Source organism: Cupressus sempervirens, chromosome 3 (assembly GCF_028749045.1).
Source record: "Cupressus sempervirens isolate cs-2001-9-10 chromosome 3, ASM2874904v1, whole genome shotgun sequence".
In the NCBI taxonomy this organism is placed as follows: Eukaryota; Viridiplantae; Streptophyta; class Pinopsida; order Cupressales; family Cupressaceae; genus Cupressus; species Cupressus sempervirens.
This window is the reverse complement of record NC_143120.1, coordinates 367338411-367482589: the sequence shown is the minus strand read 5'-3', so window position 1 is coordinate 367482589 and position 144179 is coordinate 367338411. Positions and strand designations below refer to the sequence as shown.

The 144179-nt window shown below is 34.5% G+C and overlaps 1 pseudogene across 1 annotated transcript; it reads left to right on the top strand.

The window, feature by feature from the left end:
* The first annotated feature begins 84513 nt into the window (after positions 1-84513).
* LOC149566514 (pentatricopeptide repeat-containing protein At4g30700 pseudogene) lies at positions 84514-142169 on the top strand (annotated as a pseudogene). Its single transcript, XR_016362211.1, has 2 exons — positions 84514-88081; positions 141142-142169. The product of XR_016362211.1 is annotated as a pentatricopeptide repeat-containing protein At4g30700 pseudogene (transcript).
* Positions 142170-144179: the final 2010 nt, after the last annotated feature.

Sequence of the window (144179 nt, the reverse complement as noted above, 5' to 3'; positions counted from 1 at the left end):
AAAGATGAGGCTAGAAGTCTGACAGCAACATCATCCTCTGTAATACCATGAATATTATAGACATTTGCTACTTCTTGGATATGCTCTAAAGGGGATATGGAAGTTTCACCAGTAAAATCAGGTATACTCTTTAGTGCAAATACTGGTATATCATGCCTTTGGGCTAACAATAGAGGACTCCCACCATTAAAGGTGGAAAAGGCATGAACCCTTGGCTGTGCCATGTAGACAAGTGTTCTATTGGTGAGTGTTGATGGCAATCTAGGCTGAGTTCGAGCAGTAGGAGGAGTAGAGATAGACCTTATAGGTATATTAACTATTATTACACCCCTAACTGGTGATAATGAAGTTCTAGTTCTCCTTCTTCTAGGATTTAAAAGAGAAAGCTCTTGATATTGAAATTTACCTCTAGAAGACGCCCGTGTTTCAGCTCTGGGCATGAATTTCTACAACTTTGGCCTGGAACCAGATTTGTTGATGTTCAGAGTCACCAAGTACTTTAAGAATCAGCCTCTTGAAGGCTTGAATACTGAAGCCAGCACTACCTCTCCAACATTAATCTCTGAAACTCTTTCTTCTTTGACACCAGTGGAATATAAATTTTTGTTTGTTGTAGTCCCACCGGGCATGCCAAAAATTGTTGTCACTTAGGTTTGCACCCTTGTCCAAGGCCTATGCACGAGGACAACCTAGTGAAACATGGAAACAACCTCCAAGCTGTGGGACTTGAACTATGAGGTTGAGTCTCCGAAGAAGGCCGGCTTCCTCTTACTATCAGGGCGCACCTATCTACTCTTGGAGAGGAAAAGGGAGAAAAAGGAGCACGAAAGAATATCTACCTAGTCTGTTCTAAGGAGGTGATGCACCAAAATAGAGTGTTTAGACCCATTTCTGCCCATATATGCACTACAAAACCAAGATAACATTCAAAGACATACACACTCAGACTTATGTCAATCAGTAACTACATACAGATCAGAGAACTAGCTAAATAACACAAGGAAAAGGGTTTAACTTATACATTATCTAGTAGGCCAAGAATAGATGCAATATGCTAGTCATAGATCTCAACAGTACACCAATGAGAGGCAAGATGAATGCACATGCACATCGATGGTTGAAGGAGATGATACAGAATGTTATACAGTTTAGAGACATGGGGAATTTTACACTACAAACTTGCGAGCAGTAGCAGAGAATAACAGAGAAGGGTCAACCTTAAGAAAAGATCACAAAATTGCCTTTATAGTTCAGGCATAACTAGGGAAACTGGCTCTGCATTAACTACTCAACTATTGCCATCGAACCCCAAAAAATATCTGATCAAAGATCACACTCGAGCATGGTTCTGAAGTAAAAAATTAGATATTTGACTGAAGGAACACCTCGAGTAGACAGAAGCGGCGCCAATGAATGATCCTGACATAGTAGATGGATCAACTGAGATGATGGAGTGTTTCCCTATGTTTCGCATTCATTTCTAGTAGGTCAAAATTGATCGCGAAGATCAGATCACAAGATAACATCGATCATCTTTGCTTCCTAGTTCATGAATTCGTCAAAGTCAAAAAGTCAACCAGGCTATGTAAACCAGCTGGGCATCCTTTATCTTGACATCCTTTATTTTGGACTGGCATTATTGCAATTAATGTATACACTTTATCATGCATCAATACAATGCAAAGCTTTTACCTTATGTTGTTCACTAGTTATATAAAAAAAATGTTTCTTAAACACACTTCACCCAAATACTTTTTGAATTGTCTTCAAACTTCCATGCCTTCCCCTATTCACTGATGAACCTTAATTTATATTGCAACAAATGAAACGACATGTCCTTTACTGTTAATGAAATTTGAGAGTAGATAACTAATAATCAATTAATAATTGATTTAATGAATAATTAATCAATGTAATTAATAATTAATTAATTTTAAATGATGAAGATTTGAAATTAGTAATTAATATCAATTATTTCATCACATTGAGTGTTGATAATTAAATGTCAAATAATTGATCTAATAAAGAGATTTTGAGATTAATAATTTATCAAATATACATTGTTATATACATAATTTGAGGGTTCATGACAGTCCACCCTCCCTAAATTTGCTTGTCCACAAGAAACTTTGGATGAGACATAATTTCTTCACCCATCCATGTAGCATCTTCTATATGTAGACTCTTCCATTTAACCAAGTACTCAGGAATGGTTCTATTCCTTAATATCTTTTCTCTTTTATCAATGATTACTTTCAGTTCCAAGATGAGTTTCCCTTCATCATCTAGTGGTGGTAGCTACATCCAGGGTTTTACTCTTTGTCCCACAACCTTCTTAAGTCTAGATAAATGAAAGATGTTGTGTATTTTTCTATTCTCGAGTAAGTCGATCTCATAAGCCACTTCACCTATCTTCCTTAAGATTTTGTAGGGTCCATAGAAATGCGGCTTAAATTTTTTTTCTTTGCTCTCATTGAGAGTTTATTGTTTGTAGGGTCATAAGCTCAAGAATACCCAATCACAGATTTCAAATACTCTTTCTACATGCTTTTGATCTGCATACATTTTCTATTGATTTTGAGCATGGTGCAAATTATCTTTAAGAGTGTTCATAATATCAATACTTTGCTTAACGAAATCCTAGGCTCCTAGTACCTTACCTTTTTAAATGACCAAATCTCCAAATGTGGTTGCCTCGTACCCATACAAAGCTTTGAATGGGCTCATTTTTATGGACATATGATAAGTAGTATTATAGAAATATTCTTCCAAATATAACCATTTTACCCAAGCCTTATGTTGTCCTGTTACATAGTTTCGTATATATCCTTCTATCCATTTGTTAACAATTTCAGTTTGCCCATCTATTTGAGGATGATAGCTTGTGGTAGGAGTTAGATGAGTTCCTGTTAATCAGAAAAGTTCTTGCTAAAATAGACCAAGGAATTTAATGTCCCTGTCACTAACAATATTCTTTGGAATTCCATGCAACTTGAAGATTTCCTTGAAAAATAGCTCTATAATTTGGGATGCTTTACGGTGAGTGGAAATAGCTATGAAGTGTGCATATTTGGTTAATCTATCTATTACCACAAATATACAATCTTTATCTTGTACTTTGGGTAGGCTTGTAATGAAATCCATAGAAATGTTTTCCCATTTTTGGTTTGGAATGGGAAGCGGTTGTAGTAATCCTACTAGAAGAGTATGTTCAGTTTTATTCTTTTGGAAAATTAAACATTCTTGGACATACTTGATTATATCCTTCTTGAGGCCTTTCCAGGAATATCTTTCTCGAATCTTCTTGTAAGTTTTCTAAAAGCCTAGATGTCCTGATTAGGGGTTATCATGGTATTCTTCCATAATCTTCCTTTTCATCTTTGAATTTTTTGCAAGAAATAACCTTCCTTTATAAAAAAATGAGTTCTTCAACTATTCTATATTCGTCACTTGGTGGGTCTCCTTCCATGATTCTTCTTGTTTGTGGGTCTTTGGTGTACTCAGCAATAATGTCCCTTTTCCAATCTTGGCTATAACTTGTTATTATATTTATATGATATTGTCGTGACAAGGCATCAAATACCACATTATTTGTCCTTTTCACATATTCAATATCAAAGTTATATGCCTGAATTATGCTAACCCATTTTTGTTGATAGTCATTGAGATCCTTTTGATTCATAAAGAACCTTAGGCTGTTATGAGTAATCTTGATGTTGAATTTTCCACATATTACATATTGTCTAAACTTAGCTAGAGCATGCATAATTGCTAGCATTTCTTTGTCATAGATATAGTTTCATTCACTTTCATTTAGTTTGTAGCTTTCAAAAGTGAAAGGATGTTTATTTTGCATTAGGACTACTCCAATTCCTTCTCCCGAAGCATAACACTACAACTTGAATGGTTGTGAAAAATCTGGAATGGCTAGAACTAGGCATGAGCTTATTGCTTCTTTTAACCTTTCAAAGGCTTGTTGGGTTACTTCATTCCATCCAAAAGATACCTTTTTGGTCAAGTCTATAAGGGGAGCCGCAATTTTAGAGAATCCTTTCACAAAACATCTGTAGTAACTGCATAGCCCAATAAAACCTCAAAGTTGGGTTAGAGTTTTAGGTATCTTCCATTCTTTAATTGCTTTGATTTTTTCTTCATCCAAACTAACTCCTTCTACATTTATTTTTTCACCTAAATACAGAATCTCGTCTAGTCCAAATTCACATTTTGAGACTTTTGCGAATAAGGATTTTGATTCCAAAATACTTAAGACTTCTTCGATATGTTGTAGGTGTTCCTCCCATGTCTTGATATAGATCAAGATGTCATCAAAAAATATGAGTAAAAATTTCCACAATTGCTCTCGAAATGTATGGTTCATGCATGATTGGAAAGTGGCAAGTGCATTTGTAAGATCGAATGGTAAAACTAGGAATTAAAAATGTCCATAATGACATCTAAAAGTTGTTTTTGGTATGTCTTCTTCCCACATCTTTATTTGATGATAACCCAACCTTAAATCAATTTTGGAGAAGTGTTTTGCCCCATGTAGTTCATCAATAAGCTCGTCCACTCTTGGAATGGGGTAGCAGTTATTAATAGTTTTTTTGTTTAATGCTCTATAGTCTATGCACATTCACATTGTTCCATCCTTCTTTTTAACAAGTACTACTGAAGAGGCAAATGGGCTAGAGCTAGGTTGTATGTGACCCATCTCCAGGAACTCTTTAATTGTCTTTTCTATTTCATCCTTATACTTTTGGGGATGTCGGTATGGAGTAGTGATGAATGGCTTTGCCCCTTCTTCTAGTTCTATGATGTGTTCAAATCCTCTTTTGGGGGGTAGACCCGGTGGGATTTCATCAAATACTTTCTTGTATTTGTTGATGATGGGTTGAATATCAATATGTATGGGTGGAAATTTTGAGGGGGGTTTATCCAAGACTAAGCATTGGGCAGCCCATTCTCCTCTTCCATGACTAAATATTCTTTCAATATTTTTACAGGAAACTAATTGAAGTGATCCATCTGGAATTCCTTCTAAGGTTGTCTCTTGTCCTTCATGCATGAAATGGATTTTCAAATTAGCTAAATCAAACTTAAAGCATCCCAAGGAAAAAATCCAAGGTGAGCCCAAGATTATGTCACTATGCAATAATACCACATGTAAGTCTTCTTTAACACAATATTTTCCCAGCATAAATTCTTGTTGGGGAATTATTTATGTACACTTGACTAGGGATCTTGTGGCTTGTATGGCTGAAAAACCTTTAAAATTCTTTGTTTTCAATCTTAACTTTTTAACCAATTATTTACTAATAAAATTGTGAGAGGCTCCACTATCAATTAAAGTTATTACTTTCTTCCCTTGAAGAGTACTCCTAATTCTCATTACTCGATGCTTAGATGCTTTAGTGAAAGTTGATATTACCCCAAGATCTTCTTCTTCCTCTTATTTTTCTCCTTCTTCTTTCTTTAGTTTCTTATGAGTATGTTCTTCATTATCTTCATTATAAATGGTTTCAATATTGTGTATTCTTTCTTTTTTTCCACATCTATGACCAGGTTCCCAATCCCCTTTGCATGAGAAGCATTGATTTTGTTTTCTTAGTTTTTCCTTCTCCCTTTCAGATAGAATATTTTTGCAGGCTTCTTCTTTTTTATGAGAGTTCTCTTTCTCATAGGAGCCATTCCCTTTATGATATGTCTTGACTTGGCTATATGTTGGTCTAACATTTGCTGAAGATTCTAGACTCAATGCTACTTCAAATGCATCTTCAAGATTCTTAGATTTTAATGAACTAACCAATCCCTTGAGTTGTTCTTTTAGCCCTTCTATAAATAAATACATGAGCCTTTCATCATCCATCTTTGTGACTCTTACTAATATTTTGTCAAATTCATTAATGTAACTTTCAATTGATCCATATTTTTTGATATGTGTTAGTCTTTTGAAGTCTTCCTAGGGATGTTTCTAGTCGAATCTTTTCATAAATTTTTTTGTGAAATCCCTATATGAAGTAATATTATCATGACCTTGAGTACTCTTTCCATAGTGCCACCATTCGCGTGCTATGCCAGTTAGATGGAGAATAGCAAATTGGAGTGCATCTTCTTCAGTCATGGGATTGAATGTTAAGTGTTTAGTGTTTGTGGCCAATCGTATGCCAAAAAATTTTCTAATCCATCAAAATTGGGAACATCTACTTTCTTTGTTTTATGCCTAAGATCCCTATTTACATGTGCCCTTGGTGCTTCCTTTCTCTTATCTTCGCAAAATTCTCTAAATGATACCACCGCTCTAATGTGAGGCTCTAGTTTGGCATATGCTCTTGCTATATCCTCCATTCGAGTTATGGGTTGTTCTACCCCTTCTTCTTCTCTTAACAATTCTCCTCTAGGAAAATAGGTAGGTTGTGGTATCTCAGCTCTGGAGAAAACATTTTTATTCTCTGAGTGATTTGAACTAGTGTCTTTTATATGAAGATATTGGTCTTTCAAATTGTTACTAATTGAGTTTCCCATATTTTGCAGAGCTTGAATAAGTGCTTGATTTGATCTTTCCATTTGATTTATTAATGTTTGGTTATTTTGTTCCATGTAAGATCTTATTTCATTTGCAACATCATTCATAGTAGTTCTTTTTGTCCTTCCTTCTTGATTTTCCATAACCTTTTATTCACAGGATGGCAGGATTATGCTCTGATACCACTTATAATGACCCTTTTCTACTAGGTTGAAAATTAAACAGTCCTAAAACATAAATAGATACATAAATTAATGTTAGAGAGAGATTTTATCTTGAATTTGGTTATTCTTAAGAGAAAATACTTAATGCTATTGTTATGTGTAGATTTTAATGACTTGTTTCCCTTGTAGTAGGTCTCTTGATGAATGGGAGATTTATTGCGGCTCTGAGTTTGGACATACTTAGCTTTGGGGCTCCCTCAGACCTCAGTCCATATTGGGAATCATTTGCCACAATGTGAGCGATTTACTCCTCCCCCTGTGCACACTCCCTATCCCTCAAGTGACCACGACAATAGATATATGATTTAAATTTATGTTTGTACATTTTTATTTTAATATTATAAATCTTCTTATATTTATATTATTATTACATGGGTGGAAGAAATTAAAGTTCTATATAGATATGCTGAAAGATAATATTTCATTAATACTTGGTAAAAAGAAATAATCTCATATATGCCAAGAGCTTAACCTTGGATGTTTTTCGACCGCAATATATATTTTTGTTTTTCCCACTGTATGTATGTTGTATGTCTCATGTCTAGATGTCCTTTATTTGGGACTAACACTATTGCAATTAATGTATACACTTTATCATGCACCGATACAATGCAAAGTTTTTACCTTATGTTGTTCACTAGTTATATAAAAAAAATGTTTCTTAAATGCACTTCGCCCAAATACTTTTCAAATTGTCTTCAAACTTCCAAGCCTTCCCCTATTTGATGATGAACCTTAATTTATATTGCAATGAATGACATGACACGTCCTTACTATTAATGAAATGTGAGAGTTGATAACCAATAATCAATTAATAATTAATTTAATGAATAATTAATCAATGTAATTAATAATTAATTAATTTTAAATGATGAAGATTTGAAATTAGTAATTAATATCAATTATTTCATCACATTGAGTTTTGATAATTAAATGTCAAATAATTGATCTACTAATGAGATTTTGAGATTAATAATTTATCAAATATACATTGTTAGATACATAATTTGAGGGTTTATGACAGTCTTCCACTCATCACCTTCTCTAATACAAATCTAATGGTACCCACTCTTTAGATCTATCTTTGTGAAGTACTCAGCCCCACTCAAATGGTCCATAATATCATCCATCCTTGGCAATGGAAATTTGTACTTGATTGTGATCTTTTTGATAGCACAAGAATCTGTGCACATCCTCCATTCTCCATTCTCTTTGGTGCTAATGCTCTTGGTACAACATATGGACTCAAACTCTCTCAAATCAACCCTTTCTGCAATAACTCATGAACTTTTCTATTCAACTCTTCACTTTCTGCCAGTGTCATTCTGTGTATTGCCTTGTTTGGAAAATTGGCTCCTAGAACCAAATCCATCTAGTGGCTGATCTTCCTCATTGGGGGTAATCCATTAGGTACACTATCTAATATAATATTAGAAACTCTCCCAACATATTTGCAACTTCTGCAGGTACCTCCTCTACTTCTTCTTTTCTATCTTTTGGAATTATAACAAAACATATATGCTCACATTTCATACCTTTGAGAATCTCTTTTCCATCAACACAACATATTCTAGTACCACTACATACCTTTTCTTATTTCTCCTTCAATGGCTTCAACTTATGCTTCACTCCATCCTTGGTTAGAGTGTAGGTATTTGCTCACCCATCGTGTATAGCATGTTTGTCAGACTTCCATGGCCTACTCAGAAACATATGACATATGTCCATAGGTATGATATTACAAAATACCTCATCCTAGTAGCTTCCAATCTTGAACTTCATTGAGTATTGTTCATTGACCATGACCTTGTGGTCATCTTGCACCCAAGCAATACGGTATGGACATAGGTGTTTTTATCTCTTCAACTTCAACTTGGTGACCATCATTTCTAAAACTAGATTGTTAGTACTTCTACCATCAATGATCACATCACAACACTTATCTTCACATCTGCACCTTGTATGAAACAAGCTCCTTCTTTGATCAGGTTCATTCTCACCAATTAGCAAGACTCTTATGTTAACTAGGACTTCTTCTCTTTCAGGATCTTCAGAATGTGAGGATCTGACATCTTTATCAACATGTGCAACTTTGGCCTTGTCTTTTTTTCTTGGATTTGTCCTTCCTTGGCATTGGGTACATTCAAATGCTCTATGCCCTTCTTCTCTGTAGTGAAAACATTTCCCACAGAAGCCTCCTCTTCCAAATCCTTGTCCTATGCCTCTTCCTCTTTCATATCTATTGTTTTGATCATGGAGACAATTGAAATTTGTTTCCTTCTAGTTCTAACTACTACTTGTAGCCTCGTCCTTGTTCTTTTGATCATCATTATGGCCTCCAGAAGATCATCTTCCAGATCTTGCATCATGACCTCTTCTTCTATTCTTGTCATCAAACTTCTTGCTCATTTTTTCCTCAACTCTTAGGGAAAACTTGTATTCCTCCTTAATACAATTCATTTGAATCAAATTCAACTTGCCCTGAATGCTTGGCCTTAACCCATTAAGTTAATGGACAAATTTCTCCTTATCAACTCCTGTATGTCTAGTTCTAGTGAGAACTTGGTAGAACTCTTCAATATACTCCTGAACAGATTTTCCCACTTGCTTCATCCCTTGCATTTTCTTCAATAGATCAATCTCATAATCCATGGGAATGAATTGTCTCCTCATTTTAGCTATCATCCATTCCCATCTAGTATTTTTTTCCTTTTCCTTTCTATTTCACTCCAACTGAACCTCCTACCACTAGATCTTTGCATGTCCCTTCAATTTTACCTTTGCAAAATTGACCCTATTGTTAGATTGTGGTGACTGATTAGGAAAGTACTATACATACTTCATAAATAGTGGGGTTCAGGGCATCGCCTCGAAAAAAAAAAATTTGGGAAGTAGCCGACATGGTAGCCGACATATTATGGCCGACATATGGCCGACATGTTATAACCCTAAAGCAATTTAATACTTGTATAAAAGGGGCTTAGGGTTGGGTATTTTTTATGTGTAGTGATACAAAATTGGTTCTTGCGACGGTATTGAGCTGTAAGGGATTACGGATTGTAATCAGGTTGTAATCACTAGATTGTAATAAGATCAGACTTGCTGTTTGGTGGACGTAGCCCAGGGATTGGGTGAACCACGTTAAATCTTGGTGCCTTGTGTTCATTTCTGTGTGTTCTATTATTTTCTGTTATTGGTTATATTTGCATGTAGTTTTTATTTCTGTCTGTGGTTTATCCTAACAAGTGGTATCAGAGCAAGGTTGTCTTTCAATTATCCTCTGCAGGAAAGTCTCATGGTTAAGTGGGAGTCTCACAGTTGAGTGGGAGCGATGGCAGATGAGGGTAAGTTGAGGGTTGACAGTTTTAATGGGCAGAACTTCTAGTTATGGAAGATGTAAATGGGAGACTATTTATATCAGAAGGATTTATGGAAGCCGTTGGAAGGAAAAGCCAAGAATCAGGGAACTATGTCAGAGGCTGAATGGGATCTTTTGGACAGAAAGGCACTCGAAAGCATTCGGTTATGCTTGGCACCATCGGTGGCATTTAATATTACAAAAGCAAAGACGACAGAAGATTTGATGAAAACCCTAGCGAAACTATATGAAAAGCCCTCCACTTCAAATAAGGTATTTCTCATGAAGCGTTTATTTAATATGAAAATGGCAGAAGGTGGATCTGTTGCAGATCATTTAAATGAGTTTAATACTATTACTAGTCAATTATCTTCTATGGGTATCAATTTTGATGAAGAAATTAGGGCTCTCTTGATTTTGTGTTCTTTGCCTGAAAGCTGGAATGGCTTGGTAATGGCGGTGAGTAATTCTGTTCCTGGATCTAGTTCCCTAAAATATGATGATGTGATCGGTGTTATTTTAAGTGAGGAAACTCGTAGAAAATCCTCAGGTGGATCTACATCAAGAAGTGCTTTAAATGCACAAAGCAAGGGTAGAACGACTGAAAGAGGAAGTAACTCTGGAAATCGTGGGAAATCAAGAGGAAAGTCAAAGGGGAGGAGGTCTCAATCGAGAGGACCAAATGATTGCTAGTACTGTGGGAAACTAGGGCACAAAAAGAAAGATTGCTGGACTCAAAAGAAAAATGAAGGAGATAAATCAGATGGAGACAAAGAGGCAAATGTGGTAAGTAACAAATCTGAAGAGGATGCTTTGCTTCTGTCTGTAGAGAGTGTTGATGATTCATGGGTTTTAGATTCTGGTGCTTCTTTTCATGCTACACCTCATAGAGGTTATTTCATTGATTATGTCCAAGGGGATTTTGGGCTTGTTTATTTGGGGGATAATGAACCCTGTTAGATTGTTGGAAAGGGAAAAATTAAGATTAAGTTGCAGAATGGGAATCATTGGCTACTACATGAGGTAAGACATGTTCCAAAACTAAGTAGAAATTTAATTTCAGTAGGGCAACTCGATGATGAGGGTTGTGTAGTTACTTTTAATGATAAAAATTGGAAGGTTTCAAAAGGTTCCCTTGTAGTAGAAAAAGGTGTGAAAGTAGGCACCTTATATCTTTTTACAGGTCATATTGTTCCTTCTACTTTGATTGTTTCAGAGAAAAATGAATATTCAGGAACAATTACTGCAGTTGAGCAGGGAGAACAAATAGCTGTTGTAGATTCTGATACAGCGCTGTGGCACAATAGACTTGGGCACATGAGTGAGAAAGGTATGAAAGTACTTCATTCAAGGAAAGTTTTACCAGGTCTAAAATGTGTGAATATGGATTTCTGTGAAAGTTGTGTGTATGGAAAACAAAAGAGAGTGAGTTTTGTAAAGACAGGGAAGGAAAACAAAAAGGAGAAATTAGAGCTTGTGCATATAGATTTATGGGGACCAGCTCAGGTATCTTCCCTTGGTGGCTCTCATTATTATGTTACATTTATTGATGATGCAACTAGAAAAGTATGGGTTTATTTCCTTAGACAGAAATCTGATGTATTTCAAACTTTTAAGAAATGGAAATGCTTGGTTGAAAATGAGACTGGTAAGAAATTAAAATGTATTAGATCTGATAATGGTGGTGAGTATTGCAGTCATGAATTTGAAGATTATTGCTCCACTAATGGTATTCGTAGACAAAAAACTATTCCAAGGACTCCACAGGAAAATGGAGTGGCTGAACGCATGAACAGGACTATAATGGAGCGCGCAAGGAGCATGAGGTTGCATGCTGGGTTGCCCTTACACATGTGGGCGGAGGCTGTCAATACTGCAGTATATTTGATTAATAGAGGTCCCTCTACTCCTTTGGGTTGTGGTATTCCAGAGGAAGCATGGACTGGTAAGAAGGTGAGTTATTCTTTTCTCAAGACCTTCGGTTGTGAAGCTTTTGCTCATATAGACTCTGAAAATAGAACCAAGCTAGAAGCTAAATAAAAGAAATGTGTCTTTGTTGGATATGGCATTAATGAACTTGGCTATAGGCTTTGGGATTTTGAAAATCATAAAATTATAAGAAGCCAGGATGTCATATTCAATGAAAAAGTGTTTTACAAAGATCTGTTGTAGCAACATGAGAAGAAAGAAGATGATTATGTAGTGCTAGATGATACTCCAAAAGTTGATGTTCCAACCATTCCTCATGATGTGCAACAACTGGAACAACAAATACCACACACACCAGTGAATGTTAGACGGTCAACAAGGCCAATTAGACCTCCACAAAGGTTTTCTCCCTCTTTGTATTCTATTTTACTTACTGATGCTGGTGAACCTGAAAGTTATGATGAAGTTGTGCAGGTGGATACTAAGATTCAGTGGGAGTCTGCAATGAAAGATGAAATGGACTCTTTGCTGAAAAATAAGACATGGGATTTGTGCAAGTTGCCTGCAGGTAAAAAGGCTTTATAGAATAAATGGGTTTACAGGTTGAAAGAAGAGGAAGGAGGTAAGAAAAGATTTAAAGCCAAGTTAGTTGTAAAAGGATTTGCAAAGAAAAAGGGAATTGATTTTGATGAGATATTTTCTCCTGTTGTTAAAATGACGTCTATTCGTACTGTTTTAAGTCTTGTGGCTACTGAAGATTTGCATTTAGAGTAGATGGATGTTAAAATAGCCTTTCTTCATGGTGATTTGGATGAAGAAAAATATATGGCTCAGCCATAGGGTTTTGAGGTCAAAGTTAAGGAGAACTTAGTGTGCAAATTGAAGAAAAGTTTATATGGCTTGAAGCAAGCACCTCGGCAATGGTATCTAAAATTTGACAGTTTTATGCATGAGCATGGATATAATAGGTGTCATTCAGATTACTGTGTTTATTTTAAGAGGTTGGATGATGATAGCTACATTATTTTATGTTTATATGTTGATGATATGCTTATAACTGGGTCTAACATGGATCATATTAAGGGGCTGAAATGCCAATTAGCACATGCATTTGCTATGAAGGATTTGGGGGCAGCAAAACAAATCCTTGGTATGAATATTTGCAGAGATAGGAAGAACAGAACATTGACGTTATCTCAAGCTGATTATGTTGAGAAGGTGTTGCAATGTTTCTCTATGGAGAATGCTAAAGCTGTCAGCACACCTTTACCTGGTCATTTGAAATTGACTAAGGAGATGTGTCCCAAGACACAGGAAGAGGAGGATAAGATGTCCAAGGTACCCTATGCTTCAGCTGTAGGAAGTTTGATGTATGCTACGGTATGCACTAGGCCAGATATTGCACATGCAGTGGGAGTCGTTAGCAGGTATATGAGTCATCCAGGATTTGAGCATTGGAATGCTGTCAAGTGGATTCTCAGATATTTGAGAGGAACATCCAATAAGTGTTTACATTTTGGGGTCTCTACTACTGATTTACAGGGCTATGTTGACTCAGATTTGGCTGGGGATATTGATACCAGGCAGAGTACTACAGGTTATGTCTTTACTGTTGGTGGGGCAGCCGTGAGCTGGGTTTCTAGGCTACAGAAGATTAATGCTCTCTCCACTACAGAGGCAGAGTATGTTGCTGCTACAGAGGTAGCCAAAGAGATGATATGGCTTCAGTTCTTCTTGGAAGAATTGGGACATCCTCAGAAGGATAATTATTTGTTCACAGATAGTCAGAGTGCCATTCATCTTGCTAAGAATTCAGCTCTGCATTCTAAGACCAAACACATACAGTTGATGTACCATTTCATTCGGTCAGTTTTGGAGGATGGACAGTTAAAGCTGGAGAAGATACATACCAATGAAAATCCAGCAGATATGTTGACAAAGGTTGTAACAAGGGAGAAGCTGAACTCCTCTTCAGCTTCTGTTGGTCTTTTAGACTAAATGTGAATAAAAGAACAGCAGAGTCCAGGGTGGTTTGATCCAGTGGGAGCCCCATGCGGTAGTTGTATTGCTACAGGATCAGTCTCCAAGTGGGAGATTGTTGTTTAGTGTGGAGCCTGATCAGTCCCCAAGTGGGATATTGTTAGATTGTGGTGATTGATTAGGAAAGTACTATACATACTTCATAAATAGTGGGGTTCGGGGCATCGCCTCGAAAAAAAAAATTTTGGGAAGTAGCCGACATATTATGGCCGACATATGGCCAACATGTTATAACCCTAAAGTGGTTTAATACTTGTATAAAAGGGGCTTAGGGTTGGGTATTTTTTATGTGTGGTGATACGAAATTGGTTCTTGCGACGGTATTGAGTTGTAAGGGATTACGGATTGTAATCAGGTTGTAATCACTGGATTGTAATAAGATCGGACTTGCTATTTGGTGGACGTAGCCCAGGGATTGGGTGAACCACATTAAATCTTGGTGCCTTGTGTTCATTTCTATGTGTTCTATTATTTTCTGTTATTGGTTATATTTGCATGTAGTTTTTATTTCTATCCGTGGTTTATCCTAACACCTATTGGGATCCTCAATATCTTCATACTCAAAGTACTCCTCCAATTCATTGATCCAACTAATCAACTCCTCTAGGTTAAAATTTCTCGAAAATGTGGGAGCTTCAAACTTAGTTCTTTTTCCAATCATGGAGATGGCCTTAAAAATCATCTCTTCCTCTAGGTTAAACTACCTTTTCTTTGGCATTTTCTTCTACTTCATTTATATCCTCACTTTCATCTCTTATGGGAAGATTTATTCCTCTAGGTATTTGCTCTTCCAATCCTTACATTTGTCTTTGGAGGGCTCTAAAACCCTCAAGTGTAACACCTACAACTCTTCCACCATGCTCTCTTCGTGGAGGCATTTTTGTGCTTCCACTAAAACTCTAGTGCAAACTACCTCACAATCGATGATCTATCTACACACTCAACCCAAACCATGGTCCTAGTGCAAGCTACCTCATAGTCGATGATCTATCCACACACTCAAGAACCTAGCTCTGATACAAATTGATGAAGGGAGCTCCCCTTAATACCATAAACACATAATAGAAACAAAGAAACAACAACAAATGTGAGAACAAAATATAGACTTCTTATTTGCACTACAAATGTGGAATTAAAGAATTCACAAGTACAACATGCTAACCCACATGGGTGCCTTCATTATAGTAATCTACAAGAATAAGTTGCAAACTACCACCTAGAGTTGTTCTAAACAATGTTTGGGCCTTTTTTAAATAGGCAATTTTATGCTGCTTAGGAAGGTTCTAGAAATTGAAACTTAATACCTAGGGCTGACAAACCCTAACAATAAATATAGAGTTGGCCAAATACATATTTGACAATTATTTTAGATATTGTGGATAGCCCAACTTTGAAAGGCCTTAACTCATGAATTGTTACTCTAATTGGCTATTATAACCACTTTTTGGAAATGTTAGCTCCTGATATATAGGCTCAAAACAATGTAAGCACCCTTCCTTTGAGTTTCCAAACCTCATCCAAGCACTTTAAGGCCTCCAACGATGAGCCTAAAGATTTTTTTACAAATTTTTCCACCAAAAATCTATAATAACTTCTCTAATACTTAAGCTAGAGCAATGAGATATTTATGGTAGGCTTATAACTCTAAAATGAACCTTCATATAGAAAATGAGACTATCAACAGACCTCTTTCCCATTCCTTCTTCCAATTTGTGATAGTTTTATCCATCATAATTGTGATGGATGCTCTTGTCATTGTAATTTGTGACAACAAAAGTCTGGTGCTTGTCCAATAGGAGCCAAGTCATGGTTATCACTCAGGCAACAAGTGGCCATCACAATTGTGATGTCTTTCCATCATAATTTGGGTCCAAATGTAGTAGTGCCAATCTCTAGGTGCTTGCTTCAAACCATACAATGCTTTCTTCAACTTGCAAACCATATCTCCTTCATTTATCAAAGAAAATCCTTCAAGCTACTCAATGTAAACTTCTTCTTCAATTTCTCCTTTCAAAAATGTTGATTTCACATCCATCTAATAGACTTTGAATTTCATGTTAGCCACATAAGCCAAAAATATTCTTATTGCTTTAATTTAGGGAAAAAGGTTAAAATGTCTCCTCATAATATATAACTTCTTAGTATAAATATCCTTTACATACTAGTCTACCTTTGTTTCTCACAACATTTCCTTGTTCATTGATTTTATTTCTAAAAACCCATTTAGTTCCTATAATATTCTTGTCCTTAGGTCTAGGAACTAATTGCCATGTATCATTCTTCTCAATCTAATCTAATTCTTGTCTCATAGCTTGAATCCAAAAGTCATCTTTTCTAGCTTCATTTGTACTTTTAGGCTCTACTTGAGAAATCAAATATGTTACATAACTCTTTATGTACTTTTCTTCTTGTCATAACTCCTCTTTCTTTATTTCCAATAATCTAATCAGTGGGGTGATTCTTTGTCAAATTCTTATTTGGTGCCACTGTCTCAACTCTTACATCTACTCTAGGTTCAAATCTTGGTTCCTCTCTATTCCACAACTTGAATCTCAGTCTAAAAATCATTTTCAATTTCATAAAATAACTTGAAATATTTTCTTGGTTAGCCTTAGGATTGGCTTCTTCATCATAATTATAATCTTTAACAATAGTTACCAAAGTTGTCTCTTCTATTACTTCATCTTTTTCAACCAATCCAAGTTCATCATCCTTGCCATTGCTATCATCCAAGAATTATTCTAATCTTACAAAAAAATTCTCATCATCAAAAATACAATCCTTAGGCACTCTTTATTTGTAAGGCTTTCTAGTCTTCTTTACTCTCTTAGGACATTTGGATGAAAAATGACCAAAATCTTTACGTGTCCAACAAACAAAAAAATTTATAACTTCATCTTGCTTCTCATCTTCCTCTTTCCAAGTTCTATCATATTTAACTCCATCAAACATAGGACTTTATTTTCTAAAATGACCCACCATTGATCTTCTTAAGCTATTAAGCTTTTTCTTGAAGGACCTGATGCTCTGATACCAATTGTTAGAAATTAAATTCCACTAAGATAATTGAGAGGGGGGATGAATCAGATATCTAATCAATATAACTTTATTAACCTTATTAAACCTCAAACATGCGATTAACATAAATAACAATCATAAGAAGAAAACCATGTAGAATAACACTAGATATGTTAACTAGGGAAACCCTTGATCAAAGGGAAAACCCCAATGGGGATGGTACTCAAAAAATGATGTACTAATGTATAAGTTCCTTATAAGAGGACAAACCCTTATAAGAGTCAATGAAATACATTCAACACATATGAGTCCCTATTAGGATACTGTGAATCCCTATGAGGAGATTGCAACCCTATTAGGAGTTGTGCTAACCCTATTAGGAGTTATAGAAGGTAGAAGGATCCATTGTGCAAGCATCTTCAAGGGAAAGACCACCAAAATCAGTATCCAACTAGACTCTATATTATTTCTTTCAGAATAATCGAAAATAAAATTGATCTCAGCAATGCATACTCTCTCTCTATCCTCTTATCATGCCTTTTCCACACCAAACACTTCTTAGATCTCAATATTAGATTTGTGAATTTGTATCAAAATAATCCCTTAGATGTCTTCTTCGCATGTACTAATATTCTTCACTTATCACATACACATATATTTGATCCATATTATGCATCTTACAACCAAGGAAACAAACCTTCCTTTATACCAAGTCTTAAAAATAATTTGTTCAGTTTCCCTTGAGGCTTTCATAATTACAATTACAATAGGACCTCATTAAGATATAACAATACACACTACAATACATCTTTTCATGATTGCATAACACTATCAACTCAAATTCTTTATAAATATTTTGTGCATGTGTCACCTCAGACTTTGCACACACTCTAATTTCATCATCAAGATATCTTCTACCTCTGTCTAACTACACTCAACCAAATTCTATCCCTATTAGGAGATATAATCCAATTAAAAGAAACCACTTCTTAGGAAATCTATCTATAAACTATCTTCCATAAGTCTTGAGCAACTGCTACCATTCTTTGAATTTTTGGATGTGCCTTAATCCACATTATCAACATATTTTGTAGAACATGTCCTCAACTTTTATTGACCTCATCTTCAATCATTGAACCATGTGGTCTCAAACACTGTCTACTACTCTCTCAATCTTCTTAGTATGTTGACATCAATGACAAACACAATCTTGAATGTAACACATAGTCATGCTATCAATCTCTCCAACACTTTAGTGATGCTAGGATAATTCTGTTCAAAATATGAGATAGGCTATGTTATTGAGAGAGGAGGGGTGAATCAATAACCAATAAAACTTAATCTTAATTCACCAATTAATTTTTTATATGTATTATAATCTAATTGCATGCATGAAAAACTAAAAGCATTAAATCATTCATAACACTTTGACACACAATATGGTAACCCAAAAAAATTCCAAATAGAAAGTAAAACTAGGGTGGGAATGATACCCAAATAGAGGTAACCATGTAGCATACACCTTTGGCATTTATGTCAAAAAGGGGGAAAAGAAGTAATATAAGATAAGGTAATGCATTACCTTATTTGCATGTAATGCAATCTAAACTTCTATTGATACCTCTATCATGTGATCAAGAATGGAGAATTTGTTATCATGGATGAGAGTTTTAGCATGTGCAATGTGTTTTCGCAATGCATCCATGTTTGGAAGAATCATGCCTTGTATATCTATAATTGTGGCCCTTATCCTAGCTTCTTCCCTTAGCAATTTTTCTTGCAAATCAATCAGGAATCTAATCTTTGTGTAATGAGCAGAACTATAGCTCAGATCAAGTGACAACTAGTGTGCACTTGCCTTTAGATCTTTATCTATCTTGGAGAGTTTATACAAGCTTTAGTGCTATAGTATAAAGTTGGCCTATTAAGGCTTACAATGATCACTTCTGATGATCTTCCCTGTTAGGAGCAATAAGGATTGCTAGGTCCACCTTGCAAAAGGATTTACAAACATACAACGAAGTATGCACTCGGTAAAGAGATTTACAAAAGATTGTTAGGTCTACCTTGTGAAAGGATTTTAACTGTTCCACCTATTAGGATGAACCAGTGGTTGATCTTTGATATACAACTTAGATTTGTTGAATCGGATTCTTTTGGAGTGTAATGATCACCTTGCTATGATGAATAAATCTTTGCTACTCCTTATACTGATTTTAGCCTTTTACTTCACACTTCTACTTCTTAATACATATTGCATTCTTTCATAATTCTATATTTGGATGTGATACAATACATTACATATATATACCAATCCAATTTACAATTCTTCAAAGTTAGCTACAATATAAGTTTTACCAAAATACACAAAATCAGCCCAACTACAAGTACTCAAGTTCTGAAGACAAACTCGGTGAGGTTCTGACACTTGACAACCATTGTCAATGCTCGACATCATCATGCACTCGATATATGTAGAAGCTCAACTCATACTAATCACTTCCAAGTAGTCTGAACTTGGTCTACACTGGTGACTCAATGAACACTATGAAATGTGACATATAAACTAAATCACTTGGTTGACAGTGCATAGCTCAGTCAAAACTATCACTACAAGCTCAGTATAAACTGAATCATTTATTTGACATTGTATAGCTTGATCAACACTAGATTCAGATCACTAAAGCTGTGAACTCAGTAAGCACTAGAAAACTTGGTTTGCACTAAGAAACTTGGTAAACAGTATGAAGCATGGTTTACACTAATAATCACCAACCTGGTAGATACTACTTGGTGCAAACTGAATATTGTTCCTAGAACTTGGTAGCAATTTTAGAACTTAGTAGAGCCTAAATTACTTGGTTAACACTATAAACTGCTAGATAAGCTTGGTAGTTGCTAACTATCTAATTAAGTGTGTGTGTGTCACTAATTAACAAACTTGACTATGATGTCAACAAATCCCCCATAGTAATTTCATCATCATTCATGCTAAAATTATCCCTAAGGGTGTGTATTCTTTTGTTTCCCTTTTCTTGGATTTTGGTTTACTCTTCCAAGACTGGACCTATAATGTAATTAAATGCTTGACTAGTTGACTTATGGCTTACGTGGCTATATAAGAAGCTTGGTAAGATGTAGGAAAAGAAGGCATGGAGAGTATTTAGAGAGATATTTAGTGTGGAAGATAAAGGATACAAATTTTATTTTAATTTTGTAATTCACTTTGTATATGGTCACAACCTAGAAGGCATCACCATCAAGCATGTTTCTTTCTTTATATGTGAAGTGAAATAATTACACCTATGGTGATGTTTTATATGGCCTCTTACCCCTTTTTGTGTATTTGACAAAGCTTCTATGTGTAACTCTAAGAAAGAAGACTTTTTATAGGTTTAAGTTGGGTTTTTCCCACCTTACTCCTACCCCCCATCCTCCCTTGTGTGTTGGCTAATTTGGGTCCATTGTTCAACCTATGCAATAGGATTCTCTAGTGGTTTCTTCTTTGTACTTAGAAGACTTTTTTCTTAGATTACTTCTTTCCTTCTTTTGCACCTTTGGTTTTTTGGCCATGGCCTCCTTTCTCAAGTGTTTATTTTTCCTATTCATATAGTTGTGACTAGAACTTCTTTGGCTTTTTTAATGCATCTCTCTTTAACCCTGTAGTTATTAATATCACATTTTCATGAGGTGGGTTGGTGTTCTAGCTACATAAATCAAAAAGATCCATGACTTGTTATTTTCTCAAGTCTGGTCTTATGTCTGTAATGGCTTCATCCAGCATGCCCTTCCATTTGACTATGGACTTAGACCATTTCTCATTAATTATCTTAGATAGTTCCTCTAGAAGTTGAGACTCTACATATGTTTGCATTTTACTGAATGCTCTTAAGATTACTAGTACAACATGTACTATTTTAATAATATTCAACTTATCGAACTTCAAAAATCCACCTCTAATAGAATTATTTAATTTTCATTAATTTAAATATCATCAATAATGTTTTGCAATAAAAGCTTCTTACGTTCTCTTGTAGACTTCAAACATTCAGTATCTGATTCTTCTTGTTCCTCTTCCTCTAGTTGGGTAGGAAATTTCTTCTTTTCATTTGTGGTACCTTTCCTTTTGTAAGTCTCCACTATTGGAGGCTTAGTGGTTGTTGTTTTCTTCTTTCTCCTTTTTTCCTCTTTCTCTTTTGACTTAGATTCTAGTGTGGAACCTTCTTATGTGTTAGATTGTTGACTATCTCCACTTTCTTGAAATGTCTCTTCCATTGTTTTCTTTATAGCTTGCTTTGTTCCTTTCTTCTTCTTCGGCTTCATTTCCTTTGAATCTTATACTTGTTTCTCAATGAGCTTTTCTTTATCTCAATTGTCCCAAACCTTTGTTTCTCCTTGCCAAATATTTTTCTCTAGAAGCTTCATGATGAGGCCTTTGGTTGGTCCTTCCTCAATCTCATATGGGAATGTAGTCAAATAATGAGTTCTTGGGCCGATCGCTTGCACTATGCAATGGTATGTGCTTTCTAAGAATAAAATGCTTCTTCTGTAGTAATTTACCAAATTAATAGTTATACTCTTGTTGTGCATGTCCATTTGAAATTTCTTGAACTAATTTTTGATCTTTTCTAAGCCCTTATTGCCTAACTTTATGTGCATGCTCATTTTCTAAGTGGTGACACTGCTCCTCGATTTTCACTAAAATTCCTTGTATCCAATGTACTCACCTTTTAAATAGAAAAATGTGCATACCATTATATCACCAAATTTGAATGTGTGTGCTACACTATCTATCTTAATCTTCTTAAGGCTCTCCATCATCTGGCCATGTAACCAGCCACTAAGATCTTGCTTGACTTTCTTTATCATTAGTTGTTATGCTCTTGTTGGTACATTGTTCACTCTACTAGATTGATAGAGTCCTCCATGTGCAATTACCCTTGCAAAACACTACACCATTTTGTCTACAGTATCTTTCAAAGTGCAAATTCTACCATATATATGACATCCAATCAGTCTAGTCACTTCTACTACTATGTGCACTCTAGTGGTCAGTTATTCTCCCATTCCACTAAACCCTTTTACCCTTCTTAATCACTTATTTCATGATCTTGTATGGCTTATACAACCACATGTACTCATTGTGCACTTGATTCAGCATGAATCTCACCCATTCCTTTTTGAATAATTTTGGAATGTTTATTGTATGAGATAGGATTATGGTTCCCAGCTCTTCAATATTGTCTTTCCTCATTCCTTTAGCACAAATATCCTTGTATATCTCTCTAACCAATGAATCTCCCATTTCAACTATTTTATTCTAAATATGTTAGCCAAAATCTTCTAGTAGCATCAGACTACTTGGGAGTGAGGATAGAGCTCCATTTATATTCTTCTTATTAGCACTCATCAAGATCGGTTCATAGATAGGCAATTCTTGATCTTGTCCATCAACTAGTTCCACATTCAACAAGTCACTATATTGGGTCATTGTGAGTTGTAGTTGAAGTTTTTTTTCTTGATTTGTTTCCCTAAGTAAATCCTAGGTTTTTGAAGCAACTGATAGCTTCTTACACAAATATGCTCAAAGAATAGCTCTTGGTAGTTGGGGTTTAACAAGAAAAATCTCTATTGATCTTAATATTGCAAAAGTAGATTTTATTTAGTGAAGTAGTTGTTTATATATTTGGAAAAAAAGGTAATGTTTCATTCCAAATAGTAACCTTATCTCTTACCTACCTCTACCTTTTTGCAATAAATAATTTCCAACTATTAGACTAGTAGTCATATTTTGATGACAAGTTATCTTTCTCTCTTGAGTATGATGTAGTCTCTTCCTTTCGAGTCACTATTCATGACTTACCAATTTATCTTAAGGGACCAATGAAAGACTTACCTTGCTTGCCTCACCCCTTTTAAGCTTACTTTTTCTTAACTTGATTGGGAGGACTGTCCACTTACCAATGAAGTTGTTGCTTCTCCAATATTTACTCCAATGTTCACTATTTTTTTTTCATCCACGCCTTGGAAAATTTTTTGTTGACTTTCTTAGTATCAATGGCCTTGTTTTTTCATTTTTCACCATTTTTGTGATGTTTGGGTCTTTGACTCAACCAATAATTCTTGACTACATGACCTATCTTATGATACATGTAGCATGTCTTCCTTATTTGTACTATGTTCTAACATATTCCTACTGACTATCCACCATTTTCACAATGATGCAACGTGTCCATTATTCCTATAGGAAAAGTAACCTATCTCTTATTCTTGGAAGATGACTAGGGTGATCCAGTACTCGATCAACAATCTCTTTCATTATGACCATACACGTCACAATAGTAGCACTATTTCTCTACTCTTGCTTCATTCACAACATTTCTACATTCTTGTGTATTGTGACAATATTGGTTACAACAATAGATAAGCTCTTTACTTGTGTCATGTCTACCACTTATGTTTCACCTATACCAATATTCATTTAACTTGCATCCTATTTTACCACAATAAAGATGACAACATTTTTTTGATGACATGCCTCCTTTTTCTCTTTCATTGTTGTTTGTTGTCTATGAGTCTTTTTCCTTTGAAGACACTCCTCTTTTATATGTAAGGATTCCTTGAAATCCTTGAATGGTTGAGTTAGTTGTTTCTCCTCAAATGTCTCATTGTCTATCCATCTCCTTATTCACTTGGCTTTATGAGTCTATTGTATTCTTCCTTAACCATCTTGAGTTCATCCATCACTTGAAAAACTTTATCTTCCATTTGTATGGCTTCCTCAGTCAAAATGTCCAACAATCCTATCTTCTCATGATCATACTTTTGTAGTACAATGTTTTCTTGTACTATATCTATGATCTTCCACAAGGGCCATCTCATATTTTTCTCTCACCATATCTTCAACTCATTGTCTTTCTTCATGATCCAATCTTATCTCTTTATACACTTGATCTCTTGCTAGGTTGGCACTACCTTTCTCATCCATAGTTTCACCTAATCTTACTGGAGAATGTTCATGTTCCTTCTTCAAGATCTTGATCTTTTTATTTAGCTTATCATTATCATCCATGATTTATTCTATATCTTATTTTTATTCTTTAGAATATCTTTGTTCTTCGAGCTTCTCTATTTTCTCTTGGATTTCTCCCATCATTCTCATAAGTTTTTTTCACTTAGTTATAGATTCTCTTAGTTTTTCCTTCAAATCTTTGATAATGTCTAATGCTTCTTCTAGTTGTCTTCTAAGTGATTCCATTAGATCTTCCTCTAAGTCATTAGACTCATCACTATCAAGACCTACACTCTAATACCAATTTTTGGTCCCAACCAGTACTAAAAGGGAGTGGTGAATCAGTACACACACTTTTACAAAATCTACTTTTTAACTATCAATGACATGGTAAATACTATGCAGTAAAACTATACAATATTCCACATAGAAACATATGTTAACATTTGACATGTATTTATACATGGAAACCCTTAGTGTGAGGGTGAAAATTGCAATGGGAGTAATATACCCACTAACCTTTCCTTGCAAGAAAAATGGTTCCCTATTAAAGGCTTACATTGTTTCCTTCTGAGAGTGCATCCTATTAGGAATACCAATAACCTATTAGGATTACAACAACTTATTAAGGCTAGCTCGCTAGAGGATTTAGATCTCTTATCAAAGAGATACCTTGCTAGAGGATTTCAAAAAATTACAAGTTTGTCTTATCAAAGGCTCACAATATATGCTATGGTTAGAAAGAAAGATAATACATGTGATCTAACTAAATGGTACACCTTTCTTGATAGATCCTCTATTATGTCCTCTTAAAGATTCTCTAATCCTCCTCCACTACTCTAGCTTGGTAAGCTTCCTTCTTCCCTCTACCCTTCTTCCTCCTATGCAATTTTACATTGTTTGTAGCTCTTTTTTCACAACTAACCTCATCTAATGGATTCTCTAGTTTTCATAGTTGTAGCAATAGAAAAATTCTTGGCTCTCCCTCTTGAATAGTGGTATTCTACACTTTTTCTTAGCCAATGACTTAAAAATGAGTGTCAAGTGATCCTCAAATCACTTTCTCATACTACAAATGAAAAACCTAAATTTATCATGCTCAAACTAAAATTTGAATTTTGAATTGCACACTAAGAATAGTCATAGGAAACCCATGAATACCCATTTGTAGGTGCCTATGCTTATAGGAAAACTTGTTCATTTGCAATTCTACAGCTAGACCTAGGACATTGTGTTCTTCAACCATATACTCCCATTCTTCTTTGTTGTGCATGTCATGTCATATGTAGACCTTCTCTCATATGGTCACATCAGTGGTGACTAAGCTACATCTATTCCAATTTTCATGCTTCTCCTTCATTCCATTATCTTGACTGGTATGCTAGTCTACTGTTAGTTGTGTGCATAGCTCTTTGTAACTTCTTGTTAACCGATTTTCAATCAATGAAAACACAATCTTCTAACTCTGTGCTTAAGTTCATCACTTGTCACTTACCTAGTTGATGTATCTTAGTCTAGCATAAACTCCTTAAGACTTTTTTTTGGCAAGGAACATGGGATAAAGGAAAATTATCCTTGGTAGCATGAGACAAGGTATGTACACCTAAAAATAGGGGAGGGGTAGGAATTAGGGACATCAAAATCAAAATAAAATCTTTAGGCACCAAACTAGCATGGAGAATGCATAGGAATCCACACCTAAGGTGGAAAAGATCCTAGAATAAAGAAATATCTAAGAAATACTGACCCAATTAGCATGTTTAGAGAAAAATCATCACCTAAAGGATCAAGAATATGGAATTTCATGTTGGATTGCATATCTATCATCTAAGGAAAACTAACATGGAACATGGGTAGGGGGAAGAAGATCTCTTCTCAAAACACTCATGGGGGATTATGGCACTTTGGAGAAGGATGATAATCTAACCAAATTGAGGACCAATATTGATGATAGTTGAGGGAAAGAGTTATAGATTATGTGAACTTTAAGGATAGTGGAAGGGGTTGGGACTAGAAGGATTTTAAGGACATGAACATACTACCTAAGGACATAGAAGTTCTAAAGAGAACTTTATCAAATAGGTCTATAACTTTTTATTTTGGTAAGTATAAATTGATTTTGGATGAAAGAAAGAGTGGGGAATACAACCCAAAATAAGGGTATAAACATCTCAAATCTATCCAAATTAATGTAAAGGACTCCTTTCCTATAACACTGTGTTGGAAAAAAGCATATTTTCCTAAAGTGGTTTTTTTGACCTATTTAGTTTTAAACAAAAAGGTCCTTACAATAGAAACATTTAAGAAAGTGGGATGTCAAAGCCCAAGTAGATGTATTTTATGTGAAAATGAGGAAGAATTTATTGGCCACTTATTTATGCATTTCCCTTACTCCAGATAATGCTAGTTTGGCTTTGTTCACAATTGGGTTGGACACCTGCATCCTCAAAAACTATAATAGATCAACTACTTGCTTGGCTTCTCTCCCAACATAAATATATTTATAGTTCTTTATGGATTTCTACTTCATCTATAATCTTATGGGAATTATGGAAGAACAAAATAGAAGAATATTTCATGACAGTAAAATGAATGTAGAATAACTTCTAAATAAAATTGGAATATATGTGTTTAACTTACCAACAATAGGATAAATCATTGTACTTTTGTATGGTTGAATGTCTTTTACCTAAAAAAATAATAATAATTCTAATTTAAGTTCAAAACTTTTTTAATTTTTTAAATAGTAATAAATATAATTTATGTTTTATTAAATGTTAAATTTATTATCAAGTTTAATTAAGTTTTAAAATTTTAAGATGATGTTTATATTGGTTAAAAATTTTAATTAGTTTATAAATATTAAAAATATTTTTGGTTAATAGATGGTGGGTCCATTAATAAATACTTTATATTATCAATATTTGTCAAGGTTATTGATTTATTGAGATATTTGACAAGATTCTTCCTTCAAAAAATAAAGATATTATTGTTTATATTATTTTATTATTAAAGACTTCCTTATGGCCAAACCAGACTATTGGAAATAATTAAATTTAAGCTATGTATTTGAAACCTTATGTTTTTATGTATGGTTGATTTTGGAATTATGTAAAGAGTTTTGGGATACATCTAGTTGGCCAACAAGGATGTGCACTAGAGTCTTGTAAAAGTACATTTTTATGATGATTTATCTCACTAAATATTAACACATATTTATGGTTCAAGCTGAAGATCATATTATAATTTTACTTTTTGGGACTATTTTTTATGTTCTAGGTTTTGAGAACCATTGTAAGTTCTAGTTTCCTATATTGGAACTAAATTTAATTATCATTTCTTTTGTGGTATGGAACACATTTATAATTTGTGAGCTTGGTGGAAGTTGTCTAGGTATGTCTTATGGGAGTGGATTATAATAGAGGTCTAGGGCCCAATGTGGCCAATGCCAGGGTACCCTATTGTAAATTATGTAATAAGTGATGACCTAGTAATTAATATTTGAAAGAAAAAATTAAAAGGATTAATAGATATGTTGCCTTGCCCATACATGAAGTACTTGTGTAGGCTAAGGATGGGAATGGGATGAAACCTAGTGAGAGGTTTGATTGGTTTTCCTCATCTTCATGAGAGGGTATTCTGGTTCCACATGTGATACGTTGAGGGTCTGGGGTCTAGAGTGACCAATCTAGGTTAACTCAATTTTTTAGGGTATAAGGTTTAGTGAGAGACTAGTCTAGGCTAACTAAAGTAGTTTGACCATGTGATGGCATGACGCAGTGCAAGGTAGGAGAATCCCCAAAGGAGATGTCCTAGCCCCCAGAAAATAACAACACAATGGAAACACAATAATAATGCAAGATCTAATACCAAATCACAACTCTTTATTCATAAAATAACTAATTACATGCAAAGTGTCAGGTTGTAAGGCCTTCCCAGTTGTGGCCAAATACAATAGCAATTACAGTAATAGTTCTACAAGATCCCTCAAGATCCAAGCCAAAGACTAACTAGTCCAGATCCACACTTTGGTAGAAACCTATCTACACAAGATCTCAACTTGTGATTGCAAGCCACCAAGCAACCCCCTTGTTTCTAAACCGCAACCACTAGCTCTTCTCACGAACTCGTACTCCACCACAATCCTACTATAAATTGCTTCGCATTCAGTGCTTTGTCCACAAACTCAAGAAAACTCACTCCTCTACTTCCTCCTTCTCTCCAAGCTTCTACTAAGAAGAGATCACACCTTCAAGCTTGATTACAAATGCTCATATGCTTTGTTTAAATAGGCATTTACCACCCAAGATGTTGCAAACACAACCAATGTGGGATAAAAGGTAAATGCAACTAACTTCAACAAACTTTTAATTCCCACCCAAATATAGCTAAGCACCACCATGTGGCCCAACAAATATTAAATGCATGATTTAAGGAAATGTCCACAAACTTCTAGAATCCCACCTACATGCCTCGATCAATGGAATGATAACCATTTTAATTTATCTTTCGATTTACGTCACACATGCACCTTGGAAATAGAAATTCCTTTTTTTCTCCTTTTCCCCTTTTTAAATTTTTCTTAAAAAAATTTCATCTAATTTTTGTCACTTTCTCTCTCCTCTAGTTTTTTTTTAAATTTATTTCTAACACAAGATGATCCTGCATCACACTTTCCAGGTAGATAGAAAAGTGTGCCCCACACTTAGATGCCAAAATAAATATCTACAACCATCTTCATCTTAACTAAAGGCTTCCACTCCATCAAGGACAAGTAAACCAATTTGCACATCATCCACACATGCATCATTATGTCAAACATCAAAATCTCAAACATCCAATTAGCATGCTCACTCACAGGAACAAACTAAACATAATGCATCATCAAAAAAACTGCATTCACATCAGCAACTAATGAATTCAAACCACCATCAACAAACCCCACATCAGTAGCAATATGTAGATCTCCATCAATGCATTCCAATTTCTCAACACAAGTGGTCTCACTGCTCACAATAAGATGCTTTGTAACATACAAGTCACCACCAACAACAAATGGATCATCCACGACTGAATGCTCTACAATCTCCATGTCACACTTAACCAACTAATCATGAAAACTAATCTCCATCCCAATATCAACAAGGTTAGGAAAATCCTTAGCAACAACCTCTAGTTGCTCTATAGGTTCTTTATTAGGCTCCACAAATTGATCAACAAACCAAACTCTTCCACCTTGACCTTGCTATGCCATCTTCTCTCTCAAACAAGTCTTCTAACTTGCTAGACAACTCTCTTTTGAATCAGTAGACTCCAGTTCCAATAACATACAACTTACTTCTTTTGTTTCTCAACTCTTTTAGAAAAAACAACATCCACAACAGCATTCACCCAGGCTATTGTCTCATTAATCCTCCTCTCCACTATATCATGGACATTCACAATCATCCTAGGGTCCAATCCTTGTAGAGCCATCTTCCAAGATCTTCACAAACCCTCTACAAAAAATCACAAATAGATCAGTCTTTCCGAACAAGATCAACATTCCATCTTTGCAACATAGATCCATTTGCATGTCCTCCGAAGGTCCTAGTGCAAACTGCCTCAACTTTGGTGATTTGTTTACATGCTCAGGAACAACCTTCACTCTGATACCACTTAATGCAATGCAAGGTAGGAGAATCCCCAAAGGAGGTGTCCTAGCCCCTAGCAAATAACCAAACAATGAAAACACAATAACAATGCAAGATCTGATACCAAATCACAAATCTTTATTCATAAAATAACTTATTACATGCAATGTGTTCAGCTGTAAGGCCTTCCTGGTTACAATCAAATACAATAGCAATTATAGTAATAGTTCTAGAAGATCCCTCAAGATCCAACCCAAACACTAGCTAGTCCAGATCCACACTCTAGTAGAAACCTCCAAGATCTGAACTTGTGTTTGCAAGCCACCAAGCAACCTCCTTGTTTATAAATTGCAGCCACTAGCTCTTCTCACAAACTCGTAACTCCACCATAATCCTACTATAAACTACCTTACATTTGGTGCTCTATCCATAGACTCAGGAAAACTCACTCCTCTACTTCCTCCTTCTCTCCAAGCTTCTACTAAGAAGAGATCACACCTTCAAGCTTGATAATGAATGTTCATATGCCTTGCTTAAATAGGCACTTACCACCCAAGATGTTGCAAGCACAACCAATGTGAGATAAAAAGTAAATGCAACTACCTTCAACAAATATTTAATTCCCACCCAAATAAAACTAAGCATCACCATGTGGCCCAACAAATATTAAATACATAATTTAAGGAAATGTTCACAAACTTCTAGAAACCTACATGCCTCGATCAATGGAATGACAACTATTTTAATTTATCTTTCTATTTACACCACCCATGCACCTTGAAAATAGAAATTCCATTTTTTCTCCTTTTTCCCTTTTTTAAATTTATTTTTCTATTATTTTTCCTCTAATTTTCATCACTTTCTCTCTTCTCCAAAAAAACAATTTTGACGCAAGATGCTCCTACATCATGGCACTACCTAGTATATAGCCCGAGTCTCCTCCATAGATTTTGTATTTTCCTCTAGTGGGTGTTATTTATTGTAGTTTGTTGGTACTTATCAATGATTTTCAATTAGTCATTGGTTATCAGTCTTTTTACATTTGGTATTTCGATTTAGAAGTTGATATGAACTTTTAATGGTTGTTTCTCTTTCTTTGGTACTTAACTTGGATGTGATGTTGGATTGGTTGATTTCCATTTCGACATTTATTAGCTTTTCTTTATTTTTAGTTGTGGTACCCTTGAGGTAGAGAGAGCTTTTATGATTACTTTCCTGAAATTCATTATTTTGATTGATATTCATGTGTGGGTCATATATTATCTCCCCGACATGGTGGCAGTAGTTGATCAAGTTACCACAAGGTTTGGAGGTATCGATTCTCTTACGATTGGGGTCCCCTACAAATTAGCATCGATGTTGGATGTTCCTTTGATGCAATGTACCATTTTTATTCTTGTCTTGTAACTTTCTATTCAATTAATGTATCAATTTATTCATGTATCTTGTATCATGTAATCCTATGAGATGATTTAATGTACTTGTGTTGTTTAAACCACATACCCTATGACATGTGTAGTGGATATTATGTATTGGATGTACTTCATTATATCATTTACAAGCATGTCTTATTTATGAGATTATTTATTTTTTTATTTCTTCATGGTTATCTAGACAATGTAGTTAAGATTAAATTGAATTAATAAAACTTTCATACATGTGATACAACATGAAGTAACCGTTGAGAAATGAAAATTGTATTTGCATTACTTAATGCATATTTGGTGTATATGTGTATATTTTCTACATTTTTATCTTGATGTTGCATAAACTTTAAGAAAAAAAGTGGTCTAGTAAATATTGGAACATAATAGGTTAATATCTCTTAGGTTCCCTAGTAGGTTGTTACACTAGACATGATGTGAACTTGTAGGAACTAACATACAATATCTAGAGATATCTCTTAGTCTACTTCAGAATTGCACACTTTAGTTCCTTCCATAACACTCAATTCAACTTAGCAAACACTGACCATATTATTTAAAACATTCTCAACCATTACAACACTAAGTTTATATTAATGACAATACAATAACCAATCTTCTTGTCATCAAACCTATACCACAATATTCTCAATTTTTTTGCATTATTTATGCCAGCAAATATTACTATTTAACTCTTTTTGTCTAAGAGTCAATGGTTAGTGTGTGATGTTTACATCTAAGGGTAGTAGTAGGTATGTAATGACCCCTTGCTCTAATTTCTATCATATTCGATCATAATATCTTTGGTCTTGACTTAATGTTGTTGAGACAAATAGCCAACAAAAATAGATGCTTAAAACATAGATAAAGAATTAGTTCCTTTATTATCATCCTAAGAAATTATAATGAATTCTCATTATATATCTTGCCAAATGGAAGAGTTGCATCCTTTTATGGTGAAGAGATGTGTCTCTCCCTTAATCAATTCTCTAAATGATTAATGTGAATGGGCTTTAATGTTTTTAATATTAATAGTAAGTAGAGGAGAGGCTTTCTACAGTGGTATCAATCTTCAATGTAAACAATAAGTCTTTTTCAATAAATTTGACAAGCATATGACAATTCTAATTTTAAAAATAATGTTTAATAAAAATGATAATAGTGGACTCCCAAATTCATGTTTATTGTGGTACCAGTTCATTATCCCTATCTTGTATTCAGTTAGCTTGATAATTGAAGAACTAATCAATGATTAAAAATATTAAATATAAAATAAAGAGAAATTAGTAGTTACAAATGCATGACTGTGAGAAACCAAAAGTAGAGATGCATGCACATTGTAGTACAAGATGGTAAGATGTAACAATCATGCATTATAAGTGTTGGCATAGAAAATGATATTTTGAATCTTTAATTAAACAACTATGTATATTTATCTTTTAAGAATGATTGTGGAAGATGGAACCACAATCACAAATTGATCATTTATGTTTTAGTTGCCTTATTCTGTTTAAGAACTGTCACAATGCGATATGGTTGTATTTACAAATCATGATCACTCTGAGGTGAGTAGATTTTGAAAATCTTGATCAATGCTTTTAGGAGAGGGTAATATTTTATTCATTTAGTTATTTTGTAGTGCATGAAACATTTTTCAATTTATTTATTTATTATTGTGGACGTTAGCAGATAATGTTTCTCAATGAAGAGTATAGACAAAATAAAACTATCATTGTTTGTTTATCATCTATTATCAGTCGTGTATTTTGGTGATTTCATCGAACAAATTGGATTGTTCATCATTGCCTTGTGATTTTGAAGTGCATTCATTTTAAAACAGAGGTGAAAATGTATAGAGTTCTTACAAGAGCAAGTAGCCAAATGACCGAGTAGAAGTGATGTTTGAAATTCATATTAAAGAAACGAAAGCTTGCATTTAAGAGATTTCTCACAGAAAAATAATTAGAATGAACTGAACTATTTGTTGAACCATGAGGAGCTTATCAATTAGTGTAATGAATATACTATCATGGATGAAGAAGCCCTCCCATTTCATTATTCTTCATATCTCTTTTGTAATATAGTTTTGGGATTTGTGGGTGCTTTTTCTCCGTAGGTATGTGCTCTGAAAATATTATGAGCATGTCATCAAATAGGTTTGAACTCAAACGTGAGATCGCATAATCAAATAGTTATAGAAATAACTCTATTAAATATTCAGATGCTCCCTCTCTCCTTGTCCATTTCAAATGCTCGTAAACAAATCAGACATTGGATAATAACTCTTATGCTTCAAGAGATAAACGGTAACCCTCTAGCACAAAGCTCCCATCGTGAAGCATGAATTTTAATTTTAGTTTCTAAATATTTTGAAAGGATCAATCTTTCACAAAGTTTGTGATCATTGATTGTCTTGAGAAACATATCTTCTAGAATTTTGTTAAGCATTTAACGTTCTTCCTTTGCTGTATCTCCAAGGGTAATTGTATCTAAATGCATGTCTAGAAGAGAACGCATTTTGAGTATGTGTTTTTTTTCCAAAATGCACAACCCCCATATTATATGAGATGACATTTATTTGAGTTTATGTGTTATTAAATCATTGAATATAATGTTAAACCATTGAATATAACGTTAATGTCTTTATATTGTCCGTGCATTAACATGAGGGCTCTGAGATTGGGAGCTAAAAAAAATTGATCTCATTTGTTTGAAGTTAGTAAATATATTTCTATAAACATTTGACTATTTGATTTGATGAAAATATTCTAATATAAAGGAAGGTTTTGTATCAAACACGAATGAGTAGGAAGGACATTGGACGAGGAAAATGATGAAACAAATTCCACTAAATTACTCCATTGCATTAAAATAATACAAGAAGATAAGAGTTAGACTAAAATAAAATAAAATAAATATATTCCATACTGATTATTGAAAGTTGGTATTTAAAAAAGATTGAATTTATATTTTACAAAAATTTTAAAAATAAATTTTATATAATTACATTTTGATAGGGAAATGTTTCAAGACTTTTTAAATATTTTTTTAAAGATTATGATAGTAATGAATTTCAATGTTTAGGTTCAAACAATACTATGTCCATTCAACCTTCTATTTGCTAAAACTAAATATTATGTTATGTTTAAATTGTTATGCGTAAATAATCTAATGAGTTGATACGTTAACATGAATATAAATTTGAGTTTTTCTATTTAATATTAAGAGTATAAGTAAATGCCATTTTTAATTGAAATGGTAAAATTATTTATATTCATAATTACACACACACACACACACACACACACACACACACACACACACACAAACACACACACATGGAGGAGAGAGAGAGAGAGAGAGAGAGAGAGAGAGAGAGAGAGAGAAGGGGTGCAACAATAACTGGAAGGTATGGTTCATATATTATAGAGGGATAAGAGAGGATAAGAGAATGAGGAGAGGGTGAGAGACATGAGGAAGACATAGAGGGTAAGTAGGGAGGATGAGATGGTGAGAGGGAGAGTAGAAGAGTGGTATAAGGGAGAGAGAGATGTGAGAGTGAGATAATAGTAAGAATTTGAAGTGCATGTGTGTGTGTGTGTGTGTGTGTGTGTGTGAGAGAGAGAGAGAGAGAGCACAAGAGAGAGAGAGAGAGAGAGAGAGAGAGAGAGAGAGAGTACTTATGTAATTACACTTCTCTCACCTTCTCATCATTTTCTCACTACTCGTGAGTGGAGAAATTACACAGAGCTCGAGAGTTGGGGCTTAGGACACACACACACACACATAGAGATAAATGGAAAATGAAGTCAACATATGGTGAGTGACCACAATAACTCTTATGCTAGGGTAAATAAGAGGCAAGAGATGAGATATAGCTAAAGAAAGAGGATAACTAGAACAAAGAATAGATAGAGATGGTGATGAAGGATGGAAAAGGGGAGGGAAGGGTAATTACAAGGGGATATGTGTGAGACAAGGTATGGGAGAGAGATTTAAATGATAATAAATTCAAGTTCTTGAGGTGTGCTCTAAAAACTAAATTGTTATAATGACAATATGTAATTTATGTCAATACTCTCTCTCTCTCTCTCTCTCTCTCTCTCTCTCTCTCTCTCTCTCTATGTGTGTGTGTGTGTGTGTGTGTGAGAGAGAGAGAGAGAGAGAGAGAGAAATTACAGGGGTTAGTGTGGAGAGAGGCAAATTTTGTAAGTACACTTCTCTCACCTTCTCATCATTTTTTCACTACCCGTGGGTAGATAAATGACATAGATCTCATGAAATAGGAGAGTTAAGGTTTAGGACACACACATAGAGGAGTAATTAGGGGGGTTAGTCTCTCACCTTCTCATCCTTTTTTCACTACCCGTCGAATGGGTAGAGAAATGACATAGAGCTCATGAAATAGATAGTTATATATACATATATGCATAGATATCTATACATAGGCATATACACATACTATATGTGTAAAATGTATACATATATGTAGTGTATATTAATATTACATACATAGGTTCATTTATATATACCAAGCTAAATTAAATCTTTACCCTTAACCAAATTAAACTATTAAACTATAACCTTAAACATAATTAAAAATAATATATAGGAAATTTAACTCTAATTCTAATCTTGAATCAAATTAATCTCTAACCTTGATTGTATTTTAATCTCTAATCCTAATATTTAATTTTAATTTGTTAAATAAAAAACATAAATTTTGATTATATTTTATTATGATATATGTAAAGATACAATTTTTTGAATGTAAATTTAAAAAAATATAATATATCATAAAAATAAAAATAATAAATATTTAATAATTATAATTTCTCTATTATAGATTAACTATTATATAAAATAATAATAATATCTTTCATTATGCATCATGATTACTACTAGCTTGTGTGTGTGTGTGTGTGTGTGTGTGTGTGTGTGTGTGTGTGTGTGTGTGTGTGTGTGTGTGTGTGTGTGTGTGTGTTGGAATTCTTTAGAATAACTAAGAGGGGGGTGAATTAGTTATCCAAGGTTTAGATGTATAAATAAAACTTTTCAATGCTTAGTAGATACATATCCATAAAACTTTATTATGCATGCATCCATTAGATCATATAGTACAACTTTGTAGGTTATTGTCCTCGGTCAAAACAACTTTGTAGAAATGTAAACATGAAACATAACAAATTCAATAACACATTTGACACAAGGATAACCCAATTTGGGAAAAACCACTAGTAACATGCTACTAATTATCACTTTTCTGAAGTGATGCCCTATGAAATGACAACCCTATTAAAGGTTACAATACACACTAGTAAATGTGACCTAGTTAGAGGATTTCAATCACTCTATTAGGAGTGAGCCTTGTTAGAGGACTTTAGATCATTCGCTTACAATCTCACCTGGTTAAAGGATTTACAAATGATTGTTAGGTCAACCTTAATCCAAAGGATTTACCCTAGACTAATACAATGAGTAGAAAGTAACAGTGAGGCTTGATCTAATAATAAATTACAACTCACTTTCAGATTATAGATCTTTTTTTAAGTCCTCCATTATTCTTGTCTTTCACACAATTTAGCTCTGATAGCTTGTTCATCCTTCAAGCATTCATCCTCTTAAGCCTTCTTGCTTTGCATGCCAATTATAGTCTCTTTTGTTCATCCACTAAATGAAGTAATACCCTAGACTCCTTGTCTTCCATAGGTTCTTGCACATGGAAACCTTTGCTTTTGACCAACTCTCTCTAAAAAGATTTAAGATCTTTTGCTACTTAACCACAATTGTCCATTTTAGGGTTAGGTAGGATTAGGTAGGATACAATGAATCTACCCACTTTTCCATTTGGTTCCTCTAGAAGCTTCTTCTTCATTCTTCCTTAAATTTGACACAAAATGGTTTACCTTGAATTTTGTGTCACCATCTCATCATAGTTATCTTCCACACACTTCATACAATTGAAGAAAACAAAATAGTCATCTCAGATTAATCAAATCTATGATTTAACATGAATACTGACACTCGACATCAATATGTTGTGACTCAGCTTCCATATTGTTCTTCCACTCATCTTACATTAGTTCACTATAAACACTAAAGTTTATTGATGCTTGACATCAACTAAACTTTACTTGGCTTACACAATGTTTGCTCAGCATACATTGATTCTTCACTTTGCTTGGCACCTACTATGCACTTGGTCAAGCTTGACAGAAATAATTCTTCTTACTTGTTCTTCTAGACTTAATCAATGTATCCAACCTTTGCAGTCTTAAGTAGATAAATAATACACTATATCATCATTGTCTTAACTAATTTTTGTACTCTTTTTTCATACCATAACTCAACCTTTCCTCTAGGTGCTCTTGTTATCTCATTGGATCAAATCCTCTTCATCAATCAAACAAATGATAGTACTCAAATCAACTAAGTAGTTGTCATACCAACAAGTAGCAGGTTTGACATTAGTGACAAAACAATGATTGTTCCATTACAAATTCTTCACTTCAAAACAATCTCATATATATACATGTATATATACAGAGAGAGACAGAGAGGATTAATTAGGGGGGGATAGTCTCTCACCTTCTCATCCTTTTGCCACTACCTATCAGGTGGGTAGAGAAATGACATAGAACCCATGATATAGATAGTTATATATACATATATACATAGATATCTACACATATGTATATACACATACTATATGTGTAAAATATATACATATATGTAGTGTATATTACTATTACATACATAGGTTCATCTATATATACCAAGCTAAATTAAATCTCTACCCTTAACCAAATTAAACTATAACCTTAAACCTAATTAGAAATAATATATATAGGAAATTTAACTCTAATCCTAATCTTGAATAAAATTAATCTCTAACCTTGATTGTATTTTGATCTCTAATTCTAATATTTATGTTACATCCAAATTTTTGACCTAGCTTGAAATATAGCCATTGATGTTCACATGAAGTCAATTGGCAATTTAATTTGATATAATCTGGCGAAAGGGTAAGATAGTTAGTCATTATGATTTCAAGTGAAGATGACATGCTAGTTATTCGTTAATCGTAAACTCATGGAGTTAAGATGAAAGGTTAGTTCTATTATGATTATTTATGATTAAATAATATATAAATTAATTTCCAAGAATTCTGTTGCAAGAAGCATGTCAAAGGGGAGAAAGCATTGTCAAAAAAGCATTAGGCAAGGCATCACCATCACTGGGCAGATGGGTAAAGGACCTAGCTAGAATACGTCTACGAGACTTGCATGAGTTGTTTAATAATTTAATTAAAATAATTGGGATAAAATATTAAACATCTCTTAAAGGATTTCAATTTACCTTTCATTATGTTATTTAGATAATAATTTGTATTCATGCATTTAATATAAAATGTTTCAATAATTTAAATAAGTGATTGTAATAATAATAATGTTTGGTTTATAATATTTGAATTATAATTTATTACTTTTAATCAATTTAATATTTGATGATTTAAACCTTTCAATTATTTTATATAAACACAAAATGACACCCTTACATTTAATTTCTAATCCTATAAAACCACCTTGTATGTACATATTTTTAAACTTAATTTTAAAGATAATAAAATAATATTATCAATTGGACCCTTCATCTTTCCTCCCCTTTTAATTTTTCTTTTTCCCTCTTCTCATGTTTGTTCTTTTAAAATTTAGAAGTCGAAAGGAAAATCTTGTAACAGAAGGAAGTCATAAGGTTAGGTATAATTTTATATATATATATATATATATATATATATGTTGGCCTTGTCATCTATCGGGCACCTTTGATATCTGTCTCATATTCATTTGCAATATGTCCATTACCCTGCTCAGTCACGATATCCTTTACCCCTAAATACTCACGTTCTTGAAAATCTAATTGTTGACTAATTCTATGGAAGATCTAAAGGAGGCAAGCTGAGCAAAGAAATAGTGAACCTGACTATAGAGCCGTGGGTCAAGTAGGGAAGTGTTTTCAAGTTCTTCTTCCATATTTCAATCATAGGTTTTATCCTTCCTGAGTCGATTTTGATCCAAATCTTAATTAATATTTAACACAGTAATAATCTTGTTGTTTTTCCTTACATTCTAAATACTTGTAAACACCTTAGAATCTGTATACATGGTCGCTTATTATGCAGTTTGGTGTTAATAATGTAACCTGACTGTGAAAGTGTTAAAGCTTAAATAATCTTTTATCTTCCTTCTCCAGTAGTACCGATTGCCATCACTTTGAAATTTCTTTGAATATAGAATAATCCATTATCAAACCGTACATGCCATAATCTGTAGATTTTTCCTGAAATGTTTTACTTCAAATAATTATGTTTAATCAATATAAGAACAATGTTCAATTCTAAATACCAAGGAATTTCACAAGCTGTAAATTCATAATCTTAAAAATAGGTTCATGATACAATGGTTCAAGCACAGATACTCTTTAACTTTTGTTCCATTGTTATAAAGATCTAGGTTTGATTCCCATAGTTTGTTTTGTTTGATAGCTGATGACCCAAGAGGCTTGGTATTTTCCAATATATGCTTTTGCATACGTTTCTACTTCTACTAAAATCAAATTGGATCTTTATGCCTAATTGAATAATCGTCTATCCAATTACTAAAACCAATATAATACAGGCTAAATTAGGTTGGTCAGTAATAGGTCTTCTAGTTCTTGAAAACTACCATGAAATCATAGATGTTCTTTATTCATAAGGGTGTATCAAATCATGTATAAAAGATATAGAATTGCAATGATAACTGTGAACAATTAATTCAGTTCAGAATGTAATTCATACCATGCAAGAATGAAATTATTATCATGAATCCAAACACCATGGAAACTCACCAGGTAATATGGTAAAGAGGAGTCAAATAATTAGACATTCAATTTTTGAGATCTTTTAATAACATAATTATATCATCATGGTTTGTGAAATGTTGGATGCATGTATAATTGCCATAACTAGTTAATCTAAGAATTCGTAACACCTAGGGCTCACCCAACTGTGTAGTCAAGTAAAAGGGTGGCAAGGTGTAAGAGAGGAATTGTCATTAGTATGAACTAGTATCAATTATGAAATTTCTATATTTATAATTTAATATGAATTAATTAATAGCTCATGCATATTCCTGTTATGATGATCTCCTACTGCCAAGTCCTATGGTGTGTTTATATTTTTGAGTTTAGTGGATGGTAAGATGTTCCCTGTCAATTTTGGGTAGGGAGGGCTTATCTTGTTAGAGATCGTGTGGGGATATATTGTGGTTTGAGGTTGGGTGATTAAGCCCCTAACAATGCTTCACCTTTCTCAAGTTGTCGAACATGAGTCAAATAGAGTTAAGCTATGCATTCAACTATTTATCTGAAAAAGGTATTATCATTTTTATTTATGAAGAGGTAAGATTGAATTGAGTCAAATTCATTATTATCTGGATTGATTTGTGAATTTTTTTCATTTATATGAATATTGAATATAAGTATTTATCTAATCTTGAGAAACTGACTCAAATAAGTGATCAGAAGGAAAAGAAATCTGAAGCCCTAATTGATTGGGTGACAGCTAGAACCTTAAATGATACAGTGCTATTGGAAGCCCTAATTGAATCAGTGGTCATGGAAGCCCTAAATTGAATATGTGGTCATGGAAGCCCTACATTCAATCTGTCGTCATGGAAGCCCTAAATTGAATTCATGGTCACGAAAGCCCTTAAATGAATTCATGGTATTGAAAGCCCTAAGTGAGATAGCAGTATCAGAAGCCCTAAATGAACTGAAGGTAAACAATGTCCTAATTGAAATAGTAGTATATGATGTCCTAATTTAAAATATGGTTGTATTTAATTGGAATTATCATTTGATTTTTAAGATAGTGGTTTTTAGATGGCAGTTGTCATATCAAATTGTTATAGTGTATTTGTGGGCTTACCTGTGTCGTTGCAAAAGCATCCTTAGTTTGTTTTCGAACTCAGTTTTTCGAGATATGTGATTTTTAATTTTTGTAGTAATTTAATTTGATGATACTTCAAGTATTTAGAAAAGAAATTTTGTTTAACTATTTTTAATGGTATATCTTATTCACATGAACGTGAAATGATATAATTGCCTTCATATGATTTGAAGTATAACTATATTCTTTGAGTATGTTGAATGTTAATTTAGACCCGGGGAAACTAGATGTTACATATGGTATCAGAGCGTTGGGTTCAACACTGAAACCTTGGGTCCAACACTGTTTTTGAAAAACTAAAAATGTAAATGTTGAAAAAGATTTATTTTTGCATATCCGGATATTGCAATCAAAACTGGAAAAACACAATGGAATATAATTCAAAGTAGCTAGGAAGGCTGAAATGATATAAAGTGAAAAAATGTATAAACAATTAAAAAAGATAAAAAGGATTGGCAATCTGAGTGGTGGAGATTAGGTTTGACAACCCAATTTTTGAAATCCTTGGCCAGGGTGGAATTAGGGAGATTTGCCAAAACAATTGATCTTGTTGATTGTCTTGATGCTTAAGTTATTTTGTCGAATAATTGTTGGGACTTCAACCTAGCTGATTACTTAGTGGTAGGACCAGAATGTTACATATGCCTTATCCCTGGTGGGAGGGCCATTCTTTGTTGAGAATGAGAAGATTAAAAGGGTCCTGATGCCTAGAGTTGCGCAATCCAAAAAATAGTTTATAATCTTGATAAAATGTTATCTAAATCCATCATGATCAGGTTTGTCGACCCAAATTAATGACAAAAATAAATTGTTACTTGAACTGAATGAAAACAAAACTATGAACTATGATTCTTTTTGATGTTGGTTAAACATGTATACACTGGTTAAACATGGTTAAACTGGTTAAAGATCATTGTGTGCTCCAGTAAGGAGTTGGAACTATAAATGTTTTTTTACAGCTATGAACTTTTGATGAAATGGGTATGGAAGCCTGAATCTTAGAAATGGGAAAGATGAATTTCCAAATATTTATAGATGAATAATGAGAATAGTGATGAGAATCTTATGAATTGTCTCAGATGCTTATGTTCTTGAATTGATGATCTTGCATAGTTTTTACCTTTTGACACATTGTTATACATGTATAATACACATGCGATGTTGATTTTACTTATTAAGCTACTGTATATTATTTTGGAGATATCCTATCATGAAATGATTATTCTAATGAAATATTGGGCTTGAAGTCCAAGGTTACAATGGAAAAACATGAATTCACTAACCTATTACAAGTAATCTATAAGTTTGCACGGATAATCTATCCATTAATAAGAGACATACACCAGATGGTATGTATGAGTAATTATGATCAAGTTATGATCTAGAACTTGCTGGTTGAAGAATTTCAAATTTTGAATACTTATCTTATCTCAGTAATTGAACCTTGAAAATCCTCTTAAATGAACATATCAATATGGAATCAAACTAATGATATGGTGAGTGTCTACATGAGTATGATAGGAAAATGAAATAGAATCAACTTAACTGATGCTGAGATGACCACCATTACGGTAAAGTGGATTTAGGTGAGTACGTGTTCAATTTTATGTTACCATGCAAGTATTTTCCTAGAAATTTTAAAGTAAACATGGACCTTGAGTTTTGATTATGATTTTCATTCTGACTAATTGAGAAAAGAAAAGATATCACAATGTAATATATATATATATATATATATATATATATATATCTTGTATGTGGAATATTCTTTTAGTGTCTAAACTACAAAAGTCATCGAGGATGATGAATCACAAGGGGAATGGTAAATTACATTCCAATTTTAAAAATATTCCTTTATAATGTTCATGGCAATTTCCAATTGATTGAGGACGATGAACCTCAAGCAGAATAGTATGTTACATCCCAATTTTTGACCTACCTTGAAATATAGTCATTGAGGTTCACATGAAGTCAGTTGGTAGTTTAATTTGATATAATCTGGCGAAATGGTAAGATAGTAGTTGTAATGATTTCAAGTGAAGATGACATGCTAGTTATTTGTTAATCATGAATTCATGGAGTTAAGATGAAAGGTTAACTGTTATGATTATTTATGAGAAAATAATATATAAATTAATTTCCAAGAATTTCCTTGCAGGAAGCATGTCGAAGGGGAGAAAGCATTGTCAGAAAAGAATTAGGCAGGGCATCACCATCACTGGGCAGATGGGTAAAGGACTTAGCCAGAATACGTCTACGAGACTTGCATGAGTTGTTTAATAATTTAATTAAAATAATTGGGATAAAATATTAAACATATCTTAAAGGATTTCAATTTACCTTTCATTATGTTATTTAGATAATAATTTGTATTCATGCATTTAATATAAAATGTTTCAATAATTTAAATAAGTGATTGTAATAATAATAATGTTTGGTTTACAATATTTGAATTATAATTTCTTACTTTTAATCAATTTAATATTTGATGATTTGAACCTTTCAATTATTTTATATAAACACAAAATGACACTGTTACATTAAATTTCTAATCCTATAAAGCCACCTTGTATGTACATATTTTTAAACTTAATTAAGACAATAAAATAATATAAAATAATATTATCAATTGGACCCTTCATCTTTCCTCCCCTTTTCATTTTTCTTTTTCCCTCTTCTCATGTTTCTTCTTTTAAAGTTTAGAAGTCGAAAGGAAAATGTTGTAACAGCAAGAAGCTGTAAGGTTAGGTTTAATTTTATATATATATATATATATATATATATATATATATATATGCTAGCCTTGTCATCTATCGGGCACCTTTGATATCTGTCTCATATTCATTTGCAATACGTCCATCACCCTACTTAGTCACTTACCCCTGAATACTCACGCTCTTGAAAATCTAATTGTCGACTGATTCTATGGAAAATCTGAAGGAGGCAAGCTGAGCAAAGAAATAGTGAACCCGACTATAGAGTCGTGGGTCAAGTAAGGAAGTGTTTTCAAGTTCTTCTTCCATATTTCAATCATAGGTTTTGTCCTTCCTGAGTCAGTTTTGATCCAAATCTTAATTAATATTTAACACAGTAATAATTTTTTTATTTTTCCTTACGTTTTGAATACTCGTAAATGCCTTAGAATCTGTATACATGGTCGCTTATTATGCAGTTTGGTGTTAATAATGTAAGCCGACTGTAAAAGTGTTAAAGCTTAAATAATCTTTTATCTTCTTTCTCCAGTAGTACCGATTGCCATCACTTTGAAATTTCTTTGAATATAGAATAATCCATTATCAAACCCTACATGCCATAATCTATAGATTTTTCCTGAAATGTTTTACTTTAGATAATTATGTTTAATCAATATAAGAACAATGTTCAATTATGAATACCAAGGAATTTCATAGGTTGTAAAGTCAAAATCTTTAAAATAGGTTCATGATAAAATGGTTCAAGCACAGATACTCTTTAACTTTTGTTCCATTGTTATAAGATCTAGGTTTGATTCCCACAGTTTATTTTGTTTGGTAGCTGATGACCCAACAGGCTTGGTATTTTCCAATATATGTTTTTGCATACTTTCTGCTTCTACTAAAATCAAATTGGATCTTTATGCCTGATTGAATAATCATCTATCCAATTATTGAAACCAATATAATACAAACTGAATCGAGTTTGTCAGTAATAGATTTTCTAGTTCTTGGAAACTGCCATAAAATCATAGATGTTCTTTATTCATAAGGGTGTATCAAATCATGTATAAAAGATATGGAATTGCAATGATAACTATGAACAATTAATTCAATTCAGAATGTAATTCATACCCTGCAAGAATGAAATTATTATCATGAATCCAAACACCATGGAAACTCACTAGATAATATGGTAAAGAGGAATTAAATAAATAGACATCCAATTTTTGAGATCTTTTAATAACATAAGTATATGATCACGGTTTGTGAAATGTTGGATGCATGTATAATTGCCAGAACTAGTTAATCTGAGAATTCCTAACACTTGGGGCTCACCTGACTGTGTAGTCAAGTAAAAGGGTGGCGAGGTGTAAGAGAGGAATCATCATTAGTATGAACTAGTATCAGTTATGACATTTCTATATTTATCATTTAATATTAATTAATTAATAGCTCATGCATATTCCTGTTATGATGATCTCCTATTGCCAAGTCCTATGGCATGTTTATATTTTGGAGTTTAGTGGATGGTAAGATTTTCCCTGTAAATTTTGGGTAGGGAGGGCTTATCTCATTAGAGATTGTGTAGGGATTGTTAGATTGTGGTGACTGATTAGGAAAGTACATATTATGGCCGACATGTTATAACCCTAAAGCAGTTTAATACTTGTATAAAAGGGCTTAGAGTTGGGTATTTTTCATAATGTTGTGATACGAAATTGGTTCTTGTGGCGGTATTGAGCTGTAAGGGATTACAGATTGTAATCAGGTTGTAATCATTGGATTGTAATAAGATCGAACTTGCTGTTTGGTGGACGTAGCCCAGGGATTGGGTGAACCACGTTAAATCTTGGTGCCTTGTGTTCATTTCTGTGTGTTCTATTATTTTCTGTTATTGGTTATATTTGCATGTAGTTTGTATTTCTTTTCGTGGTTTATCCTAACAAGTGGTATCAGAGCAAGGTTGTCTTTCAATTATCCTCTGCAGGAAAGTCTCACGGTTAAGTAGGAGTCTCACAGTTGAGTGGGAGCGATGGCAGATGAGGGTAAGTTGAGGGTTGACAGGTTTAATGGGCAGAACTTCCAGTTATGGAAGATGCAAATGGAAGACTATTTATATCAAAAGGATTTATGGAAGTCGTTAGAAGGAAAAGCCAAGAATCAAGGAACTATGTCAGAGGCTGAATGGGATCTTTTGGACAGAAAGGCACTCGGAAGCATTCGGTTATGCTTGGCACCATCGGTGGCATTTAATATTACAAAAGCAAAGACGACAGAAGATTTGATGAAAACCCTAGCGACACTGTATGAAAAGCCCTCCACTTCAAATAAGGTATTTCTCATGAAGCATTTATTTAATATGAAAATGGCAGAAGGTGGATCTGTTGCAGATCATTTAAATGAGTTTAATACTATTACTGGTCAATTATCTTCTATGGGTATCAATTTTGATGAAGAAATTAGGGCTCTCTTGATTTTGTGTTCTTTTCTTGAAAGCTGGAATGGCTTGGTAATGGCAGTGAGTAATTCTGTTCTTGGATCTAGTACCCTAAAATATGATGATGTGATCGGTGTTATTTTAAGTGAGGAAACTCGTCGAAAATCCTCAGGTGGATCTACATCAGGAAGTGCTTTAAATGCACAAAATAGGGGCAGAACGAATGAAAGAGGAAGTAACTCTAGAAATCATGGGAAATCAAGAGGAAAGTCAAAGGGGAGGAGGTCTAAATCGAGAGGACCAAATGATTGCTGGTACTGTGGGAAACTAGGGCACAAAAAGAAAGATTGTTGGAATCGAAAGAAAAATGAAGGAGATAAATCAGATGGAGACAAGGAGGAAAATGTGGTAAGTAACAAATCCGAAGAGGAAGCTTTGCTTTTGTCTTTAGAGAGTGTTGATGATTCATGGGTTTTAGATTCTGGTGCTTCATTTCATGCTACACCTCATAGAGGTTATTTCATTGATTATGTCCAAGGGGATTTTGGGCTTGTTTATTTGGGGGATAATGAACCCTGTCAGATTGTTGGAAAGGGAAAAATTAAGATTAAGTTGCAAAATGGGAATCATTGGCTACTACATGAGGTAAGACATGTTCCAAAACTAAGTAGAAATTTAATTTCAGCAAGGCAACTCGGTGATAAGGGTTGTATAGTTACTTTTAATGATAAAAATTGGAAGGTTTCAAAAGGTTCCCTTGTAGTAGAAAAAGGTGTGAAAGTAGGCACCTTATATCTTTGTACAGGTCATATTGTTCCTTCTACTTTGATTGTTTCAAAGAAAAATGAATATTCAGGAACAATTACTGCAGTTGAGCAGGGAGAACAAATAGCTGCTGTAGATTCTGATACAGCGTTGTGGCACAATAGACTTGGGCACATGAGTGAGAAAAGTATAAAGTACTTCATTCAAGGAAAGTTTTACCAGGTCTAAAATGTGTGAATATGGATTTCTGTGAAAGTTGTGTGTATGGAAAACAAAAGAGAGTGAGTTTTGTAAAGATAGGGAAGGAAAACAAAAAGGAGAAATTAGAGCTTGTGCATACAGATGTATGGGGACCAGCCCAGGTATCTTCCCTTGGTGGATCTCATTATTATGTTACATTTATTGATGATGCAACTAGAAAAGTATGGGTTTATTTCCTTAGACAGAAATCTGATGTATTTCAAACTTTTAAGAAATGGAAATGCTTGGTTGAAAATGAGACTGGTAAGAAATTAAAATGTCTCAGATCTGATAATGGTGGTGAGTATTGCAGTCATGAATTTGAAGATTATTGCTCCACTAATGGTATTCGTAGACAAAAAACTATTCCAAGGACTCCATAGGAAAATGGAGTGGCTGAATGCATGAACAGGACTATAATGGAGCGTGCAAGGAGCATGAGGTTGCATGCTGGGTTGCCCTTACACATGTGGGTAGAGGTTATCAATACTGCAGTATATTTGATTAATAGAGGTCCCTCTACTCCTTTGGGTTGTGGTATTCTAGAGGAAGCGTGGACTGGTAAGAAGGTGAGTTATTCTTTTCTCAAGACATTCGGTTGTGAAGCTTTTGCTCATATAGACTCTGAAAATAGAACCAAGCTAGAAGCTAAATCAAAGAAATGTGTCTTTGTTGGATATGGCATCAATGAATTTGGTTATAGGCTTTGGAATTTTGAAAATCTTAAAATTATTAGAAGTCGGGATGTCATATTCAATGAGAAAGTGTTGTACAAAGATCTGTTGCAGCAACATGAGAAGAAAGAAGATGCTTATGTAGTGTTGGATGATACTCCAAAAGCTGATGTTCCAGCCATTCCTCATGATGTGCAACAACTACAACAAAAAATACCACACACACCAGTGAATGTTAGACGGTCAACAAGGCAAATTAGACCTCCACAAAGGTTTTCTCCCTCTTTGTATTCTATTTTACTTACTGATGTTGGTGAACCTGAAAGTTATGATGAAGCTGTGCAAGTGGATACTAAGATTCAGTGGGAGTCTACAATGAAAGATGAAATGGACTTTTTGCTAAAAAATAAGACATGGGATTTGTGCAAGTTGCCTGTAGGTAAAACGGCTTTACAGAATAAATGGGTTTACAGGTTGAAAGAAGAGGAAGGAGGTAAGAAAAGATTTAAGGCCAGGTTAGTTGTAAAAGGATTTGCACAAAAAAAGGGAATTGATTTTGATGAGATATTTTCTCATGTTGTTAAAATGACTTCTATTCGTACTATTTTAAGTCGTGTGGCCACTGAAGATTTGCATTTAGAGCAGATGGATGTTAAAACAGCCTTTCTTCGTGGTGATTTGGATGAAGAAATATATATGGCTCAGCCACAAGGTTTCGAGGTCAAAGGTAAGGAGAACTTAGTGTGCAAATTGAAAAAAAGTTTATATGGCTTGAAGCAAGCACCTCGGCAATGGTATCTGAAATTTGATAGTTTTATGCATGAGCATGGATATAATAGGTGTCATTCAGATTACTATGTTTATTTTAAGAGGTTGGATGATGATAGCTACATTATTTTATGTTTCTATGTTGATGATATGCTTGTAGCTGGGTCTATCATGGATCATATTAAGGGGCTGAAATGCCAATTAGCACATGCATTTGCTATGAAGGATTTGGGGGCAGTAAAACAAATCCTTGGTATGAAGATTTGCAGAGATAGGAAGAACAGAACATTGACGCTATCTCAAGCTGATTATGTTGAGAAGGTGTTGCAACGTTTCTATATGGAGAATGCTAAAGCTGTCAGCACACCTTTACCTAGTCATTTGAAATTGACTAAGGAGATGTGTCCCAAGACACAGGAAGAGGAGGATAAGATGTCCAAGGTACCCTATGCTTCAGCTGTAGGAAGTTTGATGTATGCTATGGTATGCACTAGGCCAGATATTGCACATGCAGTGGGAGTCATTAGCAGGTATATGAGTCATCCAGGATTTGAGCATTGGAATGTTGTCAAGTGGATTATTAGATATTTGAGAGGAACATCCAATAAGTGTTTACACTTTGGGGGCTCTACTACTGATTTACAGGGCTATGTTGACTCAGATTTGGCTAGGGATATTGATACCAGGCAGAGTACTACAGGTTATGTCTTTACTGTTGGTGGGGCAGCCATGAGCTGGGTTTCTAGGTTACACAAGATTAATGCTCTCTCCACTACAGAGGCAAAGTATTTTGTTGCTACAGAGGCAGCCAAAGAGATGATATGGCTTCAGTTCTTCTTGGAAGAATTGGGACATCCTCAGAAGGATAATTATTTGTTCACAGATAGTCAGAGTGCCATTCATCTTGCTAAGAATTCAGCTCTACATTCTAAGACCAAACACATACAGTTGCGGTACCATTTCATTGGGTTAGTTTTGGAGGATGAACAGTTAAAGCTGGAGAAGATACATACCAATGACAATCCAGCAGATATGTTGACAAAGGTTGTAACAAGGGAGAAGCTGAACTCCTCTTCAGCTTCAGTTGGTCTTTTAGACTGAACATGAATAAAAGAACAGTATAGTCCAGGATGGTTTGATCCAGTGGGAGCCCCATGTGGTAGTGGTATTGCTACAGGATCAGTCTCCAAGTGGGAGATTGTTGTTTAGTGTGGAGCCTGATCAGTCCCCAAGTGGGAGATTGTTAGATTGTGGTTTAATACTTGTATAAAAGGGCTTAGGGTTGGGTATTTTTCATAATGTTGTGATACAAAATTGGTTCTTGCGACGGTATTGAGTTGTAAAGGATTATGGATTGTAATCAGGTTGTAATCACTGGATTGTAATAAGATCAGACTTGCTATTTGGTGGACGTAGCCCAGGGATTGGGTGAACCACGTTAAATCTTGCTGCCTTGTGTTCATTTCTGTGTGTTCTATTATTTTCTGTTATTGGTTATATTTGCATGTAGTTTGTATTTCTGTCTGTGGTTTATCCTAACAGGGATATATTGTGGTTTGAGGTTGGGTGGTTAAGCCCTTGAAAATGCTTCACCTTTCTCAAGATGTCGAACATGAGTTAAACAGAGTTAAGCTATGCATTCAATTGTTTATCCAAAAAAGGTATTATCAGTTTTATTTATGAAGAGGTAAGATTGAATTGAGTCAAATTCATTGTTATCTGGATTGATTTGTGAATTTTTTTCATTTATATGAATATTGAATATAAGTATTTATCTAATCTTGAGAAACTGACTCAGATAAGTGATCAGAAGGAAAAGAAATCTGAAGCCCTAATTGATTGGGTGACAGCTGGAACCTTAAATGATATAGTGGCATTGGAAGCCCTAAATTTTATCTGTCGTCACCGAAGCCCTAAATTGAATATGTGGTCGTAGAAGCCCTACATTCAATCCATCATCACAGAAGCCCTAAATTGAATCCATGATCGCGAAAGCCCTTAAATGAATCTATGGTATTGAAAGCCCTAAGTGAGATAGTGATATCAGAAGCCCTAAATGAACTGAAGGCAAATAATGCCCTACTTGAAATAGTGGTATGTGATGCCCTAATTTAAAATATGGTGGTATTTAATTGGAATTATCATTTGATTTTTAAGATAGTGGTTTTTAGATGGTAGTTGTCATATGAAATTATTATAGTGTATTTGTGTGCTAACCCAGGTGCTTGCAAAAGCATCCTTAGTTTGTTTTCGAACTCAGTTTTCCAAGGTATGTGATTTTTAATTTCTGTAGTAATTTAATTTGATGATACTTCAAGTATTTAGAAAAGAAATTTTGTTTAACCATTTTTAACGGTATATCTTATTCAAATGAACATGAAATGATATAATTGCCTTCATATGATTCGAAGTATAACTATATTCTTTGAGTATGTTGAATGTTAATTTAGACCTGGGAAAACTGGATGTTACAATTTAAGTTTAATTAGTTGAATCAAAAACATAAATTTCAATTGTATTTTATTATGATATATGTAAAGATACAATTGTTTGAATGAACATAGAAAACATATATAATATATCATAAAAATTAATAATATTTAATAATTATATTTTTTCTATTATAGATTAAGTATTATATAAAATAATAATATCTTTCATTATGCGTCATGATTACTACTAGCTTACACACACACACACACACACACACACACACACACACACACACAAACACACACACACAAGAGTAATTAGTGGGGCTAGTCTCTCACCTTCTTGCTCATTTTCCACTACCTGAAATAGATAGTTATATATACATATATACATAGATATCTACACATATGCATATACACATACTATATGTGTAAAATGTATACATATATGTAGTGTATATTAATATTACATACATAGGTTCATTTATATATACCAAGCTAAATTAAATCTTTACCCTTAACCAAATTAAACTATAACCTTTAACCTAATTTAAAATAATATATATAGGAAATCTAACTCTAATCCTAATCTTGATTCAAATTAATCTCTAACCTTGATTGTATTTTAATCTCTAATCCTAATATTCAATTTTAATTAGTTGAATCAAACACATAAATTTTGATTTTTTATTATTATGATGTATGTAAAGATACAATTTTTTGAATGAACATAGAAAACATATAATATATCATAAAAATAATAAATATTTAATAATTATAATTTTCTATTATAGATTAACTATTATATAAAATAATAATATCTTTCATTATGCATCGTGATTACTACTTGCTTATATATATATATATATATAAGCTAGGTATATCAATATTCATTGATTCTCTTATATGTATATTATTACATTACAATATGATTATAATGTATAAATTTATATTTAAATATGTTAGTAGATTTTTAATATTATTATAATTTATATGGTACTCATAATTATTAAATATTATTATTTATTTTCTATTTATTTCTTATATTATTATGTTTTAATAATTATTTAATATTGTCTTATTTTAGTAGGGATATCATAGTTCTCCCTCTCAAATTCATTTGTCCTCAAGTAATTTATTTTATCTTTAATTAATTCATAGCTCTGATTCATTATCTTTCCTACATGTGCGTTGAACACTTAGAAAAGGTCTATGCAAGAGCATACAAATGAAGACACAAAGCATAAAAAACATTAGACATATTAATGCATGAAGACACTTTACAAACATGAGGTAGACATGTGAGTGCATGAAAATACAAAGAAGACAAGATGTAAACACATTTATGCATGAAGATATGATATAGACACAAAGTATACGTATTACAATTTGAAATAAGAAAAGGTTAAGGAAATGTTTTAGCAACTTCAATCGTAAATGTTGTGCTCCTTTCCTCTTTTTGGAAATCAAAGTTCTTGAAGATGCACCTAATTCTGTAGTGGATGCTAGATTTATAGTTGCTTGAGTTTGGGCATGATCTACGTGGGGTTCCCATATTGGGATTATCTTTCCCCAAAATGAGCAATTTGCTATGTCCCTTGTGCGCACTCCCCACCCACTTAGCATGTGCTAGTTTTGTAGTGGATGGTACATTTATAATTGCTCGAGTTTGGACAGAATCTATGTGGGGTCCCCATAATGGGATTATTTTTCCCCAACATGAGTGATTCACTCCTCCCCTTGTGCACACTCCCTACCCACTCAATATGTGCTTAATTATATAGTGGATGGTAGATTTATTGGTGCTCGAGTTTGGACATGCTCAGCTTGGGGCTCCCTTAGACTTTCATCCATAGTGGAGTTCTTTTGCCCCAACTTGATTGATTTACTCCTCCTCATGTATACACTCGCTATCCATTGATTTAAGAAAAAGGATTTTAAATAATGTCCCCTTCAAAGACCTTTCTTTTTAATTCCAAATTTGTTCCTCGAGGTCATAACTTATGACCTTGCATTTCATTTATTTGTATTGGATCTACTTGGAATCTTCCTTTAATTTGATCTTCATATGAGAATCTTAGTACTTATAAACTATACAAAATAAAGTCCTAAATTTCTTGAAATTTATCTATAAAATTATAAAATAAATAAATTTAATGATAACTTATCTTGATTTTAAGTCTGCAATGTCTGATGAGGTACTTTTTATTATTTATCTCTAACTGCTTGAGAGTAATTAGCATTTCCTTTCTATATGAATCAAACACATCTAGCTAACCATAGATCAAGCATTTATATTATATTGTGAATCCCCTCCTTTCTTCATAAACAATTATCATTTATGTATCTATTTAATAAGGAAACCTCATGAAGATATATAACCTTTTGATTATCCTTTAATCCCACTTGTGATGACCCTTAGTGGGATTTACCATTCAATTGCTTCTATTTTCCAATTTGATTATAATTGACTTGTAAATACTCACTTAATTTACTTATGTTCACATCAAGATATGTTAGTCCTTGCTACTACTTTATGCACAATAATTAAATACCACACCCTTAATTAATAAAGTGAAAAATTCAAACTATTTTCCACCTTATTTCATTCTACCACTTAGCATTTTTTCTCCCAACCTAATACTCCTTATCACCATTAAATACCACACCCTTAATTAATAATGTGAAAAATTCAAACTATTTTCCACCTTATTTCATTCTACCACTTAGCATTTTTTCTCCCAACCTAATACTCCTTATCACCATTAAATACCACACCCTTAATTAATAATGTGAAAAATTCAAACTATTTTCCACCTTATTTCATTCTACCACTTAGAATTTTTTCTCCCAACCTAATACTCCTTATCACCATTAAATACCACACCCTTAATTAATAATGTGAAAAATTCAAACTATTTTCCACCTTATTTCATTCTACCACTTAGCATTTTTTCTCCCAACCTAATACTCCTTATCACCATTAATGTGTGTAATTATTCTTGGGGTCTATGTACTTACCTGCCCCACCCCCCACCCCTTAAGTAATATCGCCTAGTTTACATGAACACCAAATTAGCTCTTCTAACCTTTCCAAGGTCAAGGAGATTATTTACTTCCCTTTGTTCGATCCTTCTAATGCTTGGTATCTTATTTTTATCTCTTAATATTTCCTTCATACTTGATAGCTTTCACATAAGCTATTTAATGGGTCATTTACCCATTATCTTATAAACCAACTTCACACTTTTTTATGTTATCAAGGGTGTATGGCTCATTCTTCCTTTTTCTCCTAGACGTCTCCACCTTATTAGTTCCTGCCATAGGCTATAGAACTATAAGAAACAAGAAGAGTCTAACTAGTGATTAAATATCAAATTTTTAACCAATCAAACTTCATAAATGTTTTTTAACAATATAATATTTTAGTATTTAATGTAGTGCCTACCCCTAGTTTACCTTTCATATTTTATTGCTGAATTCTTTTAGGCTAGATTTTATGGTTATGTGCTATGATTTAGTGGTACTTGGTTACCTAATTTGATTGATATTATTTCATACCAAGTTTATATATTTGATGAGCTACTTGATACTCAATTATCTCATGTGTTCATTTGTATTCTTTTAATGATGATGCTTTGTATGCTTCATATAGTGATTTTAGTGGTTTCATGATGACAGTTAGATGGGTGATGTATATACAATTTTTATGGTTACTTACCCCATTCTTGCATGTGTATGGTCTACATGTATGTTTTAGTTTATGTTTGATTTTTCTGATGTAGTTTAGGGAGGGAGTCATTGTCACTTGCTAGTTGGGATCTACACAATATACTACTCCCCATCATTGCCTATTTATTTTAGATTTATATACATATGTACATGTTTGACTTCTATGCAGATTGCAGGTAGCAGGCATCAACTTCCCTAAATTGTCTGGATGAGTGTGCCCTATCACAGTATCTCAATGGTAAAGAGGGGAGATAGCTCTCGAGTCCAAATCCTAACCCTAAGCCAATTGTCCTAGCTATAGGACAAGTATCTGAGTTTCATACCCTTTCAAATTTGCCAAGTGATGTGAATTAAAGATTCTAACCCTTAAGCTTGAAGTCTTACTTTGTTTGTTAGATGGATTTTCTTATTTAGTTTGTGGGTTTGTTGTGATTTCTAGTTATAATTAAATCAAATAAAGATATTATTAAATAATTTAATTTAATGAAAAATTTATAAAGAAAAATATATTTTAATTATGTTTAATTAATTGAAAAATTAATTAAATAAAGGAAATAAATTTAAAGATTTAATTAAAAGCCCAACTTTGACACAGTTATATTTAATTGATTTAATGATAGTTAATTTAGAAGCTTCATTTTAATAATGAACTCTAAATATTATTATTAGTTAAATTTATAAATATACTTTCTAATTATGTCTTATTATTCTTTTTTCTAGTACCATGTCACTTTACCAAAAGTGGGATGTTTTGCTTGGCTTGCAATCAAACACAAGATTCTGACAAGTGATAGATTGGAGAAGTTGCACATTGCTCTTGTCTTTAAATGTGTGCTATGTGATGAAGTTAATGAAATGGTCAACCATCTACTTGTAAATTATCATTTTGCACAATAGTGTTGGTTGTTTGTCCTCAGAAAATTAAATTATAGCACTCCTCTTTAGAATAAGATTTGGGACATTTTTCAAGCATGGCCAGTTCTCTTTCCTAATTCCATCTTTTCCAATATCTGGAAATGTACCCCAACATTAGTGATTTGGGCCATCTGGTGGGAAAGAAATAAAAAAATCTTTGGAAAAGAATTTCTTCTTATTGATAGGGTATTAAATGGTATTGAAAGATCAATTTATGAGGTGACTAATGCAAGCAGAAGCAAAGGTAGAAGCAATCCAGTTTTTGCCCCATGGGATAATACAATTCTTTGAGACTAGAAGCCTTTAGTCATACCAACAAGATGGGGTTTAGATAATAAAGTCCTAGATAGAATTGATTGATCCATTGCTCATTGGATTCCACCCATAGAAGGATATTTAAAGCTCAATTTTGATGGAGCTTCTAGGGGTAACCCAGGTAAGTCAAGTATCAGTACATGTATTAGAGACTAGAAGGGAACAATTTTGGCTCTTGCTACTATTTCCCTTCCAAATAAAATAAATAATATGGTAGAGGCTCATGCTCTATTTGTAGGGTTAATCCTAGCTAAAAAGGGTGGCTTTCTGTGATTGCATATAGAAGGAGATTCCCAGGTAATAATCAATACATGCATTAATCGATTGATTTTATCGTGGAAGCTTAAGTATATTGTGCTCTAGATATGGAAACTTCTTGATTATTTTGATGATGTATTTTTGTCACACACATTAGACAAGGTAACAAAGTGGCAGATTTTTTGTCAAATATTGGGTGTGAAGGTACATATATTTTATCTTTTAATTCGAAGCCTTTTATTGCTTAGAATGAATTACTTAATAATTTGATTGCATATGATTTGCTGACTAACCATTAGCATGATGAGATGATTACAGTTGTGAGTTCATTATAGATTATGTAATTGATGTCATTACATAGTACAGATTATTCATCTACCACCGTCAATCTATTTTCCTAATGTGGTTCTTATGAGCTTGAAATTATTACTAGGACGTGTGGTGTTGCTTATCTGATTGGGGTACCTATTTCACATGACCTTGCATCTGATAAACTATGCTTTTGATCAACCACTTTTATTTCATATCAAGTGGTATCATTTGCATTAATTTTACTTAAGTTTCAATATTTTCTTGCAATCTTTAAGTACATGATGCCTCTTTAAATATGTTGGTCTTAGTTGCAGAATATCAACTGGTTTTGAGATGGCTTTTCCTATGGATGTTTGTGTTAAATGTGACTCCTATAGTAAATTCCATTGGGCAGTTTTGATGAAAAGTTGTAGAATTTGATTCCAACCTCATTTGGATGAAAATGTATTGTCGTCGGGTGTAGATGATATTGTCCTTGAGGAGACGTTTATAATCAATTTTTCTACTATATGACATGCAATCAAACATGTTTTGGGGGAAGAAATTCTTCTTCCCATTACTAAGCACTTTCTATATCTATCAAACTTGGTTTCTATCTTCCTGTCTAACTCCATTGGTCTTCTTCAATCTACACATCTTCTTGAAGTTATTGCATTGAATGTCATCAAATAATAATTTTGGGAGGACAACAAGCTAAAGACTACAATGCAACACTAATCTTTGGGTTGGTAATGTGCTAGTAGGAGGATTGTTCTCAAGGTCTCTGCTTCTCAGGAAGCATGAATTTTTGGTTGTTTTTGAAGCCCTTCAAAAATCCTTGAGAAATAGAGCTCCTACTACATGAAAACTGCATTGTAACTTTCTGCCCATGTTCTTGGTTTTTAGCTTGAAGATAAAATTCAAAGAATTGGGTATGCTTTACTAGATTTTCTCACCCTATCCAACAATGTCCACCTTCCTCGATTCTCACATGGCTAACTGGATTGGTCACCTTTGACCTAGTATGATAGTGATCAGGTTCAGCAATATGTTAATAGGCAGGTTGTAAATCTACCTCTCAATTCCTCAAATATAATTGTTTCTAGCTTGGGTGTCTCTTATGGTTGGGATGTCCTCCATCTTGAGGATAACATGTTCAATTGGGATCTAGGGGGTGAGTTAAATAGGCGAGTCAGATGTTTGCCATCAGTGGTCAATGAGCTAGAAATTGCTGAAATGGAGGAAGGATAAGCAACATCTCAAAAAAAAAATTTAAAAAATTGAAACCAACCATTATGAGATGTATGTTTTGGTCTATATTGTAATTACAATATTTTGGTATCTTTCTAGAAGACACTTTATGTAAATTTTAATGGTATTTTTTTTGTAATAAGCAACGATTTCGAGTTTTCTTATTGGTTCTTTCTCGATTTAGCTTTTGAATCATGTTTATATATATATATATATATATATATATATATATATATATATATATATATATATTTATATATATTCAGTGGCGTGTCCACTTTTGCCAAAAAAAATTACATCTTATTATTTAATAAAAGAAAATGGGAATATTTTAAATAAACTTTATTATAATTAAATACGAAAAAGTATGCACAAAGAATTAAATTGATTAAAATAATAAAAAGAAAGGCTTTTGTATGTTCGTAAAATTGAAACCCTGGGTTGAGAAATTCTTTATTAGGAGATTAGAGCTCATTTCTCCACACATAGATTTTGGGGAGCAAAATTTGGAATTGGAGCAAAAAAATTGTTGAAAGTTTTGGAGGGTTTGGATTTGCATGCATTCATAGGTTGTCTCAGATTTTAGCTATTGTTTTGAGGTAGGGTTTGAGAACCCATTGTATAATTTTATTGAAAGATCTATCTACTTCGAGTCTTCTTGGGTGCTTGCATAATGTTTATTAGTTTATTGTATTAATCTTTGGATAAAGAATTATGTTGTAGATTTTGAAAAAGAAAACTTATTAATCAAGAAAATGTGACTGAGGAAAAATTGTAGAAAATTATTATGACTGTAGTCTTTTAAAACCCTTTCTAATTCGATTATAGAAAATTGGAAGAAAATAACACATTGAAGAGCTAAGGTTTGAACTTTAAATTAGTCATGTGATTATCATGATTTTTCTAAATAAAGATAAATATTATTCTTATATCTAAAATAATTTAATTACAAAATTTATTGGAAAAGAAAAAGATTAATTAAGAGGAAAGCATGTTGTAACTTAACCTATGCATGCATGTGAAAACAAATACACTAAAGATAGAAAACTTAGTATGGTTGCATGATTTGAGAGATCAAATGCATGCGAAAATACTAATTGTATATTTATTTTTTGTTTTATTTTATACACATAATATAGTTTTTGAATTTATGTATTATTAAAAAAAACTTTTTTTAATGATTATTTATTAAATTTGAAAATTCAATTTTTTGATTTATTATTATTATTTTTAAACTTATTTTTGGAATTATTTATTAATTATGAAAATTAAAAGATAATTTATTTTTATTTTTTTTGAAAATTTTAATTTTAATTTCAAAAATTAAATTAATATGCTCATTTAGTTATAAGGTGGATGTTGGTATTAAAGAATCTTTAAATTTAGTTAAACTATTAGTTGCATATAAATGATTTTATATTTATTGATGCAAGTGGGAAGTTAATAAATAAATAATTATAATTTACTTATATTTAAGAGAAGTTATAGTAGAGTTCACTATATATCATCTAGTTATGAATATTTAATATTATGAGAGATTGTAGATAACTTAATTATAATAATAATTTCAAATTTGAGTTATCTCGAGTTGCATTATGAATTAAAGGAAAAGTAAATATTAATATTAGACTTAAATAGAAGTCAAATTAATATTTTATAGAGTCACTAGGGGGTCGAAGACAAGAGAGGTTGCTAGGGTTATCTTAGAGTTGGCTCATGTAATGACACATATTAGGTTTCCTACATGTCTTTTTTGCCTCTAGGATTAGATGTTACTTGTGTAATTGGTAACTTTGAGATAGATTACTATAAGGATTCCTTCACCTAGATTCTTGTTTGACTTTTGGATTGTTATCTATTCAGGTCTTGAGATCATCTCCTCGGTATGGTGGGAGTGAGCCATTTAGGTTCCATGAGGTCAGGTGGTAGTGTTTCTTATACCATTGAGATTCTGACAGCTGGATGTTGTTGATGGATGTACCTTGTGCAGATGTTCTATTCTTCTTATTTTGCGATTATGTTCTATGGTCATATTCTAGTATATTGTACTTTGATTATTTGAGATCCTATGAGATGTTTTACCTTATCATGATGTATATTCTTTTAGCATTTCATACCCTGTGACTTGTACAGAGGATGATTATGCATTTTGGTTATGTCATGTGGCATCTTATGTACTTGTATATTATTTCATTTAATTTTGTACTTATGGTTATCCTATGATGTAGACTTTGTTATGTATCAAATTTAATCTTAATAAAACTTATGTATGTAATTTAATGTCATGGAACCCTTGAGAGATGTAACTGTTAATATATTGCTTATGTATGTATGTCAGTTATCACTTCTGCTATGTTATCTCTATCTATTCAACTTATGCATAATATGAGTTTCAAAAGGGTGTAAAACCAAATTTCTAAGCCTTCATCATATCCTCTATGCATGTGCAAGTTCTATAAAAGTGAAATAGGCTATGTGCATTCATCGAAGCCCAATGATAGGAATATTTCTTCTAGATATTGTAGTTGGAGATGCTTGGTTAGATATGTATGAAAAGTGTAGAAGTGTGCGTCTAGGGAATTCAAACATTGTTGGACTAAATCCTTCAAAAGAATGTGATCTTAAGGACTAATATTTGTTGATTTCAAGAGTTGTAGTAAATTAAAAAAATTTAAAGACCATCAAAACTTTAAATGTAGAATCAAAAATTGTAGACCTAAATATTGCAATCTTTGCTAACATCATTTCTATCTTTGAAATAAGATGTGGATCCATAGACCAATCATAGGTACTATTTTACATATGCTTTAAAGAAATTTTGTCTCAGGGAACGCATGAACTTTAGATATGCAAAAAAATAGATCTGTTCAAAAGGGTACACACAAAATAATTTGCAATGATATTTTTTGTGTTTTTAATTAGTGAAGTGTGCTTGAATGCACCACAAAAATATTATTGTGAGTCTACTAGTGTACAATTGTAAAGAGAAGTTAGGGATATAATATAATGCAAAAAAGGGAAGGAGCATTTAAGAGTTCTATTTTAGGAAGTAAGAAAATGTAGATAATTAGAAGATTTAATACTGAGGGCTATGGTAATTACATTGATTTGAATGGATTTTTATACGTTGGTCCCAACTAGTACTAAGTGGGGGGGGCTGAATTAGTACCACTCATATAACCGGTTATCCTTCTTTCGTCCTTTTAAACTTAACATGATTCACTTTACACTTTAAACCTAAGATAAATACATCAAGATAAAACAAGTTAATTCACACACATAAAATCATTCATCAAGTGACATAGGTATTTTGTATGGGGAAACCCTCAATGTGAGGATGAAAACCATGATGGGGATTATATACCCACTACCCTTTATAATGCATGTAAAGAGGTGCCTGGTCAAGAGCTACAAGTGCTTCTTCTAGAAGTGCATCCTATTAGGAATGTTTGCAATCTGTTAGGGTTATTAAAGCTTTGTTACAACTACCTGGTTAGAGGATTTACAAATCTCCTTCAGAGAGACACATTGTTAGAGGATTTTGTAATGGGCTTACAAATGAAGCTAGCCCTATTAGGGGCTTACAAAGAGTTGCAATGGTAAGACACCATACTAGATATTTGACCTGAATGTGGCATTGATTTTCCATGTAGATTGTTGATTTGTCTTCCTCAAAGATGCTTCAATCTTATTGTTTTTTCGATGAGTACTTTATCCTCACCTCTCACTTGGTTTCATGTAATAGTTCTTCGCTGATATTCTTTTGTTCTACTACACTTGCTTCTCCCCTTGTAGTAGTTACTATCTTTTGACTCCTCTTCTCACTAGTTTTTGCAACCTCTTCAACAGTTGACATACATACTTCATTGTGTATACTCTTTTATTTGATTTTAGAGAAAAATTACTGATGAAGGACCACACCATCCTACCAACTCATAACAAAAAATGCAACAATATGGAGACAAAGAGAGACAAAATGCTTCCCAAGCAATTTTATTAAAAATCCTTACAACATCCACAAAATGATATCATAGATATGACTTCTTCAAAAAGAAGTTTACAAATTCTTCAACATAAGAGAACTCCCTAATAAGAATTTCCACAAGAAGAGTCTTCACACTAAGAGCTTCGCCAAGAAGAACTTCCCAACTAAGAGCCTTCACCTCCAAAGCTTCCACCCAAGAACTTCTACCTGAAGAGCTACACCTTAAAAGCTTTCACACCTTGAAGCTTGACCTTCCAAATCTTGATTAGAAATGCTCATATGCCTTGCTTAAATAGGCACTTACCACCCAATGCATGATTTATCCACAACCTTCTAGAATTCCACCTACACAATATCCACAACCTTCTAGGATTCCACCTACACAATATCCACAACCTTCTAGAATTCCACCTACACACCTCAATAAATGGAATGACAACAATTTTTATTTCATTTTTCTATTACACCACCTATGCACCTCGAAAATAGAAATTCCTTTTTTTTTCCTTTCTCCTTTTTCCCTTATTTTATTTTTTTATTATTTTTTCCTTATATTTTCATCACATTCTCTCTCCTCCACAATTTTTTTTTTTTAAATTAATTTTACTTTCAACATGCCCACTTTATTTCGGATGAAAGATGCTCGTGCATCAATTACCAATAGCTGAATTATCCCACTCATTTTGAATTTGAATTTTGAATACAATATTTGTTTGATTCATGAAAGACCAATGACCCATGTGCCTAATCCTAACTGTACATCAATGGTGGCCTATCATCCCTTCTTGCATCATTTTGGCTTCTCCTTTTTATCACAGTGGTGGTGACTTTATTGATGACTTGGATGAACTGATATTCTAAAAAATTTCCAACAAGTGTGCCAATGTGTATATCAGTGTGCTTCTTGACCGGTATCTCTAGACCTCTTCCTTCTATTGCTTTCTCTCAACTGGTTGTCACACATTTTTCCAAACAAATGTTCTTAATCATCAATGACAACATTGAATACTTCTCTTACTCTTTATGCCAATGATGTATGTGGGGCTAACGATCTCCCCCTTTGTCATTGATGGCAAAACATCATTTACCACTATGCTCCCTATTCCATTTTTTGAAGTCCCTTACTCATGCTTTTGCTCAGTGAAAGGTTCTAGTAGATGGACTTAACATAATGTGTTAGATACTTTATTTACAGTGCATGTATCCCTTTCTATCACTTTTTTTCTAATGTCTTTTTTTGTTGTTCATTTATATTCCTTTGATGCTTTTCCCAATTGCTATTCTTATTTTCCCCCCCATTCTACCCCTTTCATAAACTCTCCCCCTTTTGTCAATATTAATAAAGGGTTCTGTGGTTACAAGTTACTGAATACATCTTGATATTGTCCCTATGTGGTAGCAAGATGAGTGTCTCATAATGGCTTCAAAGTTGTGAGAGCAATGAACTCACTCTTCATCTCTCCTAAGAGTGTCTCCAGTTTGGCCATACTAATGTCTAGGAGTTGGTTGTTGATAGCTTATGCACTTGCAATTTGTGTTCAGGTGAACCTTATCAAGGGAGATAGTTTACATTGAGTTTCAATGTGCTTGAGGGATCTCTTCTCCTATTCATTCTTGATCTCATGAATGAGATGTAGTGTCCCTTGTGTTTTGGATAGATAGTTAGTTGTTGAGTCAATGACTACATTATAATTATCTTTCAGACTTTGTAGCTCCAATTGGGCTATTGAAGTTTCTACTCCAAATCCATAGATAAAATGTGTGCATCAGATAACTTGTTTAGGATCAAAGATGAGGCCTGAAAGATTTCATTCATCTTTTCTTGGATTTTCTATAGAGAAGTTTGGTTCTTTGTCACTTGTTCTTGTAGAATACTCATCTGTTTAGTTTCAAGTTTCTTCTTGACCATTGCTTCTACACTTCCTTGGTTATCTTTGACTTTATCAACTAGTGTGGAGAGTTGGTTAATAAGATCTATGTCAGGATCATATTGCACATAGGCTAGTTCTACAATGATCTTTCTAGAAATCACCAATATACTAGCTCATTGCTCCTTTTTTAGTTTACTTTTCTCTTCAGATACTACTTACACTCATTGATCTCTTCTAGATCCATATTATGATTTTTCTCTTTCTTTCCACTAATAAGTGCATCCAACTCATCCTTTTCTTATGCTGTTTCAACATATTTTTCATGAAATTCTCCTTAATCTTCTAAGATAGAAGATGATGAGGATCATGATGTCACTGTGTATCTGGCTAGTTTTCTTCTTTTCCTTATGTGTTCTCTTCTTGTAGTTATAGATAGGCTTCGTGCTTTCCTTTTACTATCTGGTCTATATGTCTTGCTTTCAGACACCTTTGATTGTAACAATTCTAGCCTAGTTGTGACATCTTGTTTTTCCTTTTGTGATTTAGCTTCATGTGCTCCTGTCTTGGTTATGGATTACATGCCCTCTTCCATAGATGGAGACTTTTTGTTTTTGAGGTTCTTCATCAAGAATCTAAACTACAACAAGTGATTCCTTCTCTTCATCTTCTTCCTCTTCATGTGATGAATCAATGGAGATGATTATAGTCTTAATTTTTTCATCGACATTCTATCGAGCCATGTCTTCTAGTGACTTTAATCTCTCTTACATTGTGTTCTGCTCATTTTGTATAGCTGGTGGGGAAACTATGATTTGACCATCTTTAGAACTTTGTTTTAGTTCCAAATTGTATGTTTCAATGTACCTGGGTGTTGTTGTCTCCTCTTGAGTTTCTTTTTTTGATTCATGTTCTTATCCTTCTGATACATATTCCTTCATTTGTAGACTAAGAATCTCTTGACTCCTTTCTTTTTCTTTTCTCTCTATCTTTTTCCTTGTATGAGTTTCAGCTTCTATTTGCCTAGCCCTATCTATTTAAATACTCATCCCACCACCTAGCAATTGATTTATTTTGAGGTAGGCATCAATGTCTAGTGTTAGCTCTTTTAAATGTAGGCTAATGTTGGTTCTTGTCTAGTTTCTTTGATCAATTATATCCCTTGTGCTATTGAATTTTCCTTGGTACACCCTTATTATACAACATTTTTGAGACTTGCTCATTTTGGGTCTCTTTTACATTAACAAATCTTCCAACATCTCCTCAAAATCCTTTACTCCAATGCTCCATTTGTCATTTAATAATTTTTTCAAATCTTTGGATAATTCTAACCCACATCATATGGTATTCTATCTCTTATTCTTAAAATAGATAATACAACATTTACAACCTTTGCTTTATTTTCCTTGGTAAACCTTGTAAATCTATTCTCAAGAATAGTGTAATCATGATTTCTTACAATTACATCTACAACCTTATTGATAGGAATTCATGTAGATTTCTTCTTAACTTTCTTAGACGCTAGTGATGCCTCCTCTTTAGTAGCTTTAGTGATCACAATTTATTCAACATCATCATCTTCTAATTCTATTTCTTCAATTTTTGGTTCTTTAGGAGATGACTCACTTCTCCTTTCTACTATTGTAGTCATGTGAGGTGAACCATTCACTCACTTTTTTTTCCATCTCCTTTGTGCTCTTGGATGGTATAGTTGTGGAGAGCTTAGGTGACTGACTCCTTTTCATTCTTGGTTGGGTGGACTTCTATATTGCCTCTTGCTCTAGTCAAATATTATTTCTAATTTTTGTACATGTTCCAAATCTTAGAAAAATGATGCTTTCCTCACAGGCTAAAAGCCTTTCTATGTGATGCATGACTTCCTCATCTTTCACCTCATAGCCAAAAGGTGTCATCCACATAGCTCTGGGTTGTGTTGAGCACACAATTCACTTTTCCATGCTTTCTAGAAAGTAGATGTGGTCTTTGTAGCTCTCCACTAGATTGGTGGCTATCCTTTCTCTTTGATTCACTCCCTTATGGAATTTTTTTAAATAATCCCATATCACAATGTTCCCTTTTCCTTCCAATCTTCTATATAGCTCTCCTATTTGGGCCATGAATAGTTGGTCTTTAGTCCATTTGATCACTGGGGATCTTAGAAACTCTCCCCTTGAAAAGAAAATACATAATAGTATGGATCCATATCTCAAAGTTTGATTCTGATGGCCATTCATCATCTTTCCAATACTTTCTAGCATTTGTATGTGAAGATATCCACATAGATCAACCTTTGACTTGTTATGTATGATCTAAACTACTATGTAGGCTATATTTCTTGGAACACAATCACTTTCACTAGTGTGACACAATTTATACCCCAATACCATGGATGTAACTTTATTTTGAGCTTGGAATGTCGCTTATGGTGCACCCCATTCCATCTTGTGTTTTCCTTCTTCCTTTGAGTGAGGTTGCTTATCTTGTCTAAAAAACATTCATGGATAGACCAATACCAAATGTGTTAAACTCAGTTACCCTTTCAATTAGGGCTTTGTTGATATTATATGGTTTGTCCAACTACATATATTAGTTATGAATTCTACAAAGAACAAACCATACCCATTCATCATGAAAGAAATTGGGTATTTACACCACTTTGTATAGCATGGACTCCATTAGATCCTCATGATCTTCTCATAGGAATCCTTCTGCATAGACTGTGTTGTACATCTCTCTTATTTCTTTGTTTCCAATTTATTGTATTTCAACTTCTAAACATGTACTCACATCTTCTATGAGAAGGAAATCATCATGCATGGATGATATTATAGTTCCATCTTCGACATCTCTTCCTCTTTCTATAATTCACTAATACTCTGGGAGACTACTTTGCCTACCATCAATCATGTTTACCTTGTTCATTTCTTTTGCCATTCTTTGATTGAAGATTCCTCACTAAACAGATTCATAAGAGTTTTTCTCTGTCGATAGTACTTTCATGATTTCTTTCTTTTGAGCTCTTAGGGTTTCCTAGTATAAAAGCACAGATGTTTTCACAATGTAAAGTATCAAATGACTCTTGAGCTTTGTACTTATATCAAAAAATTTACACCATTAGGGCTACAAAGATTGACAAGTGTCTTACCTACCAAAGGACATGTATCAGTGATGCATTGAGTCATTTGTAACAGTGACTTTTTCACCAACTTGATCAAAAAGATATGATTGATGTCTCCATTCCTTCTCTTTCACATGCATTACTACTAGTTTTGTATTAGGGGACCAGTTTTTGGGTGTTACTTTAGTTTCTTAACCTCTCTAAGCTACATGAGCTTAGTTAGTTTGCAAGGTCTCACCTACGACTAGTGATTTCCACCTCAACTAGCTTGGTTTCATCATCTTCACTCTTCTTCATTCACCTAGTGGCGAAGTCTTTCTCCTATTATTCCACGATGATGGTCTTCTCCTTTTTGACTAGGGACTTATTGCCTTGTCTTCTACTGCATTAGTAGTCTGTTGCAAGATGCCCAATTTTAAGGAAGATATAATAGGTCATTCTAGTACCTTTCCAAGGTCTAATGTTGTTCCTTGGATTTATCCTTAGCTTATATATAGTTGTTGGGTGTCATAAGTTTCCACAAGCCATGCAGATTGATGTAGGAAACTCGTCCCTTCCAGTTGGACTTGTTCCCTTAGGGGATCTTTGATTGTCTTGATCTCTGGTTCAACAGTCTTGTTCTCTATGCCCATAGTTATTTCTTTAGGGGACCTTTCATTGTCTTGAGATTTGGTTCAATAGTCTTTTGCTATGTTCCCATACTTGTTTCAATAATAGAAATGTCAATCTATTCTTTTTTCATTAAAATGAGATATACACTACTGTGTAGTGTGGCCATAGAAATGACAATTGTTGTAGTATCCTTCATAGGTACACTATTGAATTAGCATTATCTTCTTAAACCAACACACACTAGATATGTGTCCTACTTTACCATAAAAGTTACAAGTCAATTTAGCAACGCCATTACTTTTTGGAGACTTACTCCCTGATCTTCTATTGTTCACTTTTTTTTCTCCAGCAGCCTCTTCTACTTTAGTCTTTCTATTTCCTTGGTAACCAAGACTAGTTGTTCTATTGTTTCTTCTTTGAGCCTTTAGCTGATCATCAATCTTTTTAGAGCTTTCATTGAATCTCCTCAGTTTCTCATTTCTCTCATTTGTGCTTCTTAGCTCTTCATTGAGTTTGTGCACTTGCTCTGTCAATTCAATGAATTGTTCCATACTGGGTGACTACATTATTCACTTTTTAGTTCACCTGATCTCCTTTTCGTGGTAATGGCTTCATCTCTTGTTAGGATGGCAACATCTCATTTGGTCTAATCTTTAGAAACTTCTTTGATCAACTCATCTCTTTCCTAGCTTAATGAAGCATAAGTTACTTTTAGATGATGTATTTCAACCATTAAGTCAGAGATCACCTCCTCTCACTCTTCAGAACCACTATGTTGATATTCCATGACTTTTTGACTTTTGTTGAGTTTTTCCATCAACTTCTTCCTCTTAGTTACGAATTTCCTTATCTTTTCTTTCAAGTCCTCTATCATGTCCAAGGCTTCTTCCAACTGTCTTCATAGTGATGCCATTTTATCTTCCCTACTTTTTGACTTTTGTTGAGTTTTTCCATCAACTTCTTCCTCTTAGTTAGGGATTTCCTTATCTTTTCTTTCAAGTCCTCTATCATGTCCAAGGCTTCTTCCAGTTGTCTTCATAGTGATGCCATTTGATCTTCCCTCAAGTTGTTAGACTTATTATAATAGGGATATCATCTTTGATACCAATTGTTGGTCCCAACTAGTACTAAGAGTGGGTGGGGGGGAGTTTGAATCAATACCACTCATTAAACCAATTATCCTTCTTTCTTCATTTTAACCTTAACACTATTCACTTTACACTTTAAACATAAGATACATGCATCAAGATAAAATAAGCTAATTCACTAACATAAAAAGATTCATCAAGTGACACAGGTATTTTATATGTGGAAAACCTCAATGTGAGGATGAAAACCATAGTGGGGATAATATACCCACTAGCTTTTATAATGCATGTAAAGGGTGCCCGATCCATAGCTGCAAGTGCTTCTTTTGGAAGTGCATCTTATTAGGAATGCCTATAACATGTTTGAGTTACTAGAGCTTTGTTATATCTACCTGGTTATAGGATTTACAAAACTCCTTTAAAGAGACACCTTGTTAGAGGATTTTACAATGGGATTCCAAATGAAGTTAGCCCTATTAGGGGTTTATGAAGAGATGCAATGGTAACACAACATACTGAATATTTGACTTGAATGTGGCATTGATTTACCATGTAGATCTTTTCTTTGTCTCCTTCAAAGATGCTTTTATATTCTTGCTTGTTTGGTGAGAACTTTATCATCACCTCTCCCTCAGTTTCCTATAGTAGTACCTTGCTACTATTATTTCATCCTAGTGCACTTATTTCTCCCCCTATAGTAGTTACTCACTTTTGACTCCTCTTCTCTATGTTTTTTGCAACCTCTTGAACAACATACACACTTCATTACATATTCTCTTGTATTTGATGTCAGGGCACAATTACCTATAAATGAATTATCCTACTCATTTTGAATTTGAATTTTGAATACAATATCTTTTTGGTTCATGAAAGACCCTCGAACCCTATGCCTAGGGTCTAGATTGGTAGCATTTACTAGTCCTAGTTGTATGCCAATGATGGCTTGTCATCCTTGCCTACTTGCACTATTTTAGCTTCTCCTTTTTGTCACAACGATGGTGACTTAATGTGTTGATGAATTGGATCAACTGATATCCATTTCTAACATCTTTCCTGCATGTGTGCCAATGTGTATGTTGGTTTGCTTCTTGATCAGTAGCTCTGGACCTCTTCCTTCTATTGCTTGCTCTTAAATGGTTGTCAAACATTTTTCCAAACAAATTTTCTTGGCCATCAATGACAACACTCAATGCTTCTCTCACTCTTCATGTTGACAAAGCATATGGGGCTAACATTGTAGACTTGTCAATGTCCCCATTTACCAAAGGTGCATTAAAAAAAAAAAAAAAATACTAGTCATGAACATATCATGGGACATGATGGCATCATATACATAGTTAAGCCAAACATAGAATAATTACTTGTGAGAAAAATAAAACCAAAATCTACACACCCCTAGACACATAGTTGGACCATCATTAAGATCTACATATCTCCAAGTTACACGTTAAAAGGGCATGTTACAGCATCTTTATGTATAGTTTATGTAAAATTAACCAAAACAATTTGAGATTTATAACAAGTTCATGACCTAATATGGTGTATAAGTGTAGCATTAGCTATTGATATTGATGTAAGTATTTTCGTTGCTATGGCATTCTGTGTTCATATGATAAATATAAGTTGAAAGAGTATTCTAGTTCATTGATGTAGTCACAATGATGATAGTTAGCTTGATAGTACTTGTCAAGTTTTGTGTGCAATTTGCAATTTCTATTTCTAAAAATTTGTGAAGGTTTTAAAATCATATTTTTTTTAAGATTTTCTATAATTTATGTTTTTACAAATTATTTGTTGAAATTTTATGTACTTGGTGCATTATAAATGCTAAGATAATTGATTTTAAAAAACTATAAAGCCTATCTAGATGAGGATTGTGTACCTTCATGTAAATTTTGAAGGAAGATAAACCTTCTTTAAGACTCCTATGCAAGCAATAACTCAAGGTCTCTCCTCAGACTCATTGTCTTCTAGTATGAATTTATAATTTTATAAGGAAGAAGGAACCTTTGATCATGGGGCTCCATTTCTTTCAGTGATGAGTTCAATAATGATTTTTTTAAAATTTCTTTAACAACAAATGATGTGATTATTTATGTTAAAAATTTTACATTGCTCAATCTGCTTGTTGTATTTGAAACTAAATATTGGTTCTAGAAAGAAGAAATGATGAAAATTAGAAATAAAGAATTTATGACTTTAAGGTAGGGTTGTCGTTAGGGAGTGTTCATCGTCAAATATGGAGGTCTTTGACTCATTAGGCTACTATCTTATATCTTATATCTCATATTGAAGATCTCTTCATCATTTCTTGTTGGTTCTTTTAGGCTTTCTCTCATCTTCTAAGATATTCTTTATTCATTAAGTCCCTCATTTATAGGCTTAAAGATATTCTTTCCATTATAATCGTTTACTAATATGAGGAGTGAAGCCTTATGCCACAACTTATCAATAAAGACAAAATTTTAAATCTATTAATTGTAACATAAACTAGAATATTCAAAATAAACTAATTAATACAAAAAAATCTATAACTCTAGAATATTAACTTCAAATATATCTTTGCTATATGTGAATATGAAGCCTGTGAGAATTTTAGGCCCGAAATGGAGGCAACGAAATCAAAAGAAGCAACCCAAAGATTTCGATAAGTATGGATGCTCTATAGCAAACCATAATAAATCTCAATGCAAAAACTCTAGGAAAATAGATGCTAGATTCATGGCTTCGATGGCCAACAATTTTGTGGCTCTGGAAGAACCTACAGGAAGAAATCTAATTCATTCATGGGCAGATCGGCATCAAGGATCTCAAGATTATCTAGTAACCCCCACTAAATTCTCAGGTAACTGCGAAACCCTAGCCCATCTCCCTTTCTCTCCTATGGAACAGCTAGACAACCAAATCAGAATCTTCAATCTGACAAGATACGTGCAATCCTCATTTTTTATGCCATCATCCCAATTAGAGAGTATATCTTAGATGGACATGGTCCATTTGGTTGAGTCGTTCTATAAACCTAATTCCCCTCCATCATACATTCCTCCACATTGTAGGCTAACTAATACCACTCAGCAAGCTAACCCTAAGATATCTTCAGGGTTGCCCCCAATTAAACCCCAAGCTAGGCCCATTAGCATTGCCATGGAAGCCATGGATGAAAACCGTATGATTTCCTTAAGAAAGGGGTTTTTTCCATCTAGAATAGTCCTATAAAAGATATCCCTCTTTTAATGGACTGGCTAAAGGATAACTGTTAGGATCAGGTATGCATCTTCCATCATTCGGATAATATTTTGTTTTTAAAATGTGAGGGAGAATCTATTAAAAAAGAGTTCATTTCTACCTCTGAATGTTTTTTTAAAGGTCATTGTGTTAAATTCGTAGAATGGTTACATAATTTTAATATAGAAATGGTTGATTTCATGATTCCCTTATGGTTTTCCATGACTTCTCTTCCCCCGGAACTGTGCGATGTAGATATTATTTATTCATTAGGTTCTATAATTGGGGAAGTAATAGCTATTGATGCATCCTTTTTCTACTGTAATTGTATTAAAATCCTCATAAATGTCAACATTAAACACCCATCAGAAATCCAAAAGAAAGTTGAAACTGGTAAAGCCTCTTATGATATTAAATTTCAAATCTATAAAGGGAAAATCATTGACATCTTGAAATCTGATGAGTTACACAAGATCAGACCCAAGATCCTTCCCCTTACCATGAACTTTAGAAGAAAATTTCCAAAGTTGAGCTCTGTGATAAACAACAGGAATCAAGAGCAAGGTAAAGAGAACTGCCATCTAAAGCATCAGAATGGACATAATACTCAGAAAGAACCGAGGATCTCTTTAAACAATATCATAGTAGATAAGGCAAAAGATTCTATATCAGCACCAATGTTAGATCCCATGGAGAAATTGAAAGGAAGGAAGGTTGGGAGCTCCTCAAAGAATTTAAAAAAACATAAGAAGAAAGGAACATACATTACCATAAATGACACTCTCAGGAGTGGAAATGTCTTCAGTAAATCACAACAATAGAATTTCAAGGAAAACACTATTGAGATTAGAAAGGAATTTGCTCCTAAACAAATCAAAGATACTATTAATGATGAAAAAAAAGGAAATTGCTTAGCTATTGCTTGAACAGATATGGAAAATGAGAAGATTAGAACCAATAAGGAGGTAAGGGGTGATCTAGACCAGCTCAACACAGAATCTGATCCCCTTGTGAGATGCATAGCGCAGGGCATATAGAAAGAGCCAACAAGAAGTGATAAGGAAGACACAGTAACAACTAATCCTAAGGCAGGAAGCAAAGAAGAAATTGGTTATAATAAAGTAATTTTAGGAAAGATAGGAGAAACTCATAGAAGCAATGAAGTCCCTGGCACTAGAAATGACAGAATCGCAAAGCAGTTTGAGAATTCAGATATATTAGAAGCAGAAAATGTTGTTCTAGTTTCAACACCAGATATGGGAAGGAAGAACATTTCATTCACTTCAGAGGAACAGGTCTTGGAAAGATCAGACACACAAAGAGAGGCTGAAACAAAGCATTTGAGTCACAACATTAAAGGAATCAAAGGATTCAAAGGAAACTCCAAATTTTGGTAGACCCCGGCCGAGCATGCTTCATCCCCCTTCACTCCAGAGAGGGAGCAGTTAAGTATGTGGGAATTAGAGAGGACTAAGGAAGAATCAAGAAGACTAGAAAACAATGGAAATCTAATTAATGTCAATTCTTATAGGGAAGAATCCTCAACATCACATCAAATAGGACATTTAGAGGACAATCAACCAACTCTGCCTTTGGCTCCAAACAACTTGGAGAAACAACTCAGAATGCTCAATAAATGTTGGTAGACTCTCGCTACAGTTAGCAGCTCACTTTGCACTCCTTATAACATGACCTAGTAGATGCATAAAGGAGAGACTCAAGCAGAGGATTCTCTAATATTGGTGCTCCAAGAATTTTTGAATGAAGAAGGACTCTCATACCCTTCAAACACTAAAATAAATATGTCAGAGGATGAGGAAGTAAAGATTGCCCAGCTTTTTGAAGAGTTGGATCAAGCTTTTTGTCCAGACAATCTTGATAAGACATTGGAATCATAGAAGAAGGAACTTGTTCTAAGGGTCCTTAAATTGGGTGGCGAGAACTATTCTTGTGAAAATCTTAGAAGAGATATATTGAACATTCAAATGGAAGATATGGTAGCAACATCTACCAAACAAGTGGATATAGATAATCAGATTATTGAAGAAAGTAACTTAGAGCATCAAGAGCATTTATTAGAAAATAAGATTGACATAGTTCAAACTACAGAGGGCAATATTGGACAACTTGGAATCCGCATGACACAAGAAGGGCCTAAGTCTCCATGCTGTGGTAAGACAAAAGGAAAGAGAGGAAGAAAGTCACTAAAGGAACTTAGAGAATCAGAGAGCCTTAACAAGGATCAACAGAAGATTGATCAACTATTTTACAAAGGGAAGGGGAAGTGCCTTCCCACTTAGGTATGAAGCTTACCACCTAGAATGCTAGGGGCCTTAATGGCCCTAGCAAAAAGAGGTTATTAAAACATAACCTCAAATCTTTCAATTCTGATGTTATTTTTATTCAGGAATCTAAATTAAATTAAGTAGAAATAGATAAATTTAGCAAAATGCTCAGAGTATGGTGCTCTATGTTTCATGAGTCCATAGGGGCCTCTGGGGGTTTGGACATCCTCGGGGATCCTAGGAAGGTTAATATTAATATTCTTAAATGCACAAAAAATTGGATAAGTGGTAAGGTACATAGTTTAAAATCAGATCTTAGTTTTATTGTTATAAATGTGTATGGACCAATTAACAACATGAATAAACTCGTAGTATGGAATGAAATTGGTCATTTCCTGGAGAGTATAGAAAATGAACTCTGTATATTAGGGGGTGACTTTAACACAATCTTAGATATTAATGAGAAAATAGGAGGTTCCCATGTGCTTTCACAAGCATCTAGAGACTTTAAAGATTGGTGAGCCCTGCATAACTTAGTTGATATTCCTACTAATAACGGGATCTATACATGGAACAATAAAAGAAAGGACTTTGCCTACATCGCAGAAAAACTTGATAGATTTTTAATAAAAGGCAAATTGGACACTTACAACTTAAACTTCCAGTCTTCAATTCCCCCCATCGTTGGATTTGATCACTTCCCTGTCAGGTTTGAGTTCATCGAGCCCATCAAGCCATCAAGAAACCCTTTCAAGTGTGAGAAGATGTGGTTTCTTGACCCAAACTTTCTCAACAACATTAAATTTTGGTGGGCTCAAGACATTGCTGGATATAAATGTTATAAATGTGTATGGACCAATTAACAACACGAATAAACTCGTAGTATGAAATGAAATTGGTCATTTCCTAGAGAGTATAGAAAATGAACTCTGTATATTAGGGGGTGACTTTAACACAATCTTAGATATTAATGAGAAAATAGGAGGTTCTCATGTGCTTTCACAAGCATCTAGAGACTTTAAAGATTGGTGCCCCTGCATAACTTAGTTGATATTCCTACTAATAACAGGATCTATACATGGAACAATAAAAGAAACGACTTTGCCTATATCACAGAAAAACTTGATAGATTTTAAATAAAAGGCGAATTGGACACTTACAACTTAAACTTCCAGTCTTCAATTCTCCCCATCACTAGATCTGATCACTTCCCTATTAGGTTTGAGTTCATCGAGCCCATCAAGCCATCGAGAAACCCTTTCAAGTGTGAGAAGATGTGGTTTCTTGACCCAAAATTTCTCAACAACATTAAATCTTGGTGGGCTTAAGACAGCTACATAGGATCTAAAATATTTGTCTTTACTCAGAAATTAAAGATGTTAAAGGAGCGCATCCTCAAATGGAATAGAGAACAATTTAATAACATTTTTAAAGAAAAGTTGAACATAGAAAAGCAACTTAAAGATTTAAATTCAGAAGTTATTAGCAAGGGTATGGACAACAGAAGCTATTATCTTGAAAAAGAACTATTAGCAAAGCAAGAATTGATCCTATCCAAAGAAGAAACTTTCTGGAGATAGAAATCAAGAGAAAGATGACTAGCTGAAGGTGACCGCAACACAAATTTTTTTCATAACTCCACACTATATAACAGAGCTAAGAATAGAATCACACGCATTAAAGACCAGCAAGGAAATTTTACCCAAAAATCTAGAGAAATTGTCAGTATTTTTGTTAATTATTTTTAGGATATACTGAACAACCAGCAAAGTTCAAATTATACTACGCAATCTAGTTTACTAAAAGTTATCCCTAAAATCGTTTCCCAAGATGATAACAAAAACCAAAATAAACCTATCACTTTAGAGGAAGTCAAAAAAGTAGTTTTTGATATGAATCCAGATAAATCTCCAAGCCCGGACAGATTCCAGGCCTTCTTCTTTCAAAAGTGCTAGGATATTATCAGTCAGGATCTTTGGAAAGCTATCGAAGCTTCCAAAAATGAAGGATCCATCCTTGCTAAGATCAATCATTCCTTCATCACCTTGATTCCAAAGAAGCCTAATCTGGAATCCCTAGGAGATTTCAAACCCATAGCCTTGTGTAATACAGTTTATAATTTTTTTTCCAAAGTTTTAGCTAATAGACTGAAATAAATTCTACCCAAGATTATCTTTGAGGAGCAAACTAGTTTCATGCTAGGTAGATCCATCCTTGATGGTATCATCACTATTCAAGAGACCATCCATTCTGTGGGTCTTAATAAGGAAGCTTGTATGCTCATGAAACTGGATATTCAAAAAGCTTATGATATGGTTGATTGGAGATTCCTATGTAAGATGCTAGAAGCATTTAGATTCTCTCGTCAATGGATAAATCTAATTTTCAAGTTCATCTTGACACCTAAAATTTCTATCCTTGTTAATGGCTCGCCAGAAGATTTTTTTGATATTTCAAGAGGCATCCGGCAAGGGGATCCTATCTCTCCCTCTCTTTTCATCATCATGGTTGAAGCATTTGGCACAGTTGTGTCAGACGCATATAATAAACAGAGAATATCGGGCATTACTATCACCAAAAACTTACCTAACATTACACATTTGCAATTCGCCGATGACACCATTCTTTTGAGAAAGAGTGAGATCTCTGAAGCTCCCTCCCTCAAGAGCATCATAAATACATATATGGAAGCCTTAGGACAAAAGGTCAATGCTCTCAAATCTGAGATTTTCTTCCTAAACACCTCGCCAAATATGGAATCACAAAAATGTAGGATTATGGGCTTCAAGAAAGGATCCTTCCCTTATAAATATTTGGGTATAACCTTAGATAAAGGCTCAAAATCAGGCAAGGTGTGGGATAATACCCTCAAAAAATTGGATTCCAAATTATACTCTTAGAAGGACAAATGGCTCACCAAGGCTGGCAAATGCACTAAGATCCATGCAGTTCTTTCAGCCATCCCGATTTATCCTCTCTCATGTCTTATTCTATCTAAACAGAATCTCAAAAAATTTGATTCTAAAATGAGGAATTTTTTTTGGAATGATCGGGACAAAGACAATAAATTAGCTCTCATCAAGTGGAAAAATATATGCAAACCTAAAGCCCTTGGGGGCTTAGGGATTAAAAACTTACAATGGCAAAATGAAGCCTTAGGGGCAAAACTCATTTGGCAGCTATACTACGAATATAACTGTAAGTGGGCTAAAATCCTCTATAATAAATACCTTATTGCCGAAGATCTGCTTTCCATTTTTCATATTAACTCTCTTCCTAAAGGGTTAGAATGTTGGAATTTTATGGTTAAGTGTTGCCCTTTGATCAACAAATTTCTAACTTGGGATGTTGGATTTGGGGAAGAAGCATTGTTTTGGGAAGATTCATGGGAAGGTAAACCCTTAGTTACTTCTCACATGGTTCCTCTAACCCTTAAATCTAGATTGACTGAACTCTAGGGTAACAAAGTAAAGGACTACAGTATCATGACAGACACTAAAGGTTCTCCAACTTGGCATTGGAAATCCCTTAGAGGCTTAGACTTTGATGAAGCATCGATTATCTAGTTTGAGAAGATTTTGGAAGGCAGAAAACCTTTGCAACCTAACAAAAGAGACACACTCATTTGGGCAACTGCTAATAATGGTAAATATAATGTTAAAGATGGCTATAAGGTCATTCTAGTAGCCAATGGACCGGTATCTGTGGACATCCCACTTAAGTTGTGTTGGGATCCTTCCTATCTCCCGAAAGTTGGATTCTTTCTATGGCTAGCCATTCAAAATAGGATTCTTTCTATGGACAGATTGAACAGTGTTGGCATTCAAGGCCCCTCTAGATGTGTCCTATGTCATCATAGCACTAAGAATGTGGATCATCTTCTATATCTCTACCCTTACTCCAAATTTTTTTGGAATGGCTTAGACAGATGCTAGGGTGGTCCTCCCCCTTTCCTAAATCCTTAGCTGATTTGCTTTGGGGATGGCCATCTAACATGGGCAATAGTGTCTATAGCAAGCTTTGGAACATCTCTCCTTCCATCTTGATTTGGGAGATATGGAAGGAAATAAATCACTGCATCTTTCACAATATGGAACTCAAACTTGAGAATCTTATATCCAAAATAGAAGTCTATATAGTAGAAACTATCAATTCATACTTAAGGAAGGTGAGCCTAGAAGAAGGCTCATTCTCCAATTGGGATGGCCTTATGAAGAAACTTTGGACTAACTTGATCAATCCCCCTCTCTATTATACTAAGGTTAATAAAGAGGCAAGGAAAAATTGTAGATGGGAGCCACCTCCCCCTGGATGGGTCAAACTGAACTTTGATGGGGCTACTCAGGGTAACCCAAGTACAGTCAGTATTAGATGCATCATTCATAATGAGGATGGTGTTTGGATTGCCAAAAAAGCTTCATCAATCCAACCCACATTTAATAATCTAGTTGAACTTGAAGCCCTCCATCAAGGAATCAAGCTTTGTCATAAGCTCAATTTATCTAAAGTTTTTATCAAAGGTGACTCTCAAATTATTGTTAATGCTATTAGGAAATGGTCTACCCCCAATTGGGTCCTCAACTCCCAACTTGAAGTGGTCTTGTCTCTAATAGACAAACTTGATGATTATAGGATTAGTCATATTTTAAGGGAAGGCAATCAACTTGCCGATCAATTAGCCAATTCAGTAGTAGATGGAATTAATTCCATGCTTATAAATGATAGCTTCTCTCATATTCCTTAATTTCTACTTCCTTTAAATTTATCTTTATCTTTAAGTTCCTGTAGCTAGAATTTTGAATATATATAACAATAATAATTTATTTCTTTAAATTTAAATTATTTTTTATTTTTTATTTTTTCATTAGCTTATTTACATCTATCCTATTTCAATTTATAGCTAGATTATCTATCATCTTTTAACCTTGTATTGTCACCTACATCGTTATCGATTTATCTATATAATTAGCTTCTTCTCGGTTCATTAGTAATTATTACTTGTTGTCATTTATGGTTGTGGTAGTTCACTCATCATTTTGGCGTCAACTTCTTATGTGAAATCGCCAAGAGTATCAAATAATTATTCATCCATCATGGTTTCTCACAAGTGCAGGCATTTTGCACTTACTTATCATGGTATGCCTGCATTTGTGTATTCGCCTTTCAAGTTTTCTTGCCTTTCTTTAGTAGTTTCTCTGTGTCATTCCCGAGTCTTTATAGTTGGGTTTATCCTTTCTCTATTGCTCTTAGCTATGGAATCCAACATATCTCTCTTTCATGCTTTAGAGAACCACACTATGGCCTTTTGTGGAATGGTGTAATCAGAAAGATGGAATCAGATATTACTTCCAGTGGATGATATGATGCGGTTTGCAATGAATAAAGCTTTGGGTGAAGGGGTCTTTGACTATCGATTCACTTGGAGAGCTAATAGTGATATTATTGGGTCATTTATAGGTTGTCTGGTTAGAGCCAAAACTCAAGCTGACGACATAGTCAGGCTCTGCCATGACTTGTTTGTCCCTGCCTGGAGAAAGGGGCTCGAACAAGCGGTCTATAGTATAGATCACAAATTTCAGATTTCATTCCCTAAAAAATATATGAACCTCCCTGTTGGCCATCCGAATTTTGCCATAGCCCCCTGCCGACAGTCTTTGGTCATTCACGAGAAGTTGACCTTTTATCATGAATGGACGAAGATGGAGGCTAGCCTGAACTTTCTTCTCTGCTAGAGGAGCATCATTCTAGAAGATAATGTGGATTGGCTTATTAATTATCTCCATCTTTTTAATGCCCACATTTAGTCAGGGGTGACATTTAAGAATTTGGATGATTTGGACTTCAGTACTCCAAATGCAGAGAGAACGAGCAAAATGAAGTTTGTATTTGAGTTTCCCCCAAACTACCAGGTGGAGCAATTCAGTGACATCACAGATGTGATCATGGTCCTGTGGAAGGAAGGCAGAGGTCCGGCTGAAATGTAATTATCCATTAGGTTTAGAATTAACATATAGGGTCTTTTGTTACATAGATTAAGCGATTTTGTTAGTACGCCTATGTCTCACTGGCTTTAGTATTATAGTTTGATATGTTTATATAGTCAGTCTAGCAAACTATTATATATATATATATATATATATATATATATATATATATCATATGGCTACTGTTAAGTATAGTTTCACACTTATCCCTTTATATATTTGAACTTCTCAAATTATATATATATATATATATATATATATATATATATATATATATATATATATATATATATATATATATATATATATATATACTGTTAAGGGAAGTTTCACACCTGTGCCTTATTGATGTAGATCATTTATGCTCCTAAGGTGGAGGATTGTTTTGGTAAAAACCCCTCGTGGGCTGAGATTAAATTAGTGCCTTTATTTAAATAGGTATCACTTTGGTTGTGGGATTGTCTTTCCATTTGTGTCTTTAATATGGTCTGTTATGCATTCTATAAGTGATCATTTGTCTATATCTTAGTGCTTACCAATTAAAAATTAACTAATTTAAATGGTCCTCGGTATGTACATCAATTTTAGTAATCTTCTTAATGCTTTAGAACATAGAATTTAGTATGGGAATGAAGGGTTTCATTATTTTTTGAATATATATGTAGTTTTTAGATCCTTAGTATTAACTCATAGAAGAATTTCATTGGCTTGTATAGACGATATGGATGTTAGTTAGTGGATTAACTATCTATCAAGTTATGAATATAGTTTAATGATTTTCTATTGTAGATATGGTTTCTCTGTTCTTTTATGATATCCAAAGGAGGCTCGGTATGGTCCCATGGATTTCTCTTGGAATCTTGAACAATGTTAATACCTGTCGACGAATTTATCATTTAATGATGTATGTACTTGTTTATAACATCTGTTCCAATTCATCTTGGGATGATTCCAGTCGATAGGGCTACATTTTATGGAAGAAGGGGTTTGGAAGGGATGCATGGCCGTTCCTCTATCATAAACCCTTCTTGGGATTGCTCTTGTAGGCTCTATATGGTTTAATCCTCTTTGGACCATGTACTCTTTTAGTAATCTTCTATGGTCGACTATCAAAGTGTATGATTAAATAGGATCTCATCATGCTCTATTTTGATTTCTTGTTTTATCTCTGCTGATCTATTTAGACTGGAACTCATATTAGCTTAGCTTTAGTTTGCTAATTTTTTTGTGGTGATCCTCTTATAGTCTCGTTCAGCTTCCTCTTACCTATTATGTTTGATTGTTTGTTTGACTCTTTTATTGGAAGGATGCTCCCTTTCTCTCCCCTTCTGATGGTTTATTATAAGTTTTTCTAACATATTAACATATTTAGCTGGCTGGCTATTTTCAAGCATCAGATTCCACTCTCCGATGTATATTTGGTTCAATACCTTTGAGAGCAGCTTTGAATTTTCAAATGAAGATGTTGTCTTGAGGGTTATAACCCTATACTGATAATATTTTGTATTGATTATATATCTGGATTTAGTTCACTGGGGTTTGTCCCTTTCAATTTGTAATAATATAGGACACTTGTCCCAGGAAAGACTAGAGGTTTTCTTCTCCGTTCTTTCCTACTAGTGCCCATTTGAATGGAGAACGCTTCTATTAATTATTCTTTCCAAATAATAAAATTATCATGGCCTTGGCAATTTACCGATTAAAAAAAAAAAAAAAAACTTCAAATATATCTTTAACAAATATTTGAAAATAATTTTTTTTTTCTAAATAAATGTTTATAGAATAAGTTTTCTAAGATCAATCAAGAGGTACTCTTGTTTAGTAGGAAAATAACAGTTTTTTAAAATACCTATTATTTTTGCTTAGAAAAATAAAACTTCAAATGCTCTTGGTTAGTAGGAAAATACCAAGTTTTTTAAATACCAATTATTTTTTCATAGAGAAATAAAACTTCATTATCAAATGGACAACAAGATCATAGATCATAGTGAAGGAGCCATTTTCTATTGAAAACAAATTCTCAATGACCTTAATTGCAAGAGTGATTCTAATGAGTACTATCCACTACAATTAGCTTAGGTTTTTTAATTTTTCTTTTTTCGAGGGCAACTTTTTCCCTAAATGTATTATTAAGTTTGCTTAGTTTTATTAGGATTTCTTATTATAACAACAAATAAAATTATTCTTTGGTTAATGTGTACTCACACACACTTTTGGATAGTTATATCTCACACTCTGTTAGATTTATTTGCCACCTCTTATAATCATGTGTTTTTCTTTTTTACATAGGTGCAACCATGTAATTTGACACTTAATGTCACTTAGAATTTGATAAATGTAGTTATTACTCTTGTTAGATGTACTTTTCACATCTTATAATATCACTTAAGACTTTGACAAATGTAGTTATTACTCTTGTTAGATGTATTTTTCACATCTTTAATATGGATGCAATGCTTACCTCACGTCTTTTTAGTCAACAAGACTAACGTGAGCATTAGCTAGATTTTTTAACATTCTATCTTTTGAAAATATTATATTTCACAATTTATGTGAAATAAAAAGTAAAAATAAAATTATATACATACAAATAATCTAATAACTAAATAGTGATAGGTAAATATAACTAATAAAAATATTTACTCAAAGACAAAATGTAAAAGAATTTAGCTAAATGCTCTCACTATTCTTCTTTACTAAAGAGAAGAGAGGTGAATATTGCATGTATATTAAATAGGTGGCAATTTTTTTGGGTGAGAAAGTAGTCTTCTTCTTAATTGTAATTTAAAAAAATATTTTTTCAAACATGTTTTATGTAGAATTCATTTTCTATAATAATTTAGTTGTGGATAGATGGTTCAAATTAAGAAGCATTGTACAACCAACACATTAACTCACACAAGATTCACATATTTCACATATTGTAATACATATGATATAAGTGTAATAATATTTTTTTTCATTTTACAATATCACTAATTAATAAAAATTAAATGAATAACACTCAACTAAGAATTGTAATAAATAACTAGTCTAAATATTTAAAATATAAAAATATTTAAAATTTAAATATATATATATATATATATATATATATATATATATATATAATAGTTCTAAAAAAAGTATGAAAGATCAAATTATTCATTATATTATTATGATATATAATTTTCTATCATAAAATCCATATAAACTACTTAAAGTCTTAAAATATAAAAAACGAATTCAAATATTTAATTAAAAATCATACTTCATCAACTCACAAATCCTCATATAAAACTCTAATTCATTCATCTAAGAGAACTCATTTAATAACTAGTTAAGGCGAGTCATCCAAAAAGTAGCACAACGATATTTAAACAATAAATCATAACTCACATTCTAATTCCTTAAATAATATAATAACTAAGTATATTTATTATTATATTTACCTATCACTACTTAGTGACTAAATTATTTATATATAAATTATTTTATCTTTACATTTTATTTCACATTAATTTTAAAATATGATATGACTCAACTTATTTTTTATAATTTATTCACATAATATTAATCATTGAAAAAATTACAAAACTATTCTAACAATAAATAAAAATATTAAATACATATTCTACATTGTAATTCGAGCTTAGAAAGTAAAATATATATATTTTTGTATAAAATTATTTAGGTTAGTCAATTGACTTAATCTTATTAGAATGTTTATTACAACCTAATTGATCTAGTAGTAAAAATTTAGCACCTTTGTAAGTCCAAATTCCATATAATAAGATTTGTACACCTCTTTGTAATTGGACTACACAAGCTCGGTCCCTTTTCTCAATCTCATTGTACAACTCAAACCAACTCTCATCAATGCTGATGTGAGACTAAATGCACAGATTTTGCACATTTTGCAACTCGAGGAAGGTGGAAACAGAACAACACTTTATGTTAGAATGTGAATGTGATGCTTAGAAGGATGTCAGATTCAAATTTGTATATATTATATGTGAAAGCTCTTGGCACAACTTATTCAACTTAAAGGAGCTCATCATCAGCTTGCACGCACACAGAGAAAATACTGAATTACTAAAGCTGGTTCGGTCAAAAGGCTTCACCTTAAAAATCAATCAATCTATCTATCAGTTAGACTAGACAAGCTCCTTCCCTTTTCGTAACCCAGGTATCATGACTAAGAGGCGAACTATTGATATCCAAGCTAGCTGTTATACGGAGAGCTTCGTGCCTTGGCCCCTGCTTTCAGTGAACTCTAATGCACTCTCCCACAATTCGGAAGATTGGCGAACAAAATTACCAGTAGTGTTCGCCTATTGTTGCAGACATGGCAACGAAGAAAATTGGCAAGCAAACCACTCTAACCATTGGTGGATGGTACTTTTTTCCCGTGGGAAGGATATTCCACATTTCTTGTTCAAATTCTGTTATGCTGCTGGTTTTACACCTGGTATTATTGTTGTTTAAACGTAGAGTGTAGTTTTCATTTTTGGTATTTTTGTACTTAAATAAAAATACAATAAAGAGAGCATCATGGTATAAGGAAAATGAGCTTCTTCCGCTGGAATCACCGGTTTTTGTCAAATGTAGTTATACTACAAGGCGAGCAAACTCAATCTTCGATCACCCACATGCCAACAGGAACATTTTTTCAAAATAAGCTCATTAACATCTACGCTGAGTGTGGGAATTTAAAGGATGCTCGTAAAGTGTGGGAAGAGATGAAAGAGAGAGATGAGTTGTCATGGAATGCGATGATTGCAGCACACAGAAGACATGGGTATCCTGGCGAGGCATTGAAAATGTTTCAGCAAATGCAAGCAACAGGTGTAAAACCTGATGGATTCACTTTTTCTAGCATAGTCTCAGCCTGTGCCAAATTAGGAGTTTTAGAAGAGGGTTCGAGCATCCATCAAAGTATAATCAAATGCGGATTTTTGTCCGATGTTGTAGTTGAAAGTGCCCTGGTAGATATGTATGCAAAATGTGGGAGTATACACAAGGCACGTCAACTGTTCAACAAAATGTCTCAAAAAAATGTCATTTCTTGGAATGCTATGATTGCAGGATACGCGCAAAGTGGAATGCTTGAGGAGGCTTTGATGCTTTTCAAAGAAATGCCCCAGAAAAATATGGTCTCATGGAATGTGATGATTGCAGGATATGTACAAAATGGTACATTTGACGAGGCTCTGAGTCTTCTTAAAGAAATACCCCAACCAGATGTCGCCTCATGGAATGTGATGGTTGCAGGATATGTTCAAAATGGACTTACTGAAGAAGGCTTGGAGGCATTTAAGCAAATGCAATTTGTAGGTGCAAAGCCAAACAACGCAACCTTCGCTAGCATCCTATCAGCCTGTGCCAAAATCAGAGCTTTAGATTGGGGTAGTAATATTCATCGAAGTATAATCGAAAGTGGATTTTCGTCAGATGTTGTAGTTGCCAGTGCCTTGGTAGACATGTACGCAAAATGTGGAAGCATACACGAGGCACGTGAACTTTTTGGCAAAATCCCTAGATTGGATGTGGTCTCGTGGACTTCAATGATTGCAGGATATTTGCAAAATGGGTTTATAGAAGATGCTTTGGAAGTTTTTAAGCAAATGCAATCGTCCAGTGTAAAGCCAAACTGCACAACCTTTTCCAGCATCGTTCCAGCATTTGCGAAAATGGGAGCTTTGGAAGAGGGTATGGAAATCCATCAGAGTATCATTAAAAGTGGATTTTTGTCAGACGTGGTAATTGCAAACACCCTGATAGACATGTATGCAAAATGTCGAAGCATACACAAAGCTCGTCAACTGTTCCTCAACATGCCTCGACAAGATGTGGTCTCATGGAGTACAATGATCGCGGGATATGCACAAAATGGGTTTGTTGCAGAAACTTTAGAAACTTTTAAGCAAATGCAATTGGCAGTTGTTAAGCCAAGCTCCCCAACTTTTGCCAGCGTTCTCCCAGCCTGTGCTAAAATGGGAGCTTTGGAACAGGGTATGAACATCCATCGAAGCATAATAGAAAACAGATACCTCTCAGATGTCATGGCTATGAATGCCCTGATGGACATGTACGCAAAATGTGGAAGAATAAAGAAAGCATGCGAACTGTTTAAACAAATGTCTGAACGAGATGTGGTCTCATGGAATGTAATTATAGCAGGATACGCACAAAAGGGGTTTGTTGTAGAAGCTTTAGAAACTTTTAAGCAAATGCAATCAGCAGGTGTTAAATCAAACTCCACAACCTTTGCCAGCATCCTCCCAGCTTGTGCCAAGATGAGATTTCTGGAACAGGGTATGGATGTCCATCGTATTATAATTGAAAGTGGATTAATATTAGATGTTGTAGTCGCCAGTGCCCTGGTAGACATGTACACAAAATGCGGGAGTATAAAAAAGGCAAGTGAACTGTTTTACAAAATGTCTCAACGAGATGTGGTCTCATGGACTGCAATTATTTCAGGATATGTACAAAATGAGCTTGTTGAAGAAGCCCTGGAAACTTTTCAGCAAATGCAATTGGCAGGCATAAAACCAAACAGCACAACTTTTGCCAGCATCCTGCCAGCGTGTTCCAAAGTGGGAGCTTTGGAACAGGGTACGGACATCCATCAAAATGTCATTGAAAGTGGATATTGCTCAGATGTTGTGGTTGCAAATGCTCTGTTAGATATGTATGCAAAATGTGGAAGCATACACAAGGCACGTGCATTGTTTGATAAAATGTCTCAGCGAGATGTGGTCTCATGGAATACAATGACTGCAGGATATGCACAAAATGGCTTTTGTAAGGATGCTCTTAAAGTCTTTGAACTAATGAAGCACTCTGGAATATACCCTGACCACGGAAGCTTCGCCTGTGTTTTATTTGCATGCAGCCATGCAGGTTTGGTGGATGAGGGCTGCAAATGCTTCAATGGAATGTTTGCCACTTATCTGATTAGTCCTTCGATTGATCATTATTCATGCATGGTTGACCTGCTTGGCCGTGCTGGATATCTTGAGGAAACTCTAAACTTTATTATCAAAATGCCAATTAACCCTGTTGCAGTTGTGTGGATGTGTTTGCTTGGTTCCTGTAGATCACATAAGAATACAAGGTTAGGGGTATTTGCGGCAACTCTCCTTTTTGAGCTGGATCAGAAGAACACAGCAGCTTATGATCTTCTGTCGAACATCTATGCAGACGTGGGCAGATGGGACAGGGTTCAAAAGATAAGGAGATCTATGAAAGATAGTGGAATTCAAAAGATTCCTGGATGTAGTTGGATTGAAGTGCACAAAATGGTACATGTTTTTTGTGCTGGAGACAGATCACACCCAGAGACTCGAGAGATCTATGCGAAGTTGGAGGAATTGTCTTGGGAGATGAAGGCAGCAGGGTTTCTTCCAAATACAGAACTTGTACTGAATGACGTGGAGGAGGAGGAAAAAGAAGTTTTCCTCTGCCATCATAGTGAGAGGCTGGCAATTGCATTTGGCTTGCTAAATACACCCATTGGAGCAACTATTAGAGTCATTAAAAACCTTCGAGTATGTGTTGATTGCCACACTGCAACCAAGTTTGTCTCCAAGATTGTTGCACGACCAATTATTGTGAGAGATGCAAACCGGTTCCATCATTTCAAACAAGGACAATGTTCTTGTGGAGATTATTGGTGATGCTAAGTAGGATGCAAATACAATCCTGATTTGTGTCATACCATGGCGAGAAGCTGGCAATTGCATTTCAATTGTTAAATGCATCTCTTGGAACAACTGTCAAAATCATCAAGAACCTTTGAGTATGTGTCACCTACCACACTGCAACAAACTTTATCTTCCAGACTGTTGCATGAATTATTGTGACAGATGCAAACCAGCTCCATCATTTTAAACAATGACAATGTCCTTGTGGAGAATATTGGTGGTGCCAGGAAAAGCAGCATGCAAATACAATCTTGCATTGAAAAAGATGCATCACAACATACCTGCAGCCATGAAATGGGGTAGGTTTATTTTTATTTCAACAAAAGATTTTTAATTTTTAATATAATGTTTTTAAATCTTACCAGATTATATTTGCAGACTTATGATGTTGCTTCACATCCATTTTCTTTCTCAAGATCAAGTAGCATTGTGAACTCCTATCCTTTTTTCATTGATTTATCTGATTTCTAGAGTTTTGTGTTAAGAATAAAAAATAAAAATCATAGTACTTGTGAGTGAGATTACAATGTTTTTTTATGGTAGTGCTAGCAGTTTTGTTTTACCCAATAATGGATTTTAGTGAAAAGGATATGTGAATGGTTAAATGGAGCCTTCCCTTAAAAGTTGTTCTGGAAGTTCAGGTCTGACTGGGATATGTGTCCTCATTTACTATTCTTTGGGTATTTTAGTTAAAAGGTGCCCTTTTTGTTGGGCCAAAGGACCAACAACGAAGCAGAATGGCAAACTATGATTATTGTGATCTTTGACCAAATCAGATGATTGTAACAATTTTGAGTAAAGGAGAATCAATGAATATTATTAAGTGTTTACACAGACAGAACTGCCCAAATAGGAAACTCTTTGGATTGTTAGAAGAAGACATATTCATCTGCAAGGGCTTTGATTCTATTGCCTTTTCACAATGTTATTGTGAGTGTAACATGGTGGCACATTTGCTTGCCAACAAAGGTATTAAAATTGCTCCACGGAGTTTCCGGGATGGGGACGTGTTTCCGGTATGGGTATGGATCGAAGCCGAAATTTAGGGGACGAGACCTTAGGGGACTGTTAGACACAATAGTCCACCAAGATAACTAAGAAGGGGGGTGGGGGGGGTGAATCGATTATCTGATAATTAAAACATTTATCTTCTTTAAATAAACCTAACCATTCAACCAAAGTAAACAACAACCATAATAAAACGCATACAGACAATTACACCAGATATGTTGACTAGGGAAACCCTTGATCAGAGGGAAAGCGCCGGTGGGAATGATGCCCACAAGATGATGTACTAATATAAATGTTCCTTGTTAGAGGATGGACCCAGTTAGGAGTCTATTACAACATTTAGTACATGGAGTCCCTGTTAGGAGATTTTTAATCCGTGTTAGGAGATTCCAATCCTGTTAGGAGTTGTGGTACAATGTATACAAGAAGAGCCCATTGCCCAAACATGCAATTTCAACTACAAGAAGAACTCATTGCTCAAAACATGTAATTTATTGTTATGTTCTTCTTTCCTTCGTTTTGTTAACCAAACCAATTACTATCAGACCTTGTAGATTAGGTCACATACCTCGGATCCAAATATCAAACCTTGGATCACTCAGCAAAACCTCGGCAATGAAGTTTCCTTCACTTCCGCACTGCTCTCCTCGACTTCATATTCTGCTCTTGCTGCTGCTTATAATCTTTTCGCATCAATACAATTAATGTCATACTTGATAAAAGAAAATGTCCTTCCTTTATACCGAGTCCTCAAAACAATTCCCTGAGTCGACTATTAGACCTTCTCAATTAATTATTATAGGACCACATTAAGAACACGTTACACCTAGCGATAACATTAATCTTCCACCTTGCAACTTGAATATCTTTCCGTACATGCAATATTGTGACTAGTGACCTTAGCCATGTCATCACCAACATGTCTTCTTCATGTAGTCAACCTCAATTCTTAGAATGTCAACTTTGCTAAGAGATATAACAAGTTTACCAGAACATGCCTCTGTAAACTCTATCTCAGAATAGACATCACAAAAAATTAAATAACTTCTTCCGACGTTAACTGCATATACTAGATACTTAGAAGTCTCTCATGACGTTGGATGGTTAGAATACTCAACTAGCTGTGTGTACCAACTTGATCTTTTCGCTGTTCTTCTGTCAGATACCACAGAAAACTGCTATGTTGACATCAATGACAAACTCAGTCATGAATGTAACATATCATCATAGTAACATATCTACAATACTCCCTCATAGGAATATCATCAGCATTCATGCTTTCAGCAATCTTGCAACAGGGACGGTGATAAAAAACATAGGGGATTTTTTTATATAGAGAGACAAAATTCAAATATGCATATCATAACATTGATAAACCATTCACCATAGACATTTTAGAAGATCAATACATGGAATATTTTTAAATGACAAATACTAAGTACTTCCATTATAACAATATCACATACATATATAGCAAAAATCAATGCCTAAAGGCTCCAAGTATCATGCATGAAACTAGAATGAAATATTTAATAAAGAGAAGTCCAACTAAAATAGTTAGTAAATACTAAATGCAATCTTTCCTCACTATTGCTGCTGCTTTATCTTTATTTTCTTCCTCTTAGCAAGTATGTCAAATCTAAAAATGAGTAAAAGAGTTAATGTTTTAGAGTTTTAATGAACCAAATATGATTTGCATATTTTTAATGTCTTTAAGAGGACTAGGGGTCCGTACAGACAACAAATTTTTTTTTAAAATGATTTTTTGGGAGTGTTTTGCTGTTACCAAATTGGCTGGAAAAAAGGGGACAACTAGCAATTTCAGGGACGCATAGGGGATGACAAAACTGTCCCTGGTACTGCTGGCCATCCCCGAGTTTCTTGCCAAAAAAAATTGGCCGTTTCGGGGACGTTTCCAAATTTTCCAAAAAGGGGTTGACTTAGGGGATGGCAAGAATCCGTCCTCATGTCACTGTTTTGTCTTGGGACAAGTACAACCCCAAAACCATAGGGGACGCGTCCCCATGGAACATTGTATTAAATTAATAACTTTCTCATCTTTAATAAATTGCAATTTTGATGATTTGGAGGGGTTGGGTGATCTCATCATTAACGAGAAAGTTTCTTGATTTTCTTTTCCCAATTCCATTTGTATTCAAAATGATTGCTCTCTTTTACATGCAAGGAGGCATTGTTGATGCAGGTTTTATCACTCACTAAATAGTAGACCAAATACCGAAATATCTTATCCTCTCTTGAACAAAGTCTTGTGTGTGCTAAGATTGCAAGAAGATCATATGATAACTCCAAGGTTCCTTCAATGTTAGGTCTTGAGTGTGGATAAGCTTGGTGGTTGATGTGATTTGTTGATGATCACAAGAGGCCTTATGTATGTTTACTTAGATTCATTTCAAGCCATACTAGATGTGAGAGCTATCTAAAGTTTTGTAATGAAGTACTTTTTTGGATTTTCACAAAATATGCAAAAATAAAATGGGATAGGGTTTAGAAATCCTAATCTATTCCTAAGTGATATTAATAAATGGTATTCTAGTGGACGAATTCCTCAATTTACCAAGCTCCACTTCGCCAAGTTATACTACAACTATGCATGAACTGGTGCAATCTTCAAGGGTTATGCGAACGATTTTCATACCACCACATACACCTTCATAAATAATAATGTATATGAATGATAGAAGTTAAACATATGCATGAAAGTGGTTCAGGCTAACTTTGCACAATGATTTAGAATCACTAAAATGTCAAAAGTATGAACCAAAGGAATTCATCAATACACCATCACATTCTCCATTGCAATCATATCACTTTAAGTAAACTAAACTTAATCTAAATGAGGGAATTTAAGAGAACAAGCAAGCACCATGACACATCAAGTATTCACCAAGCTTCAATGAAAACTCTATGATCTCAGTAGCTCATAGCAACAATCTCAAAAAATCTCCCCTTTACAAATGAGAAGTGAGGCCTTTATATAGGTCCTCAATTACAACAGATGGCCCAGATGATCACAATAACCAATGGCCTAGATCATGCCACATCAACCCTAATTAGGTTTAGGGCAAAGAAAAGGAATCTACATTAATACAATAAGGAATTCACTACTATAGTGGGTAATAAATGCCCACTATGCATACTCGTTCAGAAAGGGAGTGGGGTGCAATAAATGACCACTACGAATACCCACTATGCATTAAATGCATCTATCCTTGACTGCCCCGCTTGAAGGTATGAAATCGATCCAACACCGTCTCCAACTCTTCTGTACAGATGCTCGGTGCCGATTCTTACTTGAATTCTAGAAGCAACTTCTCTTTCTACCTTTCCTAAACTTCCCTCTCAATCTGGTAGCAAGTCCTAAGTAGTGTGCATGGTATTTGAGAAGATGGAAAAGTTCTCAAAATCATCTCTTTCAAAAAAATTCAACTAAAACAACTCCTCCAACTTGACTTTCAAATTATCTGTTGTCGTTTTATCCTCTATCGATCTCTGTGATAACAAGGATGCAACTGTGTTGGACACCCCTTGCTTGATGTTGTCAACAATTGTCTTCCATCGAGCAAATTCCTTGGTGAAGCTCTCAAACATTTCCTTAGTTGTGATTATTGCACTATACCATCGAAGGAAATCGTAGATGTCTCCTTTACTGATAACTCGACCATCGATCAATGCTTGCTTTGGGGTCTCCAGCAAATTTTGAATATCGGAAATCATTTCGCCTTGGTAAATATGCTCATCCTCCCATGATTCCTCCATGCACTAGATCCTGAAGAGTATAGCTAATGCCCTAGTATGTATTTGCACCAATTCTTCCACATGTTTGAATGCTTCGTCTTGAATTTCTTCAACCCAAACCTTCACACCTTGAGTAGTCCGCTTGATCCTATCAATATCATCAACCGCTTTAGTTGAAACACCCGTCGAAGAGACAAATGATGAACCTTCCTCTCTTACTAGAATAGGCAAGTTGTTGATGTACTGACACAAGACTTTGATTTCTCCTTTCTGTTTTTCGTATCCATCTTCTAGCTTCTTTAGTTTTCTTTCAAAGTCTACGTAGAGCCATCAAATTCTTCTATGATTTGCTCTTGGGAGGCATGACCAAGATTGATTTTCATGACATGGTACTCATCTGGAGCAATCTGATTTTTACCCTTGTCAATTGGAGCCCGATTCTCCTCTAACAACCTTAGTGAGTATGTTTGCTTTTTGTTGCTCTTCTGATTGGTTTGCTCATCCAAAATTTCCTATAATTCAATTGCCGGATCAACTTCGTTTTGTTAACTCGTCTGAATTCGTTGCTTCAACCATTCTAGAATGAGTATACTCTACTCTCCTGGGATTATTGGTTGTTATTTCCTTTGGACTGCTTGAATGTTAATCTCCTCTTCACCTCCTAGACTATCTATTGTTACTGTAAGAGCTGCAAATTCAACATTTGGAAACTGTATCACTTTTGCAAGAGCTTCTTCCTCTTTTGGACCCTCCTCAACTTCCATCATTTTCTCGCTTTAAGATTGCAATGAGACTTTCCTTCGTAGCTATATGTTGATCTCTTCCTCTTCCTTGCACAAATTTTTCATAGTCATTTATACTTAGTCTTTCATGCACTGGGTTGTCCAAATTTTCTTCCTGCTCAAATCTCCTTATGCTTGTCTCTACTTCCTTTCAAATGTTTCTATCTCTTGAACAATGGGAGTGACTTGGAGAAGAGGGAGCATTTCCAGATTTCTGCTTCTGTTGAGGCTCTTAGACATCTGTCCCACTCCTGGGATGCTTTTCTCAAGCTACCTTTTTCCCCTTCCTAATTCCTACATCTTCTGATGGATTTCCTCTTTCTTCGATAGTCCCTTCAGATATTTTCCCTGGTTGTTCATCCCTAAGTGGTTGATGACCACTCAATCGATACATGAATCCATTTGCTGGTGCAACTAGCTTTTCAAGCTTACGCTCAATCCACCACTTTGTAAAATCCAAGACAAGCCTTGAAAGAGCATCCAAATTTGTGATTTCTTTCTTTTGCCAATCATATGGATGAACTACCATTTCTGGATTGAATCCTTTTTCGCATCACACTTGGATCCTCCTCCATTTGATCAGGAATCTAGAATTGCACGCTCATCCGCACTATTTGCCCAAAAATCCTCAAGGTGAACTTTATGTTGATACTTTGATCCTGCTATTAATGTGATCTTGTTGAAGGGATCGAAATCAAACCTTTTTGAATAAAGGGGAAGATGAAAGAAGTGGAGTTCATTCGATGATCTCTTAGTTGCCTTCAGACATGGGCATGACACAATTTTTCCTTCTCCAATGGAAATTGGGAAGTGGAGTTCATTCGATGATCTCTCAGCTACCTTCAGACATGGTCATGTCACAATTTTTCCTTCTCCAATGGAAATTGGGAACTGCAATCCCAACTTCTTCCCCTTTTGAATCTTGTCATAGACTATGAGTTGTTGAGTGAGTTTCAACAAGGCCATCTTATCTATTGGGTACCTCAGAAGTTTGTATGGCTCCATGGAAAATTCTTGAACTCGGATGTATGAAAAGGTGGGAAATTGGATGAACCAAACGCCACATCCCTCCACCAACTTCATTGCGCCAATTGATAATCTCACATGCAACTTCTTTTGTAGGGTCAGATGGGGCCTAAATTTGTTTCACAAGTTGAGGCCTCCATGCCTACAGAATAATGACTTGTGTATCAAGGGGGAATGAAAGCACAATCTCTAAGTCACGTTCCAGGTGATGGCCATACCCATGAAGTGCTTTAAATCTATACACGTTCTCAAGTAGGAGTATAGAGAAACAAAAATCTAGAGTTGTCGTGATTGCTTCATCATGGGTATTTGTTGACACCAGGAACAAAGATTGAATTACTCTAGTGGCACAAAGCATTGATGTACAACAATATGTATGAGTCTTTAATTGTGTATGTGTTAGTCCCACTGACACAAGTACAGATGAAATTCCCTCTAGACAAGAAATACGAACCTGCCACAAAAGCTTATCTTGAGGTACTGTGATTTGGTAGTTTGACTAAAACATCAAAATTTCGACCTGTAAGCATGGAGGATATGTGTGAGGCTATGGAAAGGGTTCATTTCTCTTTGCAGATGCAAGGTGTGTTCTTGAATTACAGCATACCTATGATGGAATCTCAACACCAATACAATGATGAATACATCAATTGTAATAATATAATGATTTTTTCTTACTGTAAAATAGGTAAAAACTATAATCAACTTCAAGAGCCTGCCAGAGATAAAGGAGATCATAGAATATTAACAGGAGACAAAGTAATTTATAAAATATTGCACTCCAATATGAAGATTGAAAATAATCATCTCATTCCATCGGTTAAAGTTATTTTAGGTTGTGATTACATTAAAAATGTTTATATTTATAAAAGGGTGTAATTAATCAAAACATAACTAAAAATATTTTAAGAGATATGACTTTTTGTTTTGAAAAGTTACAACTCCAAGTGAAAAAAGATATAAATAAGTGAAAAGATTCGAAAGAAGACACATTCAAGAAAGAAGAGATTCGTATATCCATTTGTAAGGAGGAATACAGAGTTTTAAATATGACTTTGTAATATAAATTCAAGTATTTTATTTTAATAATAAAATAAAAGGCCCTTTGTTTATTTTTAAAGGCATGGAGAATTAAATTGCAATTGATTGGTCCTTTATAATCATTTTTTAATTATGTAAACAATTTATGTTAGATAAGTGGATGAGGTCAACTACAACATTTTAAACTCAATCATCGTAGATATTGTGAAATATTTAATTGTTTTCGATTTTGTGTCGAGTCTATCTCCTTGACCTTAGGAGTTAAAGTGCACTCTAGATTGGTTTAGAATTGAGTATATATATTTGATCCATCGTGTCTTGATTATTAAACTGTTTATAGTTTACGTGCATAGAACATTATAAAGTTGTACATTATAATCTTCATCATAATTGACTTTGTTGCCCGAATAAGCTAAAGCACTGGTCTTTTTATCATTGAAGTATTGGATTTATATTTGAAGTTAGAAAATCTATAACTTCCTTCTTACAAACCTCAAATCCATTCTTAAAAACCTCATACAAAAACATTCATTTCAAACTATCATATAACTCCATATTAATCAAGTTCAAAGACCTTGCCAATTGGAGAACTCCAAAGCTTGAATTCACTATATAAAAGCCTTGAGCCAAGCAATCAACATTTAAGGTGAATGTCTACTTGCTTGGGTGTAGTGGAGCCTAAAGTGTAGGGGAATCAAGGTGATTCTCATTTGTTCGCCATAGCTAATTGTGGAATCTTGTTGGAGAAGTGGCAAACTCTTGAATTTCCAATCTATGGTTTTGGGAACCAACAGGGTCCTCATCATGTGCATGGCAAAGGCATCATTAACCCTTACATAATCATCCCTAGAATATAAATGCAACTTCGGGTAGCATTCATTAACTTTCAAGTGTTGGGTTCCACTCTCAATTGTTTCTTTACATCTCAACCCCTCATAATTCATCCTGCGTGCTAGCATATAGATGACATAAGAGCTCATGTGGAATTTTCTTGTGTGCTCTAGATTTATCATTAGTTCATTTAGGTTGTCACTTATGAGCTTGGCCCAATCTATCCTATCATCTTCTTCTACCACCTACTCAACAAAGTACCGCATCCAAGATTCAAATCTATAGGAATGAGGAATGTCAAATATGCGACTAAGCATCATGATCATGTCGTTGTACTCCTGCCACAAGTCAATCCATACTAGTTTCGTAGGAATCTTGGAATCTATTCTTTTTCAACCATCTCTTGTTGATTATCTCTTCATAGAACTAAATTCCAGTAGTATAGATTCTGAGTGCCTGCTTTCGGTTTTATCATCACTATTCTCAGGTGTGAAAGAATCCCAAATACTTCAAATATGGATGTCGAAGAAAAATCTGCGATAATATTTTTTTTTGAATCCTTGATTGTTCTATCCCTAGGACTATAGTGTTTGGCATATTCCATGGTCAACTCTGGATGTTGAAAGGCAGGAGGCAAACCAGCTGTAACAACAATTCCACTTCTCACAATTCTAGTAGCTAGGTGCGTAAGATGATAGTCATTGTATTCAAACATTCTCCGATTGAATTCTTTCAGATTAAGGCCACCAAGGCTTGTATTTCCAATTTCAGCCCACTTTGATATGATTTTGGATTTGGGGTAGAATCCTCTTCTTTCATTCTTTATCAATTGTTCCCATGTTTCTCCTGTTCCTCGAGGTTCTACCATTCTTCTTTCTTGCAAAATGGAAAATGTTAATATGTAAGAATATGAAAAAAACACAAAAAAGCAGGAATAATTCTTCCAAAAGATGAAGATTTTGGAGCTTTGTCAAGATTTCTAGATACTTCTCCTTGAAATTCACTTTTCACGCTTTTTTCAAGAAACTTGCAAATTTATCCAGCTCACTGAAAAAGTTCCTTTTTGATAAAGTTCGGAATCCTCCTTCATGAATTCCAAGAAAATTCCTTCTCTCTCCTCAACGATCTCGAAAATTTCTTCAATAATCTTATTTTCAAACTCTAAATTTTGCTCTTTCTCTTAACATGTTCAGCAACTTTGTGGGTGTGAGAGAAAGAATGAAATGGTTTGATTATATAAGCCATCCTTTTGAAAAGGATGCCATTAAAGCCGCATGCTAATATTAGGCAGTTGCTTTACGTAGCAACCAAAATTTCCATTTCTGTGCCACTTGTCATCGCTTTTCTCCCGTTTTTCAAAAAGTTGCCATTTTGATACTTTCAGCTTCATGATGAAGCTAAGTCCTAATTTATCCACTTTTGACTTTTTTGGAAATTAATTAATTAAATATTAATTAAAAATCATCATTTAATCAATTTTCTTGTTTAGATTCAAAAATTGAAATTTTCTTTCAATTTCTTCAATTAAATTTTTCTTGGATTATTGGCAAAGAATAATCAAATTAAATATTAATAAAAAATAATATTTTATTTATTTAATGTAAATCCAAAAATCTCCTTGAAAGAAAATCGCTTTAAAATCTAAATTTTTCCTTGATGAATTTTTTCCGTCTTTCTGCCTTTTTTGATTTTTCGCATTCTTCTAAAAATTTTCAACCTTTCACAATTTGAACATTGCAACAACATAGTTTTTTTGAAATTTCGCTCTATTTTGGATTTAAAATTTTTTCTCACTACTGTGGATTCTCCCAAAATTCCAAAATTTTCAAATTATTCTCAAATTGTTTGAAATTTTTCACAATCTTCACACTTAAAATTTTTTACAATATTTTGGATTTTCCCACAACTTTTTCACTATCTGAGATTCTTTCCAAAAGTTTCGACTTCTTTTGAAATTTTCCAAATATTCCAAGTCTAGGGATTTCTCCAAAATTTTAAAAACTTTGAACTTTTCCATTTTTGCCCAAATTTTCTCACTATTGTGGATTCTCCTAAAATTTCAAAATTTCCTCGGATTTTTCAAAATTTTTGGGATTTTAAAAACTTTCCCTTTTTAAAAAATTTTGCAATTTTTTGGGATTTCTCCAAGATTTCGAAGTTTTTGAATTCTTCCATATTTTTGACATTTTCTACATCTTTGAAACCTAACTTTTCCCATTAAAATTTCCACACTTGGATTTTCGCGGATTTTCAATCTCAATTTTTGTTTGGATTATTTTCCAACTTTTATTTGTGCGGTTGATGGTTTGGAAGAGATATGATCGTCTTGTTTCAACATTCCATGACTAATAATAGCATGTGCTAGAAATAATATTTTGACGGGGTTTTTTTTTTGTGTTGAGGACATAATCTATGGGACACACAAAAAAACACATAAGAAGAAATGGGGGCATCCAATCCTTTGGAGGTTTTCCTTGGCGGAAGTGAAAATGCACTCCTGATTTTGTGGAGAGCGCAGTTTGGAGGAGACTGTAGATTTTTATCCACGGGAGATATTCCTTGAGGGTATTGAAAACCTGCTCCAAGACTTGCGGAGACTGCAACTTTGAGGGGGTCGAGGATTTTTTACACATTGGACAAAATCCATGACACATTGATTTTTGCACTCCGCAATTTACGGCGAACACATCTTGGAGGGGGTCATGGAATCTGTTCGGCTTGGATGAAATCCTTAGTGCATGTGAAAGTGTGCTCCTTTTGCAAAGAGTGTGGTTTTGGAGGTGTCATGGATTTCCCCGTTTAACCATTCCATCTTGGTTGCTGACTTGTGCTCTGGGGGTGTTGGGAATCCACGATGCACTATGAATGGGCCTATTTCAGCTCTGCCACATCCTCTCTTTCTCCCAGCTATATTGATGTGTAGATAAGGGGACTTTGTAGATCATTTCAATAGCAAACATTGGTTTCTACATCAGACCTACTATTTTCACTTTGCTTCATCATTGAAACAAATTGCATGACACTGAAAGGGAGAATTATGGTTGGTCGATTGAGCCATCAATTGCCTTGACCTACATTCATTATGGATTCCACTATGCTTAGCATCTAACCACTTCCACAGTCTACTCCAAGCATAAACAAGGGCTCAAATAGGGGACTCATGAAATGGGTGATGGTGACGATCAGTCACAACAAGCATCATGATGTTTGCATCTAGTGTATGTATTGATGACATGGTAAGATGACTTTATTGAGTGTGAAGTTTCTTTTCTATGGCTTGTTCTGCTCTTCCTGCAAAAGATGTTTCATAGGATTTTCTTGATGGCAGTGTTGACATGTCTTATTGTTTGTGAAACCATTGTCCGAGGTGTATGTGCACATTCCATGACATGTTGTTTACCCTTGGTGTTACAGCTCAAAGGAATAGCTGGAAGAAAGGTCCCTCTGCATCATGGTTGGATGTTTGACCAAGACAAATAAATCTTCTATTGTCTTGTTTTTGTCTTTGAATTTGGTTAACAATATCATTAGAGAGTAGGACTTAATAGTCAACAATACTCCTCACTTTTGTGCAATGGTAGTGGTAGATTTTGGCTAGGAGGAATATTCTGAGAAAGTAGGGGTTGGGTAGAGTTGTTTATCCTTCCTCAAAACAACACGATGCCCAAAGTTGATGTTGATGATTCAGGTCAGAACGATGATCTGAAAATCATGAGGTTTTATGTGATAGACAGCTTGAGTTGGATGCGGTGAAGGCTAAGTTGAGATAGGTGAATATGGATACAAATTATCTCGCTACTCTCTCAGGGTTTGTGAATGGTGGCCAAGTTTTTGCTTGCTGCACACAACAAACAAACTTTGGGAGCATCCAATATGTATGGCCTTTCTCATTTGTAAGGTGGAAAGGTGCAAAGGATTGCTAAAAGAATCAAAATCATTCTCAGCAACAAGTTTGATGGGATAGCGAATCATGTTGAAGTGGTGAAGTCAAGCTTAAAATTACAGTGGAATAGGTGTGTCTGATCATGAGGAGAATGTGATGATGAACCTAGTGTGTAGGTTACTGGGGAGTTTCTATTCTTCCTTGATTATGCTGTGATGAATATTTTCACTTTGGTTGCTTTGGTTGCTTTCATGGGTGCTTCTCAAATAATGCATGTTGCTAATTGTGCCTACTATGACACCTAAATGTTAGTTTGTGGTGACTGATCAGGGAAGTACTGTACATACTTCATAAATTCTTTGGCTATTATTTGCCAATTTATGGCCGACATGTGTGGCAAAAATACTTATATAAAAAGGCTTAGGATTAGGGATTGTTTTATAATGTGTGATGCAAAAATTGCTTCTTGTAGTGGTATTGAGCTATAATGGATTACGAATTGTAATCAGGTTATAATCACTGGATTATAATAATATTGGACTTGTTGTTTGGTGGACGTAGCCCAAGGATTGGGTGAACCACGTTAAATCTTGGTGTCTTGTGTTCTCTTCTGTGTGATCTATTATTTTCTGATATTGTTTATATTTGCATGTAGTTGTTATTTCTCCCTGTAGTTTTATCCTAACAAGTGGTATCATAGCAAGGTTATTTTTTCAGTTATTCTCTACAGAAAAGTCTCACAGTTGAGTGGGAGCGATGGCAGATGATGGTAAGTTAAGAGTTGACAAGTTTAATTGGCAGGACTTTTAGTTATGGAAGATGCAAATGAAGGACTATCTTTATCAGAAGGATTTATGGAAGCCGTTGGAAGGGAAAACTAAGAACCAGGGAACTATAACAAATGAGGACTAGGAGATTTTAGATAGAAAGGCACTTGGAACCATTTGATTATGCTTGGCACCATCAGTGACATTTAACATTACAAAAGCGAAGATGATGGAAGAGTTGATGGAAACCCTAGCGAAATTGTATGAATAGCACTCCGCTTCAAATAAGGTATTCCTCATGAAGCGTTTATATAATATAAAAATGGTAGAAGGTGGATCCGTTGCAGATTATTTAAATGAGTTTAATACTGTTAATAGTCAGTTATCTTCTATGGTTGTTAATTTTGATGAAGAAATTAGGGCTGTCTTGATTTTTTGTGTTTTTCGCTTGAAAGTTGGAATGGCTTGATAATGGCTGTGAGTAATTCTATTTCTGGATCTAGTACCCTAATATATGATGATGTGATCAGTATTATTTTGAATAAGGAAACTCGTAGGAAAACTTCAAGTGGATCTACATCAGGAAGTGCTTTGAATGCACAAAGCAGAGGTAGAACGAATGAGAGAGGAAATAATTCCGGAAATCGTGGGAAATTAAGAGGAAAGTCAAAGGGGAAAAGGTCTCAATCGAGAGGACCAAACGACTGCTGGTACTGTGGGACACTAGGGCATAAGAAGGAAGATTGCTGGACTTGAAAGAAAAATGAAGGAGATAAACTAGAAGGGAACAAGGAGGCAAATGTGTTAAGTACCAAATTTGAAGAGGATGCTTTGTTTTTATCTTTAGAAAGTGTTGATGATTCATGGGTTTTAGATTCTGGTGCTTCATTTCTGTGTCATAGTGTTCAACAAATTCCAGCCATGAGGTTCGGAATTTGGCGAACTTCAAAATACCGTAAAAAAGTTTGTTCATATTCGCTGCTTGTTCGCCTGTATAAAGGACCTAATTTTTTCTATAATTAAAATTTCAAACAAAATGAATTTTCAATGGTTTTTTACATGTTTCATTCTTCATTTTAGACAAATGAATGCCCTTGTTCCAAATAAGTCCTCCTTCACTAATCCAAACCGTAATAAAAAATTCAAATAATCTTTGAAAAGCGAACAGAGTAGTATGGGATTATCAAGCATACTGCAGATGTAGATCTCATGTTTCCTCCTATCATTCATGATGGCAAACAAAATCATTTCTTGCCTGGGCACGAATGAGAAATTTATTAACAATGATTTATAAATTTTAATATATGTACTTATTAATTAGGTTTCGTGTTAATATATAAGTTTCGTTGTGTGTGTATATATATGTATAGATAATGAATTTGATTTACTTAGTAATCTTGTTTATACGTGTGTATTACATGTTTGTTATTTTATATTAATTTATAAATTTTGTGTATAAAATGAATTTAATTTTTATAGTAAATTTGTTTAGCGTATATGTATGTATACATATGCTATATATATGAAATATTAAATTAATTCATAAATATGTATATATTTATACTTTTATGTTTGAATTGAAAAGTTCTTTGCATGAAATTCGTTAACTTATAAAATATATACTACAATGCATATATATTCACCAATACCATGAAGAAGAAGTCACACACTCTCTAGTAACTAGGAATCAAGATCATATGTTTAGATTTTTTTTAAAATTATATAAGGCGAATTTGATGTCGAATTTTTTTCCAAATTTTTTACTTCGTCGAACTTCATCCGAACTTCATAGTTGTCGAACTCGAACTTCAACACGAACCTTGTGACTTAGCTTCATTTCATGCTACACCTCATAGAGGTTATTTTATTGATTATGTCCAAATGAATTTTGGGCTTGTTTATTTGGGTGATAATGAATCCTATTAGATTGTTGGAAAAGGAAAAGTTAAGAGTAAGTTGTAAAATGGGAATCATTGGCTACTACATGAGGTAAGACATGTTCCAAAACTGAGTAGGAATTTAATTTCAGCAGGGCAACTCGGTGATGAGGATTGTTAGTATGGATTTATTTCCTTAGACAAAAATCTGATGTATTTCAAACTTTTAAGAAATGGAAATGCTTGGTTGAAAATGAGACTGACAGGAAATTAAAATGTCTCAGATCTAATAATGGTGGTGAGTATTGCAGTTATGAATTTGAAGATTATTGCTCCACTAATGGTATTCATAGATATAAAATTGTTCCAAGGACTCTATATGAAAATGGAGTGGCTAAACACATGAATAGAACTATAATAGAGTGTGCAAGGAACATGAGGTTGCATGCAGAGTTGCCCTTACACATGTGGGCGGAGGCTGTCAATACTGCTATATATTTGATTAATAGAGGTCCCTCTACTCCTTTGGGCTGTGGTATTCTAGAGGAAGCTTGGACTGGTAAGAAGGTGAGTTATTCTTTTTTCAGAACCTTCGGTTGTGAAGCATTTGCTTATATAGATTCTAAAAATAGAACCAAGCTGGAAGCTAAATTAAAAAAATGTGTATTTGTTGGATATGGCATTAATGAATTTGGTTATAGGCTTTGAGATTTTGAAAATTGTAAAATTGTAAGAAGCAAGGATGTCAGATTCAATGAGAAAGTGTTGTACAAAGATCTATTGTAGCAAGATGAGAAGAAAGAAGATGATTATGTAGTGCTGGATGATACTCCAAAAGATGATGTTCCAATAATTCCTCATGATGTGCAACAATTGCAACAACAAATACCACACACCTCAATAAATGTTAAATGGTCAACAAGGCTAAGTAGACCTCCAGACAAATCTTCTCCTTCTTTGTTCTCTATTTTACTAACAGATGCTGGTGAACCTGAATATTATGATGAAGCTGTGCAGGTGGATACTAAGATTCAGTGGGAATTTGCAGTGAAAGACAAAATGGACTCTGTGGTGAAAAATAAGATTTGGGATTTATGCAAGTTGCCTGTTGTTACATCCCAACTTTTTACCTAATTTAAAATATAGCCATTAAGGTTTACATGAAGTCAGTTGGCAGTTTAATCTTGCGAAATGGTAAGATGGTTAGTTGTTATAATTTCAAGTGAAGATAACATGCTAGTTGATCATTTATCATGAATTCATGGAATTGACAAGATGGTTAACCGTTATGATTATTTATGATTAAATAATTTACTATGATAGTGTAATTTAATTGTAAAGAATTTCTTTGTAGGAAGCATGTCAAAGGGGTGGAAGCATTGTTAGAAAAGAATTAGACACAGGAGCATCACCATTACTGGACAGATGGGTTGAGGACCTAGCGACTTGAAATAGGATACATTTGTGGGACTCACATGAGCTATTAAGAAAACAATCTAGTAAAACATAAAATAATCTAATTAAAATATAAATTGTACCTCAAAGGATTTTAATTGATCTTTCATCATATTATTATAATAATTATTTATATACATGTATATAAATATTAAAATGAAATGACACCATTATATTATAATAACTTAATATAAGGATGTCACCCCATCGGTATATGTACATGAACGTACCCAAGTTTATATTATAATACTAATATTCAAGATATAATATCATTCGAATTATAATAATATTTGAATTATAACCTTCCAACTCTTTTTCCATCTTTTATTTGTTTTTTGTTTGAAAATCGATTTAATAATTGGTGTTCTTATTTACCAAGATAATTCTTATGTTACAGAAGCCAAAGAGTCTTCTTTAAACCTTTTTATATCATGAGTTGAGAGAGAGGCAAGGATATGTTATTTTCCTAGTATCTGACTTCTTTTGTTCACCCGAGTTATATCTTCAAGCATACACAACTTCCTTTATTAGCTATGGCTAGTCCTTTAAGAAGAAACTGTGATAGGAGTCGGACATCTCTGTCCCTAGCTTTCCATCCTTTTCTGCTACGTTTACCATATACCCTGTCTGCTTAAGCCGAGTTCCATGTCTTCACTATTTTCTTCTTACTTCTGCCAGTACCTTGCAAATTTTTGAACCAAGCAATAGTTGAATTTTGGATGATATAGCTAGAGGACGGAATGGTGCCAAATTCAAGTCAAATCTTCATTCGCATACATATCAGGTTATGAATGTTTTTCCATCGAAATTAATACTTTCATCTTTTCTGAATGTAAGTCCGACTATAGCCGGCTAGGCATAGAAATCAAATATTAGGATTGAGATTATTATATGTTGCTTTGCTGATGGCCTCTTGTGAATTTCATAGAGTTCCCATTTTGGTTCTTTATATAATATCATTATATCTTAAACCACCATTAAGAAGTCGAATGGTAACTGTAGGAGTCTTACAATGATTGTATGAACCATCACAAATAATATGGATATCAACAACAAGAATTATATTGTTTTAAACCATGATAAATGTATACTAAGAGAAGTATGCTCATCCAAGGCACCTGGGAATCACCGACAATAAAGCCACAATGGTGAAGAGGTGAAAAAGGGGTAGTGAACTCATAAATCCAATGCACTTGGGATTCACTGGCTAATAGCCATGAAATGGTGAAGAGGTGGAATGAATATGCTAGAACGCAAAAGAGAAATCAGATATGATTAAATTAATTAATTAAACAATAATTTCTGCAATCTTTAAGAATATATTTTCCAAAGCACAAATTGTGATAAGCTAGAACATATATGTTGTTCATGAATTTGTTGGTAATCAACAGACAGAACCAATTGCTCTGAGATCCAAGCACCTAGGATTCATCAGCTTTATAGCCATGGAAAAGGGTGAAGAGGTGAGATGGAGTCTACAATGACTTAGAAAATAAAAGTCAGATATGATATATTAAATCTAAAATAATATCATTTAATAGCTCATGCATGATCCTCTTATTGTAATCTCCTACTGTCAAGTCAAATGGTGTGGTTAGATACCAGGATGCTCAACAGATGACAAGATGCTCCTTGTCTATTCTGGGTAGGGAGGGTCTTTCTTGATAGAGATTGTGTGGGGATAAGTTATGGTCCGAGGTTGGGTGGTTAAGCTCCTGACAATGTTTCACCTCTCTCCAAGTTGTTGGACGTACAACAGACAAAGATAAACTATACATTCAATTGTTTGTCGGAAACAAGTATTATCACTTTTATGATGTATATGCAAAAAAGTAAGAGTAATTGAATTATTTCATCGTTATAGTTATTTTACACCTAGATGCAAGAGATAGATTTATGGATTGTTTTTTATTTATATAAATATCAAATATGGGCATAGCTTCTAATCTTGAGTTATTGTCGCAATTAACCAATCAAAAGGAAAGGAATGAACAATGATATTTGGAGCTCTAAATGATATAGTGGTATCTGAAACTCTAATTGATTCAGTGGTATTTAAAGCCCTAAATGAAACAGTGGTATCTGAAATCCTAATTAATACAATGGTATCTGATGCCCTAAATGATCCAGTGGTAATTGAAGACCTAAGTGATACAGTGGTATCTGAAGTCTTAAATGATCCAATGGTAATCAATGCCCTAATTGATATAGTGGTTTGTGATGCCCTAATTTTATATAGTGGTATTTAATAGTAATCACCATTTGATTTTGATATAGCGGTATTGAATGTTAGTGGTTATATGATATTGTTATAGTGGTATTTGTGGACTAATTTGAGTGATTGCAGAAGCATTCTTACAATGATTTATCGATTCAAATTTCATGCTATGTGGATTTAATTCTCTATAGTAAATTCATTGATGGTGTTTTAAGTTCCTAGTTAAGAAATTTTGTCTAACTGATTTTAACGGTAAATCTCATTCATATGAACATGACTGATATAACTGTTTTCCTATGAAATTGAAGTAATAACAGTATTTCTTTGAGTATGTTAGTTGTTAATTAAGACCCAGGAAAACTGGTTGTTACAGCTACAGGTATAAGGGCTTTATAGAATAAATGGGTTTACAAATTGAAAGAAGAGGATGGAGGTAAGAAAAGATTTAAAGCCAGGTTAGTTGTAAAAGAATGTTCACAAAAAAAAGCATTGATTTTGATGAGATATTCTCCCCTGTTGTTAAAATGACTTCTATCCATACTGTTTTAAGTATTGTGGCTACTGAAGATTTGTATTTGGAGTAGTTTGATGTTAAAACAACCTTTCTTCATGGTGATTTGGATGAAAAGATATATATGGCACAACCACAGAGACTTGAGGTCAAAGGTAAGGAGAACTTAGTGTGCAGATTGAAGAAAAGTTTATATGGCTTGAAGCAAGCACCTCAGCAATGGTATCTAAAATTGGACAGTTTTATGCATAAGCATGGATATAGTAGGTGTCATTCAAATCATTATGTTTACTTTAAGAGGTTGGATGATGACAACTACATTATTTTATGTTTATATGTTGATGATATGCTTGTAGTTGGGTCTAACATGGATCATAGTAAGGGGTTGAAACGCCAGTTAACACATGCATTTGCTATGAAGGATTTGGGGGCAGCAAAATAAATCCTTGGTATGAAGATTTGCAGAGATAGAAAGAACAAAAAATTGACATTATCTCAAGCTAATTATATTGCAAAGGTGTTGCAACGTTTCTCTATGGAGAATGCTAAAACTATTAGCACACCTTTACCTAGTCATTTGAAGTTGATTAAGGAGATGTGTCGCAAGACACAAGAGGAGGATAAGATGTTCAAGGTACCTTATGCTTCAGTTGTAAGAAGCTTGATGTATGCTACGGTATGTACTAGGCCAAATATTGCACATGGAGTGGGAGTCGTTAGCAGGTATATGAGTCATCCACGAATTGAGCATTGGAATGCAATTAAATGGATTCTCAGATATTTGAGAGGAATGTTTAGTAAGTGTTTACACTTTGGGGGCTCTACTACTGCTTTACAGGGCTATGTTAACTCAAATTTGGTAGGGGATATTGATACCAAGCAAAGTACTATAGGTTATGTATTTACTATTGGTGGGGCAGCCGTGAGGTGGGTTTCTCCATTGCAAAAGGTTAATGCTTTATCCACTACAGAGGTAGAGTATGTTGCTGCTACAGAGGCAACCAAGGAGATGATATGGCTTCAATTCTTCCTAGAAGAATTGGGACACCCTCAGAGGGATAATTATTTGTTTACAGATAGTTAGAGTGACATTCATCTTGCAAAGAATTTAGCTTTGCATTCAAAGACAGAACGCATTCAGTTGCGGTACCATTTCATTCAGTGAGTTTTGGATGATGGATAGTTAAAGTTGGACAAGATACATACAAATGACAATCCAACGGATATGTTTACAAAGTAAGTGACAAGGGAGAAGCTGAACTCCTCTTCAGCATCAGTTGGTCTTCTAGACTGAATAGGAATAAAAGAACAGTAGAGTCTAGGGTGGTTTGATCAAGTGGGAGCATCATGGAGTAGCAGTATCGCTACCGGATCAGTCTCCAAGTGGGAGATTGTTGTCTAGTGTGGAGTCTGATCAGTCCCCAAGTGGGAGATTGATAGTTTGTGGTGACTGATTAGGGAAGTACTGTACATACTTCATAAATTATTTGGCTATTATTTGCCAATTGGCTATTATTCGCCAATTTATGGTTGATTATTCACCAATTTATGGCCGACATGTTGTAACTAATTTTAACTCTAAAGCGGCAAAAATACTTGTATAAAAGGGCTTAGGGTTAGGGATTGTTTTATAATGTGATACGAAAATTGCTTCTTGCGGCGATATTGAGTTGTAAGGGATACGTATTGTAATTAGGTTATAATCACTGAATCGTAATAATATTGGACTTGTTTGGTGGACGTAGCCCAGGGATTTGGTGAACCACGTTAAATCTTGGTGTCTTGTGTTCTCTTCTATGTGATCTATTATTTTCTGATATTGTTTATATTTGCATGTAATTGTTATTTCTGTCCGTGGTTTTATCCTAACACTAAATGGGTTCCATGCAAGCTTTTGCTTGTTTCGTATATAGTCATGTACTCATTGCTCGTTTTTCGGGTCAGGGACCATTATAGAACCCTTTAATATCACCTATAAAAATACTAGTAGCTTTTTCAACCCACAATCTTTTTTTTGTTCAATTAATTGTAGCTAGAAATAAATTTCTTAGAGTTCATGTACATAAGTGTAGTCAAAATGATTGTCATTGGAAGACATGATTAATAGTTGCAAGTTTAAAAATCCAAGAGTATTGTTGGTGTAGGGCAAGTTGTAGGCCTAGGTGTTATAGGGTGGTGCCCATTAAGGTGTAAGAATCCTAGGGGGATCCAAGTTACACTAAACAAGCTATGTGCCTTCCATTTAACTTACTATTTGGACAACAAAGTGAAGCAAATATTTTGTAGTAAGCATTAATGAATTAGTCAAGGAAAATAATATGTAGTCACTATAGGCCTTTGAAGCACATGGAATTTGGTAGTTGGAATAAGAACATTTTTGATGAATAATGTGATTTAATACCTTCATAAATGCAATGCTATAGCTATCTTGTCCTTTTTTCACAACACATTCAAATTGGAAACCCAACTAATGCTAGTAAAGACTAAAATATGTATGACAAGTTATGAGTTCTAGACAATTTTGTTCGTCAATGAAGATCAAATCCTTTTTAGCCCTATTCTGTAATGACCCCAACAGGTTATAACTGCTTCAAATGCCAAAAATCTTTATACTTCAGTTGTTTGACATTTCGTCAAACACTTTGCAAGCAAGCTCTGATACCACTGTAATGACCCTCCTCAAATCTGCCCTCAAAAAATGCTGATGAAAGCTCAAGGGATTTCATCAAACAATTCACATGCAAAGGACGTATGACTGATATAGTATTTCAGCTAGCTTCAAATGACTTTTTCTTCAATTTGCATCAATGAGAATCTTGTGCTAGAAGACTACAATGGACTACACAATGACCTAACATGAGTGTGCTACTAATTTTGACAATATTCAGTGCATATATATGATCTAAGCATGAGAAATGAACACCTACAACCAACTGGCATTTTTACAAACAGTTGGTATGCAAACTAACTAGCTGATAAATAATGATATTAAATTGCTTAAATGGCACCAGGAACTATTATCTTCTTAATTGCAATGAAAATTACAATGCTCATGAAATATGGCCAAGACTTTGGCATTTACATGGATTACAAAATGATAATGCTGGTATAATGCACACTTACAGCTGAAAGCTTATAACACCCTAAAAAACAATACTAACAAAGAACCTGGTTGTAGATGGCTGTAATAATTTTCTTCTATACTGCCCCTTCTACTTTGCTTTTTTCGAACTGCTTTTTCGGCCTGCTTTTTCGGTTCCGCTTTTTCGGACTGCTACTATGTTGAATCTCAAGACCATATCTTTCAATGGCGTCAAGATTTCCAGCTTGAAGGGATTTCGTCCTCCAAACTATTGAGACATAATCTCTAGCAAATTTCCCAATTTCTTTGATATTTCCAAGCATGCCTAAAAGAAGCTCTTCCATTTTTTTTATAGTGTTCTCACAAGGACTCCATCCCTCGTTTTCTCAATGTGGGATAAAACATCACTCCCTTTTATGTAACTTATGTCTCCAATGTGTTATAAAATAAAGGGGACTCTTTTAATTTAAATATTTCCCACAAACTATAGTCTCTGCATTAATAAAGTTAAATATTTAAATTTAACTTTATAAAATAGCTTTATCAATGCATAACAAATCTTATCAATGATAAACAAGTCTTCTTGCCGATTTTAAACAATTACCATCGACATACCGCTACCATTGGATGTTCGACCATATCCAAGATGACTTACTATAAATAGTAAATATGCCCAAAGTTGCCTCAAAACCCCTCAGAAAGACCTGCAACTGAAACTATCTAGGCCAAATGGCCTCTAGGTCCCTTTAATGTCCTGGTTAGCCTACGGGACCGTGGGGAAATAGGCTAACAACAACATCATGCTATGAATGCTAAAAAGGGGACATTACAGTCTGCCCTTCCCAAAATTGCTTGTCCCCAAGCAATGGTCGAACAACAACCCAATCAATCCACCTGGATCCCAAATGTAGTCATGAACTATACTGCTGTTAGTCAACATAGGCTCCTACAACAACCTCTGAAAATTAACCAAGAGGAATCCATAATCAAATTGACAATTATAGCTCAACCAAACTCCAAAATCACAACTGCCACAGTCAGAAACCCACGAGACACGAACTCTTAGAACATCAGACCCCAAGTAAAGTGGACAAATCAAGCTGCCAACACAGTAAATACCATCAACGCATCCCACTGGCCTATATGGAATGTATAATCCAACTATGCAACAATGGTGAACGCTCCCAAATGAAACTGCACCAAGTATGGAGAATCCACACACTGCACAACTCCTATAGTCAACACAACTCTGCAGATCACCGGCCACTGTCTCATAACCATAACTCCCATGCACCGTTGATGGTGAAAAGACATCACAAGATAAACAACAAGAAATGGAACCCAAGCCAAATTTGCCTGCCATCAACTCCTTAACACAAGGATCAAATGCTAACTGATGTACATACCCTGTAGTATAATACTGATAAAAAGAACCAACCTTAGTCAACAGCTCACCATGAACAAGTGATACAACCCATAGTGACTGATCACCAGTTAAGTCAGGAGATGTCATAGCCAAAGGCGTAGAATCAATAACAACCGCTGAAGCATCACTCCCAAACTCCTGCTCTAAGTCATGTATTATCAATTTGTCAACCGCAGAACCTGTTGCCATGTCATGCCCATCACAACTCTCATCCCGAGGCGTCAAACTGTCCCATAACTGATGACAAGCACTAGGAACCAAAGTACATCTCTGTATCATCATCTCATCAACATGGTCATCAAAGGTAAATTGATGAGCATACCTCACAGTGTAATGCCGATAGAATGCGCCAATCTTAGTCAATGGCTCAGACTGCAATCGATCATTAACCATGTTGGAACTGACTACTACCTCCGAAGACATCACCAAGGGAGTAGTATTACTAGTAGGAACCATGCCAACTGCCGGCTCACCAATATCACACATGATCTTTGATACAACATCTCTAGTCTCTGTGCCATCAGTACTAGAGGCCACCACCATGTCAAGCATACCACAACAATCTGCTGCAACACCCAACTCAACTGATCCTGACTCTAGTGGGAACGAACTCGATATGCCAATGTTAGTATCAAGGGTGGATGCATTCCCATCTCCACTGTCTTTGACAATCTTGACCATGGACATCCTCGGTTCACTAGACACCACAGCTTGTGACTGTACAGAATCTGGTAAAGACTGCAGTCGCTCTAACTCCATGGTCACCTTAGCCAAATGAAATTACGACTCCTCGAAAGCCAACTGTGTACTCTCAAGAATCTCAGAAGTCATCTCGAGTTGCTGAGTAAGCTCACTCACCTCATCTTCCTTGGCCAATAATGCTTCATATGCTGTACTCCCCCACTCCATAAGATAATCTCTGTCGGCTACTAACTGCATATAATTCTGTCTCAAATCCCGAATAGCCTCCCATAAAGATTGGATCTCTGTCAAGGAAAGATAACTGCCTCCCTGCTCATCACTAGTAAGAGAACCCCATCCATAAACTGCTAACAACTGGCGAGCAGCATCAAAATGTTCGCACACAATAGCAATGTCTCGCTTGCCAACTCTCAGCTGACTAGACACATGATTGTGCCGATTGGTCGAACTCCTATACTCTATCCCTGGTACACTGTCCAAAGGAGCAACCTCAGAATAGCTATCATCTGTAATACTCAGATCCTGGGACTCTCGTGTAAACTCTGTCATCTCTGAGAAATCATCAACATGTGACCTGACTGTAAAAGGAAACTGAGTCCTTGCTATATGCGCTAACTCCCGAACTGAGCTCACCTCAAGACAAAGCTCGTCCACATGTCTCTCAGAATCCTGGAGAGCCAACTGAGTACACACCAAGGAATTCTGAGTATCCTCCAGCTCATGAGAAAGCCGGTCAACCTCCTCCTTCTTCTTCAATGCATCTAAACAGATCCTTGCAAGATTAAGGAGATGATCACGATCTGAAAGTAGGTGTATGTAACTTACCTTCATTGCCTCCATGCCTTCCTTGATCTGCTGTAAGTCATCACAAGAAGAACTTGTTGTGACTCCTTTCTGTCTCTCCTGCAGTTGAATCATCCAAATGTGATTCTCAATCAATCCATGCATCTTGTCATGATGAGATAAAGCCGCGACAATATCCTTCTCCCCTGTCTTCAGCTGGCTTGCCAAACCAAGTGAAGAGCTACTAGCCTCTATCTCGTGTGAAGAAGCATCCAACTGTGCTTGATACTCATTTTCTGCAAAGTCCTGAATGCTCACTTTCTGATCAACTGTACTATCCTCAAACACGACAGTATCCTCAACAGCTGTAACTTCATCCAGCCCAACTATATTGGAATCACTATTTGTGTTAATCACGCAATTCGGTGTGCCTATGATATCACCTTCTGATGCAACTGGCTCAACTTGCACAACATCTGAAACCCCTTCTACGTGTGAAGATGATGCAAATAAACCATTACCTGAAGATGTGCTAATGTCTCCCTGTATTGAATCAACATGTCTGTTAAACTCCTCATACAAATTTCTACCTGTCATAGGGAAGGTACGATCCTTAGGCCTATCAAAACATTCAATCAGTCTCTCCTTAAACTCCACATAGGAGGTAATGTGTGCATGACCCATAGTGACCATACCATGATGCCACCACTTGTGTGCTAACCCATCCAAGTGAATTGCTGCATACTTAATAGCTTCTTCCTCAGGCATAGGGTTCATTTGAAAATATGTGTCAAGCTTTTGAACCCAAGCTCTTGCTGTAGACTTCCTCGAGCCATCATAATATGGTAACTGAAGTTTCCCTACTCTCTTCCGTAACTCATAGCTCTGGTTCTTGTCATGTCCACGTGGCATATGCTTCATCCGCACATCTATATACTCCCTAAAGGTAATTGCAGCTATAAAATTTGGACCTCCGGCTTCCCAATCTCTCCTCAGCTGGTCCTGTAAATCAGTGATCTGGGGCTCTAGTACGGGCTGCTCTAGAGCTCTAGGAGGAAATGTTGGAACTATGGGCCTCGAACTAACTGTCCTAGTTTGCTGGGGTGCATGACTGAAATTGTTCTCAACTTGTTCTCCTCCATTATGTGCCCCATCCTGATTATTACCATTCTGATTATTTTCTCCAACCACATTAGCATTCAACTCCATTTGACGAGCCATCATTTGCATCATAAGCTCAAATCTCTTACTCTGTTCCTGTGCTCTTTGCTCTGCTGATCGCTGTCCCTGTGCTAAGGTGTCTAATAATTGTAAGAATCTTTCCTTTCCCTAATCTGGACAGGCATTCATTTTGTCAAACATTTTTCTCTCTATCTGGCTAATCCAAATTCCTAATAAGACCTCCACAGGATGGAAGGAAACCGCTCTGATACCACTATAATGACCCCAACAGGTTATAACTGCTTCAAACACCAAAAATCTTTATACTTCAGTTGTTTGACATTTCGTCAAACACTTTGCAAGCAAGCTCTGATACCACTGTAATGACCCTCTCAAATCTGCCCTCAAAAAATGCTGATGAAAGCTCAAGGAATTTCATCAAACAATTCACATGCAAGGGACGTATGACTGATATAGTATTTCAGCTAGCTTCAAATGACTTTTTCTTCAATTTGCATCAATGAGAATTTTGTGCTGGAAGACTACAATGGACTACACAATGACCGAACATGAGTGTGCTACTAATTTTGACAATATTCAGTGCATATATATGATCTAAGCATGAGAAATGAACACCTACAACCAACTGGCATTTTTACAAACAGTTGGTATGCAAACTAACTAGCTGATAAATAATGATATTAAATTGCTTAAATGGCACCAGGAACTATTATCTTCTTAATTGCAATGAAAATTACAATGCTCATGAAATATGGCCAAGACTTTGGCATTTACATGGATTATAAAATAATAATGCTGGTATAATGCACACTTACAGCTGAAAGCTTATAACACCCTAAAAAGCAATACTAACAAAGAACCTGGTTGTAGATGGCTGTAATAATTTTCTTCTATACTGCCCCTTCTACTTTGCTTTTTTCGAACTGCTTTTTCGGACTGCTACTATGTTGAATCTCAAGACCATATCTTTCAATGGCGTCAAGATTTCCAACTTGAAGGGATTTCGTCCTCCAAACTATTGAGACATAATCTCCAACAAATTTCCCAATTTCTTTGATATTTCCAAGCATGCCTAAAAGAAGCTCTTCCATTTTTTTTATAGTGTTCTCACAAGGGCTCCATCCTTCGTTTTCTCAATGTGGGATAAAACATCACTCCCTTTTATGTAACTTATGTCTCCAATGTGTTATAAAATAAAGGGGACTCTTTTAATTTAAATATTTTCCACAAACTATAGTCAATGCATTAATAAAGTTAAATATTTAAATTTAACTTTATAAAATAGCTTTATCAATGCATAACAAATCTTATCAATGATAAACAAGTCTTCTTGCCGATTTTAAACAATTACCATCGACATACCGCTGCCACTAGATGTCCGACCATATCCAAGATGACTTACTATAAATAGTAAGTATGCCCAAAGTTGCCTCAAAACCCCTCAGAAAGACCTGCAACTGAAACTATCTAGGCCAAATGTCCTCTAAGTCCCTTTAATGTCCTGGTTAGCCTACGGGACCGTGGGAAAATAGGCTAACGACAACATCATGCTATGAATGCTAAAAAGGGGACATTACATATTCAAGTCTATTAATCTTGACTACAACCACATTAAGCTTCCTGAATTATTGTATAGGCTATATAGAATAAAATCATAGGAGAAGATTGCTTTACGAAGTTAGGCATTCCCCTCTAACAACCAGTAAGTTTCTTACTAGGGTTGTTGGGAATCAACAATTGGCAAGCATATTCAAGGATGGAATGACCATTGCATGGATTGCAGCCACGCACATCAAGTTGAGGAACTATGACATTGATCACTTGTCTTAAGACTATTCACTACTTCTTACGCATCTCTGAATGAGTTGGGGTAAATGTTTTCAGCAACTAGCCAAGCTTTGAGAGCACTTTAACAATTCAGGAAATTAAATTGAATTGCCTAACTTCTAAATTGAATTGCCTAACTTCTGTCTATAATTACACTTTTCCATTTAGTACTTGCTAATAGCCAATACTATTGCAATGGTGATAAATAATTCTTAATAATTGTGCTTGACTTTAAATTAGAAGATTGTGTTTTTATTTATTGAAGAAATATTCTTTTCTAAAGTAGAGATATTACGAGGTAATTGGTAAATACTTGCTTATTAATAACAGAGACCGAAAGGTCAATTTATACAAAAGGAAGAGACGATGTTTCCTTAGGAAACGATCGTAAAGAATCGAAACATTCTATTCCAAAGAAAGCAAAAAACGAAAGCAAACTAAAGCTAAAGATATTTACAAGATAACCATTAACTAATAATAGACGTCTTATCTATTATTGTAATACTCTCCCTTAATGGTTAATCTATCTAACACACCAAGCTGTCCTCTGAATTTGACAAACTTATCAGGACCAAGAGGCTTGGTGAGAATGTCTGCAGTCTGATCTGAGGTAGGAACATACTGCAGATCTATAGTCCCGTCTTCAACCAGCTGTCGTATGTAATGACAATGAACATCCACATGCTTGGTTCGTTCATGGAAGACTGGATTCCGTGCTAACTTGATAACGCCTTCGTTATCAACAAACAGAGTAGTCGGTCCTGCTGGTGACATCTGCATATCCCCAAGCATCCTACGAAGCCAAACAACTTCACATCCTGCCTTAACAGTCCCTCTATATTCAGCCTCTGTAGAAGAGAGAGAAACTGCCTGCTGCTTCTTGCTGGTCCATGTGACTGCACCAGATCCCAAACTGAACGCATATCCAGATGTTGACTTTTTATCATCAACAGAGCCTGCCCAATCTGAATCTATGAACCCACTGAGTTTAGGATTAGAACTCCGAGAATACAGAAGTCCATAATCAAAAGTGCCCTTCACATAACGAAGCACACGCTTTGCTGCCATCCAATGATCAGCCTTAGGAGCTGTCATAAAGCGTGAAATATAGCTGACTGCGAAGCTGATATCAGGCCTAGTAGCAAATAGGTAGATGAGGCTGCCTACTAGTTGCCTATACGTAGTATCATCAACGGAAGGAGAATCAGTTTGGCTGGAAGGTCCATCAAATGGACGTAAAGAGTGCTTTCCTGAATGGTGATCTCCATGAAGAGGTCTACATGACGCAGCCTCCTGGTTTCAAGGTTGCTGGTAAAGACCATTAGGTTCTCAGATTGGTAAAAGCTCTCTATGGTTTGAAGTAGGCCCCTCGGGCATGGTACATCAAGATTGATACGTACCTCAGTGATCAAGGCTTCAAGAGGAGTTCTTCAGACTCAAATCTGTACATCAAGACTACTGACAGTGACATCATCCTTCTGGTTATCTATGTGGATGATCTGATCATCACTAGCAGTTCGGCATCTTTGATTCAGGGAATCAAACAACACTTATGCCAGTCTTTTAGATATTATGAGGTAATTGGTAAATACTTGCTTATTAATAACAGAGACTGAAAGGTCAATTTATACAAAAGGAAGAGACGATGTTTCCTTAGGAAACGATCGTAAAGAATAGAAACATTCTATTCTAGAGAAAGCAAAAAACGAAAGCAAACTAAAGCTAAAGATATTTACAAGATAACCATTAACTAATAATAGACGTCTTATCTATTATTGTAATAAGAGATTCAAAATTTTATAACTATAAATATTTCAAAACAATTTTTTGCCAATCTGGATGGCCATTTTTTAGGTTTGAGGGCAATTAATACAAGATTGTAATGCCCTACTAGGGAACCCAAAAGAAATTAACCTGATCATGATACTAAGTTTACACAACAATTTTCTTAGTTCATACAAAATCAATCATAACAATGTGGAAGCAATGCAATAAATGCACATCACATACACATAATCAATAAAACCACATGTTACATTCCTCAAGGGTTCCTTAACGTTGAATCACATTTGTGTAAATATTATTAATTGGATTAATGACAAGTACAATATGTCACAACCATGTATGAACATCAATACATCACCTCATAAATGAATTACATAATCACAGTTGATACCATAAAGAATATTGAACAACATCCATTGCATAGTTCCGATGCAGTAGCATCTTGCATCACAAAATAAAAGGGAGCATGATATTAAAAGTTGTGGAGGAGAGAAAGTGACAAAAAATAGAAGGAAAAATAATAAAAATAGAAAAAAAAAAATTTGTTTAACAAGGTGCATAGATGGCATAAAAATAAAAATAAATAGTTGTCATTTTATTTATCAAGGTGTGTAGGTAGTATAGTAGAAGTTTGTGGAAAGTTTGTTAAATCATGCATGTAATATTTGTTGTGGTCCACCAAGGCACTGTAATTTTCTAATTAGACCACATAGTGATGCTTAGTTGTAATTGGGTGGGTATTTAATATTTGTATCAAGGTAGTTACATTTACCTTTTATCCCACATTGGTTGTGTTTGTAATATCTTGAGTGTTAAGTGCCTATATAAGCAAGGCATATGAAGATTTGTAATCAAGCTCTTCAAGTGTAAGCTCTGTTAGGATTTAAAAGAGATAGAAATAACAATCACATGCAAATATAACCAATATAAGAAGATAATAAAATACACAGAGGAGAACACAAGACAAATTTAAAGTGGTTCACCCGATCCCTAGGCTACATCCACCAAACAAGAAGTCCAATATTCTTATTATCTAGTGATTACAACTTGATTACAATTTGTAATCCCTTACAGTTCAATACCACCGCAAAAAGCTACTATCATATCACACATAATGAAATCCCTAACCCTAAGTCATTTTACACAAGCTTTTTTTGCTTACAAAATTAGGGCAGATAATTTTCACAAATTAACCTAAAAAAATCCTTGATGAGTCAACCTTGAGAAATGGTTGACGAGTCAACACAAAAAAATCCTTGATGAGTCAACCGAATCCCAAAGAATTTATGAAAAGTGTACAATACTTCCTTGATCAAACACAACATATCAACAATCTCCCACTTGGGGGCTGATTAGGCTCCACACTACACCACCTCCCACTTGGAGACTGACCTTGTAGCAATATCACTACCACATGAGGCTCCACTGGATCAAACCACACTGTACTCAGTTGTTCCTTTATTCTGTTGAGTCTAGAAGACTAACCAAAGTTGAAGAGTTCAACTTCTCCCTTGTGACTACCTTTTTAAACATATTTGTTGGATTATCATTTGTATGTATCTTGTCTATCTTTAAGTGTCCATCATTCATAACTAACCAAATGAAATGGTACCACAATTGTATGTGTTTTGTCTTTGAATGCAAAGCAAAATTTTTGGGAAGATGAATGACACTTTGACTGTCTGTATACAAATAATTATCCCTCTGTGGATATCCCAGTTCTTCCATGAAGAATTGAAGCCATATCATCTCCTTGGCTTCTTTTGTAGCAGCAACATACTTTGCCTCTGTAGTGGATAAAACATTTACCTTCTGTAACCGAGAAACCCAACTCACTACTGTCTCACCAACAGTAAATACATAACCTATAGTACTTCGCTTGGTATCAAGATCCTCTGCCAAATTTGAGTCAACATAGCCCTATAAATCAATAGTAGATCCCCCAAGATGTAAAGACTTAGTGGATGTTCCTCTCAAATATCTAAGAATCCATTTGACAACATTCCAATGCTCAATCTTAGGGAGACTCATATACCTGCTACCGACTCCCACTACATGTGCAATATCTGGTTTAGTATATACCATTGCATACATCAAACTTCCTATAGCTGAAGCATAAGGTACTTTGGACATTTTATCCTCCTCTTCCCGTGTTTTTGGACACATCTCTTTAGTCAATTTCAAATGACCAGGGAAAGGTGTGCTGATAGCTTTGGCATTCTCCATAGTGAACATTGCAATACCTTCTCAATATAATCGACCTGAGATAGAGTCAATTTCTTATTTTCCTATCTCTGCAAATTTTCATGCTAATGCTGCCCCCAAATCCTTCATAGCAAATGAATGTGCTACCTGTTGTTTCAATCTCTTAATGTGATTCATGTTAGACTCAACTACAAGCATATCATCAACATATAAACATAAAATAGTGTAGTTGTCATCATCCAACCTCTCAAAATAAATGCAATGGTCAGAATGACATCGAGTATAACCATACTCACTCATAAAATTGTCAAATTCCATATACCATTGCTGAGGTGCTTGCTTCAAGCCATATAAACTTCTCCTCATACTACACACTAGGTTCTCCTTACTTTTGACCTCAAATCTTTGTGGCTATTGCATATATATTTCTTTATCCAAAGCACCATGAAGAACAGTTTTATTAACATTAAGCTACTCTAAATGCGAATCTTTAGTAGCCACAATACTTAAAACAGTACGAATATTAGTCATTTTAACAACTAGAGGAAATATCTCATCAAAATTTATTCCCTCTTTTTGTGCAAATCTTTTTACAACTAACCTGGCTTCAAATCTTTTCTTACTTCCATCCTCTTCTTTCAACTTGTAAACTCATTTATTCTATAAAGCCCTTTTACCTATAGGCAACTTACATAAATTCCAAGTCTGATTTTTTAGCAAAGAGTCCATTTCATCTGTCATTGTAGTCTCCCACTAAAACTTTGTAGCCACCTGTACATAACATTCAGGCTCACCAGCATCTATTAATAAAATAGTATACAGAGAGGGAAAAATCTTTCTAGAGGTCTACTTAGCCTTTTTGACTATCTAACATTTATTGGGGTTTGTGGTATTTGTTGTTGTTATTGTTGCGAAGCATGAGGGAGTACTGTAACATCATCCTTTTGAGTACCATCCAGCTCTACATAATCATTTTCTTTCTTATATTGCTGCAACAGATCTTTGTACAACACTTTCTCATTGAATATGACATCCCTATTTATAATTTTATGATTTTTAACATCTCAATGTCTAGAACCAAATTTATCGATGTCATATACAACAAATATACACTTCTTAGATTTAGCTTCCAATTTGGTTCTATTTTAAGAATCTATATGTGCATATGTTTCACGGCCAAAGGTTTTGAGAGTAACTCACCTTCTTACCCATCCATGCTTTCTCTGGAATACCACAACCCAAAGGAATAGAGGGACCTATATTGATCAAATACACAACAGTATTGACAACTTCTGCCCACATGTTCAAGGGAAGTCCAACATGCAACCTCATACTCTTTGCATGCTCCATTATTGTCTTGTTCATGCATTCAACCATTCCATTTTCTTGTGGAGTCCTTGGAACAATTTTGTGTTTACAAATACCATTAGTGGAACAATAATCTTCAAATTCTTTGCTACAATACTCACTACCATTATCGGATTTAAGACATTTTAGCTTTTTACTAGTCTCATTCTCAACTAAGCATTTCCATTTCTTAAAGTTTGAAATACATCAGAATTCTATCTAATGAAATAAACCCATACTTTTCTAGTTGCATCATCAATGAATGTAACACAATAATGAGAGCCACCAAAGGAAGATACCTGAGCTGTTTCCCACACATTTGTATGTACACACTCTAATTTCTCACTTTTCATATCACTTCCACTCTTCACAAAACTCACTCTCTTTTGTTTTTCATAAACACAACTTTCATAGAAATCCATATTGACACATTTTAGACCTGGTAAAAGTTTCTTTGAATGAAGTAATTTCATACCTTTCTCACTCATGTGCCCCAGTCTGTTGTGCCATAGTGTTATTTCAAAATCCACAACAACTGTTTGTTCTCCTTGCTCAACTGTAGCAACTGCTCCTGAACATTCATTTTTCTCTGAAACAATTAAAGTAGGAGGAACAATATGACCTGTACAAAGATATAAGGTGCCTACTTTCACACCTTTTGTTACTACTAAGGAACCTTTTGAAACCTTCCAATTTTTATCATTAAGAGTAACTGCACAACCCTCATCACCCAGTTTCCTTGTTGAAATTAAATTCCTATGTAGTCTTGGAATATGTCTTACCTCTTGTTGTCACCAATGATTCTCATTTTACAACTTAATCTTAATTTTCCCCTTTCTAACAATTTGGCAGGGTTCATTATCTCCCAAATAAACAAGCCCCAAAATCCCCTTAGACATAATCAAGAAAATAACTTCTATGGGGAGTAGCATAAAATGAAACTCCTAAATCTAAAACCCATGAATCATCAACATTTTTTATGGAAAGAAGCAAATCATCCTCTTTGGATGTATTACTTACTACATTTACCTCCTTGTTTTCTTCTTGTTTGTCTCAATCATTCTTCTTTTGAGTCCAACAATCTTTCTTCTTATGCCCTGGTTTTTCATAGTACCAACAATCCCTTGGTCCTGTGGATTGAGACCTCTTTCCCTTTGATTTTCCCCTTGATTTCCCACAATTTTCAGAATTGTTTCCTCTCATTCATTTTGCCTCTGTTTTGTGTGTTCAAGACACTTCCTAATGTAGATCCACCTAAGCTTTTCCTACAAGTTTCCCCACTTAGAATAACACCAATAACATCATCAAATTTTAGGGTATTAGAACCAGAAACATAATTACTCACAGCCATTACTAAGCCATTTTAGCTTTTAGGCAAAGAACACAAAGTCAAGAGAGCTCTAATTTTTTCATCAAAATTGACATTTACAAAAGATAACCGATTAGTAACTGTATTAAAACTCATTTAAATGATCAACAACCGATCCACCTTCTGACATCTTCATATTAAATAAACACTTCATTAGAAATACCTTGTTTGAAGCAGAGAGCTTTTCATACAACTTTTCTAGGGTTTGTATCAACTCTTTAGTCGTCTTTACTTTCGTAATATTAAAGCCACTGATTGTGCCAGACATTAACGAATAATTCCAAATGTCTTTCTGTCCAAAATATCCTAGTCCTCATCTGTCATAGCTGTTAGTTTCTTGGATTTTCCTTGCAATGACCGCCATAAATCTTTCTCATAAAGATAATCCTCCATTTGCATTTTCCATAACTGAAAATTCTACCCATTAAACTTTTCAACCTTTAGCTTACCCTCATCTACCATCGCTCCTACTCAACCATGAGACTCCCACTCAACCGTGACACCTTCTTGAAGAGAATAACTGAAAACAACCTTGCTCTAATACCAGTTGTTAGGATTTAAAGAGGCAAAAATAATAGTTACATGCAAATATTACCAATATCAGAAAATAATAAGGCACACATAAAAGAACACAAGGCACAAAGATTAATTTGGTTCACCTAATCCTAAGGTTACGTCCACCAAAGAGCAAGTCCAATATTCTTATTATCCAATGATTACAACCTAATTACAATCTGTAATCCCTTGCAGCTCAACACCGCCGCAAGAAGCTACTATCATATCACACATAATGAAATCCCTAACCTTAAGCCATTTTATAGAAGCTTTTTCTGCTTATAAAATTAGGGTTGGATAACTTTGACAAGTTAACCTAAAAAAACCCTTGACGAGTCAACCGAACCTCAAAGAATTTATGAAAAGTGTACAATACTTCCCTGATCAATCAGCACATATTAACACTCTCAAGATGTAAGATCTTGTGGTGGAAGCTCTTCAATCGTAACCTCTTAGGTTGAAAGATCTTTGGATGGAAGCTCATGTGGCGGAAGCTCTTCTTATGTAAGCTCCTTGGTTGCAAGCTTGAGGTGAAAGATCTTAGGGTGCAAGATATTAGTTTGGAAGCTCTTATTTGGGAGTTCTCTCATGTTGGACAACATATATGGAATTTCAAGTATTAATATATGTTTTACATAGAATTTTGTCTTCTCTTTGTCTCCATATTGTTAAGTCTTTGGTTATGATTTGGTAAGAGTGGTGTAGCCCTTCATCATTGGTATCAGAGTAGGACTTCTTGATCGTGTAGACAAATTGCCAACTGTGAGGCAATTTTCACTAGGACCTTGGGTTGGGTGATGTTTGTCAGAGAAGGGGTTCTTTAGTCTGTAGACAGATTGTAGACTATGAGGCAGTTTGCACCAAGATCACAATTTGAGCTAATTGTGTAGACAGATTGCCAACTATGACGCAATTTGCACTAGGTTCTTGCATTGGGTGAAGTTTGTCTTATAAAGACTTGTGTACGGAGAAGAGAAAGAAGAAGATGACTTTTGTGATTGGATGGATTCTTAGAGTTCTTAGACTTGAGAAAATTAGAGCAAGATTTGTATTGCTAGATTGGCAGAAGCAGATGAATGAAATAGAAGCAAAATTGCAAAAGAGAAGAATGCTTCATCAAAAAAGGGATATTGATAATCATTTGGATATGGCAAGAAAGAAGATACAGTAGAGTATCATGCATGTGGTCCAAAAGAAGAGGAAGAGCATGACAATGAAAAGATTTGTGAGCCTGAAGTATAAGAAGATGATTTATTAATGAATACTGTTGTAGTAGAGGAAGAGTACAATACCTTGGTGATGCAAGGATGATAGTGGTGGTGATAACTATGTTCTTCACTTACTAATTCAGATTTCTAGGCTTCTTCCAAGCCTACCAAGCATATCATATGCTATCCCTTAGGATTCTCCAAGGTTAGAGACCGGGTGATTGGCCTATTCCTTATGCCACCTCAACTATTCCAAATGTCTCTGCCTATACCTTCACCAAAACCCCAACAACTAACACTCACACCTCACAACACCTCCACTAGCTTACACCTTCTAGGATCTTTATCAACACCATGTCCCTAGAAGCTTCCAAAAGACTTAACTCATTGCCAACTAAGTGATTTCAAAACATTCACAAGGTTCTACACACCTTGGTGGGCTTCAAAACACCAATTCTCACAAACTCTTCCTATGTAGATTCTTCCTTCTAGCCCTATCTTGGGATTAGGGTAAGAAGTCTAATTCTTCTGAACACCTACCAAAACTAAAGGTAGATTCAAACACCCATTATTGAGATTGACTTAATTCCAAAATTATAGATTCCAACTTGTTCATTCAAACATGTAACTTGAAGGCCCTAGTTAAGGCTATTAGGCATACAACCCTCACTCAAGCTGTAACTCTCAACAATCTCAAATAACACTACCACAAACTTGAATACTTCCTTACCTTACTAAGACCTTTCAAACTACTGATGTTCGGGCTCCTAATGATTGAGGAGATCATTAAACTGTCAAACCCTTGTATTGCTGAGGGTTTCCTTGCTGACTACCATGACTCGTTCCTAAACTCCAATATCTCACCTTTTCTTCACTTCCAAATAGTTCTCCAACCTCCTATGAATGAACACAATCTTCTAAACATGCATGCAGACTATACACCAACTTCTGTCATGTTTTCTTTATTTTCAAATTGCTGATTCACTGTTAATGCATGCAGCAGCAAGCAACTTGCTGATTCAGGCATCTCCAATACAAGGAACAAAGATATGGTGTCAACTTAGTAAGAGGGCATTATAAAACAAGCATGGAATCTTAAAGTCTTCCTCCACTTGATATAAAGATAACATGCAGCTGCTATAACCACTTAACCCGAAAATACACATTCACTGCTCAAATTGTGAATATAGGAAGCTATATCTGTAGCCTTTGATGTTAGATATATCTGCTGTATTGATATTGACCCACGCCTTCATTACCATTCATAAGGAGGTTTAATAGTCACCCTAACCATGGGATATCAGAGAAGAACATAAGGCTGTAATCAAATACCCGAATATGCAGACATTACTGCCCAAGCAGCAAATAGTGAATTCTTGTCACTAACACAATGATATCAGACAAATGTTCAGTCTTCAACAGAAGTACTATGCTCATCACCATAAATAGGAAGCTTTAAATCATCACAATCCCGAATTCAAGGACAAGATGTCCGGGCAGCATTCAAATACCAATAGATGTGCAGATTTTCACCAAAATACTGATTTTATTATACAAAAACCATACACATGCTCTTCACCTTTCTTCATCACCTATCCTCTCTATCTCTCCACATGAGATTGCATTGTTTTTAAAACACAAACATGACCTTTCACCTCCTCTAAGAGGTCGACCAAGATGGATGACTGTCCTCCTTCTTAAAACTGTCATTTTTGCACAAATTGCTGATTGCAACTTTTTGCCAATTTTACATTTTTTGCATATTTTGCATTTTATGCACTAATTACTTTCCTAGGCACCCTAAATAGGTCCAACATCACCACATGACATCTTAACACTACATTAGATTCCATTTATGCCCTTGCATGGCATTTCCCTACTTTTGACTCAATTTTACCTATATTGCTTAAACAAGAACTTGGTCGACATGACCTTAAATTGAACATCTAGTAACATGATTTGAAATGTCTATTGCCCTAATCTAACATGACTCAACAATATACTAATTATGACTCAAAATTTTATGGGAGATGGTCAGGGTGCCCTGCACCACTTGGTTGGATGCCAGACAAGTGAAGCGGTTATATGCCTTGTTGAAGATGCAAAAGAAGAAATCGAAGATGAATGTGTGGAAGAGGTAAATCTCTATGAATCATTGGATGCTAAATTTGAGATGAATTTGAAAGATAATGATGATTGGTTACATGAGAATCTTGTTAGTGATGTGTGGTATGCAAAGAAAGATTTGTACGATATTATAGAGTTTATTAAAAGTGCATTAGATCCTACAAGATTGGAGGGGAGTGAGAGTTAAACGAAGTTAATTGCAGAGGAGTATTGTCAGCAATAGGTACTTGTTCCAACTAGGTGTTGGAAAAGAAGAAAAAAAGGAAATTTATCAGCGGCGGATGCTTGTTCCAGCAAGGTATTGGAAGAGAGAAAAAACATATGTATATCAGCAGTGGCTACTTTATTTTGTGAATTCAAAAAAAATTTCTTACCTTGGGTGTTTGATGCAGGAGCATCTTGCATTATAAAAGAAAAGGGAGTATGATATAAAAATAATTGTGGAGGAAAAATAAAATGGCGAAAATAGAAGGAAATTTTTTTTAAAAATGAAAAAAAGAAAAAGCATTTCATTTACCAAGGTGTAGAGGTGGCATAAAAAGAATATATATATTTATCAAGGTGTGTAGGTGGTATTTTAGAAGTTTGTGAAAAGTTCCCTAAATCATGCATTTAATATTTTTTGTGGTCCACAAAGACAATGCAATTTTCTAATTAGACGACATGGTGGTGCTTAGTTGTAATTGGGTGGGTATTTGATATTTGTATCAAGGTAGTTGCATTTACCTTATATCCCACATTGATTGTGTTTGTAATATCTTGAGTTGTAAGTGCCTATATAAGCAAGACATTTGAGGCTTTGTAATCAAACTCTTCATGTGTAAGCTCTCAAGATGTAAGATCTTGTGGTGGAAGCTCTTCAAGCATAAGCTCTTGTGATGAAAGATCTTTGGATGGAAGCTCTTCTTGTAATCTCCTTGGTTGCAAGCTCTTGAGGTGAAAGATCTTATGGTGCAAGATATTAGTTTAGAAGCTCTTATTTGGGAGTTCTCTTATGTTGGAGGATATGTAATGAATCTCAACTATTAATATATGCTTTCTAAAGCACTTTACCTTCTCTTTGTCTCCATATTGTTAAGTCTTTGGTTATGATTTGGTAAGAGTGGTGCGGCCCTTCATCAAGTTAGTAGGGTATGTAACAGTAATCAAGTACAAATAGAATACAATGTCCCATAAGGAACTCAAATGGTACAAAATACATAATACAAAGAATAACATCTGAAGATAAGCACAAGTCTCCAATAAGAAGAATCAACAAGGAGTTACAGCTGTAGGAACATCTAGCATTGGTACAAGTTCATCATAACCTCAATATTAATAGAATCACTACCACCTAACCACATGGAACCTAAATGGCCCACTCCTGCCATACTAAGGAGATAGCATAAGATCTTAGTTAGATAATCTAACCATTAGATCAACAACATAATTCCTAGGCAAGGGATCTTGAAAGCTCTCTATCAATATACAACGAAGATGATACTAGAGACAACCAACACAAACTCATCAATATAAATATAGGAAACCTAAGGTGCATATGAGCAAATGTCATCAATGAGTCAACTCTAAGGTTACCCTGGAAATCTCTCTGGACCCCGACCCCTTAATGACTCTATGTGGCATCAGTAACCTTTCATACAAACAAGGCTTACTAACTATGCAAAACCTCAATCAAACATCTTCTCCCACTCCTATCCTAGTCTGAACCAGTGCTCAAAGCATGAGCAAGGAACACAATTGTCTTATTAATATTTTAACCCATTCCTAATTTTTTTTAATTTTTTTTTTATTGAACAGTTTTTTGAAAACAAAATATATAATAATATTTATTGTTTTCAATATAATTTTACTATAATCTGATAGGTTTTTAACTAACTAACTAACTAACTATATATATATATATATTTGTTTTATAAATTTTTTTGTTTCAATTCTTCAATAGATTCTAAAGCATAATATTATAATTTTAGTTGAATATTAAATATATTCAATCAAGATATATATATATATATATATATATATTGAAGCTGATTATTTTCTTCATATTTCTTTTAAATGTTTTATTTCCTTGTAGGATTTCCTTAATAGCAAGATGGGGGTTTGATAGATCCAACAATCATAGTTTTCTTTAAAATCCAAACCTAGGGTTTCTAGATCTAAAGTTTTTGCCAAAAACTTTCCACACAAGAACATACTAAGTGTTATTTCTTCCGATTTTCTTAAATTAATAAGGTCCATAGAACAAATATCTCTTTTAAATTCCATAGACAATTTCTCGCATAATTTCCACTAGCCAAATTCAGTATTTTGTCCATTGACAACTTAGTACCCTAGATGAAAACAACATTAGGAGAGTGAGTTCTAATAAAATTCCAAATAGCTTTTTTTCTAGGGATGTTATTCAACATCCTAACATTCCATGAGAGAACAAGCATTTTTGGGATTGAGAAAAGTGTGAGTCAATAGTCTTGACTGCTCCTAACTCAACTAGGTTCTCACCCATCAGGTTTACTTCCTCTTGATTTTCTTTCTTCCCACCTTAGGAGGCCTATCAAGGGTACACTTCTCTAGTATTTTTGTTACACCCTTAAAGCCAGAGAAGGACCTTTCCTTTTCCCAACATCTTGAAGTTCCTTTTTAGTACCAACCAAAGAGCTTTTGATACTTGCCCCCTCATAACCAAAATCCTTTCCACTAGTTTAGAAACATTCAACAATTAAACATTGGCATCTGTAGCTATATGAGTATCCGTTTTCTATAGCCTGAGAATTAAAAGGAGGAATAACTTCTTGCTCTCCAGGAATTTGTTCTATAGTCATGGGTTTCTAGCCCATAGGCAGTCCAACAAGGGCGTCATCAAATTGATCTAGTTCTTTTAGGGCCTCAAAGCTATTAAAAATCTCATCCATCTGGCTATCCTTCAACGTTCTTTTCTAACCTCTCCCTTTACCAGGAGCCATAACTGGAACAAACCCTTCCTTTTCCTCCACCAAAGGAATTTTCCCTTTATCTTGCTTCAGAGGAGGCTGGAGTGTAACGCCCCGCCAAGGGATCCAAAAGAATTAACCTAAAGTTTTACTAAGTTTGCCAAACATTCTTTTAAAAAAAAAAAAAACATATAACAACAATCATAAAGTAGCGGAAGCAATAACATACAATCATACATAAGCAAACATAACAGATTACATTCCTTAAGGATCCCAAGACGTTGAGTCACATTTAAATTTAAATAATACTAAGTCTAATAAATAATGCATCGACATGAAAGAATAACTACAAGTCCTGTCCATTTTAAAAATATACATTTGCTCTGAATGCCACTTGACAATAAATTCACAATGCACAATCATCCACTGTACATGTCATAGGGTATGAAAGGCTAAAAGAATATACATGTATAAAATAGATTACATCATCCTTTTCGAATCCATGAAACAAGATAGAATACAATAAGTAAAATCATCCATCATATAGATATAACCATCCATCATAATACACAAAGATAGAATGAAAGGAAATACAGAACAAGGAACTCCAGCCATAGCAGCTACGGACAGATTTCAATGGTAAAAGTAAAAAGCACTACCATGAGACCTCATGGTAACCCGAAAAGGTCCACTCCCACCGTGCTGAGGAGATAGTCTCAAGTCTCACACAAGATATCAATCCCAAAAATCAATGTAATATCTATGTCAAGGAAATCCCTAAAAGTAATCTAACTGAAAGGTTACAAGATAAATAGACATCCAAACCTAGAGGCAAATAAAGACACATAGGAAATCTATACTGCTAGTGGGCAAGTGTCATCGACAAACCAACTCTAGGGTTACCCGGCTAGTCTTTTAATCCTCCGGCCCCCTAGTGACTCTATGTGGCACTAGTATCCTTTCATGTTGACAAGGCATACTAATGATGCATGGTCGCAACCAATCGTCCTCTCTACTCCCATCCTATTCTGCACTAGCACTCAAGGCATGGGCGAGGAAAGACAAGACTCTTGTTAGGTTTATTTTACTCTCATTCAGTGTAGTGTTTTCACTTATTAACGAGGCATGGGCGAGGAAAGACAAGACTCTTGTTAGGTTCATTTTACTCTCATTTAGTCTAGTGTTTTCACTTATTAACTACTTACAATGGGTTACCTTGGCAGCCACTTTGGGCCCCGGCCTCCATTGCAAGCCACTTCCCAACTTAACATACAGATTACCTACCCTAGGCTCATTAAAGTACAAATCAAAGAATCACAATTTTCACCCCAGTCCTATACAAGTGATTGGAAAGCATCAAAAGATAATTCACAATAACCCCTCAGTCTTTTACAAGCAACTGCAAAGCATCCCAAAATAACTGATCGAAGACTCAAAGGTTAAGTCAAATATGTCATACCATTCATCTTAGTTTCACCCAAGAACACTGAAAAGCAATAATGAACAATAGATCCAAACTCATCATAGAGCATACCAGACACATTACCACGATTGAGTTTAAAAGATCAAGATCAAATCATTATCATGACATCACAAACACAGAACCCCTGAGCCTCTGGTAAACATCTTAGGATTGGTCAACACTCTAGTCAACCCAAACCCCAAAACATAAGATGACATACAGATAACAGTGCAGTTTCATAGTTTGGTTTGATTTTGAAGACATACAGTCTAAGTTAACAGTAAGGTTTAAGTTTCCATTCCATCGTACATTTTTTGTCTGATGAAGTTTACTATATTTCCCCATAAGCTTAACGCATTTTCACATCTAAGGGTGAATACAATGTTACCATAACCCGTGAAACAACATTATCTCTAAAAAAGCTCTTAAATTTTATGTAATAATTATTAAATAATTAATTGGCAATTATTTAATATTATTAAAATTTAAATAGAAATTCCCACAATTGATTAATTAATAACTAAATTAATTAAATTAATTGTCTATAACTATATTTCAATAATAACCCTTTCTATAATTATTTATCATATATTAGTAAATGATTAAATAAATATATTAATGAAACCTTATTTAAATTAACATTTAATTAAATCGTATTTAAAAATAAATAAATTTTAATTAAATTAAAATTTTAATAAATAAATTATAATATAATTTAAAACTTTTAAATAATTTATTTATTTTTTTAAAAATCAAATACAAAAAAAGGAGACGCGTTGTTAAAAATAAAAGCCTGCTGGCCTTTGACCCTTGCGGCCGCAAGTGTTACTGTTGTTGCGTGCAACAGTACCACTTGCCACACGCAAAGCTTTAATGGCCGTGGCAGGGGGTTGGGGCGTGGGGATTGGTGGCCTTGCCCCCACCCTTAATAATTTCTTTTATAAATTTAAAACTGCCTCCTCACCCCAACCCCTGCCCCCCAATTAATATGAATTCAATTCAATCTTTTTTTTAAATAAAAATCAAACCACATTTTCATAATCCATTTTTAATATGTATATATATATTTTTTACATTGCGAATTTAGTCTGATAGGGAAACCTAGACAAACTAGTCAAATTTTCAATCTAAAATTTCCATTTCTTTTCAAAACCCTTCTCGATTTAATTAACAACTTTTAAATCTACAGAGCGAGGGTTTTACTAGTTTTCAATCCTCACATACCGATAGAAAATTCGATATGAATATCAATAACTCACCATGAAAGATTCATCATAAACGAATTTTGGAAAACAGATTCCACAAACACAATGTAGACAGGAATATTGAATTACATAATTTATCAAGCGAATAAAGCACAAGATCCTACCTGATTCTGATGCTAATACACAACCACCTGAAGATTGTGAGAGAATTTTTCCTTTTCTCTCAGAACCTTCTCTCTGAAAAATCCCTTCTCTAAAATCCCGATTACTGGATAATGAACTCTCAATCTCTGATATGGAGTTCTCCCCTAAATTCGAGGCACTGATTGTGCGATCACACGAGGGAACTCGTTGATTAGAATCTTTTAACTAATTATTTACTTATCTTTTATGTTTTCATGCATGCTTTTTGCAATATAAAATATCTTTATTAAATTTATTTGCTTTCTCTTTTAAATGAATTTATTATATTTTAATTTCATGCATAAGTTTTATGCAATTTAATTAAAATAAATTTTATTAAATAATTGCTTACTCTCTCTTATTAATTTTCAAAGCCTCTTTAATATAATATTTATTAACTTAAGTAATAATAATATTTAGCATTTATTTAAAAATGATCTCCTAAATATATCATTATTAAAATTAAATAAATATTATTATGCTCTAAAATTAGAACTATAATTTTCTCTTTGAATTTAATTAATTTCCCAATTAATTAAATATTGAAATTATCTTATCAATTTTCCATTAAATTAAATAATTAACTAATCTTTTAATTTGACTTAATTAATAGAAAAATCACCAAAGACCTACAAGATGAAATACGAAAACCCATCATAAAATACCACATACAAGAGCAAACTCAAGGGTTATAATCACGAATTTACGTCATATGACGAATTTAAAAGGGTAATCATCTTAGATACTTGTCCTAATTTTTTAAGACAATTGATTTAAAGGTTAGGATTTGGACTCCAGAATTTATCTCCCCGCTTACCATTGAGATATTGCGATAGGGTACGCTCATCTAGGCAATTCAGGGAAGTTGATACCCAGTACGTGCAATCTGCATAAAATCCACGCATGTACAAACACATATATTCTAAACTAAATAGGCAATGAGAAGAAGTGGTACATTGTGTAGATCCCGACTAGCAGGTGATTATGACTCCCTTCCTTAACCACATTAGAAACGTCATACATAAAGAAAACATACACGCATACCATACACATGCAGTATGGGGTAAGTATCCATATAAAACACGTACAAATAATCCATCTAACTAACATCATCAATTAACTAAAATTACTGTGAATAATCATCATCAAAGTACAATCATGCATACATGAAGTAACTAGTACCAAAGTAGTCTCATCATAAAATCAACTAAGTATGAAAACAATATCCAATAATCTGGAAAATAATGCTACTAATCATCAAACATAAACATAAATTGGCCTAAAAGAGTTTGGCAATAATAACTGAATGTAAACTAGGGGCAGGCACTACACGGAGTGGTTCATTTCTAGATGGACCGAGAGGGCTTCATTTTAGGACACATGACAATAATGATAGTGAAAAGGAAGAGTTTGTAGTCTATCTGTTGCATCCGAGATGAGCAACCCAAAAGGATCTCTATAGAATTTGGTAAAGGCCTCTTTAAATCCATTTCAATACAAGGGTGATCATAAGTGATTACCTTCTTATCCATTGTGTGCTTTGAGGCACCAATTGGTTTGCCTAGCAAAAGAGCCATTGAGTGCAAGATATCATGCCTCCAGGACTCGAGAGGGAACCAAGGGAGCTCTACCCAGATAGGAATCCTAGATGGAAACTCCTTTGCTAGATTGAAGCCTACGTGTCATGGATTGATAAACAACCCCACTTGATTGTAGAAATAAGGGCCACCCTCGAAAGGCTTATTTCTGTTAGTGATGCAAGAAAATATAACCAAAAAGTAGTTATTCGTAGTGAACATGTCCTCCATTTGACCCTTTGGATTCCATGTGCACTAAGCCCATGATTTAAGAAAGGGTAGTAAAACCCGGATTCCATAAATTTGTAGATCAAGGCATGGGAGGTTAAGTAGTTAATATTATTTTCCACAATCTCTGGTTGAATTATAAGAACCGGCGTCTACTCACTTAGAGCTAAGCATCCATTAATCTTTGGCCGTCGGATTCTCTCCCCATGACAAGAGTTTCCATTTGCAACTTTGGTATCCCTTGTAACCCCCTAGTTAGCATGCAAATCGAGAGGGGTGGAGCCTCCAAGCAAGGGCTAATTAAAGGCCTCACCCAACCTTGAGGATCCAACATGCAGAGCCATGCACGACCTACGAAAGAGCCCACACAAACAATCCAAGAAGAAAACCAAACCCCACCGAATAGCAACCCCACACCTAAAATAACAAAACACCCCACACAACCAAAGCTACCCTCCACTCACACAACACTCAAATGACATACAACACCCAAACGAGGGCCGTCAAACTCAAACCCTACCCCATACCTGTGGCAAACACCTTGTTCCACACGAAGATCAGTCAAAGCCCCTTCATAGTAGATAACAATCCCAAAGCCACCAAGAAGGCTCCTAAGCACAAGAGCAAACGAGGAAGGAGTTGAACTAGGGCACGACAACCCTAGCTCACACAGTAGAAACACCCATCAATGCCATCATGAATCTCATTAAGGCTGATGTTGAAATTGCATTCGAGAAGTAATTTTTTGTAATAGCAATAAAAAATTACTTTATCTATTTATGAGAGATCTTTATGGCAAAAATAGTTATTTTGGGAGGGGTGTTATTTCCAGAAGGGGGAGACTGCGAACATTAAGATGGATGTTGAAATTACATTCCATAAACCAATTAGCATTTTGGTTGAATGGGTTTGTCAACATATTATTTGAAAAAACTCCTATCTTCTTGTGTATCTATTCCCCTATTCATTTTAGGTATTGTTTCTTTAATTGGTGCTATAATAGCGATTGTAAATTTTGCAGGCAAATATTGCCAATATGGAATCAAGTGCTATATAAGTTAAACACAATTCCAATTAGTTATTTGTCCATAAGTTCAGATAATAGTTGCGTCCATCTTATAAGATATAATTTTTTTAAGAGAACTAAGTGTGCCTCTGTTACATTGTAGAAATTGCATCTTTTTCCTAAAATGCTTAGTTTGTCTCTAGTGTAGTATAGGAACTCAATTTTTGTTTCTTTGTATTGTACTAATTCTCCTTTAGTTTTCCTTCTCTTGATTAAAAAGAAGTTTGCTGCAAAGCAATCTTGTAAACCATTCTTGATTTTTTAACACCGTGTTAGCAAATGAAATGGCCAAGCGACACTGTGCCTTCTTCAAAAATCTTCCCAATGGAAAATGACAAATCCTTGCAAAAATCAGATAAATTATTATGGAAAGAATGATTTTCCTCCGCTTCAAAAGGGGCAGCTCCCTCAAATGCAATTGTATATCTAATTTAATTTCTCCTTTCCAAGAAATAAATAATTGCAACCAATGCTATAATTTATTAATGGCACAAAGGCTATTAATAAATTTGAAATAATAAAGAAAATTGAAATAGATGCTCACATATATGAGAAATATTTGAATATCCACAATAGCATTACAAGACTCGGCAAGTCTGGCAAGGACTCGACGAGTCCCGAGGCAAGCCAAGGAAAACTAGGCAAACTGCTTGTGGACTTGGACTTGGCTGAGTCTTGGCTAACTCACTGAGGTAGGTGACTCGACTGACTCGCCAAGTCCTACTAGTCGGACTTTGCCATCAACCAACAAAAAATAATAAGTTTTTCAGCTCAAGGGCCAGAGAATTTATACAAAGATAACATTTAAGTTTATCTTATATTTGTATAAATACTACTAGGATGTTTGAGATAGGTTTCAACTTCATAAGAGTTAAAATACAAATTCTAGATTTTGGGGGTTTTCAAAAAATTCCAGGCTTAGCCAATGTTCAGGATTCACCATGCCTTCAATAGTGTTATCTTGCACAACTTGTCTTGGCTATTTGAGGTCAATTTAAAGCTAGAAGTTGATGATCTTGTCTTCAATGTTGAAGACTTGGAGTCGGTCGATTAGGTGGATCGAGAGGCAGAAGCAATGGCAGTGGAGGAGGCTAGAGTACGAGGAGACCCAATGCAGGACCCTGAGGCTGAGAGTGATGGATCCGACTCTTATGATGAGGATTATGAGGGTGAGTATGAGGATGAGGAGGATGATCATGATGAGCATGTCACTAAGGTTCAACTTCACATAGGGAGAGATGATGGCTCTAGAGTTTTCCATGACCTATGTTAGGCGTAATCGTAGGAGGACATAGGCTACTATGAGCCTTTATTTTGATATATGTTTTGGACTTTTGATTCAATGGATTGTATATTCCATGAATATTATAGACATTTGATAGTGACATTCTATTTCTATTATGTTATTTAGTTTAACTTTAAGTAATTTCTTTCAAAAATTCGTAGTTATATTGTAATATATGAAAAGTTGTGGATGTGTGCCAAGTAGCTTCTATTTATCTCGAATATTGTGTATTTGATGTTAATTGGTTGAATGACGCATCAAAAAAACTTAAAATCCTTAAAAATCTTTGAATTTCATATGTTTTTAACTATCGAGTCCAGCCGTCGAGTTAGAGTTCGAGCCTGATTTGGGCCTGGCCGAGTCTGAGCCAAGTCCAAGGCTAGTAACTCTGATCCACAACACATAGACTGCAGATATTCCTATATATTTTCCAAAGGAATAACTTCAAATGTTGATAAAACAAAGTTTATCAATATTCCTCCAAAAGGTGACTCACAAACACTCCTTGCCATAGCACAAACTGTGGAAAAGAAATCAATTAATGAGGGAAAGAAAATATTCATTGATGCATATATTTTTCAAAGTAGAATAAACATATGGGAAAGGTTACAAAATCTCTTTTTTCCCCAGGAGAGAAGCCCTCTTACAATAAAAACCTCCCCTTTTAAAGAATTCCTCTTAAGCAGTTGGGTAACTACCGATAACCTCCCCTTACCCAACTCCTTTACGTTTCCTTCCAATGATTTTCTTCCAATTTTAATTTTCCCACTTACACTTTTTACTTTCACGAGAGTTCTTATACAATTAGGTGCAATATTTGTTTTTGTACATTGTAATAATAATTAATTCTTAAAGAATTAATAAATTTGATATGTGAAACCGTGAAATCATTGTAACTGAATTCCGCCTAACCCAAAGTGACATCACTTATGTTTGATTATTTTATACAATATAATGATATTTAATTCTATTAGAATTGAATATAGATGTTATACTTTTATCACTTCCTCTAATAATTTATGGGGAGAGTTACCAAGGGTTTTTCAAAACATGAGGTACCATTGGCTCTTTCTGGAGCCTGCATTCTATCCCGGGATGTAGGGAACTCTAGAATCTCTGGATAGTCCAGTGCTTTATCTATTGGGCTTAGAGTCACAAAATTATTTGGATAATGCTTTGATCCAACTTGCTCTACTGATGGAGCTTCTTAACCCAATCAAGCATTGCATCTTACTGCTTAGAATCATGACTAAAATCCAGAGCTTTTTGTCCAGTAATGAGTTCCAAAAGCAATATTCCAAAGCCAAACACATCAGTTTTCTATGACGATTACCCTTCCTACAGGTATTCCAGAGCTTTTTGGCTAACAGTGCCTTGGACAACAGTAATGGGAATCTCTCTGATTTAAGAGCTTTGTCAATCCAAAGTCTCCCACAACAGCTTCAAAATCTTCATCCAATAATAATATGTTTGCTGCTTTTTGGAGCACATTGATCGTGCAAGTACAAAGGTGCCCTTGCGAATAAACCAATCTAATGTGGGCTTCCTCTGACCATTTTCTCCTTTTAGCTGATATGCCACACTTCCATTTGCCTTGTAAGGATACACCAGAAGTCTCTCTGTCTGTGTCACGGGCTTGAATATAGTTGTTCATTGGCACAAATCTAATGCTGCTTGTTCTAGATTAGATTTAGTAAGCATGTTTAGAACTATGTGGGGACTAGCTGCCATGGGAAATTCACCTTGACTTGGATTTCCATAGCAAAGACGTTTCCGACACAGGAATTTGTGAAGCCTAAATTAAAACTGATTTTTCTCCAATTGCACTGTATTCTATTGATGGACTGTGCCATGAATCTCCCCTTGTTGTGTCCATTTCAACAGGTTCTCCAACTGTTGTAGTTTCCATTCCAACTCCAAATAGCGGAAGGTTTGAGTACTGAAATTGATCTCAGATGTTGACAGCGGTGACTGCTTCAACAAAGGCTTTTATTGAGACCCAAATCATTTGACAAATCTACAGCAGAGATCAGATCATTGATCCATGCAAGATCCTAATTAAAAATTTCCCAATCAAAATTGACAGCCAAAATCAGGATTTTAAAAAGTGGGAACCAATTTGGGCTTGAAAAGGGCTGATTTATTAAGTTGAACGCAGTACGTGTCAAGGAATCATGAGTACTTCTGTCAGGCTGACATTCAATTACACAAATTATCAAAAGGAGCGATTCTTCTCTATGGTTCATTAGAATGTAAAGGGCAATCTTTGGCAGAGCACCTGCAAGAACCTGAACCACCTCTAAGCTAATGTTTGGTGAAGGCATACTATTCCAATCTGTCTGAACAAATTTATCATTATTCTCAGGATTTGAAAATTCATTGCATGTGACACCATTTTCATCTCTTTTTATGACATTCACACCATTTACAGTGAGTGGTGACACTTGAGGAATCTATTGCAGCGATCTATGATACTTTACATTCATCAGCTTGTGTTTTAGATGGGATTGCCTGCATCAAATCATATGATAATATACTCTTCCTCACAGAGGAGTATGACCTTTGCTTGATTGCAAAAAAAATATATAGTCCATTCTGTGTAACCAGGGTCTGTGATAGATCCATAAATATCAATCTAATCACATACAAAGAGTGCAAACTCAAGTGCTTTAAACTCATGTTCCTTTCCACACACTGCAAAGACCTTCTCCAAAGGAACCGATGCTAACACAAGCCTGTAATTTTTATTCTGCAGATATAAGTTGCAGAGCATATCGGGCAGTTTGATAATTCTTGAACCTAATTTTTGAGGACATAAATTGTGCAGTCCTTCAAATACGTAAAATAATTCTGAATTTTTGTCATCACTCCACTGAAATAGGAATGGAGTCCTACCTAGCCTCGCAGAAGGAACTTATAAAATCCTAGACCCATTTGTGATGTCTCATAAAATAAAGTCTACAGATGTAAAACCTGCCGAAAAGAACCACTTGATTTCAGTATCATCACAACATTCTACAACTGATTTGTAGGAGGCCCTCTCAATTTTTGTTTGCACATTGATGTCCTAACTTTCTAGGCATTGGTGGTATCATTCAATAGTCCTATTCATGGCGGCCACCAAAGCTAATGTCCCTCAATCGGTTATTTCATCGATCAATGGGCTTAAGCACTTTTGAAATTATGTTTATATTCGTCAATTATATGGCATCATTAGCTGTGAAGGACGTGCTCTTTATACTATTTCTTTTCTTATAAATATGAATGATTAGCATGAAGCCTAAACAAATTACTGCTCCAGATACTATGCTGATAACCATTCTTTTGCTGATTTTAGTTTTATCATTGTCTCTGCTGTTGGTTTTGAAGTTTGGACTGATTTTGATAGAGAACTGCAGCTTTATGATTAATTCTCACACAGGCATTTTGTCTCAAAAACTGACTTGAATTCTCAATGCAAACGAAGGGCATTATTGCTATTAAATTTGGAAACTTCTACCAGTTGTGTCATGAATAAGAAATCTTGAACCACTTTATTATGTCCCTTAAATGTGGCAGATCTAAGAGGGATGACATTTACTTCAAGAAACTTTTCAGAAAATGCATTGATTTAGGTTAAGGGGAAAAGCTAGAAAGTTGTTGTTGTAACCTTATTGAAGGCAAAAACAAACGAAACAGAATTGGAAACTAGGCAAGCAAAAAATGGGAAAAAAATGGTTATTTACGATGGAGGGGAGAGAGATTGAAAAAGCTAAATATGACCATTTACAGACTAGAAAAGTATGAGCCTCTTTGTATGAATCTTTGGCTAAAAGGAGGTAGATAAGATATTGATGGAAAAATAAATTCAGTAGATAAGAAAATGCATTGATTTAGGTTAAGGGGAAAAACTAGGAAGTTGTTGTTGTAACCTTATTGAAGGCAAAAACAAACGAAACAGAATTGGAAACTAGGCAAACAAAAAATGGAGAAAAAAAAGATTATTTACGATGGAGGGGAGAGAGATTGAAAAAGCTAAATATGACCATTTACAGGCTAGAAAAGTATGAGCCTCTTTGAATGAATCTTTGGCTAAAAGGAGGTAGATAAGATATTGATGGAAAAATAAATTCAGCAGTCCTCCCATGAATAATGTTATATTTTTTCACAAGAGACCACACGAGTTGCATATTCCTTTCATAAAGGATTTAGGAATCAACATTTTTCACATTTGTATTATTCTTGACAAAGAATTTTGAAACATAACCAATCTCAGGCATACCTTTGAATCTTTGCTCTGTGACTGTTCAACGTTTTGCCCTGATTCTTCCAAAGTTACACTTGAGATGAGAATTTAATCAGGCTGAGAACTGCAACAATCTTTTTCCTCTTAATACAATATGAATATAATGATATTTTATTCTAAAAGAATTAAATATTGATGTGATACTTTTACCACTTCCTCTAATTATTTATGGGAGAGAGTTACCAAGGGTTTTTCAAAACATGAGTTAACACACTGTTAATGTGTTTACAAACATTCTTAGTTAAAAATTCAAATCCTTGGACTGTCTAATTCTCTTAGAGAAAATTGTTTGGTTGGTTTCTGTAGGACAACAATCTTATATAATATGGTACAGAAATTCATAAAAATATCTGAAATTTCAAGTTCTTGGTTGTGCTGAATGCAGAGATGTCACACACAAGACTCGAGGAGAGTTTCATAAAGAAACTTGGCCGAACCTAAATTCTTCTTCCTCTCAGAGTGAGTTATGGAAAAACAAAATCATATCTGAAGCAGTACAACATCTTTGAGACAGGAAGATTGTAAAATCTTTGAGTAGTCTCTAAATATTACTCGGCGAAGATGAGAAATGGTGGAGATCCCTCAGTATATTACGCATCCAAAGGAAATGGACTACTCTCAGTAAAAAGGTGAGACTACAGACATTGGTGGCCAACAGGTGTGCCAGACCAATGGAATCATCTGTTTTTACACCTACTCTATTGCTAGAGAGTATGGAGGTTAAGTAAAAGAGTTAACAGAAAGTACATCACATTAATCAGTAGCTTGCATATGAGGTTTCCTTCATCTATGCCCTTTTAAAGTGGGCTGAGGTAACATTCTTTAAGACAAATCAAATAATCCTTAAAAAGTGGCAGAATGCGAAAAAATCATATCAATTATAACAACGATTTGTTAAAAAATGCACCCTGGACCCAAATAAGGTGGCTGCTACAACTATTTGGTCTTTCTATCCGATCTCTACAACTATTTCTAACGCTGGGATCAATCCTTGCACAGATTTGCAGTTAGATACCAACAATAACTCTGTTCTTACCTTTCTAAAATAAATTTGTAGAATTTTTAGAAAATGTATTGGAAGTAGAGTCCATAGATAACAATTCACCACATATAATATAGTGTGCTGTTGCTTACAAGTTGGATGCCACCCCTACTAGCAAGGTTAGATGTTTGCAACTTTGCACTATGCAGCCACCCAAATTTAGTATGCATGTGGACAGCTCTGTCCAATAATTTTATCAGGAGTTCAGTGCAGTAATAATTTGGGAGAAAATAAGAAATAAGGAGGTATTACTTGTACCAAAAGTTTTTATCAAGCAACAAACGGAGAAAGTAAATGCTTATGAGGCATTATTTGTACCAATAGTTTTGGGTATGTATTGGCATTCTCATCACTTTTGTGGTTTTACATCATATGTCCAGTTTATTTGATGTTTTTGATCCTTTATATTTTGCAGCATTAGTCTATTAGATGCAGTGCAGTTTGAGTTGGTTGAATGGGAATGACAATATATTTCAAATCTGAAGTAATAGATATTATTTGTACCAAAAGTTCTCCACGTGTATTGATATTCTCATTAGTCATTACTATGTGGTTTTATATGTCAAGTTATTTATTGTCTTCATATGCTGCCTGTCATTACAGTACAGTTGAAGTTAATTTAAGAAAAAAGGATTGCGTATTTTAAATCTGAAGTCATACATCGTATCTTATCCTCTTCGTATTGTATATACTAATTTTAGTCTTCAATAAAATACTAAACTATAGGAACTAAGATTACTGCAAGAAAAATTATACAATACAAATGAGATTAATTTCACTGATTTAGCCATATAATAAATTTTATTCAGTAAATTTATTTGACTAAATAATAAAATTTATAAATTGCTTTCTTATCAATAGCTAAGAGAATACCTATCTTGGTATTTTTCCCTATAGCAAAGAAGGTTTTCAAGACTAGGAAAAAGCAACCACAAAGGCAGTGTCTTTTATGGAAGATGATCCATAACCAATTTTAATAAAGTCCAACCGTAAAAAAATGATATAATGACAAACATAGAACTTAATCATATAAAATCATATAAATACAATCTAAATGATATAGACAAGGAAGCATGCAAACTACTTAAAACAACAACAAAAATAGTAAAAGAGATAGATAAAATGTAAACTAGCATATCTAAAATTTTCTTTATTTTTTTTTGTAAGTTAAGCTGACTTCAAGATTTCTAAAGTTCACAAATATAAATAGTTCATCAAATTATGTATTAAGAAAGTAAGTAGGTTGTAAATAAACAAAAAAACAAGGTTACTAAAATTTTTTGTTTCGCAAATTTATGTCTACAATATATATCAAATTCATAAGATCCAACATTTATGTATGATATGAAAGATCCATTACTCAAAATTGGGATGTGCTAGCTTGTGTTATGATGTGAAGCCTAATTAGATTTAGAGGTTAATTTTTTCCCACTTTATTTGATGTAGTTTCTCCCCATATTTTACTATGGGGGTTCAGGGGCATCGCCCCCAAGATGGGGTCAAGGGGCAACACCCCTTGCATAGTTTTGGGGCAAAGCTCTAGGTAAGCGCCTTGTCACAGTATAGGGTGGGGTCAAGGGGCAACGCACCTGCAGGGGTTTTTAGGGCCACTATCCCCAAAAGCTCAATTAACTTTATTATTGTAAAAGACGTTAACTGTTATTTTTCTATTGAACGAATTATTCTAGCGCTATTTTTGTAAGTGGCAAAAAAATTGTATAAAATGTCTTAGGGTTACGGATTTCAAGATGTATAATGGGACTGTAGCTTCTTGCGGTGATATTGAGTTGTAAGGGATTACAAATTTTAATCAGGTTGTAGTTACTGGATAATAAAAATATTGGACTTGTTGTTTGGTAGACATAACTCAAGAATTGAGAGAATCACATTAAATCTTTATGTCTTGTGTTCTCTTTTGTGCAATTTATTATGTCATGATATTGGTTATATTTGCATGTAATTGTTATTTTTATCTCGTTAATCCTAATAACTTATACATATCCAAGTATTTTATTTAAAATATTTGCAAATATTTTTAGCTAGAAGCAAATAAACAAAGTAGAACATAGAATCCAACAATTGATCTAATAATACTTTGCTTTTAGATGCATAGTCAAACTTTTCTACTTTTATGACAATAGATTTAACCCACTGTTGGTATGCTCAAGCTACTATCTTGTTGAGTTCAGTTGGGATCAACATTGACCGTCTCCCTCCCTACTAGTTCTCATTGGACATTCTTGCTCATCTACTCCCCTCTCGGTAGGAGTTGAACGGGCATGTCAAACTTGACATTTACAGGTAGTATATTATACGGACTTGGGTTGATCCTCCAAGGGGACTATGTTCGAGGATGGCTTTCTACACCAAGCACTTCTTAG